Source organism: Ostrea edulis, chromosome 4 (genome assembly GCF_947568905.1).
Source record: "Ostrea edulis chromosome 4, xbOstEdul1.1, whole genome shotgun sequence".
NCBI lineage: Eukaryota > Metazoa > Mollusca > Bivalvia > Ostreida > Ostreidae > Ostrea > Ostrea edulis.
In genome coordinates, this window is record NC_079167.1 from 59,633,313 (window position 1) to 59,741,754 (window position 108,442).

Below are 108,442 nucleotides of genomic sequence, written 5' to 3' on the forward strand. Positions count from 1 at the left end.
CCTCCACTTTTCATCCACATTAGATTTCTCTGGCGTAGCATTCCTCCTTAAATGCCAATGTCAAATGGTCACCAAAGGTGAAATCTTTTAAAAGGTCATGTCATAAAGATTTCACCAAAGCCCTCTAACTTATAGTTAAGTTATCATATCCAAAATACAGTTAAATGGGCAAAACAAAAGCTATATGCCACCAAATCTTTGATTCCAGTGGTATGAAAAAATCTACACAGTATTTACACTCACTGCTACAAAAGGGAGTATTCTTCTCTCCAGCCATAAACATGTGATGTTGTATCTTTCATTTTCTGCTGAACTAACAGGGTGTTTCACTTTATTACTCAGCATCTTCCTGGAAAACAAACATTCAATGAATCCACATTTCAACATTTTTTGTTTGGCTTTTTGCCACATGTGCCATTTTTTTTTTATTAGTGTGAGGCATAATATAACCAGTATCAATAATTTCTGGTTATAAATCCAGTGGTTTGTTTATAGCATGTAAATCCCATGGTTTATTTTGTGGGTAAAAATGCAATGGTTTATTTATTTGTAAATCCCATGGTTTACATGTATTTTGTGGTTATAAATCCAATGGTTTATTCATTGTTTGTAAATCCCATGGTTTATTTTGTGGGTATAAATCCAATGGTTTATTCATTGTTTGTAAATCCCAGGATTATTTTGTGGGTATAAATCCAATGGTTTATTCATTGTTTGTAAATCCCATGGTTTATTTTGTGGGTACAAATCCAATGGCTTATTCATTGGTTGTAAATCTCATGGTTTATTTTGTGGGTATAAATCCCATGGTTTATTCATTGGTTGTAAATCCCATGGTTTATTTTGTGGGTATAAATCCCATGGTTTATTCATTGGTATCTGACTATCCTCCTACTTACAAGTCAATGTTTAATAATGTTATTTGACTTTAAAAAAGCATACAAATATTCAGCTTTTCAACAAACAAATCCTATCAAAACTATAGGCTATCTTTAAAATAGCTTAATACTTATTCACAATAAATTACATATAATAAATGCCAAAAGCATGGAAAATCAAATTTACATATTATACATAACTTGGACAGAACTACATAAAACCCATTGTTAAAAGAAAAATATACAGTGAACAGAGTAATGCTTCCTGACATTTAACTTATACTTAAAAACATGGCATACTAATTGACTAATATCTGTGAATAGAGATTTACCTCAGTTGTGATATGTACGGAGTCTCTAGCAGTCTGAAATGACTGACAGACACTGGGGATTTACTCTGTGGTACATCTGCACTTAGTCGTCTTTTCTCCATTTCTCTTTCTTGTATGTAAATATCCCCCTCCATCAAAGTTTTATACCCATCCAAGTTCTGATATAATAAAAATACAAATATGGTCAAATACAGTCATTTTCAATTTTCCAAAGTACATGAAAGACTATGGCACTCGTCAACCTATGACTAAGAGATGGAGTTTTTCTACATCTTCGACAGTATTCTAAAATCAGATATACAGTAAGGACTGAAATGATATACCTCTCGCATAATCACACATTTTGCTGGTACTCTCTGTCCTGGTCTCAACAGGATTATGTCATCTTTGACCAGGAGAGGAACTGGAACATTTGTACTCTGCCCATCTCTGATTGTCCATTGTAGGGAAATGCATGGTGAGACTGGTGAATGAACCGGCGGGAAATCTGTGAAGCTCCAGTTTGTTTTCGACAAACAGTCTTTATTCAAATATAAAACAGGAATATATGTGTCAATCAGATACAAATTTACATTAAAAATGCAATGGGGAAAATGATTACAACTTGAAGTAAAATTTGAAATAGCCAAATGTATTTCAAACAGGAGACCCTTGGGCCAAAGTGCTTATCTAATTCACTTGGCTCTTACAGAAATAAGAATCTTTACAACTTTTAACCCCTTATTGAGTCCTCATACAATTCCAAAGGCCCATGCTTTAAATAAATACAAAGTACAATCTTCATGACAGTGATTGCATATGAACTTGACACATTTTAACTTATGCTCTTAATCTGGAAATAAATGTTCCAATGATTCTTCAAAGAAAACTTTGAACCACATCATATCAATGTTGCCTTGTTCTTCAGTATCACACCACAGGAGATTCCTTATATCATTTAGACAACCTGTACCCTTGCTTTTCTGGAGCATATTGAGATCTTTCACAAGTTATCAAAAGACAGAAAATTTCACAAAGTGAGGTAAAATTTGTAGGGAAAGATTGTTGATTGATTGATTGTTGTTTGATTGATTGTTGTTTAACGTCCCTCTCGAGAATATTTCACTCATATGGAGACGTCACCACTGCCGGTGAAGGGCTGCAAAATTTAGGCCTATGCTCGGCGCTTATGGCCTTTAAGCAGGGAGGAATCTGTTGCATCTTACTTGCTGTGACACAGGGCCTCAGTTTTTGCGGTCTCACCCGAAGCACCGCCCCATTTAGTCGCCTTCTTCGACAAACAAGGGGTACTGAGGACTTATTCTAACCCGGATCCCCATGGGACTGTAGGGGAAGAAGAGTAATACATGTTTCAGATTGATATCATTCCTGCAAAAAGTAGTTACATATAATGATTAATGGGCCTGCTGCAAAGATTTTAACCTAATCACTCATCTAGAAAATATAGGTAAGATGTAGCATACGAATTATAAATGGTTAATATGTCCACCCACTGATGAATCATTAATGCAAGTTTGAACCATATTGTAGTTAACAGTGATCACCTATCGACAAAATATCAGTAAGATGCAACATCTGAATCATGAATGGCTGTAAGTATCTTATGATACGTCACTTGATCTGACATGCAAGGTTAAACCTACATGTAGCAATTAACAAGTTATGGCCCGACTGAAAATTTAACCTGATCACTCACATGGAAATGTAGGTCGGATGCAGCATTTGAATCATTCGTGGTTGCATGAATCCAATGCACCAGCCATGCAAGTTTTTAAACAACATAGAAAGCACTGTTATTAAAAAGAGACCCTTTTGAAAGAAAAATTTAACCTGTTCACTTATATGGAAAGTGAAGGTAAGATGAAGCACCAGAATCGTTAGTGGTTAGATACACCTACAAATGAACCATCCATGTAAGGTCAAGTCATGTAGGGTAAAAAACTTCTTGAAATTGAACCCTCCATAAAAACTTTAACAATAAAAACTGTAACCTGTCAGATTACTCATCAAGAAAACATTGGTCAGATGCAGCATCCAAATCATGAATAGCTGTATACATACATATCTTATTAATGAATCATCCATGCAAGTTTGAATCACGTAGAAAACCTGCTGTTCACAGACACTGCCAATCCAATGACAATAGCTTTTCAGCCATTCTGTTCAAACTAGTTCAATGTATATTCATATGAAAATTTATACTACATAAGGAAGCTTTCATTAAATGTTCATCACTTCTGTTCCAGTGGTTCTGGAAAAATGATACCACAATATTTTCACTTTTTTCTTTAAAATCTTCTCTTCAAAAATACCTCCTTCATAGAATAAACATATAAATTATATTAGGAAAAAACAAGATTGCTAAGCGTAGCTATATGTCCCTTGCGACCGCAAAACGTTCCTATAGTGTAGCATGTACAAATTCAACAAAGTCCCATAACTCCTGTAAAATTTGTTAAAAGAAAATGACAGCGCAATATAATCAACTACATATGGTGATTAACAATTCTATAAAATTTAAACAAAATCTATTGAGCTACCAGTTTCTGAGGAGTTGCGTCCACAAAGTGTTCCTATAGTGTAGCACGTACAAAATCAACAAAGTCCCATAACTCCTGTAAAATTTGTCGAATCAAAATGGCAGCAAAATATAATCAACTACATATGGTGACTAACAATCTTACAAAATTTGAACACAATCCTTTGAGTGGTTTCCGAGGAGTTGCGACCATAAAGTCAAGAGTGACGGACAGAGAGACACTGATATTTCTATGTCCCCTTCCATGTCACGATGGGCGACAAAAATATCTTCAATACTGTAGATTCCTTATTTTACATGAGCAGTTAATATGGTGAAATGACTCCTATATGCCAATTTGTGTGAATATGAATCCATGTGTTTTATGTTAATCAAGAGTTTTTACATGTATTTTAAAAACAGAAAATTAAAAGGGAGTAATTTTATTTCATGAGCGATACCTCTCGCGAAATTACACAATAACATAATTTAAGAATCTACAGTACATAGATGCTTTGTGTCAACTTGGCTTGAAATTGATACAGAGGTTTTTGAAAAGTTAAATGTGAAAATTGATCAAAAAAGGAAAGATAACAGAAAACTGTGATCATGGATCATGTAAATTGAAATCATATAAAACTTGTAAGAAAAAGGATAAAAATTTACCTTCTATCTGCTTCAGTGCTAGTTTTGACAGACGAATGAATTCCCTTCTATGTAGTCGAGTATTCCACACAGAAAACCAAACATTTATAATAATGGTAAAAACACAAACGACAAATTCAACTTTGTACCATCCAAATCCATTGTCAGAGCTAAAAAAATCAAAACAAGAGAGAAAGATAAAAAAAAGAATGTAAAGAAAATGAGATGACTAGTCAGAAATTTCTATTTACTTTAGAATATAAACTTTTCTAAAAAATCAATGATAAACTTATTTCAAAATAAATTACTCCTTCCATTTTCATGCATAATTTTACAGAGTACATCTGAATCAATGAAAAATATCTAATGACAAAGCTGTATTACAAAATCATCAAAAATAATACACAGTCAAACCTATGTTTAGCAGTCACCTAAGTTGAAAAATGCCCTAAGACATTAAGTGGATGCTTGAGAGGAAAACTTGATATCAAATATAAGCATTCATTTAAGGAAAGTATAATCGAACAAGTGAAACAAAGTATAAGTCATTCTATCTTTGCATATCATAACTATATAACAACAAGTGATTGATGAAAATTATAATTACAATTAATTACCGAACTGTTTGAATCATGTAATGTTGATGACATAGTTATTCAAAATGTGACAAGCTAGCATCAATAAATTAAACGACCACTTCTACTTGCTAAATCGTGAGATAATGATGGTCTATTGAGTTGATGCTTAAAAATAATATCAAAGGATGTGTGTGAAATTGGTTGTATGGGAGTGGCATTTAAAAAGAATGACCATTAAGATAGTGTTCACTGTAATACTGATGCATGTGTAATAAGAATAATATTGATAACAAAAAGTAACCTGCATAAGCACATTGTTGATGTACTCTATTTACCTTTGTGTACTTATCCCAAAGGTGACTAGTAATAAAACAGCAATGGTGGCTACAATGAAGCAACCACTCCAGTGAAAAGTCGATTCAATTCTAGAAGGATTAAAAGATTCAAACTGAAAACCAAAAGGCTGCTGTTTCTCCCTCTCTTCATGCTGCTGCACTGCATTTGACATTTCATCCTTAAGATTCTTGAGAGCTTCATGATTTGTAAATCCTTTTGGAACATCTGATGGTGAATTATCCTATATCAAATTGAAATAGGTATATATTATCAATCATCACTTATGCTTTGATAATAGTAGGCTACGTTACATGCATATCATGTAAAAATTGACATACAACGGCTGTTACGACCCATTCCGAAGTAAATACGAGTGTTTTTGTACTGTGCATCACTTGCACAGACGTTTTAACAATATAACACCTTTGCATAATGAAATAATGAACTATCCGTGATACAAACCATTCTGGGTCTATAAAAGTTTCCTGTTCTTCGCTGCCGACATCAAACGTACGTTTATCGATTGCTATGCATAAGTGCTAATTGACATAACATTTTCCGATAACAAGCCCCCAGTGCTATTACACGTGATCGACATCAGTTATCATAAACAATACAAAATGCCTCGTGTGTTTGACATGACAAAATACTTTTCTGATGGATAAAACACCATATCAAAATTTTCAAGTTCATGGATTGTCTGCACAGTCGGCCATCTTTTGCATCATTCCAAACAATCGTTGAATAACCCTGTGTGATTGGACGTGTGGTAAATATTTTTACTAATCAGAATTCACGTATTATAAATTGTCTATTTGTTAACTTGAACATCATATTATTCGATCTTTCATCAACTAGGCCCCACCCAGGAAATATTAATATCATTATCTCAGTGTCATGGGAATACAAAGTCACTTACTTTGTATAAGGAGACAATAGTAAACACTGTTGATCAATTATGTTCTTGGAAAACTGCTAAAATATTTCTGGGATTTGCCCCCATTTTTATTTTTTTTTAGCACAACCGCGCAAGATGCCACGTACAGCTAAGTATTTACAGGTTCAACAGCATTAAAACCTATGACTTTTCAACACTATACACGACCATTCCTCACGATAAATTAAAGACTAGACTTTTTGACATCATAGACAGTTGCTTCTTCAACAAAAACGGAAAACGGAAATATTCATATCTAGTGATCAGTCATTCAAAAACTTAGTTCGTCAATACAACCTCGCATTGGGTCAAATGCTGTCTGACGTGTTTCATACCGATTGTTAAGCTGTTTTTGGCACATTGATTTTGACTGCGGATAACTCCGTTTACCTGATCAGGATATGGGGCTCACGGCGGGTGTGACCGGTCAACAGGGGATGCTTACTCCTCCTAGGCACCTGATCCCACCTCTGGTGTGTCCAGGGGTCCGTGTTTGCCCAACTATCTATTTTCTATTGCTTGTAGGAGTTATGAGATTGATCACTGTTCGTTATCTTCACCTTGGTTCAATACTGATCCTATTGGCGCAGACATATTACGCATTACTTACTTACTTAGACCTGTCGTTCTGTGAGGAACATAGGCCATTGACGACAGTCCTCCAACGAACACGATTCTGGGCTGCGTCGTGCCAGGTCATATTTGCCTCTGAGTCACGCCTCCAAGTGTTTCTTGGACATCCCCTCTTTCTCTTGCCCTGCGGGTTCCAGATCAGGGTCTGGTGTGTGGTGCTGGAAGGTGGCTTCCTTAGGGTGTGTCCAATCCATGCAGCCCCACTTCCTCCGTCTGATTTGCATGTCTAATGGGAATATGCCCTGCTCTCTTCCATATTTCTTCATTTGTGATATTTTCAGGCCATTGCATATTGAAGATGCGCTTGAGACAGGTATTGTAAAATGTCTGGATCTTCTGCAGGGTTGTTTTGGTCGTTCTCTATGTCTCCGCAGTAAGACGGACTTAACATTGGAGTTGAAGATCCGCAGTTTAGTAGTAATGCGGATGTTCTTTGAGGCCCAGATGTTCTTTAGCACGGTAAACGCAGCTCTTACCTTGCCGATGATGTCACGGTCTGTGCCACCCTGTCTGTACATCACACTCCCCAGGTAGATGAAAGACTCGACTTCTCTTATGGGCTCACCACCAACTGTGACTGGTAATTGGACAGTGGTGTTGATCTTCATCATGTGGTTGTGTGAAAGGAGAGCCAGGTCATCGGCAAAGTCGAGATCGTCGAGTTACCTCAGGAGTGTCCACTGTATACCATTGTTCCTGCCTGATGTGGTAGTCCTCATGATCCAAGAGGAAGAGGAATGGTTACAGCAAACATCCTTGTCGAACTCCTGTCTTGACCTCAAAACTCTCGGACATCTGGCCAGCATTGGCAACCCTGCATGTCATGCCATGGTAGGTGTTACGAATCAGATAGACGAGCTTCTCGGGTACTCCATAGTGCCTCAGTATCTTCCACAGTGTCTCAGTATCTTCCACAGTGTCTCACGGTCCACGCTGTCGAATGCTTTCTCGTAGTCGATGAAGTTGATATAGAAGGGGGACTTCCACTCCAGTGATTGTTCAATGATGATACGCAGATTGGCTATCTGGTCAGCACATGATCTGTTGCGTCTAAAACCAGCCTGTTGGTCACGGAGCTTTGGGTCCACTGCCTCTTTCATCCTCTCGAGAAGGATCCTGTTGAGGACCTTGCCAGGCACTGACAGGAACATAATTCCCCGGTAGTTACTGCAGACCCTCAGATCTCCCTTCTTTGGAAGCTTGATAAGGATGCCTTCTTTCCATTCCTCCAGGATGTTCTCTTCCTCCCAGATCTTCTTGAAGAGGTTGTGCAAGATGTTAACAGCTGTCTCTGTATCATCTTTGATGGCTTCCGCTGGTATCTCGTCAGGCCCTGCCGCTTTTCCATTCTTAAGTGTGGTAATTGCTCTCCTGATCCCTGTCTTTGTTGGCTTGTTGCAGTCGATCGGGGGGTCTGTATCGGCTGGTTGTATGCCTGGAGGCGTTTCTGGTGTTGGTCTATTTAATAGCTCTCCAAAGTGTTCTACCCATCTCTTCTATTGTTTTTCTGTTGTTGTGAGAGGATTCCCGTTCTTGTCTGTCCGCTGGAACTTGTTGGAGAGCTTCTTTGTGACCATATACATTTCTATCAAGTTTCCTTGTCTCGCTGCTTCTTCAACTTGTTTGGCCAGGTTGTCAATGTGACCCCGTTTATCTTTCCTGATGTTTTTCTTAACTTCTTTATTTGTGGCTGTGTAGTCCTCTTGAGCTTTTGTCTTTGCTGCTCTTGTCGGCCTTGTGTTCAGTGCCGCTTTCTTTTCCTTCCTCATATCCAGTTTCCCCATGGTATCAACAGATATCCACTCTTTGTGTTGAGCCTTTCTTCTGCCGAGAACTTTCTCACATGTGTCTCGCCACATTTCCTTGATGTGCTGCCATTGGGTCTCGATGTTGGTATCATTGTTTTCTAGCTGGTCTTGTAGCGGCTGGAATCTGTTGGACAGGCTGAGGTGGAATGCTGTCCTCACTTCCTTTGTTTTGAGGACACTCACGTTGTACCTTGTCCTCCTGTTTGTCGTGTTGTTAAACTTCATGAGGCGTAGTCTTACCGCCGTCACCAGAGGATGGTAGTCTGATGAAATGTCTGCTCATCTCACAACCCTGACATCTTTCCATGCTCTTCGAAATTTCTTGTTGCTGCAAATATGGTCGATCTGATCCTCTGTAACATGGTCAGGGGATCTCCATGTGGCCTTGTGAATCCGTTTATGAGGGAAGATGTTTCCTCCTATTACAAGCTGGTTAAGGGAGTATAGGTTTGCAAATCTCTCGCCATTCTCGTTCATGTAGCCCAGTCCTTGTGTACCCATTCTTCATTCATTGTAGCCAGTGTTATCAGCTCCGATCTTTGCATTGAAGTCGCCCATAAGTATTGTCATATCTTTCTTTCCTGTTTTATCCAAGACTGCTTCTAGTTGCTGGTAAAAGGCGTCTTTCTATTCGTCATCAGCGTCGTTGGTGGGGACATAACACTGGATGATGTTCAATTTGATATTTGTTTTTCTTGGTACTGAACTTAGCTATTATTATCCGGGAGTTGACAGGTTCCCATCCGATAAGAGCGTGTTGTGCCTCCAGGGATAGCATCAGGCATACACCTTCGGTGTGTGTGTGGGGGGGGGGGGGGGGGGGGGGGGGGCTCCCTCCGCGTTGTGTTCTGAATACAACAGTGTTTCTCCGGTGGTCAGCCTCAACTGTCCTGTCTGTAGTCACCTCGTCTCACTCAGTCCTAGGAGACAAATTTTGTAGTGCTTCATCTTCTTTGCCACGTGTACTGTCCTTCCTGCTTTATATATTGTTCTGATGTTCCAGGTAGCGAGTCTGATGGTTTTCCTGGGTGTCAGAATGTGAGTCAGCCCTGCAGCTTCCTTTCGGCTTTCATTGCACAGCATCATAGTTCCCCTTGAAGCAGGCCCAATCTGGCCCAGGTTATGTTGATTTTGGTTTGTCGTTGATGCTTCTGTAACTTAGCTTTTTTATAGGTAGAGTTGTTGGCCCTACGCAAACCTCTAGTAACCTCGAGGAAAGGTGGTTTGATTTTGGAGTTTCCTTCCTAGACTGCTTTCCATCCCTGGATATTGAGCACAGTACGTCCATTCGGTTTTATATCAGTGATTTCCTTCACCTAGCCTTTCCCATAAGTGGGTATGGCCGAAAGGCAGCAGAGGTTTGGAATCAGAGTTTTCCTTCTCTTAGATGAGCTGTCCTCCCAGACTGATGAGCCCCATCTACCTAAAGCACTGGTTTTCAGGCACCAGGTAATCCGCCTTCATCCCTTCTCCTATCAGTAGTAGCAGTTCCGCCGGACTTGATACAAACCACACGAGCAGGTTAGGAGCTGGACTTGGTTGTCAGGGGCTATTAGAGGCACACGTCATGAGGAGCATTTTATAGACAATTGGAGCTTTTCCCCATTACCTCCCCTCGGCTATGACACCCTTTGGAACCACGCATTTATTACTGAACACGCCACAGTTGAAAATCTTTGTGTCAATTCATGAAAGGGTTTGGTAGGGTCTATATTTTTTGGCAGAATGATTGATTAATCAAAAAGTTATACATCTGCATGCTATTAGTTTTTGTTTCATCCAATATATCTTTTATTGTTATACATATTATGTGTATTTTAATTTTATAATTTATGATACAAGTAGTTTAGACTTGGAGCTAGTTCAAATGTTGTAATTTATTAATTTGGTTGACATATTTTTCCAAACAGAACACCGCCTTTTAAAAAAGTTTAAATCAATTTACTCGAAATTTTGTATAAAAATTCAGTATTTTCGCCAATAATTAAACATTTTGATATCCAACCTCCACTTTTTAAAGTACCATTTTAAATTTTAAGACAAGATCTTGAAAATTATGTGAAATTTTAGAAATTAACGTTACTCCTAACATGTCCTTTTAAATTGACAAATTTAATCTCAAGATTTTTTTGTATAATAAGTGCAAAAAGGTAATTATTTATTTCCATTACTTGTATTAAACTTTTTAAAAAATTGTATTGTTAGAAGACATGATTATGCATCCATTGCAGTCCTCAAAATGCATAATTCAGACTTGTTGACATAGATTGTAATAACAGGTGGGCGGATTACACCTTGTATGCTGTTAAAAAAAACTAGTGAACTTCATTTTGTGGACAGGTCCTATCATTTTTATGTAATTCATAGCTTTATGTGACTATACAATACTGTTTGTAGTGATTAGCTCCACCAAATAGAAAATTTCCAAAAACACAAACAAAACAAAGAACAACGAATGTTTCTGTTTTTATGCAAAAAATGAAATAATTTCCCTGAATAATGACCCGAGAAGTTGCGATTGGTTTACATGATCAGCATAAAATTGTGTAAATGTTCAGTGTTAGTTAAACTTATAATAGTTTTGACTAGGCCCATAATTATAATTTTATGAAGATTTATAATCATATTGCTTGTAAACATCTCATTCAACAAAGGACACCCCATCCCTCCCGAGACCAACGATCCGACACATCGGTAAACTTTTAAATACAATATTCATCTGATATTTTCGATATTCTTAATTTTTCCCGTGATTATAGAAGTCACTGTTACGACTTTTGAGTAATAATTAAAAAAATAGTCCACAGGGATTATGAATGAATGTTATTATTGTTGATAGATAAAACATGGTCGATATATCTAAATGTCGAATTGAAGACCACAGCCAGAGATTTTTTCTTCTCACGTAGAAGTTTTTGAAGGAATATAAAAACAGGTCAACTAACAAAGGAGCACAATTCGTGCCCATGGGGATTCCAACAGACTTTTGGAAGACCTGATCACCAAAGACCGCGAAGATATTGTAACTGAGGAACTCCAGCATATTTTTTATTTTAACTTCAGAGTACTTGTGCATGGAATCATAGTGGTGTTTAACAAAATACTTTTTTGGATGGCTGATTACTAAATATGAATATTTGCGATTTTTCTTTTAGTTTAAGAAGCAACTGTCTATGATGTCCAAACATCTAGTATTTAATTTATCGCGAAGAATGGTTGTGTAAAAGTGTTGAAAAGTCATATGTTTGGATGTTGATTTGAGAATGAGAAAAGTTTTGCGATTTCAAGTTTACTAAAAGTTCTTTAGAATTTTTTACAATCCACATTTGATTTACACCACTTCTGGCATAGATAGTCGTGAGGATCAAAGATAAGGGCTTAGTAGAGCACTTACTGGATCCAGCAATGTATCTTTGTATGGATTTTTATGAAGTTTAGGAACGGTAACTCATTATTATTCGACCCATTGACTGAGATATTAAATGTGTCTGAAATTGAAGCATGGTTTTGAAGAATTTCCTGTTTTGAAAGGGCAGTTAAAGTACAAGTACGACTAGATGCTGTCATGAGACAGTAATACCCGCACGTAGTGTTTGCCTTTAAATGTACTCTCTGTCCAAATGGCGGATCCAGAGGGGAATCCGGGGATTGGCACCCCCCCCCCCCCTTTCTGTGGGACATCTTTGTAGTGTTGTTTTTTGGGTTTTTTTTAAATATGATACTGCTAATATTTGTAGGCAATTATTTTTAATGTACAAGTTGAATAAAATATTAACTAGCACTGGGTGATACACGTATATTTATTTTTATCGATTCATTTTTTTTCCTTCTTTTTTTTGGATTCCTGGATCCCCCCCCCCCTTTTTTTTTTATATCGCTGAATCCTATAATGTTTAACTAGTAAAGAAGCCACAGCGTGATTTGGCTACGTCATTGCATTCTCAGTTCCAAAAGGGGATGAAGAAGTTGACTCAGTAATTTGACAACTAGGCCTAACGCTATTAAAACAAAGTTAAAGCCAAACCTCGATATACCAAATCTTCAAAACATGACTGAATTCATCGTTTAAACTTACATTTTCACTACATACCGTTTCGACTGCCAACCAGAGAGAGAGAGAGAGAGAGGGGGGGGGGAGTCAATAACTCGAACTTCTTTCCTATTTCAAAAGAAAGAAATTGCGTTGTCAATAAAACCGACGGGGCTCATATTACTTCGCATTGGGATGGTTTTAAAGGGCAAGTGACTGTAATCGCAAATGAAAGTTCCTAGCAGAAACAACACATGAGACATGGGCGGATCCAGAAGGGGGGGGGGGGGTCTAGGGCGTCTGGACCCCCCCCCCCCCCCCCCCCTTTGGAGAACCAAAAAGTTTAAGAAATATTCAGTTTTAACGAGACTTTGAGTCCAAATGATATTAACGGTAGATACTTACATGTATATGTACTACTAATTGCTTCATTCAAATTTATCAACACTATTATAATTATCATTCAACTCTAGGATAAATAAGACAACACAATGATAATATATTTACGATATTTTCGTCAGATGCAAGTATCGCTTTTAAAAAGAATTCTTAAAAAGTACATTTGTATATATGTAACATAAAAAAATTTGTTTAAGAAGTAGACAATTTGAAAGTGAAAAGGAAGTGCCAGGAAATGTTCAGAATGCAGGAGTTGCACCATTTACCCTACAGCTTCTGGGGGCCTAGGCCGCCCCCAGCCTACTGGGAGTAACCTCTCTCTCTCTCTCTCTCTCTCTCTCTCTCTCTCTCTCTCATTTCTTTGCGATATCAGAAATAGATAGCGGATAGACGTTGTGAAAAGTATCTAAACGATCAAGTGCTGGACCCCCCCCCCCCTCCACTTCAAAAATTCCTACATCCGCTTCTGTACAAGATATACTTCACAAGAGATACAATCCGGCAGTAACTCGAAAATCCAGGTTTTCTGCAACTCGTCGTAGTTACTTCAGTGTGTAATTTTTACGACAAGTTTAATTTTTAGTGAATTACATTCTCAAACAAATGTGATAAAAGTTGATGATCAGACATCGTCATATTCCACTTTTCCCCTCTCTAAATATAACTATGATCATTTGACCCAGCTCACGTTTTTGTGAGCAAAATATTTACGAAGGTAATGTGACCAGGGTTAAATACTAGATGATATAAAGAGAAGAAATAATGGAGTTTGAATGATATCAATGATGTTCATTTGTGTTTGAATGCATGATGGTGATCATTGTACATTGATAAAGTGGCTTTTTATAGGATCCGAAACAGTGACATGTGAGAAAGTTGGTTGGCGGGGATTTCTACTTTCACTTTTGAGGATGCAGTAAACGGACGACAGGAGGGGAAGCTGCGCATTTCCTCGTTGGATGATTTGTGTACATGTGTGGACGTGGATGTCATTTCAGTGAGTTCACTTGGATTTGAGAGGCTGAGCAAAGGCACAAAGAAATTGTTTCCTGAGTATAGAGTCTGAAACGAGGATATTGCATCATTCCTGATCAGGCAAGTCTGGCTTGTTCATTTATTTTATTTATCATTTCTTTTTTCTTTTTTTTTTAATTATTTTTTATTCATTTATTGGTTTACAATATTACAGAAGGTGAAATGTACATGTTTAACTATTTCTGTGTATCATGTATGTGTATTTGTTTTAATTTTTAATTTTCTTTGGGGGGGGGGCTGTTATCAGTTTGTGTAGAGTGTCAGTTTTGTGTATTACTTAAAGATCAGTACCAGTGTCCTACTGTTGAACATTGGGCAGATATGTAAATTGGCTTTTGGTTGGTTTATGCAGTCCTCCCTGACATTGACAGGGCTTTCCCATGGAGACTGTTTTCCAAGTTATGCGTAGAGTGTCAGTCATCTATCTGTGTCTCGCAAGTACTTGGTGCAGACAGCTATCATGCTGAATCCCGTGAAGGAAGGGGATATAGACTTCCTTTGGAATGACGTACATACTCAATGTTGCGTCGCTTGTGGAGACCCACATCTTGAAGAGTGACCTTGACTTTTGACCTTGACCCCATTTTTAAAGGTCAACCACCTAAGACTTTGTGGAGGAGAAAGTGATCTTGACCTTTGACCTTGACCTTTTTCAAGGTCATTCAAGGTCAACAATCCTAGAATATCATGTGACTACTCCTAAAGATGTAGATGGAGCTTTATGATAGAAAACGTCATTTTTCGGCCCCTATTTGCCCCCTGGGGCCAATATGAAAATTCCGAAACCTTATTGCACATCTACAGGACATTACTATTCAGCTCCTTGAATATCATGTGACTATTCCTAAAGATGTAGATGGAGTTAAAGTGACAAGCTTTGTGATAGAAAACGTCATTTTTCAGCCCCTATTTGCCCCCTAGGGCCGATATGAAAATTCCAAAACCTTATTGCACATCTACAGGACATTACTATTCAGCTCCCTAAATATCATGTGACTATTCCTAAAGATGTAGATGGAGTTTAAGTGACAAGCTTTGTGATAGAAAACGTCATTTTTCGGCCCTTATTTGCCCCCTGGGGCCAATATGAAAATTCCGAAACCTTATTGCACATCTACAGGACATTACTATTCAGCTCCTAGAATATCATGTGACTGCTCCTACAGATGTAGATGGAGTTTAAGTGACAAGCTTTATGTTAGAAAATGTCATTTTTCAGGCCCTATTTGCCCCCTGGGGCCAATATGAACATTCTGAAACCTTATTGCACATCTACAGGACTTTGTTATTCAGCTCCTAGAATATCATTTGGATTGCGCTGTAAATGTGGACACAGTTTTAGTGACAACAACCGGGACAGACGGACGGACGGACCGCGATAAAAACAATATACCCGAACTTTCTTTAGAAAGTGCGGGTATAATTACCAAAATTGGAATTAATGCCAAGTTCGTTTGAAATACAGTTGTAACAAGAGGTACTGTGAGCAATGCTCACTAAGAATACCCCCCGTTTACCCCAATCTCCCAAAGGGTGTTGGTAATAGGTATAAACTACCTCTTTTCTGAGTGTAAAAAACAAATGGCATGACAAACCGAACCATATTGCTACTTCGATATCCAGTGCACGTGACCTTTGACCTTGTGACCCCAAAATCAATAGGGAACATCTTCATCCCATGGGTAGTCCATATGTATGATATGGTGACTGTAGGTGGAAAGGATAACACTTTAGAGCCCGGAAACCATATTGCTACTTCGATGTCCAGTGCGCTTGACCTTTGACCCCAAAATCGATAGGGAACATCTTCATCCCATGGGTAGTCCATATGTATGATATGGTGACTGTAGGTGGAAAGGATAACGCTTTAGAGCCCGGAAACCATATTGCTACTTCGATGTCCAGTGCGCGTGACCTTTGACCTTTTGACCCCAAAATCGATAGGGAACATCTTCATCCCATGGGTAGTCCATATGTATGATATGGTGACTGTAGGTGGAAAGGATAACGCTTTAGAGCCCGGAAACCATATTGCTACTTCGATGTCCAGTGCACTTGACCTTTGACCTTTTGACCCCAAAATCGATAGGGAACATCTTCATCCCATGGGTAGTCCATATGTATGATACGGTGACTGTAGGTGGAAAGGATAACGCTTTAGAGCCCGGAAACCATATTGCTACTTCGATGTCCAGTACGCTTGACCTTTGACCTTTTGACCCCAAAATCGATAGGGAACATCTTCATCCCATGGGTAGTCCATATGTATGATACGGTGACTGTAGGTGGAAAGGATAACGCTTTAGAGCCCGGAAACCATATTGCTACTTCGATGTCCAGTGCGCTTGACCTTTGACCCCAAAATCGATAGGGAACATCTTCATCCCATGGGTAGTCCATATATATGATATGGTGACAATAGGTGGAAAGGATGACGCTTTAGAGCCCGGAAACCATTGCGTCTACAGACGGACGGACGGACAGACAGACGGACAACCCGATTCCAGTATACCCCCCCCCCCCACAACTTGTTGCGGGGGGGGGGGGGGTATAATAAGGAGCTTTAAAAGCAGAGACAATGTTGTTACAAACTTTTTCAACTGGAACCAAAACATATTCCTCTTGTAACCTATCACTTCTGGTATACTAAACACAGAAGGATGGATGGTACGTACTTTTGTATTAATATGTCTTATGCGGGATTTGAATATATTCCTCTTATACTTTTAATCCATTCTGACAATGAATCACTTATTCTAAAAGGTCCTAAATATAGAGAACCTCGGTCTTTCAATTGGCGATAGAACTTCATCTGTATTATGAATTCTGTCGAAGATTATGCTAGACGATGGGCTAAATATGAAAAAGAACTTGATACATTGTCAGAATGGATTAAAAGTGTAAGAGGAGTATCAAAATCCCGCATTAGACACATCAAAACAAAAGTAGTACCATCTATCCTTCTGTGTTTAGTAAACCAGAAGTGATAAAAGAATTAGATAGGTTATATGAGGAATATGTTTTGGTTTCAGCTGACAAAGCTTGTAACAACATTGTCTTTATTTGTAAGGCTCATTATTACAACTGTCTTTTAAACGAACTTGGCATTAATTCCAATTTTGGTAATCGTACTTATACTCTAACTGCCCTTTCAAAAGATGAAATTCTTTAAAACCATGCTTCAGGTTTAGACACATGTAATATCCCAGTCAATGGGTCGGATGAATATGAGCTACCGTACCTATACTGGATTCCTAAACTTCATAAAACCCTTACAAACAAAGATGCATTGCTGGATCCAGTAAGTCTTCTACCAAACCTCTATCCTTGCTCCTCACGAAAATATTAACAGCTGTGATGGAAAACCTTCAAACGTACTGTGCCACTACATATGCCAGAAGTGGTGTAAATTAAATGTGGATTTTAAAAATTTCTAAAGAACTTTTAGTAAACTTGAAATCGCAAAACTTTTCTCAAATCAAGAACATCAAAACGTACGACTTTTCAACACTTTACACGACTATTCCTCACGATAAATTTAAGACTAGACTTTTTGACATTATAGACAGTTGCTTCTTCAACAAAAAATGGAAAACGGAAATATTCATATCTACCGATCGACAGGCGATGCTTACTCCTCCTAGGCACCTGATCCCACCTCTGGTGTGTCCAGGGGTCCGTGTTTGCCCAACTATCTATTTTGTATTGCTTGTAGGAGTTATGAGATTGATCACTGTTCGTTATCTTCACCTTTCTTCTAGTTATTAGTCATCCAAAAAATTACTTTGTTAAACACCACACTGAGTTCATGCACAAGTACTCTGAAGTTGAAATAAAAAAATATGCTGGAATTCCTCATTGACAACATCTTCGCAGTCTTTGGTGATCAGATTTTCTAACAGTCTGTTGGAATTCCAATGGGCACGAATTATGATCTTTTGTTAGTTGACCTGTTTTTATATTCCTATGAAGCAGAATTTATTCAAATATTTCTACGCGAGAAGAAAAATCGCTGGCTGTGGCCTTCAATTCGACATTTAGATATATCGACGTTTTATTTATTTACAATGTTAATTTTCATTCATATGTCCATTCGATATATCCATGTGAACTCTAAATAAAAGACACCAAGAATCATCCACTTCTTCTTCATGCTTAGATATTTTATTGAAAGTAGATACTAACGGCAAACTAACAACTCAACTTTATGACAAACGGGATGATTTCAGCTTCTCCATCGTCAACTCCCTATATCTATGTAGCAATATTCCATTATCACCTGCATATGGTGTTTATATCTCTCAGTTGATTCGATGCGTAAGAGCTTCTTTTGTGTATGATCAGTTTTTAAATATCGAGGCAGGCTACTGACAAACAAGTAGATGGTGCAGGAGTTTCAACAGTCTCGTTTAAAGTCAGCATTTCGCAAATTCTATGGTTGTTATAACGATCTAATTTGCCTATACAACCTATCATTTGGTCTGCCTTCTTTTATACCGATTGTTAGACCGTTCCTGGCACACAGATTTTGACTACGGATAACTCCTTTTACCTGATCAAAATATAGGACTCACGACGGGTGTGACAGATCGACAGAGGATGCTTACTCCTCCTAGGCACCTGATCCCATCTATGGTATATCCAGGGGTCCGTGTTTGCGCAACACTATTTTGTATTGCTTATAGGAGATTGATCATTGTACGTTATCTTCACCTTGATAGGAGTTACAAGATTAATCACTGTTCGTTTTCTTCACCTTTCATTGATCACTGTTCGTTATCTTCACATTTCATGCTTAATATAAAGATTATACTTTTGTAATGATGAATTCCATCTTTTGATTCCTTGTTTCTTATTCAAAAACGTGAATGAGTTGTGATTCGTAAAAATAAGAATTGGATGCACAGTACATTTTAAAAATAAACATCAAAATGTTGTAAAGCTAACAACAAAGCAAGGTACTCTTTTTCAAAGGTAGAATAATTTTTTAGACAATTTGTAAGTTTCATTGAAAAATAAGAAACAATTCTACCTACATTCACTATATTATTGAAACAAAGCAGCATTAACTCCTACATTGCTTGCTTCAGCAGTAAGTTTAAACTGCTTAGAAAAACCTTGACCTATATTTTATGACCTAGATATTCTACAATAACATGACAAAAATCATTCTTCGCAAGGTTCACTGTTAAGTTTGCTTTAACCAGAATGTCGAAGAATGCACTATTGATTTAAAGACGTCCATCCCCTGTGTTGCTGTAAATAATAGCACCATCAATGTAGGCTTCACATCCTTAAAGGTCATGAAGAAGAGAATAAATCATCCTCTGAAAGGTCGCTAGAGCATTTTTCATGCCAAAAGGCATCACTTTCTTTTGAAACAGCCCATCGGGAGTCACAGATTCTTTAGCTTTTTCAGTTAATGGTACTTGCCAGTGGCCTTTCAGCAGGTCAAATTTACTGAAAAAGTTTGAATTTCCAATTACTGTATGTCAATACAGTCATCTATTCTGGGAATTGAATATAAGTCTGTTTTCGTGACTGAAGTCAGTACACAATCGGTAGGAACCATCACGTTTCGGTACTGGAATGCAAGGTGAGCTCCAATCACTTTTACTTGGCTCAATGATGCCATTGTCCAACATGAACGGCACTCTGTCCAAGTTTGGCATCAAGATTGGCAAGAATTTCGGAGTTCTTAAACATACTTTCTGATTGAAATCTTGTTCACTAGTTTCTACACTAATATCAGTTTCAGTACAATCTTGAAAAGTCTTAACGTTGGCCAAAGTGGAAACTGATTTTACAGGATTTCGGTCACGTCTTTCAACATGTTAATGTGACAATCTTGTTTTTCTTTACGCCAGCTAGGTGTCTTAACTACATAGTTCACATCACTAAGCTTGCTTTGAATTTCAGAAGGACCATATTACCTGGCCTGTAAAGGACAATCAGGAACAGGTAAAAATACAAGAACCTCATCACCTGGTATAAAAACTCTGTTCCTGGCATCTATCTTTGTCATACCAAACTTTCGTTTTGGCTTGAGAACTCTTGAAATTTGCTTTTGCCAATTTGCAAGCATTGTAAAGTCTCTCTTTGAAATACCGGTAAGATAATGGTCTAAACGGTTAATAGCACTAGTTTCAGGCAGCCACTTTTCCTTCAGCAATGTCACAAGACCTCTAACTGTATGGCCAAACACTAATTCAAAGGGCCTGAATCCAAGAGACTCCTGAACTGCTTTTCTTGCAGCAAATAAAACAAGGTGAACCCCTTCATCCCAGTCTTTATCATATTTATAAATATGTCTTCATCAATGTTTCAAGGGTTTGATGAAAATGTTCAAGCGTCCCCGAAGACTCGGGATGATAAGCAGTAGACTTACGCTGTCAAACACGCCCCCAAGTTCTCCAAACGCGCGCAGCATTTAGAAGTGAAAGTTGTGGGTCTTTCGGATGAAAAACCAAGGTTCCGTGTTACGACAGGAGTCAACACAACAAAGATTCCTCGCTGCTAGGACCCTGGACGACATGCATAGGGCACCTCAACTACAGCTGGTGACGTCTCGATATACAAAAAAAAGTAACTAGTGATCTTGGCATTGTACAAATGGTCTTGGACCAGAATTCCTACATGAAATCTCATGTAATAAGCGACCTTTATGTCAAGTATGATTACCTAAACATTTTATTAAAAATTACACAAGAAATTTACACTATCACTGACGTTGACCTTGTAGTAATGACCCACCCCAGGTCATATCAACCTTTAGCGAAAAGAGCGCCTGACTTTTCCCCTTCACAAGTCATAACCTGGACAGAACTGCACACACACACACACACACACACAGAGAGAGAGAGAGAGAGAGAGAGAGAGAGAGAGAGAGAGAGAGAGAGAGAGAGACCGTAAGAGAGCTATGTATGTACAATACATTACAAATTCTTTTTGCCTACAAGTAAAACAAAATAAACAGTCGATCTTATCCCATGCAGGAAATGTCACCAGTTTTTGGTATTAAATGCTGAACATTTCGCCCCATAAGCTATAACTTTTTGCGATAGACAGGGGGGTGTTTAATTTTCCAGAATATTTAATTGTGATGTCATGGCGATATCCCTGCAATAGAGCGATTTCTACACGATGTTCAGAAGTCCTCCAACTGTTTAACATTTCCCGCGGGGTCCCACATCATAAGATGTACTGAGACAATGTGGCGGGAATAAAATTTATCTGTCCTGAAAATTAGTTTCCTATTTCGTGTTTCAATTAATCTTCTTTACTAAATGTCATTCAAGTACAAACAAAGCACAACATTTTTGAGTTCAGACATTCAGATTATCCTTGTTCCATCAATGATTTTGTTTCTTTCTTTCTTCTTTTTTTTAATTTCAAATAAAGTGGGGTTAAAGCTATTAATGTTATGGTGAAACATGTAGACAGTTTACTCCTCGTCAAAACTGAATTCATAGGTGATTGAAAAGCAAGGCAAATTTGGTTTGGGGGTGGGTGGTTGGGTGAGTGGGGATGGGATGGTTTGGAGGTAATTTGTGTTTAAACAAATGAAGCAACATATTTTCACAAAATATGAGATTTATAAAACACACAGACACTTGTACAATAGTATCACTGTGCACAAAACCCGCATTTTGATATCTGAATATACCTTGTAATTATTTTAAAATTAAAATTCCCTTTTTTAACGGTGTGATTTGTGTACTTCATACTGAAAACTACATTTCAAAACACAAACAAACACACACACACACAATAGGACGTTATGTTAATGCCCTGTGTATAACTGTCAGTCGAAGGTCTATAAACAATGGCTAATGGGACGATATTTTTTTTATATATGATAAAATTGACTTCTAGGATAACATTATTAAAGGCGGAAAATGCGATCAGTTACACCATCAAAATTCGGTATATAACTAAAAAAAAGTCATTCTATACAGACAAAATGTATTATTCTTTTAAAAAAATCCCTGTGTGGTTGATCAAATAACGGGATATCTTATTGTGCTAAAGAGAGGGCCAGCGGATGTCGTTGGTAACTAAATTATCTGAGAATGAAACAGCATTCATTGAAGGACACATTCTATAACAGATTTTATTAACAGGTGTTTGCTTTAAACAGATAAAAATCATGGCGGACTGAGGCATTGAACCCATTATCTGTTGAGTGTTATTAAAATGATTATTTACATGTCCACACAAAAGTTATCTGAGAAATCTTTTAAATCATTAGCGGCCGTACATAAATTTGATTGAGGCACGAATTGACAATTTCTGTACAGTCCAATTTAATTTAACCTTGAATAACTCGATCTTTTTATCTCTTTTTTCGAGTAATAAAAAAAATAACCGATCTTTATAATTTCATAACATATTTGCGGAATCAATCTTTTGTTAGATATAAATTTTCCATACCAGTATATTTCGTAATCATATGGGTTTTTTTAAAAAACAAAACAGAAAACATGCTTGGCATCATGTCAAAACGACAGTCATTGGAGTATTTGTACTATACCATGCCACTGTGCGCAATTAAAAGGGAATTTGACGTTTTAAAAAGTCTAATATGCGATCATCAGTTTCTGAAGTCTCAGACTTGAAAACCAATGATAAATTTTCTTTATCATAACATGTACCTCCAGTGTTGAAATAGGCCACGCCCAATCGTATACAGTTATCAATGGAAAAAATTAACCTACACATAGTACTGTTTGCACACACACGCGCGCGCACGCACGCACGCACACACACACACACACACACACACACACACACACACAGAGAGAGAGAGAGAGAGAGAGAGAGAGAGAGAGAGAGAGAGAGAGAGAGAGAGAGAGAGAGAATCTACTTTACGAAGAAAAGACTGGAATAATAAATTTTAATAAACTCTCTGAGAAACACCGCGAAATGAACATGACATATACGGGATTATGAAGTTTTCCTTTCTTTTTGTACAGATCGAGGACGGGCAATATAATTGACCAACCAAAGAACTGTTATCTAATTCTCGAAGACAAGGTGCTAGTAAAAATCAAGGATCCTGGTAGAAACACCAAAATTTAGCGAGTGTATCAGGAAAACCTATATCTATATATAGCTTTCATGTTACAATAAATGTTTTTTTTTAAAGAATAACACACACACACACACACACACACACAAAGAAATGAAGAAGAAGAAACCAGAAAAGAAAAAGGTCGTATGTTATATGTGAAAAGGAAAATCTATCTTTATGTAACAACTCCGGTAAGATCATGCAGAGGGAAGTTATTTTTATTTTGGTTATTTTATCCCCAAATAAATAATAATAATGAATAAAATTTATACAGCGCCTTATATAAAACAAATTACTCTAGGGCGCGTTACAAAGGTAAGTACAAATCCAAATGTAAGCTGCGACATATTGCAAACGGTACATTATAGGTAAATAACTCTGCATTTTCAAAATATAGATATAAAAAACAATTAAAACAAACAAACAAACAAAAGAGACAAAAACAAATAAACACCCTCCCCCACTTAAAGAAAGAACCTAGACATTTTCTGTCTATTATCTGTTATGCACAAGCAGTATAAGGTTTTAGGTATGATTTGAATTACGTACACCCGTAGTTCATATACAATGAAACATTGAAAATAATAATTTGTAGTCTTTTCTTTTGATAAATAACTAATTTTAACAGTACGTGATTCGTCTTCAACTACCTACAGCTGTGTCACCTGTGACCTGCGATTGTATAAAGATTATCAATGCAGCTGAATTGATTTTAAGAATTATCAACTTTCCTGAATAGTATGCCTAAAACATTTATATTGAAAAGAAAATTGAGTAATTATTCATAAAATAAATATAGTGAGGTAACACCCTAAATACGTTTGTTGGTGACTTATTGTGAAGCACGAAGTCGAAAAAGAGAAAAGATCGTCATCCGAGTTTGTTGACGGTTTAAGCAAAATAAACCACTTAACACAAGTTGGTGTTGTCTTTATCACAACAGTGTTCTTACTTCATGCAGTAGCCATGTTCGTTGATATCTGAGATGATCATGTGACTGTCACTTGACTATACATTACAGATGGCCGAGTGACATGTGCATTTGTTTATACTTACATTTCCAATGTATTTGTAATGACAGCCATTTCCTCATAAATGCGTGGTAGTTGTAAAATAATGCGCGTATGAATACATATAATATGAATACATATAAATATAGTACGTCTATCTTAACGACTGGGAATTTCGACAGAAATGAAAATAGAAAGTAAATATAAGAAATAAAAAGTAAACGCTGATTCAAAACAAAATAGTTCTGGTCAAAACAGTTATGATATTGAAAGGCAAACCTTATAAATACATGCATGCGACAAGTTAACAGCTTTCACAGCTTAAATCGATTCAATTCATACGAAACTATGTTTGACACAAAAACTTGAATACATATTTGGATAATATGTGTAATTTGAAACGCACGAAAAGACTGGCCGTATGGTGTAGATTGATTATTTCATGTTCTCGTTGATTCGATTCAAGTTTCTCTCGCAATATTAGAATTCTCGCCGCTATTTCTGAAGGTCATTCTAAGTACAGCTCGAAATTTTCGCTTCATACAGGGAATACACAGTATGACTGGATAATGTGATATTCTTTATCAATTATTATCGAATGAAGAGAGTGGCATTAATATCTTGCTTACAACATAATGCATATGCACGCATGCGTGAGCTAAGTGTAATAAAATCTGAACCCGCGCACCCCTTCTTCACAGCTGTTGTATTGGTATTTCTTATGGCTCTTCAGCATACTTTGTAAACAAGTAAGAGAACGAGCGACGACATAACAGAATCTATTGGATAACATTCACGACATCTCTAGATATTTCACTCAAATTTTGTGGCAGATTTATGGATTATTATAGCTGGGGAGTATGACGTTTACGTCTTGTGATTAAGTCGGGATTCAACAGTTCTTTTAGTTGTAACTGACTTAGTTTTGTTATGGCAAATCGATAAAAGTGTGGAAAAAGGAGCAATTATTTGCCACTCATAAACTACATAAAAATGTCAAAGGCCAAGGCTCCGATTGCATGTGTAAGAACCATGTATTTTCTTCTTATTATTATGAAAAAAACCGCAAGAGGCCCATGGACCGCATCGCTCAATTAATTAATTGCATCTTCCCCCCTACAAAACATTCTAAGTTATAATCATAACACTATGCTGGCCCTGGGAGTTATTGGCGTGAAAAAAACCACCTCACTTGAGTTTGCACTATATAAGAAGTCTGCGTGCGTTATTACCAGTAAATTGATATACTGTACATAATTATCCTTGTGGCTTTTGAGAATAATAACAAGTTTTCTTTACATTTCACTGGGGGAAATTACCCCTCTCCCTGTCATCCCACTCTGGCCACAAAGGGGTTGATGCATGCATTCTCTACCCAGAGTTCCGTGTATGTGAAGCTTGCATTACGCGCCCTCTGGTGAGAGAATGCTGATGCATGGTGTTGTGAACAAAATATTAATATACGTACACCATGTGAACACGTTTACATATCAACTTGATCTATTGTAACTGATCAGATTTTAAAAAGAACTTTCCTATATATTCCCCTGTAAAACTTTAACCCCATCTTATGACCCAGTTTTTATACGGACGGTGTTGGCCACTACATAAGAATGCACGTACATTCATTTGCCATATTGTATCCTTGAGATTCTCGAGAAAAATAATTCAAAGCAATACAAGCTGTAACTGACGGTAAATAAATTGAAAAATAAAACAAATATTCAACATGTATATAACTTATAGAATCGGAGTGAATCTGAAGCAATAATCCCGTCAAATCAGCAAAAAACGTGGATTCATGAATCATTGTCATCCTGTCAGTAATCTCCCATGTGCATTGACCTTGGAGGTCACCAGTTCGGAAAAAAGCGAGCGAGAGGCACTGAGCACGTGTCAGATTTGTAAACAATTTAACATGCCAATTTCGTAGAAAATTCACTATCACAATTTTATTTGAGTGGAACATTTGCGTAATTATTACTTTCTTACACTTATGATACTTCTTGTCATTCATGAAACGATGTAATATTTAAAAACAAACGAAACGTGTAGTTATATATATATGTACTCGCGTCAGTTTCCGTCTTTGTTTATGACCTCGGTCTCAGCAACCCGATTATGTTCGGCAACCATCGTTCCCATGTCTGTGTATACGACGCAATGGCAGTTTATACGAAACGCTTATTGTAGGTATACTCTTAAACAATATTCCCTTGTTTATTTTGCTGATTTTTTCTTCAGATCTTGGGGATTATATTAGTTATATCGATAGGTGCTATTTGGTACATAATTGGATTGTTGAAAAAATTACAACATGTATTGCTTTAAAAAGAATTTCCTATATACTCCTATGTCAAAATTTCAGCTCCTACTGTGGCCCCAAACACACTTGAATCTACACTACATTGAGATACTTGCATATCAATTTGTCATATTTTACCCATGCCGTACATTACTTGAGAAGAAGATATTCAAAGAGTTTCCCGATATATCCCTGAATAAAACTTTGAACCCCTGTTTGATTTCGGTACGTCATACATGCTTTGAACAGACTTGGACTTCCTTATGAAAAATGAAGATAATGAACAGCAATCAATCCCATTACTCCTATAAGCAATACAAAGTAGAGAGTTGGGAAAACACGGATCGCTGGACACACCAGAGGTGGGATCAGGTGCCTAGGAGGAGTAAGCATCCCCTGTCGATCGGTCACCCCCGCCGTGAGCACTATACCTTGATCAGGTAAACGGAGTTATCCGTAGTCAAAATCAGTGTGCCAAGAACGGCCTAACAATTGGTATGAAACATGCCAGAAAGCATTTTACCGAATGAAAGGTTGTATTGGCAAACTAGATCGTTATAACGACCATAGAATTTGTGAAATGCTGACTTTATTAAACGAGACTGTTGAAACCCCTACACCATCAACTTGTTTGTCAGTAGCCTGTCCCGATTTAAAACTGACCATACGCAGAACAAGCTCTTGCGTATCGAATCAGTTAAGATATATAAACACCATATGCAGGTGATAATGGAATATTGCTACATAAATATGGGAAGTTGAAGAAGCTGAAATCACCCTGTTTGTCATAATGTTGAGTTGTTATTTTGCCGTTAATATCTACTTTCAATAAAATATCTAAGTATGAAGCAGAAATGGACGACTCTGTGGTGTCTTGTTTCGAGTTCACATGGATATATCGAATCGACATATGAATGAAAATTATTATTGTTAATAGATAAAACGTCGTCGATATATCTAAATGTCGACTTGAAGGCCAAAGCAAGGGATTTTTTCTTCTCATGTATTGAAGCTTTAATCCAAATTTGGGCTATTCTGATTCAGTGGTTCTCGAGAATATTGATTTATTAATACTCCTTCCTGTTTTCACTATTTTGAATTATCTCTCCTTGAAATGGAGCACGAGTCCTCATCTATACACATTTGGATATTCTTTACCCAATTTGATTTGTAGCAAGTTTATTTTGAGGTATTTATTAACTATAACTGTATCTTACGGAAGCTTACTAGTATTCCAGTCAAATCATCCACCTCGTGTTGATGTGTTGTTCTGTAATTTGTCGCGTCGAGTTATCGCATATCGTATTATATACACATGTACTTCTATTACATTTTGACGACATTTCAATGGCAATTTGATGCAATAAATTACAATTTATCACCAAGGTATTTTTGACAAGTTGTTCCTTAATGTGATTTGTCCATGTCAACTTTCTACACGCTGTAAAATTCCGGATGACTTGTTGTTATGGACTTGTTAAAGTCAGAAAGCTTTAACCAAAAATTGCAAGTGACTTCCTGCTTTCATTGCTGAATTAATTCATATAAATGAAAAGTGAAGATAACGAAGTGATCGATCGTAAATCCCATAGTACTAAAGAATACAAAATTAAGAGTAGGTCAAACACGGACCACTGGACACACAAGAGGCGGGATCTGGTGCCTTAGGAGTAAGTATCCCCTGTAAACCGGTCAATTCCGCCGAAAGTCCTTTAGAATACTACACCCTCACAACAAGGCGTTATATTTTAGATAATTTGTGTCCTCTGCCTTGAACAAGTCCAAGGCATCATGTCGTCTTCCTAACAAATGTTTGCCTTGAAATATACGAGTACCTTATTTATTTCATATCGACTAATGATGATATAACTGTGAAAAAGAAAAAAATCACAAATAACAACTAGTACTGGACTAAATACTTTGCGGTAAGTTGGGCATGCAATATATGACACCACATTAAAAAAAACATTTTTCTCAACAAACAAAAAAATGAAGGGGAAATAAATTTCAAAAAATGGGCGGAATTCATTGTATATTTCGTTTTATATTCCATTTATAGACGCAATATTTTCAAGAATTGCTTTTCTAAAATGATAATTCCGTGGGGATCCGGGTTAAATAGGTCCTCAGTACCCCCTTGCTTGTCGTAAGAGGCGACTAAATGGGGTGGTCCTTCGGATGAGACAACAAAAACCGAGGTCCCGTGTCGCAGCAGGTGTGGCACGATAATAATCCCTTCCTGCTCAATGGTCATAAGAGCCAAGCTAAGTTTTGCAGCCCTTCACCGGCAGTGGTGACGTCTCCATATGAGTGAAATATTCTCGAGAGGGACGTAAAACAATATTCAATCTATCAATCTAAAATGACAATAAATGTAAATCAATCAAGCAACAAATCAACATTCCCAATGTTTTCGCCTTTGATATCTCTAAAAATTGTAATGATAGCCATTTCCTCATGGATGCATTGTATTTGTAAGTATTGCGCGTATGAATACAGATAAATATAGTACGTCTATTCTTACGCCTGGGAATTCCGATAGCCATGAAAACAGAATGTAAATATACATGTAATACTTGGTGTAAATAAATTACAATTCATCATCGCAAATTTGTACAAATTGTTCTATATGTGGTTTGTCTATGTTTACTTTATATATGTCGTGACAAAGCACTGTGTTTAATATACGTCCTTAAAAATGGATATTTTATACATTAATATGACATTCTTTGGAAAGAAGAATTGTTGTTACCGACTTGTTTAATACAGATAGTACACGTTAGGAGATGTGTACTACATTTATGAATTTGTTATTCAAATCTAACCAATGGTTTATAAAGACTTGTTAAAATCGATTTCTTAAAGTCAGACAGGATAATCGACAAAAATCAAATCTTTGTTGTTGCTTTTATTGCTTAATTCATAAATGTAATTGCCCATTTCCGCCAAAGGATGTTACATTTGAAATGATTGGTGCCTTTTGCATTGAACACGTCGATAATAGCACGGAACCCACAGAAGGGGCTGTGTTTGTAAACACGTAAAAGGAAGAAATTCACATTTCTATAATCATTTTTTAATGAATAAATTTTCAGAATGATTTTAAAGGATTTGTAACTTATCAGTAAATGCCATGATCAGGACACGGCTGTACAAGACTTAGTTAACTGAGAGTTAACGTCTAGTTAATCAAGTCAACAAACCTTTGTGCAACTGTGTGGATCCAGAGGTTTACAGGGGTATTAGTTGTCCACCGGAGGGTTATAGCTTTTTATAAAACAAAGAATTGAACTATGGTTAGAAATTTAGAGAATGTTTGAAATAAAGCAATATAAATTTCAGAGGCGGAAAACAATGCGACCTTTGATAAATTTTTGTGAATGTTCCTCCAAAATAAATGAAATTACTTCCATGTTGATTCTGTTAAAAGCATATTTTAAATCAAAATTATAACAAAAAGTTGCAGGATGTATAAATTTTGAAAAGCCATTGAAGATTTTTATAAAATATAAAGCTGTTTTAGCGAATTTGTTAATAATCGAGATATAACTTAGGCATTTAATGCCTCTTTAAGCATGACATTTTCCCACAATGCCCAGGGTCATTGTCGCTGTTGTTGTTTTTAATCTTAATTTTATAGTTATGCGACACATTGAACCCGTAGTAAACGATTCCAAATAGTACCCAGTGGTGTAGTCGACTGATAAAAAGTGGTCTATTTCCATAAAAAATAAATCCTGCGTAACAGAACCCATGCAAACTCTTGAGAATGGAGATGGAGATTTCAGACTTTCTTATGAAAATCGTTGGGATGGGGATGGAGCACACACATAATTCTGATCCCCCTTCTGAAAGTTGGCTAGTGGTGTCCCTGCTGTTGCTGCCCCTGTTGTCCTCTTTAGATAAGCCCTTGGAACAATTCACATGTCTCAATTGTTACCATATCCCCGTGCAAACTTGTATTTTCTAAAAAAAAAAAAATAATAATAATAATAATAATAAAAAAAATTGAATTACTGCCCATCATGTTAAAGATGTATTAAGCATTCTTGAAGATAATAATCAATGCTGAAGCGCAAAATAATCAACATTATACAACTAATGTATTGCATAATGAGCCTTAAAGTGGAAACAGAATGGTGATTCTTTTTAACGTCGCATCGAGAGTGTTTCACTCATATCCACGGTCACTTATGTTATGTGCTGAGGTCGTACATTGTACACATGCAGCAGGCAATTACATCGCTTGGGTTCAACTTTACTATTAAAGAGTAATGATATACAACTCTAAATATAGGGTACCCAAGAAACAATAAACCAAATAGAATAAAGTTCTACTCTGTATTCATCCTACATTACTACCAAAGCTTATCCTAAATTCCGTATACTTCCCAAGATATGAAGAAATGAATTAAGGAAAATGCCGATATTTTTTTCCCCGGGCCCTGGCACTGTACCACTAAACAGAATGTTTATATGCATTGCAACAAGCAATTTCGGGATGAACTTTGGTAGTAATGTAGATTGATTATGCATGAATATATTAGAATACGGAGTAGGATTTTATGCCGTTTGGTTTATTGTTTCTTCCTCGGCGAACTTGGGTACTCTATATTTAGAGTTCTTTGATGGTAAAGTCGAACCCGAGCGATGCCTGTGATCGTACCTACCAACGCTTGGCGTGAGACGGATATAACACACCGTTTTTACATTTATTCTTCTTTGAAAATATAAGAAAGTTTATAAGATATATCATATATTTTATAAGCTATCCTATAAAACATACAAGATATCTTATGTTTTATAAGATATTTCATAATTTTTTTGAAATATTTTGAATATTTTATAAGATATCTCATTAATTAATTTTTATAAGAAATCTTATAGACTTTATAAAGTATCATATACATTTAGTTTTAAAATGTCTTATGAAACATATCAGATAGTTTGTATGTATTATAAGATATCTCATAATATTTATGAAATATCTTATAAAAATTCATTTATGAGATATCTTATAAAAATTATCTTATATGTTTTATAAGATCTCTTATGTGTTTTATTATAGACCAGCCTTGCAAAACTTCAAAATGATAGCAGTTTGTAGTGTACATTGTACTTGTAAGCTGACCTTGTCCTGGGATGGAAATAAAGACATAACATTATGTTTACCTATATACAAGTTTATTTTTTGCACTTATTGTATTTTATAACAACACCCCCCTCCCCATTGTGGCTGTTGTTGGTCTTGGCAACTAGGCAATGAGTAAAATTTTAAAGTTTTACATTAAAATTTTACCATGTAAATTACACCTGTGTATTGACAACCAAATGGTACAGACCAAAAACACATCATTGCCTAATGTTATATCATAAAATCAAGCAACAAATTTAGCAGATCTTCTCATTCCGGTTGACGGCAATGAGACGATTTGCAATCACCCCCAAACATCAATCATTAAAATGTAAATTTTCAATTAAACAAAAAACCATATGACTATGATTCCGGTGAGCGGCAATCAAAGTGTATCATATATATATATATATATGTGACCAAATTGTCACCAAATAATTCAATACATACAATATTGTCCAATCAAATCATTCAATGTCCAATCACAGGAACCAGACGCGCATTCTTCTTGTGTTCCGTAATCAAAAATGTACTTTATCTGGCCCCAAGTTGCCAAGACAGTCTTTTCAAACACACTCCATTGTATTTGTTTCTTTTCCCATAACCAGAACTATATCCAAGAATCGAGCTCACCTGAAAAATTGAAAACATTTTCCGCAGTACATATTCTTACAACTTTTTGGGATGGGTGGGAAGGGAAATCAAAATGTTGTCTCGACTGTTATCTCACCGTTCTCCCGAAATTGCCTCGTCATAAAAGGAAATGCTATTCTATTTGCCAACTTATTTCCGGTAGGATTCCGGAATAGTGTTTTCGAAAAAATCCTCAGAAATAAAATATATTTAAGTCTGGCTAAAATAAATGGATTTATAGTTAATTCTATAAATCTTATTATATCTTATAAGAATAAATTTATAAGATATCCTCTATTTCTATAAGATATTTCATAACCTTCATAAGATATCATGTTTAATATACAAGATATCTTATAAAGTTTATTAGATATTTTATATAGTTTATAAGATATCTTATATATGTTATAAAATATCATATAAACTGTAAACTATATGAGATATCTTATAAAAATTTATAATTTATTATAAAAAAAGAGAGTAGAAGATGTCTCATAAATTATATACCGGTAAGATATCTTTATAGAGGAATAGATATAAATATGGCGTGCCATATAGATATTTCATTCCATTTCATTTATTCGCTCAAACCGTTCACAATGGTACATGAGGTATATAACTTTGATTTTGTAATTATATAAACAATATTTCAAAGGGTATAAATATATAAATAATGCATGCATATTATGTTCATCAGCACAAAATAAAAAAAAAGAAGTGGTGCATAATGCATACTACGACATAGGGGCATCGGACTTAGGTCTCATTAAAGTTGAGCGCTTGGCTATGGATCAGTCGCTATTACAACACGTCCGTTTGGGTTGGAGCTCCGATCCAGGACCTGCCGGTAATTGGGCGAGTACTCTAATTCAACTACTGAATGGTCACCTTCTAACCACGTCACAAGATCTATACTCTCTGTACTATGTGTACCCAGTATTGCAGTTTCTAATTTGCACTCAATATTTGCGAGGAACATGTACTTCTTCACGAAAACCCGACAAACAACTAGGGGAGTTGTTTTTTTAAAAGATAGTTCAAATGTTTTAAGAATTGTTGTTTTATTGTCTAAAAAGGAAACCTCGTAAGTGGTTTTTTTTTCTTCTTAAAAAAATAAATAAGGATTTGGAAATTTCTAAAAAATGAGCGTGTGTCATCAGTAAGCGGATCTGTCGTTTTTCTTTGAAAGAGGACATTAGATTGCATAATTTTCTTATACCAAATGTGAATATGATGCCACGTATTCCTGAACGCATGAATGTCGTACTTTATCCACTTTGAACTTAACGACATTTATTTCATTTTTTTTTTCAAAAATGAAAAACTGTTTTCTAAGTAAAATGATACAATTTACCGTGTGGAATTTAATTTATTTAATGATTTCTTCAGTCCAAAACAGTGAGGAAAATTTGTATAGAGTTATATAAAGAGGGGTAATATATTTTCAACTTTAGAACATCATAGGGAATTTACTAGTTCCTTATTATTATTATATTTAAGGAATTTTATGTTTGTACTTAATGCAACCGTACTAATCAAAAATATATATAATCAACCCATGCATCCATTTATTTATTTTTATCAAGTGTCCTTAATTGCTAGTGTTGTTTCCTCTGACGAGTGTCCTCTTTGTATATTTGTAATTGTAGTATATTTAGCTAAGTACTCTGTACTTTTCCAGCAATAAATGTACGTTTATTGGAATACACATGTGTATTACAATTACAAACCGTTTTGCAAGTGAACAGTACGAGGACCGTTCAATAAGTCAGGCTAAGACAGTTCAACATTTTTCTTTTTTTTTCTGAAATCAGTTAAATTTACTGCTAACTTTGTCATTGATCCCAATGGAAAGAAATATATAACAAAATTTCGGACGTCTTCACACTCTTTGAACATTGAGAAGGGCAGGCATAAAAATATTTCAAGAAGTAATAGAATTTGTACATTTTGTAACCTAAACGAGTTAGAAGACGAATTTAATTTTATTTTTAAGATATCCTTTTCATAACGGTTTAAGAATTAAATATATCAACAACAACAATATTACAAGAAACCCAGTGTCTTAAAATTAGTAAAACTTCTTAGTGTACATGTAAATAATACAAAAAAAACTCAATAATTTAGGAAAGTTCCTACAACAGGCTACAAACTTTCGATCTTCATGTAATTTATGAATTCTGTACTTGCTACGACATATTATTCACGTGTATTGTTATATGTATCTTGAAATGCATTAATTTTATATCCTCAAAATTGTATTTGTATGTCTACTCACCCTCTACTATCTTATTTGTATATATTTGTAAACATTTTGTATTTATAACCGATGAGATGTATAGCTTAAGGAAATAAAGAATCGGAATCTGTCAACTCGTAGGTTCTTTAGGTTCTTGTGAAAATGGCTATCTGTTGCATTTGATAATGAACCCTAGTCTGCAATTTCTAATAACCAGCTAAACAGTGTATTTTCAGAGTTGACTGGAATCGTATTCTGTTGTGTGATGTTCGTGTGTATTGAAGACAATCCCCAACAAAAGTTAGTTATCAATGAAATTATGTCCATTGAACTGACGCTTTATATAGTCTTACTTTGTTAGTATTTTTTTCCGGTTACTAACTCAATAACTAATTTGAGGTGTACATACACCATCTTAACCTTATCAAGGTACACAGTAGTACATACATTTTGGTCTCTGTGAGACATCGTGTAGCCTGAATTATGTAAAGAACGTTGCAAGCTTGAAGTGATGAGTCGAGAGATTGTACAGTTCAGAGCAAGTTAGATCCCTTCAGAAGTATACTATGTCCCCATTAGTATATTATGTCCCCTATGGGGTATATTTTGTCTCCTATGGAATATATTATGTCCCCTATGGAGTATATTATGTCCCCTATAGTATATTATGTCCCCTATAGTATATTATGTCCCCTATTGTATATTATGTCCCCTATGTAGTATATTATGTCCCCTATTGTATATTATGTCCCTATGTAGTATATTATGTCCCCTATTGTATATTATGTCCCCTATAGAATATATTATGTCCCCTATAGTATATTATGTCCCCTATGGAGTATATTATGTCCCCTATAGTATATTGTGTCCCCTATGGAGTATATTATGTCCCCTATGGAGTATATTATGTCCCTTATAGTATATTGTGTCCCCTATGGAGTATATTATGTCCCTCTATGGAGTATATTATGTCCGTATGTAGTATATTATGTCCCCTATGGAGTATTTTGTGTCCCCTATGGAGTATATTATGTCCCCTATGGAATATATTATGTCTCCTATGGAATAAATTATGTCCCCTCTGGAGTATATTGTGTTCCCTATGGGGTATATTGTGCCCTTTCTGAGGCATGTTATTTCCAGTGTGCAGCATCTCTTGAGCATATTGTATCCCCTCTAAATCATGATGTATCCACTCTGCAGCAGGATATGTCCTTTTTGGAGTATATTATGTCCCCTCTTGGGCATACCATATCCCCTCTAGAGCATGATGTGTCATCTCTAAAATATGGTATGGTTCCTCTGGAACATGTTTTGACCTCTCTAGATCACGTTATGTTCACGTGGTCTGTGGAACATTTCTGAGACTCAGTAAAAGAAACCATGCAGGCAGATTGCATGCAACACTATACAATGTGGTCTTTTGGATGGAGAAATTTCAGAAACCAAAGGAATGGGAAAAGGAGTTTCGGTGACATACAGAATTTTATTTTGCATACATGTATATGTTTACCTTAGCTGAAATGATTCTATACAATTGCTCGATGTCTACATGTATGACGTAACTATCTAGACCTCCGTCACTTTATTGTGGTGTGTCAAATCGTGTAGTCTTCTAAATCTGTCTAACGTGTCCGTACTTTTCAAGTTGCCTCTTCACGCTGAGTAAAATCCGCAATACTACTCACCAGTTTGTTGAAAACAAGGTTCTCCTGCTCAGTGTTGCATAATGGACAATAGCTATATTTTCCTCAGACGACCCCGTGCGACATCACGCTGTCGAATTGTACACACTGCGATACAAACGCTCTGAATTTAGAATCAACATCATGGAATTTCGTATGTTACAGTGCTTTTTATATTCTGCTTACTGGCGTAATCTTCAACTTCTTTGTGTGTATGGAGAGGTTCACTGCATTGATATCGAATGATAACATTGACCGTTTATAAAAGGTAAAAGGAAAATAAGAATTCCCTCCTTTTCATGCAGTCGATTTAAAAAATATTCTTATTAGTTTTGAAGTTTTTCCAAATATTAATACGTTGGATATCTTATTGGTGTTTTTGTTTCTGTTTATTGCTTTTACACCCCATTCGAGAACACTGGTCGTGATGCGTGACGCTCAAGGTCGTGGCAGTGACACGGGGTCTTGACTTTTTGTTTGTACAGCTCTGTTAATCTTCTGACATCCCATCGACCAATGTCAAATTTTACACTCTGGCTGAGTGTATGGAAATTCGTTTTTATGTCATCATCTCAAGGTCAATGTCGGTCAATGTGTCATCATCTCAAGGTCAAAGTCGGTCAATGAAGTTACTTTGTGTAATATTGTGCACCTACATGTATAACTTGTATGGGGAAAATACCGTTTTCTTTATTTTTATTGCATCAAGGTTTGAATTTTTACAAACTATTCAGAAATTGTCTGTTTATAAGTTTATGATTCACCACCCACACCATGGATATCCAGCGTTCGCGGTTTCCATACTTGCATTCAGCAAAATTTTCTAAATTATGAAGTTTTAACGTGTATTAACCAAACTCGTTTTACTTAACAAAGGCAATTTCAACATTTTCTATAAGAAACAAGAATTTATAAAAGATGAATCTTTGTTTGATAGAAAGAAATGGCAAGGGTATAATGACCTGATTTTAAGGTGTAATTACCCAATAACCCGATCTATTAAAGACATTTTTCTTCAATTCTGAGTTACATTTTTCTTCTTGTAAAATATAACATAAAAATTGTAATTAAGTTATACATTAAGGTTTTGGCAAATACATGTATTTCCAAAATCAGGAGATTGTGTAAAGTTCAAAATTATCTTAGAACAATAATTTATAAAGATATATTTCATACAACTTTCATGTAATTATGTTATGCGCTTCATGAAAAGTATTCCGGGGTGCAATGTTGTAGTCCATATCCTCGTGTATTTTCAAAAATGAAATTGAACATATTTCTAAGTGGAGCAAAAAATCGTGACACATCTCCAAACTGTTCCACAGTTTCCGTTCCTATACAGTGGCAGTGTGACGTAAGTTCCGGGCATCATGGCGTCATGGAAAATGGCATATAATTTTATAAAGAATTTAAGATATTGGTGGACAGCAGTTTTAGTGCATATGCTTCTTATATCTCTGTCTGCCAGACCACTGATCACTGGCCATTATTCAAATTTTACACACTGGTCAAGTGCCTGGAAAGTCGGTAAATGATGTTAATTATTTGATTTGTGAAATCCAATATTCAAAATCGTTTATTCATAATTCATTACTCGTGTCGTTAAAATCGGTCCTTCCATGCTTGTTGGGATATATATATACCTCACGTTGATAATAACACACTGCTGAAAATAGATAAATATGAAACATACTGCACATTCAGATATTGCGATTTGGATTTGGCTGCAAGACTCGATTATTTGATGCACCTACTAGTGTGTACATCGCATGTCCTCAGGACCGCCTTCGTATACCCTAGAGGTCACAAACTGTAGGTGAAGTGCCACGAACTTTGACCTCAAGGCCGTAGCATTGTAATTTTTTTCTCAACACCTGCCACGACACAAGATCTTGGATTTTAAGATCTCATCCGAAAAAATTGCAATTCACTTTTAAATTCTGAGTTCAAGATCATTTATTCGCTCAAACCACATTATATATGGTACATAAGGTACATTAGATAAAAATACATTTGAGTACGAATAAGGTCAGAGTATGTACAAATATAAATATACATGTAGTGAAAAAATATTTACAAAATATGTTGAGGAGGACAGACTAACTCATAGATTTTTGGGATAAATATACAGAGTTTTTTTTTTTTTAAAGTGTTTTAAATTTACTTGTTGACATTTAAACAATAAAATGCTTTCTTTGCTGTTACATCGGGTGATGAAGGTAGCTAGCGTTGCAGAAAAAAATGCATAACCCGCGTTAAGCGGGTTTTGCAATGATTGCTACCTTCATCACCCAATGAAACATTTTATTGTTTATATTTTAATGTATTATTAAAAATATAAACTAGAATTAAGATCTAAAATATCATATGGTTGACCCATTTGTTACATTTTAAAAATGAAATAGTCAATGCACCCTTTGACCTTGATGACACTCCATATTTGGTAATGATTCTGCCGACAGGTGGTACTAGAAAACCGAATTGAACTAGTTTGTAACAAAAATGGATCTATTGCATGATGAAAGCAATGTCAATTTCAAAAGAAATATAAGAGAAAAGTTCATGAAATTTAATAATATTAGGCCTCGTGTAGTACCTACTATGTAGGTACTCTTTTTTAATATTTGACAAAGCACTGTATTCTAATATATGATGGAATTCGTCTGCAATTTTTGATTCGTTACACAAAACACAAAATCTTTCATGATATGGAATACTAATCCATCTGCCACTTGGCGAAGGAACAGCCACTACCTATTTTACCCATGGTCAAGGCAGGAGCGTGGCTCGAACTTACGACCAACCAGTCACGCAGCGAACGCTCTAACCACCGAGCCTCCACGACCGCTTACTCCATATTGGTTTGATAATTAAAAAGAATAATAATAAATAAAGAGGACACCCTTAGGGATTTTTAAGTTGTTTTGTTTTCTTTGCTTTGTTTTTATATTTTATGATTGGTCTAGTTGTCTTTTTTTTTTTCTTTTTTTTTTTGGCCGCTTCTGAATATTTACTAATATATCATCACCCAACCTAACACTAACAAACCAACTTAATCTAATTTACTAATTGTCGTAAACATTCCTTAATTTGATACACATTTTTAAATGCTGATCCTACAAGGCAAACATCACTTCTACGGACTTCAAGAAGATAATATAACTGCAAACATTTCCTTGCATTCATTTTACAAATTAATAATCAATAACCTTGGGGCTCAAGTGATCTTGCAGAAATCGTAATTGTCACTATAAATAGATATTCCTCCCCTGTGTTGATAGTACAAAACAATCTATTTAGCGTGGTCAGAGAACGATATAATTTACAACGAGACTGCTTCTTTTAAATAAATTATACATTAGTACTTCCCCAAAAGTATCATATTCTTTTCTTTATTACTATGTACTTTGAGCTCTGGGCTCATCAGCATGTCAAATGTAAATGGTGATAAACATATGTTGAAATGAAAAATAAATCTGGAGCTTCAGATGAACGACGTCGAGTATAAGCTTGACTATGTCAGATAATTGGAAGGTTGCCATTAGGTTTGAATTGTGAAATTACTCTTAATATTTGTTTGTGATATACTGGGCATTTGTTGATTTCACCCGAGTTTTCTGTATTTGAAAAAAAAAATTATTTCCTTTGCAGAAGTAGTCGAGATTAATTAGGGTATACAGGTATCGTCATACACTCTTTCAGGGATATGAAATTGGGGAAAGTGTTGAAAATGATGAATATCTTAAAATATGTTGTTTGTCTATTCAAATTTCTTTTCCTTAGATTGCTCTCTTTCAATGGAGTTAAATTGCATACTTTGTGTGGGTAACCTAGCAATAAACAGAAATCTGATCAAATTTAGAAAACATTTAATACCAAGGAAATATTGTTGTCAAATAGGAAGGATTTTTTTTTTTCAGTTTCAATACAATAAAAAAAACATTGTTGCATGAAATCAATTGACATATATTTGTTTTAAAGGCGAAACATGACAACTGCACCGGTAAAACACTGCATTATTGATGCACGCGTCTGTATATTGTTGCCGCCATTTACATTGATAGACGGAAATGGAGAATGTATCTCTTTTTTTTTTAAAGATAAGGACAATAAAAACAGAATTTATGATAACACACCATTCGTCTCAATATTTAATTCATAAGAAATATATGTTGATTGTATAATAATTTGTTTTGTTTATCTCTGCACTGATCTTGTTTTTCTCGTCAGATATTAGCAATGAACGTTCGACATTCCGGGACGTTTTAGTCTGATATTCCATAAAAAAAATTCTTATTTCGAAATTGCTTCTAATTGATATGCTTGGAATAAAGTGTTCTAAGATGACGAGATTAGAATTCATTTGCATACATGTACATGTACCTTTTTAACCGACCCTATTTACAATAGAACCAGATTTGTGAAACTTCTCTCAGTCCTCACGAGAAAACTTACTCAAGACTGACTATGTCACCAGACATGTTTGGTACATGTATTATCTGATCATCTTTATTTTTTGGTATAAAACAGCAGATACCAGTAACAATTTTTCAATAAAAATTAACTGTATAAGTTGAAAATGGTCGTATGTTTTGTTAATTACAGGTACCCCGAACCAAAATACAACAGTAAGGGTTCATGCAAATAATTATCACATGATTAAGCTAATAACTCAGTCAAACAATTCCATTACAGATAGCCAATAAACTATTTTACCGTATCGTGTACATGCAATTGCTATTCAGTTTCGCAATTCAAACGTTATCGTGATTCATTGCAATGGACACCTTTAGAAACGGTATTATGCATGTCGTGTGAGACTGGAAGATATGCCAGTTATAAGATGCGTGTGTAATTTAAAATAATTTATAAACGAGAGACAAGTCTTTAAGATAATAAAGTAAAAAATATCGAGTGCATAACACCTTATAAACTTCTTGACTCCACGACGTCCTTATAATCCCCAGTTGTCTCGAGGTCCCCTCTCTTCTGTCCGCCATGGTCTTCCCTTGTGTGTCCATAAGTTATTGAAGTTTCCTTTCGTTTGTGTATGATAAAGCGTGATTATACTTCATTGAGACATTGTTTAGTCAGGATTCACTGATGAACACTTATTGGAAATAAATAAAAATAATATTCATCATTTATATATAAGTTCACAAATGTTGCATTTTCATTACCTGTGTCATCATGAGGTAGACATGCCTAACACATTGAAAATGCTTCATCATAATTAATCTAGATCTGTGATTCTGCATTGCAGTAAATGCAATTAAGATAATAGTATTCATCGACCAAATAAACTGAGGTACACATGTAAGATTAATTTTTCATCGTGCACCGTCTCATGACCATAATGGGGATTTTTACAGCCTGTCGGATCGCGCCCTGCAGCTATTTTCAGTTTGAAAATTGGTCATATATGTTTTCGTCAGAGAGCTTTGATAAATAGGTCAATATGATATTGTAGATATTATGAGGAAGTTTTTTTTTAATAAGTGTCATATAGGAGGAAAATTCTTTTTTCTCAAACCTTTCGTGTATTGATCCGGATATCATAATTTTTTGCCTATTCCAAAATATGTTTGCTCTCAGGATGCTTACTCATATCATAATAAGATTTTATGATCTTAGACTTATGAAATTGCATGTTTTAAAATATACAATTTTAAAAGTGGACATCTCGTTCATCTGATGTTCCCGACGTCATGGGAATTGACGCAGGTTCGAGTTCTGCCATCAATTACTAAGCCTACAGACACGACAATTCCCAGCACGTTTTATCCATCAGAGAAACACTTTCTTAAACTTTGATATATAAATGGACATTTCACCTTTATAGGATTTTTCCATAACGTAAATGTAGAAAGTAAATATAGTTCTACTTAAATGATTTGTGGTGTACATTAAATAGTATCGGGTACATTATTACTATGATGGACGGTTATACATTATTGTGATGTTGCATATACATGTAAGTATTCCAATACTTATGTTTTTTAAAACCATTCCTGTATAGTATTTTACCTACCGTCGAGTAGTGGGAGTTATTGGTATCAAGAATAATATTCTAGTTCACTTCGTTGTTACGCACCTTGATTTCCATGACAACGGACCAAAATCTGTTTGGGAAATATTGGTTTTGAGCAATTTTGAATCTCCAGAGTGAGTTTTGCAATACCTCAAAAATACCTATGACTATTGATTCTTAATGCCCAAGACTTGATCTCGCAAACGATATCATTAAACTTGAGAAGATATCCAATTTCAGGTGTTACGATAGAAATAAATTGACAAAAAAATTTAAAAAGGACAAAAATCATTGAAAAAGCATCAATTTACTCATGCATATTAAATATTCCGTTGAAAGATATTTTATTACAACTAGATTCAAATATGAGATAATTGTCTAACTTGGTTGTAAAATTTTGATGTAATTGACATGTCAGCAGGAAATAATTTTTGGATTTCATAGAAAACTACATTTCCACTGTGATTTTTACTGCAACAGATAGCAACAATAACTTGATGTCAATGGCGATCGGAATAAAAGCTTTAACATTGTTATAATTTAAGGAGCCGTCATTCATTTTTTTTTTAGAAATTTTCACTTACATATATATGTTTCAATATTAAGTTCTTTTCCAAATCCAACTTTCTGTTTATTGATGACAAGATTTTTTTTTAGCCAATTTCTAAACCATTATTGCTCCATCATTTGAATCTAATCCATATAGTGCCCCCTGCCAATATTATTTTAAAAAATGAATTTGCACTACCTACCTAAGGATGCCTGCCTATAAACATGACTATTCATTCTTACAAGTGTAGAAGAGACCACAGAAAAAACCCGAAATACTCTCTAACGTGGACCTCGGAGTGAAAACAGAAATACGACCGACCTAGAAACACCTGGAGGCATACCATTGAGAAAGAAAGGGGATATCATGGATGGAATAATCGAAGAAAGCTTGAACTTGTTGCCAGCATCAGGGGTAAGGGACAAAAATTGCTATGCGGTCTCCGTGACACGGACAGGATAAGCATGTATAGATAACATTGCACGCTATTATAATATTTAGTCAAATCATTGATTTGACAAATTGTAACCTTGTGTTTTTTCAGAAGAGTTTTAGGGGATTTTCTGTTATAGCCTTTTGTAGACTTTGAAATTACTCCTTTTGTGACACCGCCATGGTGTTGAATGTCCATGTTGTGAAGAAGCTTGAATCTACACTATATAACGATACTTGTATATTATTTTCACTATTCGAAGCCCTGTGGTTCATTAGAAAATAGTAAATAGTTCCCTATGTAAAACTTTCTCGTGACCCCACTTTCATCCTGGGTGGCATGGATTGAACAGATTGAATCTTCACTATGTAAGGATGCTTGCATTATAATTTGAAAATATTGTCCCTTATGGTTCTTGAGAGGAAGACTTTAAAAACATTTCAGATTCCTATTGTAGTTCCGCCATGGGTAACGGTTTTGAACCAATTTATGTCCATTTGACAAGTAGTGGTATTGTGGTTCTGAAGAAGATCATTTTAAAGATTAGTTTACTATGTATTGCGGGTCATATTTTATACCCCTACCATCGTCCCACCTTGGTCCAGAAGTCACGGTTGAATAGACATGAAACTTCACTAGATTTAAATCTTCTTTACCCAAGGGTACTTTCTGTCAAGTTTGGTTGAAATTGGTGCAATGTTTCTTGAGAAGAAGTAGAAAAGGGGAAAAGTTAACGAAAAGAATATCGCAGACGACAATGACAGACAATGGACAAATTTTGATTAGAAAATTCAATAGAGCTTCGGCTTTTATGAGCTAAATTCTGGAAAATGAGGAAAGATTATGCGTAATAAAATGTTTGAAGCAAATTTTGCTATGGAAAATAGTGAGAGATAATTCAATGCTTAAATTCTATATTAGATTTATCTTCATGGAAACGTCATTATTGAAAGTATTTACTATTTTTTCGTAGTTTTTCTTTTTCTTTTTTATAATTAGTTATTCTATACATCTATATGGATAATCAAAGTCGCATTTGAGGTCAAAATACTAGTATTAAAAATAAATCTTATGTATTCCTCTCATAAGTTCTAGTTTTATAAATCCTATTTAGATCCACAATATAGATAGAGTGCATATAGCCAAGCTTTGGCATATATTCGCTACTTACAAGACGGATACAGATACAGACATTTTTATTTGTAAATTGATCAGTGTGACGTGAGATATCTCAAACAACACTCCATGGTATCCAGTTGACACTCTCTCCTGGGAATTCCAAAGTTTTGAGGGGGTGTTTATAAAAAGGTTGAACAATAACAATTAATCGGTAGTAAATGGCATTCATTAGTTCTAGAAATCTACGCAGATGTCCAAAATGCTAAAATAAAAGTTAGATCTTTTATTAAGGTACCGACGCTATTGTTACAAAGATGCTTGTATATGAATATTGGTTATTCTAACATCTGAGAATAAAAATGAAACAAATAAAGCTTTAAGAATTCTGTGAACTGCTCTACAAAATGAAAAATAATTGAAATTACATTGTAACATGTCCTTTTTAAAAATCTTTTAATTTGCTGTCATGGTAACACCCATATTCCCCATATAGTTTCTGTTCTGTTGGATTACCTAGACTCTGTGGGAAAGATGGCTTTTCGTTTGCTGCAAAATGTCATGCTTCAAAGTAGCTGAAAAAGATTCTCCCTTTTTAAAGACTTGTCGACCTGTTGCCATAACCACGGCGCATATAACAATCGTGGTGTGATAAACTCTTAATTGTTACTCACATTAGTTTGAAAGAAAAAAACCTGAAAATGTATGCTAAAACGTTTAGAATGGGTATTTAAAAAATAACGATCCAAATTTTGTGTCTATGAGCGCAATTATTTGTGTAAACTTTTTTTTCCAGTAAAATTGACCATACCATCCCAGCAGGCATAAATTTTGCAAAGTTGAAAATAAGTGGAATTATGGATGAAAATTTGAATAACCATATTTCAATGTTAAATAAACGTTGAAATATCAAACAATTTTCATCACAATGTCAGAATGTTGATTTTCAAAACCAACCTAAATTTTGGTGCTATTAAAAGTTGAAAATTTATTAAGAATCAAAGTTCATAAGCCTTCTGAGTTATGCATATTCTCTTTAGAGAACCTACAGGCTAAAGAAAATAGGTTACCGCCACACTATGATGCTGAAGTAAACTTTACTGAGTGATGCCATATTGAATTGATATTTTAGCACGAGCAAAATGCTTAATTGCTTTCATAATTGTTCTTATTAATTTCCATTAGACTGGTGGTAATGATTTTGTTTCCGTAATAATATTGCAAGGAAACTCGCAGGTAAACAATTCTCTTTTCTTTTTATTTATTTATTTTTTTTTTACATTTGTATCAGATTTAGTTGAATTAAAATCATCAAACCAATGCTTTAACCTAACTTTTACCTTTCAATTTGGTCATTCGCATGGGAAATCGCAACATTAAATGTGGTACGTAGTATATTTGTATAAAAGAAAAAAGAAAAAGATCAGCTATCATTATGTTTTTATTTTCTAAGTTTCCAATGACATCACTGAAAGAAATGGACCGAGAACAGATCCTTGAATAACGGCTGAAGCCATGCTTTCATTCCCAGATGAACAGCTCTCCCATGCATTTTCCCTACCCAACCTAGACGTTTACCTCTTACCGATACCCCACATTGTTTAGGTTATATTGTATATGAACCGTGTAGTCAGGCCACTATGTCATGCTTTACAAAATGCTTTCGCTGAATTGCAAATCCTATTGACTAAGTAAGAAAGAGGTGAGTCGCCTGGCTTGAACCAGATTGGTCCTTTGATTGAGAGAAGGATAGTGTCCTATGAATAATTATAGAAAAGTAATAAAATATTTTCCATAATTTTGCATAGAGTTCACCCAAGGAAATTGTGCAATAAGGTGAAGGGTCTTCTGGTTCGAAGAAAATTAGAAGACAGGACCGTTTCATAAGTCTTTATACATATTAAAAACAATGGACTTGTTTACAGTTATATATTTCTTGTACCCTATATACCATAGTATATTCATGGTTTGAGTAAATAAAAGGAACTGAACTAGATATTATAGTTATTTCAAGATTTGTGGGCAGACATAGTATTTACATTTTAGTTGATTAATGGTGTTTTGAGTATACACAATGGTATAGTTCAATGTTTTGCCAGCAATAAATCTATATGCTGTTTCAGTATGTTTTCTTTCACGATAAAAGCACTGGTCTTTTAACTTGAAATGAATACAGAAGTGTTCCGTATATTCATAATAAGAAATAAATCTAATTACAAAACATAAATCTAAGGAATATACATGTATGTTTATTTTGTTCGTAATATTGGAAGATAAAATATTAAAAGCAATGGGGTAATTTCTGCTCGGCCGATTATGCAAATTAGTCCCTGCTTCCAATGTTTTATATCTCCTTAATGCAATAATAATAATGATAAATAAATTCATATTTATTTATTTTTTAAAAAAAAAAGCCCAAGACACTTGTTCTTAAATATTGACAAGTTATGATAAACCGGATCAAAATACAATACTATTAGTGAAATGCAGGCTTGGGATAATACTAAACTTTGTAAAACACGAAATGTTGACATACATAGGAGTCCCCCTTTTTCTGTATACATTCTGAGCATAAACAAGTAAGCGGAATGTTTACCTTTTCGATGGTTCCTTACCGGTGTTCTAAATTAAAGAGCCTCATAAATCATCTATGGCAGAAACCAATATATACGTAACTGTATGACTGTTAAGACTCGCTATAGCTCGATGTCAACATGTATTTTCATTGTATCAAATAGCAGTACCGGACAGATACCATATTTTTTTCGTTTCACAGATGTATGGGGATATGTGCTTGTACATTACGCAGGCGTGTGTAATAATGTAAAATAATACTTTTATTCAAGTTTATTACGACACGTTTATGATGATGATATTATACAAAAATATTTTATAAATTTGTATGTGTTGCATAAGATTCAAAGTATAAACGCCATCCGCTACTGGTAGAAGTTTCGTCTTTGGTATTTTTTTCGTCTTTGCACACCAAAGACGAAGAATTTTATTGTAGGGTAACACCGGACATGTTGAACAGAGAATTACCGAATTTTCTGGTCGTAAATTGGCGATAAATCATGCCAAAGCGAAGCAATTTTACACCCATTGAAAATGTTAAAAGGAAGCATTTTCTCCCATGATGACATTTAACGTTAATGATCTTTTAATTCGTTGTAGGATTATTTATTGAAGTCAGATCCTAAATAATAATGTAATAGTGGCTGTGACTGTATATATGTTTCGTGTAAATCATATATATATATATATATATATATATATATATATATATATATTGCTTAGTAGAAAATATTTTTAAAAAACTAGTCGAGTATACTCTATTGGCTTTGTGATATTCTTTCAAAAGAAGGTAAAGAAAAGAATTTTTCATGGAAATCGCTGTATAAAGAAGTATGTAGGTATTAGATGGTAGTGTGTTTTCGTTATTATCTATCATACAAAATATCCCTTCTGAAATAGACAATTAATGTTGCAATTCCTGTCAGAAGACTAATCTCCCTGACTGTACGGTAACACAGCATGTAGAGACGCCCAGATTATACAGTATTCCATTGTACTTATGGAGAGCACTGTGTCTTCCCATGGCGTGTGTGGTATAATAGACTGTACGTGACAGATGCTGTGCTGGTCGACAGTGACAACATACTGATGTTTCCAGATCTACATGTACTCATATTCGGACTTTAGTGACACGTTCTTGACAATAATCTCACTTTATTTTCCTTATTGGAATGAGGTCCAGTAAATCATTAGGATCTTTTCCGACAGTGTAAATCATTCAAGTTTTTTTCTCTCTCTCTCTCGACAGTCTGTCAAACATCCTCAATCTGGCGAAGCTATCAGCTCTGCACCATTATCACGAAGTAACTTTTGAATTCAAAATACCGATTCATATTATACTTCAATGTTTTCTTTGTATTTTTTTTTCTAAATTGTATATTTACAGAATAAAGCTAAACACGGGGTTCTTGATTTGAAGCGGAACAAATTTGCGTGGCGTCGATGAGACTCCGTGAAAAATTAAAAGATAATCATACAAATGTATTCATATCTTGTCATTGGTTGACAAATATTATAGAATATATTCCGCTCTGTCTATTCTTTTTCCATCCAAACTAGAAATCCAGTTTGTAGTATTATGAAGCATACACAAAAGGGATCCTAACTGAAATTGCCGTCGACAAACATAGTTACCAGAACATAGACTTTTAGATGATTTCCATATACCCATTAAATTCCGATTGACGGAGATATCAAAGTTAGAGTTAATTCAACACTATAAATTTCTGCAAAATTATAGACCAACTTAGTGTTATGGAGACCTGGGATTCGTCAACTTTCACCTTTCTGTGGCTGTTTAATTTCGTAGAGATATATAATGTTCTCCAAAAATAGCTTTCAGGGCAAATGTGCTTCAGCATTTCTTTTGTCTTAAATTGCTTGAAAAGTTCCGCAAGGTAATATCTGAAGTTTTAGTTTTGTGAAATGTATTCTCATTTCATCTAGAAGTTATATTTTCAATCATTGGATTTCTAAATTCAAAATGAATATCCCGAAATTAGAATAACCATCTGAATAAAGATATTGCACGTCAAATTCTCATTTCACGTGTCACTTTTACCCCATGAAGTAGATCATGTATATTGTATTACCAGAAACAAGCATAAACACACACAAAAGTTACTTCAAGTATTAATAAGAATTAGCAGGGTTCTTTTGTTTCATTTTATACCAGACAGAGAAAAAAAATCGCACAATTGTTAAATGTTTGCCCTATATCAGCAAATTCTTCGTGATTCATAAAAGATCGTTTAAAAATAAAGAAAAGCAACACTCTCTTACTGTAAAGACCTATTTGAATGCATTAAATCTGTTCGAAAAATTTCTCTGCAAAATGATTCAATATACACATTTTAAAAAAATACGTTGATGTACATTTGGTGTTTAACTGCTCTCAATGAAACCAATCGGATTTCTTTTGACAGGTTTAATCATACCACTCAGAAAATACTGAGTACTATTATTTCTATGGGGTTTATCACTGTTACAAAAATCTAGTCCATTTCGCCCTTGACAAAGAATGTATTTCGAGATCTAGAAACTCTAATCCTTTATCAACGAAGTTTCAAATAAATATCAATTCATGGAGAGATAAAAAAAAAAAAAAAAAAAAAAAAAAGAAAGAAAGGGAAGAAAGCCTCTGGTAGATAGGCCTTCATCAAGACGGTCTGTTTTATGTATCATATTTATTCCTCAATAATTACCTCAATCAGGACACAGCAGGGATATGTTCACATTTCCTATCGCCATGCATCAATCACCATATTAATGAATTACCCTACTATAGTTAATGATTCGAACAATATATTATTAAATCCAAAAAGCTGTTTCAATCTAAAAAATATTATCACTTTGAAAAAAAATAATGCAAATTGATCACTTATATAAACACTTTAATTACATAACTTTCATGCACTAGTCCTTCAGAATATGTACATTGCATCATGTACATGTTCTTTATGTGTGGTATAGGTGTATGTATATGTGTGTGTATTTTATTATTTTTTAAATCTTGTTCTACTCTGGATCCCGACTTTGTGTATTGTTTATTGTAGATATTTGTAATTCTCTACACCTTTTTATATATAGCTTTATGGGAATCAAATCCTCAACCACTATTTGCAGGTACTGGTATGTGCTGTGTAAATAGCAGCAAATTTTAAAACTTTTTTCAAACTGTGTTCCATACAAATGTATGCATCTAATTATTGTTAACATAGTATTCACGTGTATAGCTGTATATGACTTTTCTTGTCGGTAAGCGAAATTAGTTTACAAGTGTTTGACTATTAAGCACGAATCCGCGTAAATGTGCCGGTATTTAAATTGGTGTATTAAAGTATTTGGCATTTTTTAAAAAGATGAGTCTACATTGTAGCATTGTCAGTAATTAACCTGTGTTGAATGAAATTAAATCTATCTATGAATCTTGATGTTTCATTTATATATTAATACTGTTCAGAAACACGTTTTCCTTTGAATTTATTAAGATTATTTTTCAGATTGTCAGCTGCTTTTAAAAATTCGTTGTTTTATACATAACCAAATAAAAATGACACGTTAACAAATATTCTGCTATGACTACCAGTGAATTTCATCCTGTGTAAACACAACAGACTTTGTTGATCACGTTCATTATTCGCAGAACCTAATATTTAATCAAAATTAACGATTTCAAAAACATTTAATGCATTTTCCACCAAAAAATAAAAATATATAATCTTGACCAAAGCCATATTCTAATTCATCACGACTGCATGTATTCATGGTGTGTCGATATTTTCGTGGCGGAATTGTAAGACCGCAAGCATTGGGAATAAATCTTCAAAAATGAAAGACTGAATATTCATTACCGGTATTTGAAAACCACTCTCTCATGAATAGATTAATTAGGATTTTCTGATTGAGACGGTCTTACATAATCAAGTATTTACGCAATATATTAGTCACCCACATTCATAATTTCTTGCAATGAATTTCATTCCACGTTTTTCATTTCTGAAGTAACCATAACTGACATTATTTCTTGTGCAATGAAAACTATTCCCTGCTTTCATTTCTGAAGAAATTAAAACTAATATAAAACGTAATCCGTCACATTTGACCGAGCTAAAAAAAAATTCTATCTGCAAAGGAAAATACATTTCCCTTGTATTTTAGGCGCCTTGTTGTGGATTATGAGTAGATGAAATAAAATCCTAATTCGAATTCATGCAGATTACATTAACAAAAACTATATCTGGCGACTGAAACAAACACGAACTTGTAAAATCGATATTCTATATATTTCATTTCCTTTCTGTAATATAGAAACCCATCTCATTGAATGAGTTTATTTGTCATATAAAACACAGTCATTCATAAATCAGTATAATTTAGTAAATTTGGTGCGTATATCAGTATTTTGAAACATTTAAGTTCCAGTCAGCAATTGTAACAAATTTACAAGCAACAACAATACATTCCGTCTTCATACTTTTATGCAATGGCTATTTCAAAATCTATATTCAACAAAATCAATTGGCATTTGAATTAACTTTTTAATCATTACTGCTGTTAATTGATGACATCGATAGCATGTACACAAACTCAGAAGAATTTTGATAAAAAGTAAGTTATGAATAATAGTTCATCATTTAGGATATTGTTTTAAGAACATTAGACTAAGAGAAATTTTCTAGAGTATTAATGCTCCCAAGGTATTTTAGTTTATCTCGAAAGGTCAACCCAGAAAACCCAAAAAGGGGGTTAAAGTGGTACGCGTTTAACCACATTTTATCATATTTAAACAAACCATTATCAACCCATTGGCGCAAAGATACATACAAATGTACAACACCAATCATATCTAAATTTAACTCGAAATGAACGTATTGAGGTTCAAATAATTAAATGATAATAAATAAATAATGCTTGGGGAGGGGAGAATGAGCATTACTGTTCCACAAGTTTTGGCATTACCGTATCACATGTCCATGCGTAGTAGTAAATATCATTTACATTTTTCTCTTATTATGGGGTTTTGACTCTTTCTCTGATGATAGTAACTGTTCACAAATTAATAAAACGAATCTGGAATACATAATTAACATAACTGATACTAATGTACTTATACAAATCACCTATATGATTAACTGTAATCATGTGACAACTGTTTTAGATTTATTATCATCGGGAGAGGAACCTGTAAGTTGTCAGAACTTGTTTCTAGCCCTTTTGTATATTTGTTTACTAGTATACAATATGTTCAAATCAAAAACATAAGTAGTTTCATACCGGGTTTCTTTGGTAATGTAATATTTTGTAACTCTCTCTCTCTCTCTCTCTCTCATGTATACGTATTAATAAAGTTTCACCATGTCATCATTCGTACAAGAATATACGTGGATGTAGTTTCAATCAAGTACCATTGCTTTACGATATCCGTATGTATTTTACTCAAAACAACTTTTACTTCAAATGTCATATGTTTATTCTTTCACGAAGAAAATAAAATATATTCTTTCCGTTATACATATACACCCATACAAACACAAGGAAATTTCTCATTTTTTGGTTGTTGTTTTTTTGTTTGTTTTTTTTTTTGTTTTTGGTCATTTAGAACATTAAGTTCTTAACATTATATTTTTTGTCATTAAGAACATTTAAGTTCTTAACATTATATTTTTTGTCATTGAGAACATTCAAGTCAAAGCATTACAATGATTGGTGATTTGTTTATAAAAGTAATAAATACAACAACATACCGATCTAAAACTTTTCAATTTCAATCTTGAATATTCGTACAAAAACTCCTTCTTCGCTTCTCATCGAAACAAGAACCTTGTCTAGACGAGAAATTAGTTAATGCATCTCCTATTTAATCCACATATTTCTATTTGTTGCCATGTCCATCTGCTTGGCTCTCGCACAGAAAGACGCGTGTCTATCAGACCAATTTATCGATTGGCATGTTAACATGATCTTGAAATAGAAACAGTATTGATTAAGTGACCACTGTTTTTCAAAGGGCTAATCGTCCACTTATGTCCGACCCACAGTCGCGAACACAACAAAAATAAAATTCTTAAAAAGACTTTCCAGCAAAATTAACGATATTGTGCAAAACACACACATACAACTCAAAAGAAAATATATGCGTGTTGAAATTGTTTTGTAGTCATGGTATAATTAGATTTTCTAATTGGTTCATGTATAAAATATTACAATTTTAAAGTATCAAAAAATCAGAATGCAGTTGGACTTCGACGCGATTATTTCAAGTTATTTTTGTCAGATTTGAAAAGTTTCTGTTGTTAAAGATTGAACTGGGATCCTCCGATAATACTTTTCGTCAGTTCCATTCCTAGTATCTGTATTCCTAATCCATTATACAAAATTTATCTGTAAAAGTTTTTCAACATCCATTATATATGATAATTCTGAAATGCATTCTTCTTTTACATAAACATAAATTATATATTTTTCGATGATGGTAAATCAAATAAAAATAAAAACAATCATTTATATTTCGTAAAATATTTTTATTTTCAGCGTATATTTCAAAACAAATATATTTTATTTGTCTGTCAAAACGAGCATATTATTTAGGTGCAAATCGAACAAATACAATGCACATAGTGTTCCATAATAGTTCCTAATATTACTTCTCTAAATACACCAAAACAATTACCTGTTCAGTTGGAGAGACAATACACTACCCCTTTTCTATTGATTTTTCGTCATTCAAATTATCTTGTACAGAACACATGTGCATTTTGTGCCTCAGTATTAATAAAAATATATATATATATATACTTACAGTGAAACGATCAGTAAGGCGATATGATCGCTACATAAACAGACATATTGTTAATTTCAAATTGCACACACAGTAACGCTCACACGATAAAATTATCCCTGACCGATGATTTCACCCGCATTACAAGTGGTGAGGCCTGCTAGCGCCCAGTTTTCAGATCGCGTTTTAGTACAAAAACTCTCAACTTTCAATTACAAACGACAGTGCCGGCAACTTAATACTCTCCATTGATTTAAAGAGATCAGATCCGCTGCGGCGTTGTCCATCATGAATAACCCATACAACACTCCACGTGATTGTAATATAAATAAACAGTTTCTAGATCCCCAAAGTATATAGATTATAAGTAAAATGAGGTCAACATTGAATGATGGTGTTTGCGATAGTTATGCCTTGCAGAAATCCGAATGCGCTACCTCCATTAAAACACAAAAATCCTAAACATAAATTCGGACTAAATGAATCGTTAAAAATACGACCACATGCGTCCCAATTTGATTTGCAGAGTACGTGCGTTCCAGCGAAAGCAGTTTTCCTCCAACACTGGTATTTGTTTACCGGGGAACACAGAAACACGTATGTAAAATGAAAACAGATAGATGTGTCCACGGGGGATTTACCGTCAGCCAATCAAATTGCTGCTAACATTCTTGGCGAGAGACAACCCCGTACCAACAATAATTCAATGTGCCTTGCTTAGTAAACCGCGTCGAATGTGTATGATAAAATCGTTATCGCTCTGTACAGGCGCAGTTTATGCAGACGGTGGAAAACACTTGGTGGATTTTACATTTTAGGATTCTTAGAAAGAAGGTAAGAAGTGATTTTTTCACCATTACACAATAAATATACATATGACATCTCCTAGTCCGTAGGTGAGTCACGTAATTATTTGTTACGAGGAATGTAAACAACAATATTGGGGGGAATTTTGCGATGTTCTTGCCCAAAAAATGTGGACAAGATTTATAAATATAAAAGGAGGAAAAAGAACTTAAAATTGTGTAGTCGGATAAGGATATATTTAGACTAGAAATTCTCGGAAGTCTATCCGGCATGGTTGGGAGAAGATCACGGATTTGATATTTTACGCTACCGGTGATTTTCCCCCAGAATCTCCCTTTAGTATGTACAAAACTGGTGAAAGTGAAGATTACAAATTGAGGATTTACATAATCGTTTTGATCAACTATAATTGTGCTCAAATTCTTGTTTTAAGAAGTCTCACACGAAAGAAAAACATGTCTAGCCTAATATGTAGTCAGAGTCCGGATCTTATAATTAATTTACTTCTTGATTGATAATTATATATTTTTTCTTTTTGATGCGATATTTTTAGACATTATCTATATTTCGTACACGCAGGTGAACATTTTTTACGACCCTGATCTTTACTATTCCCACGGTGCTGTAGATTTCACTCAGGTCTTTTACCTTTTCATTAAATTTAAAGATGAATATACATTTTGTGTATTAGATAATTTGGTTTTCTCAAAGGACAAGTTGCTAATTTATTTCTGAATATACAATCCATGTGTGCATCATTTTCTACGCCGTTTTCCCATGCATAGCGAAACAGTGAGAAGGTTTTTTTCCATTTCAGTTTTTTGTGAACGATTAATATTTTGTGTATGTTATTGAGGTTATAAAATTCATTTCTTTATCGTCTAAAGATACTATGAAGAACACGTGTAAAGAAAATTTGTAATGCATTTAAAATTCAAAGTAGCACAGATAAAATTTACGGCAACCCTGGAATTCTTACCTAGAGGATAAAAATATGGAGAAATGTTATGAAATTTTGCTTCATACAAATCATAATGTTAGCGTGATGCATAGCAATGTAGACATAGGGTCATTTAAACCCTAATTTTGTTTTATTGTGAATATTATACCCACACAAAAGCTCACTATATTGTAAAAATAGCTAGGTAATGTTGAACATGATAAACAAAAAACGCAAAAGTTTCTATGCTTGAGATAGCTCTTCTAGCGGCCCAACGTAGAATAGCCACAGACCCCGTGTGGTTTTTCACAGACGTTCTTTTGTATAAACCCCAAGAGCATAAAAACCAATGCGGTGTATAGCCCGTATTATTTATTTTTTATCAAAATGTCTGAATTATACACAAGGATGTAGTTTTGAATTAAAGAAGAAATTGATTACGTAAGCGTGCTTGAATATATTTCAGGTAAAATGAAGAGATAATGAAACGCAGACCAACTGTCTGACGCATAGTCAAAATACCATTAAACTGTGTATTTTCTTCCTTCCAGATAGCATGCACTGCTTCAGTTCAGGATAAAGATTTGGGAAAATATGAATACCAGTTTCCCGAAGGCTACTAATATTGTCTATTGGATTCAATCATGGACGCTCCTGTAGATTTTTCACTGGATAGAGCACGGATATTAAATGGGAATATTACTTCATATAATGGGAGCAATTACAGTGAATCTGGGAGATCGGCGTCCGTGGGAGGCGGAGGGTGTGTTCAGGACCTCAGTCGAGGGTCTACGACCCCCTCCACCTCCAGCGACTTCCATAGATTCTTTCATCCCGCAGGGATCGCATTAGCTGCCCAAGGTATGTTGACAAAACCTGTATGAAGAATACGGATGTAAATTGGGTACCTGTCACTTGATATTAGAAAGGAAATCTTAGGGAAGTCCCATTCAAAAATCACCATGCAAGCCTTGCATGAAACGTACCATGTGTACCACAAAGGTATTGAAGTTTGGTCACTTTCTTCAAATCTAAGTATTATTACGTGGAAAGTCGATAGAAATTCGAATAGTTAGAATGTCGCTTCTAATTCTTATGAAGGTTAGCATGGCTGAAGATGTTGATACGTTTCTTCGAAAATCACCAGTCATTTCTGTGACAGCTTGCGAATCAATTCAAAATGACCATATGAATCTGAGGATTTTCTTTACTATAAGATTTAAAGCTCTGCATTGGTCTAGCGATCAATAAATATCCAATATTAAACCAAATTTCGTTTTTCAAGCCATACAATTTTTGCTTATAACACATTTTCAGATAAAATGTTATCGGTGTAATTTCCTGAAATTTACTGGTATAATCTCTGATAGCTACCATTATTACAGGCAATATATTTTTAAAAATTTGCATGCAAATGTGAATTCAAATTGAAATATTGCGTTTGTAGACGAGATAAGCATTTTATATGTATATCTCAGTAATTTGGATATATTTGTGATTTTTTTCACTTCATTTTTCTTATGAAATTTTATTTTCTTCTCATGGTATATTTCTCTTCGGGTTTTAAAATCACAGGTAGAATATAGTTCTGTTCGCCTGGTCGTACAGCCATCAAAGTTTGCCTCGCATCCTAGCGGGTGGGCTTTTTATCGTGTGACTGCTTGAAAATAAATTTGAAGCATATTTTCGTATCCATGTTTTAATGTATTCCAACTCCAGCCCACTCTGTACATGCATTACCTCTTCGTGCCATAAAATTACAAACTGCACATTGTTTTAAATTTGAATTTATTTGATATGTAGACAAACTATTTCCATGTACTTAATACATGAATTTGGGACATATTGAAAATGAATTTGAATTTATTCATGGTAAATTCTAAATGCATTTATGAGTTGACATGTTTAAAATCCATATAGAAATTATTATTTTGACTGAAATCTAGACACTGATGAAGAAGTTTCTGTCTTTTGAATATATTCTTAGTGAACCCAGTTGTGATTTTAAAGAAGGAAATGTTTGGTTACTTTCTTCTTTATTTATTTATCTATTTTTCTTTTTTGCTTTATTCAAGCCTTTTCTGTTACAATGATCAATTTAATTATTAATTGACAAGTAGAGACACAGTATAACTGCATTTGTTACGTCCTGGCTTAAGTGATTGAAAATTATACAGAGTAAATATTTACAGGGATAGAAAACCGGGATAGGCACAAGTCTTCTCCAATGTTAATGAGATGTATTTTTGCTGTATGCTTGAAATAAGTTCTAATGCGAGTAATGAATGCATTTGTAAAACCACATTTGTGCATTTTCTCGGATCTTTATAACAATATATGACATTGGTTTTACCATTAATTTTATGGACATATTAGTTGTGATATTTTGGGGGATTTTTTTTTTATTAAAGTCTGTATTTTGATAACATTTTGCACTTTGATATGTGCATTAACATTGGAGAAATAAAATGTTTGTTCGAATTCCTTCTGTTTATCTCTGTCTATTGTGTTCATCGTGGTATTGTGGGTATCCTATACCATGATAATGTATGATTATACTGGAGAGAGAGAGAGAGAGAGAGAGAGAGAGAGAGAGAGAGAGAGAGAGAGATTTGATTTTGATATTTGAAATTTTTGTGTTCAAGGTATTTTGATATGCTGTTAAAATGTTTGAAGGGGGAAAAAAAAAAACAAAGAGGAGTAAAGTTAAGGAACATAACTCTTGGTGCGTTTCAGTTGTGTAAATTCAAAATTTCCAATAATTCTTTAACTCTCTACTTATCATCATTAGAAATGAAAGTTCAGCATCGGTTAGGTTAACTGATATCTGGATGACGTTTCATCTGCTACCTTGTTATTTCATCATTATTCTTACTGTAGCTCGCCAGTCATTGGAATTCATCTATCCAGTCTTATATCATTGATTCCTTTCTCAACTCGTTTTAAATGCTTCAGTGGATCTCGCGATAAAAGTAATATGAAAAAGGTCAATTATTATGGACATAAATAATTTTTTATAGAAAATATCTTTTTTTTTCTTCCCAATTGATTAATTACACAATTATCTGAAGAATATTTTTTCAATTAGATTGATCAATAGTTTTCCCCTTCACAGAACAATCTCGCCACTTAATTACGACACATTAAAGTCTCATTCAGAGCTTTGTTTTAATGATGTTGGATTTTCGTTATTGGAGGTAGAAATGTAGTTACAAATCTTTGTTCATGTTTACATCAAAGAATTTCATATATTGAGTAAAAAAAAAATTCTTCAAAATATGAAATCCAATTAGAAAATATCTGTATTCCCATTACTTGTTTTGTTTTCAGTGTTCATCACCAATATCTATTCTTTTTACTTTATTCCATCACCGATTTCAAGTATGCCGTTATATTTTTTTTCAAAACTACAGAAGCTTCTTATTTCTCGTGAACATTCCTAGTATATTTCAGCTGTCACGCTTTCCTTAACATTATAAGAAGGAAATTTTGACGATGAGAATATAAGATCTTGCCAGTTTTTCATTCTCATAACAAGATGTTGCAACCGCAGTTTCCTTATGATTACAAACTGGAGAAAATGCTTTTATTGATCCATTCCTCTCTCGATGACTCCGTCTTCTCTCTAGTCAAAAGTTGTTCTACGGAATATTTATTTCGTGTATTGTAAACAAACCCAATACATTACTTCACATTTAGTCTGAAATAACATAGAACGGAAAACGTTGGAAATCCTGCCTATTAATACTCGGACTAAAATCATGAATATGATATTGTCTACAGTGGGCGTAATGCCGGTATCACGGGGAAAACAGATGTGTTTTATTTCTAATCAATAGTATAAGCTAATATCCATTGTTAAAGGAAAGAACTATTTAAATACAATCGAGAATTTCATACAATGTGCACCATCTGGCCAACTACGAACGTGAAAGCATCACACACCTAGAATTGGAAAAGATTGCCAAGAATTTTTCACTTTTTTCAATCAGAAAATGACGAATTTATTTTCAAGGGTAAATCTTTTAAAAATTGGAACACTTCTGCAATTCAGTATGATTACATATAGTGGTAAGGTCATCTGTTATTGTGTCGAGTTTCTTTAGGTAAATTATGATTAACAAATTCTTTCTTTTATACCAATTACAATCTTAATACATATAAAGAAATCATAACCACTGCCTTGTATTTAGTTTAGGTACGTTGGGAAATTTGAAGTCATTTTGAATGTTGCGAGTTCGAAATACGAACATATTTAATAGAGTGGTTACTGGGGCTAAATATAGTCTTTGGGACTTTTTCATTGCGAATAGCATATTAATGATGTAGAGTAATTAAAACAACAAATTCTTATAGAGTTTAGAGTAATTCTGGTATTAATGATTGAAATATTTCATTTCGTCACGACAGTCATTGGTTGTTTTGCTTCATACGGAATTGCTCAACGTGTGGATTTGTTCGAAGTATCCCATCAGAATGTAGTGGCTTCTCTGGAAAACCTTAACGGGCAAAATTAACAGAGAATTTCCTGTTCAATCTGTATGAACAAAAACAATACTGTAAATAAAAATCGCGTGGTGTTGATGGTATTGCTTGATTTATTTTGGATATTTCTTGAAATTAGTGTTATTATGAAATTGCAATTATTTTCAAAGATTGACCGTACAAAGAAATATATCAAAAGTGTTCTACAATGAAAAAAAAAATCTAAAAAGTATTAATATTTTACTATCTTTAATGTGTAAGTCTTCAGTTAAAACAACACTGATATAAACTTACCGAAGAAAACAAAATTCAATCCATAATTTCAAAACTAAGTCACGTGTAGTGAAGGTTATTATGTTAAAGAAAACTTTGTCTCTTTGAAGATATCATTCACAGAAGACTACACATTGGATACACTCAGATAGCACGTTTTCAATATTTACACTAGTTTTCCTTCTCACAATATTTGAGGATCGCTGCCGCCATCTTGGTTAAAATAAATGATCAAAACATATCAGTGCAGGTTTTTAGTTGTTTTTTTTAATGCGAATTTTGTATTTAAGTTCCATCAGTAATGTACATAATACTGTCAAACACCAAATCGCACCGACAACGTCGTTCATGTTCACATTTGGGTCATCATTAACATTGAAATCGGCCTTTTACGTCGAACGAAGCGTTAACAAAGAGCAGTCGACCTGATTTCTTAGCCACGTCTGACAGGCAGGCACGATAGCATTGTAATCCACAGTATGAGGCCATTGAAGGGGCACTACAATTTTGCTATAAAAGTTGTAAGACCACAATTGTTAAAATTTCATGTTTTACCATTACACAAAGTCCTAGCTAGAGAAAGTTTTTCCAAGCGTTGTCAAGACAATTTACGCTGGTTTGTAAATCAACCTTGAAAAAGTAAATCAAGTAAGCGGTACTATTGGGTTTTTGTTATTGTTTGTTTTACAAAACGAGAAATATGAGAAAGTCCCACACGTTTAAGGTTTTTTTTTTAATTTAAAAAGGGAAAATAATATGTTGACTTGGCTGCTAAATAACTGACTTCACTATGTAACTTAAGTGTATTTTTCGTATAACAGAGCAAGCGTAATGATCCTAGCTTGTTAACCAACTAAGCACGATGAAACATAGAAAGTTCATAAACTTGATGTTTCAAATATCATGTGGAAGGATTCGTTGCTGTGTGTCTGTAAAACCCTTTTTCTGTAAAATCATGACTGCCTGAAGATATAAGGATGTAAGCTTTAATTATGAAAATGGGCGTTTCTGTCATAGATTACTATTTGTGCAATATTTTTCATAGATTAAACCAACACGAACGAGTATGCTTTTATATGCTATCCTTAGAGGAAGCTTCCAGTCTGTTTGGCATCTCACGAATTTTCTGTTTACCCAAGTCTCTTATGTTTACTTGAATTTCCTATGCTGTAGATTCGCCAATGTATGGAAACGTTGTGCAACGCATTCAAAGAAGACCCATTAATTTTCAGGATTGCTTTATGAAATACATGCGAGTTTTGTTCTGAAGATAAGACACATTCGCCAGTAAAGGCTATTCTCTAGAAAGTGAATATTATGTTCGAACAAGCTATTACATTAAACAAATACACAAAGTGGGTCTCTCAGACGAGTTCAGATTATATGAACTTGCTCTCATTAAGTAATAGATGGTAAATAATATTTAGTATCTCTTATTTACAATACTGGATAACGTATCACACTAGATGCTATGTATTTTAGAATCTATTTTTAAAACAGGATTGTTTCCACTTCACGTTATATAATTTTTAAAAAGTATGATGCATATAAGAATAATACTTGTAAGTAAATATTATGAAAACATATTATATATAGAGATAATATTACATATTTTCCACTATATATCTTCCTAAAACTGTTTCGAGCATTCAACATTCATCTATTGTATATCATCCATCCTTTTGAATACATATATACTGGCGGAAAACCTAAAGCAGTATTATAATTGATGCGCCATATTCCCACAGGGGATGACATATGGAAACATTCCACATTTTATTTCAGTTTTAAAATAAAACACATGTTCCATTTCACAGCATGGCGATCCAGAAAAATGACAGTCTAAATAAATGACCTTCAGCAGTAAACCTACGTCACGAAAATGCAAGTGTTTTCCTGACCCGTATAAAATGGAGTGTTTAAATGTAAGGAAGGAAGCGTTCAAGATTTAAGAAAGATGGCATTAATGAAACAATTATTAATGGCATGCTATTACGTTGATTGAAGATATTTCATGAATCTGAAATTGTTTCGTACCTTGTGTAGTATCAAAGCTTTTCCAAAAGTTCAGTCACATGGATTTACACGGTGTTACTTGGTATACAAAAATATGCATGGTACTAATATTTGTAAGCATGCTATTTGAATAAAAATTATTGAGACCAAAATAAACACTAAGAGAAAACAAGAAACGTGAAACATATCTCATCTAGGTTAATTAAAATGTTAAAGTATAGAAAATACCTAAGATATTAAACTTTAGTGTAAGTGACTAACGACTAGCAAGAATAAGAGAGCGTCATTAAGGCCGCCAGATCTCCTCAATACGTGATGCCGGGTATCAGTTGCCCAATGTACTTCACAATCGTGCTTTATTCTCTACCGTCGGAATTAACTAAACCTAACACAACCAATCATGCATTATCAGATTTCCATAAAAAAAGTGGCATGTTTTGTTTTTTATGACATATTGAGTTTTGTGATTGATTTCAAAACTTTAAATGGGGCCAACAGGGAAATATTTCACAAGATATTAGTTGGAGTTTTATTCCCTGTAAAGTTTTAAAATTCTTTATAGATTTTGCTTACGTTCATCCCAATTATTTTTAAAAACGGAAAATGAATATTAATACATCAAGAATGTCCCATACGTCATTCAACAAAATCATTCTGAGTAGAATTGGTTGATAGTGTATTTTACTAATTTTTAATCTAAAGTTAAAAATGAGTACATGCCAAATTTGCCATGTACTAATTTTTTATTTTAGATAAATTATTAGTAAAGTACAATAATATTCGTGGTTGTTTGATTTATTATGAGCTGAAACTTCTTAAACCCCAGCTTAAAATGTATTTATGTTAATGTCATGGGAGAAACAACTACTAGAATGTAGAAACTAATTTTAGTAGAAAAAAAATGTGTATGTACATGCAAAAATTAGTTGAACGGAGAGTATCCAAGGGACTACTTTGTTATTTCATAAGATACCTTGGAAATTAATCCCTGATCTTATTATTTTCCTTTACATATCTAAATAGTATATTTTGATTTACTGTTTAACTTATGTGATCCAGTTAAATTTTTCCAGTTAAATTTTTTCCCCCTGTTTTCTTGGTTTCTTTCTTGTTAATACGTGATCGCCAATGGTTAATTTATAATAATGAGAGAAAAATTGATATGCATGATATTAGTGCATATGCATTCTTTTTCCAATTTCGATATTCAAAATGATGTGTATACAACCATGTTCTTCTTTATTGAAATAAAAACAGTTTCAACTAAATATTTTGTTGTTTGAAAATAACGTTTGAATTTTAATTTTCTCAATAGTATTTTTATTTCGGATGTTTTTCAAAGAAACATCAAGGAAAAACGTGGCAATAATTCAACACTGAAGAAAGTTTAGCTAAGTTAAAAAGAGGTTAACCCATTTTATCTGACATCAAAGGTTTATCCTGCATGTTAACACGAATGGACGTTTTGTTCTTGTCGTGTTCTATGCCAATTTGAAGAATGAAATCAAGGACTGTTTAATTGTTTTTACGAGATGTTTTCAAAATCCGAGAATATAATGATAAATAACTATTTGAAAAAAGAAATCCATCTATTTATAGTAAAAAAGTAAACTTTCGCCAAAAGAACATGAATTATAGAATTATATTTATCCCAGACTTTTCAATGTTCACTCCAGCATATTTCCAACTTCCTTGCTTAACATTGCAGTTTTATCTATAAGATATCAGAGAGATATAATATAAACTCCAAGCATCGACATATATATATTTAGAATTTCATTGGTAGGTGCGTCAACTTATCCCATGATGCACAGCTACTTGGCGGGAGGCAACGCGACAATTCCTGATCACCTCAAGAGTCTGCTTCCGGAGTACTACGCATCTCATCCTGAAGGTAGGACACCATTTAAGTAAACTTCTCTCAAAAAATCACAATTTTATTCGTTTAACATTTTCGAAAATTACACTAATTGATAATTTATGTACCCTTAAAAAATAGTCTAAATGAAATCTGTCAATTTAACGCTATACTTGGTGCACTTTGCTAATAACATGGTTTTATTTTTTAACGCAATATAAAATTTAATTAATTTGATCAGTATTTCATTCATGTATATATAGAAAATATTTACATCAATAGGATTAGGCAGCAACCGCAAAGCCTTTATAAGTCCTCTCCTATATAGTTTCATTATATGGTAAAAATAAAACGACACCCCTCCGTTAGAGATCAACATAGAGGGTGTTTCAAATAAATACTAATGTACTTCGTCGCTAAAATAGGGGGGTGGGGGCTCGAAAAGCTTTAGTACACATTTTTAAACATGGAAACAACACAGCAATTAAATCTAATAACTCATTTGTCCCCTGACTTATGTATAAATTGTATTAAAGATTTGAAGAAGAAAGAAAAAGCAGAATAGATATAAGGGTTTCAGATAACATTAAAACCATTATTTTTACAGCTAATATTTTGCACCTTTGATATCAAAAGCTAAAAAAAAAATAACACTTTTATAAATGTAATTACCATGTTAATCGAATCTGCTGTGAAATGTGCTCGCCTGTCTCTGGCTTGAATGCCTTAAGCTAGCTATAGTCAATTGAAGTAGCAGTTCTGTCATTAATACTTCAAGAAAATGTACATCGCAAGTTTGAAATCAACACATATCTTATAATTTCATTTGATTTTGCATGCATGTTTTAGTCTAACCTTCTTTTCTTTTAGTTATATCTTACACCACGTGTATCACATGAAAAATCCAGAGAAACTTACGAAACGTCTCGTTATTGAATAGAATGTCTTTGAATACTATTAATATTTGTAATGCCGTTATTAACATGAATTGTATATCTTGCGTTTTAATCCGTATATACAGCGTAGATTGGCTTCACTGACGCAAGTCTTTATGATAATTTTTCCTTCAATTTCAAAAGCAGAACTACTGACAACTGTTCGGGGAAAAAATGAACAAAGTTTAATTAAACAAATATTTTGATATACAATCAGCCATCTGAAATAAACATTTATTTCCTATAATAATAATAAAAAATAGTTGGCATGCATGGAAGAGATGAGAAATTTTGAATTTACGATAGTATTGGTATATCTATTTGATAAATGGTAATTTCCTTTGAATTGTCTTTGAAAATCTCTCGAGTGCTCTCTGTTGTATAATGCTATAAATATTTTAGTGACTGGGTGCCTTTCAGAAAGAAATATCAATCCAGAAACTTTCTCGAATGACTAGTATTGTAGGTAGTCTTTCTAAAGACAGGGAAAATGCAACAAAGATCTTTAGTAAGAGGTTAAATTTATGTGATAGCTAATCAAGCATGAATTGAAATATAGATAGTTGCTTTTGCAGTTTTAAAGGACTATTTATTGTATGATTTTTTTGTTTTAAACTGAACACTATACATCCTAATGACTGTCATGTTTCACCCACCACTACCGCAGTAGATGACAAAATTTACGAAATATATTAAGAAATTCAAACATTTTATAGTTGTTGTTGGCCAAATTTGTTCCCTTTCGTATAATTATAAACATCTGGGATGGGTGGGGTTTGGGGTTATCACAAGGTTATTCAATGTTTGTTTTGCGTTCCTTGGACAATATTTCACTATTTCTGAGACGTTAAGTCAAAGGGAAGTGCCTACTAGTATGCATTGCGTTAAGGGTTGTATCCGTGAGGGTTCTCTATCGTGCCACGCCTGTCATAACACAGGACCTTGGTTTTAAGGTCTCATCCAAAAACCCCACGACTCGCACATCTAAATGCTGAGCGTTTGGCGAAGGAGCCTACCTATGGCCAAGGTAGGAGTTGCACGTAGGTCCCCTGTGAACCTCATACTGGGTAGTCCTTTATATGTGGCGATACAGTGAAAAACATACTTTCGATGGCAATTTATGGTATTGTTCTTGATTTAAATTGTAAGATTAAATGTTCTGACCGTACCGTTATGTATTTTGAATGTCACAGTTTTATGTCGTAACCAGGTATTCTTTTGATTATAAATACTGATTTTGGAAACTATTCCATATTTGATGGACATTTGCGATATGTTGTCCAATGCTATCTCCATGACAATTCAGGATTATTGTGATCAAGTTTCATGTACGTCTACAATTGGCGGGTATTGTCTGATAATGCTTTCTTGAATGAATGTCTTTTTGGTACATATTTTAGGATTGTCCCGGTACATGTTCCCCGGGCCAGGTTTCCTCCCCCCTTACCTCCCGTCCTATATGTCGGCTACTGATTCCCTGTCCCTCTTTGCACACTCCGCGGGATCGTCGCCGTATCACAGAATTTATGATCTTCATAAAGGTTAGTGCTGTCATTTCTCTCTGCTGCTGACGGTATGACGTAATTAAATTAGTCTGCAATGAAAAGAGTGTCATCATCCTCAGCGATTGGAGCAATACTGACTTGGCTGAAAGGGGTCAATATCAAAATATTTCTCATGCGATTTCTTACATGAATTTCGTAATCATATTAGCAGAATGTTTGCCTTTTTGCAAATGAAGTTTTTGTGATTAAATTCGATAAAATAAATCAAAGGAAAATTGTGTTATAAAGGGAAAACATTGGTCAAAGAAAGTGTTTATGTAAACGACAAAAGATTTTAAAAAATATATATATTTCCACAAAAAGGAGTGAAATAACATGTATTTCTAGGAGGCATGGTTCAATTAAATTCGCGAAACATATGCCAGAATGTCGAATTATTCAACTCGTGTTTTCAAAACATCACTGCTCAGACTGTAACCGAGGGGGAATATAAAAACTCGAAAGACCTTTTAATCGGGGGTCAAGTATCAACCATTTACAATTCTTATTCAGTAGATTTAAAATCACTGCCAATCATGTCGCCAAATCAGAAGGCCACTACTTATTTCTTCTATTATATTTGACAGTAAGACAGATACGATAGTCATGTTTCAGTAACTCAATATCAGATGTATTTTCACACTAGCTCCGCCTATTAATGCCATCACAAAAACCTTTTTTGTGAGGCACATTTGGGGACGCAAGAAAGGGAAATATTAATAACCCGCTGATTTGAAATTCATGTAAATCCTGCTTTTATAATCAATATCTCGAAGCAAAAAAGAGATCATAAAGAGTCTTTTATCAATGAAAAGAATGCCGTTATGGGTGGTATTACTGAAGGCAGCTGATCTCGCTCTCTCCGGAGGTGACATTATTCCTCATTACTGTTACCGTGGAACAAAGTAAATATTGTTGGAGACAGTGGGTCTTTCCAACTAAATTAACTACATTGTAGAACATAATGCTGTTTAATTTGATTATCTGAAAACCATGATATAGATATTTGTTTGTTTGGGGTTTTTTCCTTTAAGATTTGCCCATGATGAAGATTGTTTTTCTAAACATTTAAAAGATAGTTTGATTTGACTGAAAATGTTTCAGATTCAGTAAACATTTCATTAAACTCGTATAGAATTTTTCAAAAAACTTCTTTTTCTTTTCTTTTTTTAAATATTTGTTCATACATTGCAATTTTGGTATTGCAGAAGCAGCTCTTTATCATGGAGCCGCTCGATCTGGATTGTACAGTCCCCCTTCCTCATCGTCATCATCAACAGCCTCTGGAAGATTATCTTCAGATTACACATTAAATGCGTCTAAACGAGATTCAAAGTCTGCAGATTCTAAGCGCTCTCTGGATCTTAATAAACATTATTCTCGCAGTGAGGATTCAAATGCATCAAAAGCTAAGGGTTCCAGAGACTCTGACAAAAAGGATGAACGGACGAACAAACGCCCATGCGAAGTGTCACCAACTAGAAGCAAAAAAGCAAAAATTGTCAAAGCTTCGGAGCATGATAGCAAGAAACAGGAGAAAGACAGTCCGAAAGAGAATCTGTCGACACTGGCTGTGGAATCCAACGTTTTGGATCAGACAAGTGGTGAGATTAAAGTGGCCATTGATGAGTGCAAGAAAGTTGACAAAGATGGTGTTTTAGTGGATCTATCTATTAAAATTCCAAAATCGGAGATAATATCTCCAAAGTCTATGAAAGCTAGTCCAACCACTCCTGCTGTTTCCACAGAGGGAAAATCCTCACCGAATTCCAGTAAAGGTACGAAACCATCTCACTTTGAATAGAAAAATTGAAAATAAGGTACATGTACATGTAAAATAAAGTACCTGTCAACTATCCTGCAGTATTTCATCTTACCATTATAACGAAAATGTTGTTTTCCGAGACATGACGAATGTTTCATATTTGTTCGTAGTAGTTTGCATTGGGAAGTAATCCTGTTATCAGTCCCTTGTGTGAATAGAGGACCCTGGGCACGATCTATAGATAATTGATGACTATATTGTTAGCATTCACACCGAGCAAAAACGGTGTCACTTTGCCGAAGGATGGTTTTGCAGAAACATTATGACTTGCTTTCAAGTCATTGGAAGTATATTCCATTTTATTAGACATCCATCAACAATTTTATATGGCAATGCGAATATGTTGCACTGCAAATGATTTTATGAGTATTTAATTAGTTTACCAGTAACATTATGTAAATCTAGGCTAATGGTATTACAAGTGATAACAGTATATTATGCAAGATATATATATGTTGAAAAATGAAATGAATACGATTTTATTATAAAACATATTCATCAAATGTACTTACAATTCAGTTTTATTCAAAAGTACTTGTTAAAAGTGAATGTTGAATTTTTTATGGAACAAATTATCTTTATTGAGAATCTGTGTATTTCTCAAACTGGAGACATTTTTCAACTTTAGATGTATATCTTTTGCTGTAAGTATGAAAATATTCAGGCGTGCGCAATTATTATTTGAATTTATTCCCATATCATTTAAAGGAACTGTAGTTTATAAATAAATTATACATTATGCATTCATCTTGCGAAAGTTTATGCATTTCTATCAAATAATTCTTCTTGCTGTAGTGATAAATCAAAACTGGTGTCCTTTTTTCTTTGAAAATGTTTGCATAATATTTGTTGATTAATATGCTTTGACAATTAGGGTATATGCAAGTTATCAAACTTGATTTTTAAATTTGGATGTATAAATTGTGATTATGAGAATAGGTATGGATAAAGGGGTGTGTTCGACAGGGATATTATGAAAACAAAATTTACTGAAAGCTGCAAATTGAATAATTCAATATAATATGATAAGCTTCATCTTGATGTTAAGAGGTCAGACAATTGTACTTTTGTTTGGTTTACAGATGCTAAATCGCTGGAAGACCACACTACGATGACCACCAAGACTACGATTACGTTCTCAATGCCCTACTACCACTCAATTTACTCTCATTCACAACCGGAAGGGACCACGGACGGCAAGAAAGTACATGCGCCGACTTTTACACCGGAAATTGTTACCTTACCTAGTGTGGTTCCCATTTCATCCCTTCCTGTACAAACAATAGCATGTGATATGAGAATCAAGAAGGAAAAAACTTCCTCCTCATATTCATGCTGTAATCAGTCGTCTGTCCTGACGCAGAACACGACTGCAACATGTCACATTAGTCCAAAGGCTCAGAAAAGTAACGCTTCCTCAAAACAGAACGAGTCTCATGAACAATTAAAAAATGAGAGTAATAAACGGAAAGGGAAAGACAAATCGACATCTGGAAAAGACAGTTCAATAGAAATTGACAGTGACAAGTATTCAAAGAAGACATTAGATTCATGTCAAAGCAATGTTATGCAAAGTTCAAAAAACTCAAGTAAAGGCAAATCGAATAACAGTTCTAAGACACAATTGAACGAAAATAATAAAACAGTGTCAAGTGAAATTGTCACAGATTTAACAAAGAAAACAAAGAGTCAACCATCAGAACAACTCTGTGAAAAATCGGTTGTAAAGCCTAAAACCAAATCAACTTCTACAAATGTGTCATCAAAGGAACAAAACAGAGAAATCCCGGCTTCGAGTCAATCTCAATCCAATACTGAAAAAGAAGCAGACGACCAGACAGAAAAGAGTGATTCTTCGGCTGTTAACTTAGTCAAGGAGAAATCTACAATTCTTGAAACGAGCGTGACAAAAGCGGAACAACAGATTGCAGATAATAATGCACCAGATAACGGATCTTCCGATGTTTCTTCAAAAAAGAAGGCTGGGAAACAATCAGGAAAAAGGCAGGGTGGAAAACTGAAATCAAGTCTGGAAGATGGAACAGGTACGTCAGATTACTTACCGATATAAAAGCATAGATTATCTGTAGCGTGTCAGTAATTACGGAATTGCGAACGAAAATCCAGGGGTTTTTTTGTTGTTGCAAAAACACCATTGAATTTATACAATATCCCTGTTTCAATGAAACAGAAATAATTCTTTTATTTGTATTTTGCCGAAACATGTACCATACTTGAAAATTAACGGAACGTTTACCTCAGTACTATGGATCAGAATGCATTAAATATAACAGTTTTACAGCGTCAATAAAATACATCAAAATCTTATTATCATACGATGGATGGAAATGAAAGTAAATGTACAGAAGGTAAAGGGATTGTGTGACCTATGCTCTTCGCCGAAGATCATGCTCAGTACCAGATCCTCATTCATCAGTTAACTGAGATTTTAATCAGGCATGTTTTGGAATACAAGGAAATCGGAGTCAAGGCAAGAAAGAGGCATGGGGAATTTTGTCCTCCAAGATCAATATATGACCGTAGGCTTTGAGTTTCCATGCAAGCTCTGTCGGTCGAATCGATCTATGAGAAATCGTACTTTCTCTTCCTCTCTCTTCTTCCTCTGTTCATCATCACGTTTGAACCATCTGTTTGTCTCAAAATGGATGACTTGAAATTCTGTTCTCCAGTTGTGGACCTCTATTTTAGGAATGAATAACATACCGATTGGAATAGCAGTGGCACAGAAACGGGAAGATAAAAAGACTGACAAAACAGGTACTGAATATCCAGCATTTAGCAGATTTTGATTACCGAGCCTTACAAACTATCGTTTATTCATGAATCGGTTTTAAGATGGCTGAATGATTGGATTGTTCATGTTTGTAAAATTAAGTTATAACGTAGCTTTATTAGAAAATTTATTTATATTGCACGAAAATGCTTTTGACATTGACTTCTCAAAATTGTTTTTTGAAAATCTACTTTTCCCGACATTAAGTAGAAGTGAATGTTTATTAAGATAGGGTTCATTGTGATTACTAGTATTTTGCAGTACTTCTAGTGGAGAAAATACTGAACACATTGTGTTTGAAATTGTTTTAACTGTCACAAAATCTGTAAGATACGGTTTAAGAAACTGTATATGATTTGAAAGCTCTAATTTCCCACAAAAATCGACATTTATACTATTTATTTCAAAAGTGTGTTTTGTGCAAGAATCCCGATTCATCTCAGTTGTTATTCTCAATTTGATCTAAATGACATAGAAACAAACTGATGTCAGAGGGGTGTTGTTTTGTTGATATTTTCACTATTTTGACATAAAAGTGCTATTCTTTTAGAAAACAACGAGTCCAGGCTTAGACTAACGTCATATTTATACCATAGATTTACCTTTTCTGTACACATACAGTTTATGTATAAATCGTAACTACTCGGTTATTTTGGCTACCGAAAAGGACGAGTGAGATCCGATTGCAAATATGTATATGTATGTCAAAGTAATATTTTGTTTACTATGTGGTCCTGGAAGTTAAATGTTTACCAAAAAGGATTATAACTGAATTTTTTGTAAAAATAGATAAATTGGGTAACCTTTCATGCTATTTACCCTATATGAATGTGAATATCGGAGAAAAATTAGGTCATGGTCTCTTATGAAATAAAAACAAACATTTAGTCTTCTAAAGCTTCAAAAGTTTTAGTTTATGAGGACTCAGAAATAATGTTATTTTATAAAGCTTTTTCAAAGACCAATTCTACTAGATTTAGAATTGCATTAATCAAGCTAAAATATTTCGAAAGCTACAGAACGAGAACAATAATGTGAAGAAAAAAATAATTTAGCTTCTGCAAACTTGCTGTGGTATTCATTGTTAAGTAGATAGGTCTTAGCATGATTTATTCAGTCGATCAGCCAAAGAATGAATATTTTGAAAACTTCTTGTGCACTCATAACTCCCATTCCTCGTAGATTGCTCCTTCATAAAATTTTGAACCTGAATGAGAAGTTTAAAAAGCAGAATTTGCTTATAATTACATATACTATATCACGCTTGGATTCTAATTTTCAGATACATTAGCTGGAGCAAGTTTTAGTAATGGTACACCTAACGAGCCAGCGACACGTAACCATGGAGAATGGTATACATTTTAAATGCACACATGAAGGATAGCATATGAATTATTTTAATATTATTGTGGGGAAAACGATAGGGGAAATTCGCATAATGATATACAATTTGAAGATACAGTTGACTAAATGACTTACACGTGTTAATCTTATCGAACTACTTTATAGTGTGGGTTGAATATATAATACGAACAGTTATATTCTGTTTTGGTTTTCTATAGTTATTTATGTCGTTTCACGTGGGACACATTCTTCCTTGTTAATAAAACCAGGAAATTAAATAAACAATAAATCATTCATGAAAAGCACAAGTAATTTATGATTTTTTTATTTTGCTAGCAAATAGTGATTTATTTCCTCAGATATCATGTTTGCATGATTAAATTTCACTATATTACTCAAATATATCGCTTTGAATCTTTTCATTGAAATGGAAATTCCACTTTAATAGAGGTTTCCTTTCCAGTGTACAAGTGGTATCTAACCAACGGACATTGTCGAAATCTACCACCCCAAGTACCTCAATTGCTGACATGCGTAATCAGCTTCCGGCAAATTTAATTGTAACAGGTACTTCCCTACTTGAAAATTAAAAAATACTTTTCCAAAACATGCACATCTTCTATAAATACAAACATTAAACATGATCTGAATATTATTTATAAAAGTTAATAAAAATTTGTTAGTTGAAAATCTTCAACTGATAGTTTGACAATGTGTAATATTGAAAGTAATACATGCAATCTACTAAAAACGTGTTGTAAATCTATTACGATAAGAAATAAAAGTGTAAAACATGTGTTTATAATTTTTATAAGGTTCCGCAAATGGTACGGGAATAGCTTGGGCAGATGACCCATCCGCGAGACATTTTTCACCACCATGGATTCAGTCCGGGCATTCCACAATCGGCCAGTCACCATGGCTCTCACAACTTCCGGCCTTCAACCTCAGCACCAATATTCCTACATCAACAACTTCGATTGAAGGAAATCAGCTTCCCTTGACCATTCCACCTGGATACAAATTGATACAAGATTCTGTTGGACAACTCTTACTGATACCTTCCACAAATATTGGTAAGAATTATCATTACACTATGAATTTCATCATTAAACAAAGAGACACACTTTTTCTTTATAATTCGTACTTCCCGGCGCCGCATAAAACCCCTAAGGCGTTAAGTAAGTGACTGTTCCTCCGCCAAGCACTCAGCATTAGAAGTGAAAGCTTCGAGTCTGTCGGATATGACCTTGAAAGCGGAGGTCACGGTAGTTGTCTGCTAAGGCCTTGATAGCCATGCGCAAGTTAAAATTTGTGGCACTTCTCCTTCAGCTGGTGACGTTTCTAAACGACTGAAAAATTCCCTAATGGGAAAGAAAACAACACACAGAAAATAATTCTTACTGTAGTAGAAAAAGAAATGCTTTGAAATGTTAGCACCTGTAAGATGATTTTACTTGTTTTAGACATGTATGATCCACATCGACTATGGGCTTTTCCTGGAACACATACGCCACAGATTCAACAAATATTTACCGCCCAGCAAGCACCTCTTCAACATCAAGTTATTGGTAGCACCTCGGACCGTCCATCCACTGATTACACTCTTGGAGTGTCATATCCTCAAACGTTCCAGTCTCTGGTAAATAAATATGATTCCTTGAGACAATGTTTGAAAATTAAGACAGTGGTTATCTCTTTAAAGTTGTTGATATTTATTCAAAATGGAGATTGGTACATTTACTTTTGAAAGAATGAAGCACAACACACCTAGTAGTATTTTCTTCAGTCTGATGAAAAAATTCTTTTAATCCATATCTACATTAGAATGATGTATAAACTAATGATCATAGACACAAAAATATATGATTTATCAAAAAGAAATTTTAAAAACAAAATGTGTACTAACTATTAAAGCAAACAAAAATATCTTCTGGATTCGCAATCTACAGATCCTTTGTTCAGTGGCTTCACCATTCAGCTACGGAGTTAGACTCACAATACAATCCAGATTACAAAAAAAAAATCAAAGTCGCATTATCAAATACATGACAAGCAGGGATAATGCATACTTACCTTTCTTTGTTAGTACCAGTCACGTGGTGATCAAATGATAGACAAGAAAAGCGTTCAAATTTTGCAGCCAAAGGTGATCACTGATCAAGAGGTCTTGGAAAAAGATGCTCCTAAAGTAAAGGAGGAAGTATCCTCCAAAGTGGACATAATGAAGGAAAAACTAGACAAAGAAGGTAACTAACAATAAAGTCAAACTCAGAATATGTACGTTTTACCAACAATTGCCAAGACATGACAAACATCAACTGCAGATTTACTATATAAATCATTGTTAAAGAGAAGGAATACAGTGTGTGTGTGTGTGTGTGTGTGTGTGTGTGTGTAGGATTTCTACAGTTGTATAATACTTACGACTGTTCAGGAAAGAGTTAACGCATGGATATGACAGAAAGTGGTTTAGTGCAATGTCTAAAAGTTTGGGTCTTTTTTTTTTTTATTTCAACTGATTTAGAAAAATTGTACGGATTATTGTGAACAAATTTAAAGACTGATTTTCGTGTTTGTAAAGTAGAATCATTAGACAGCTCATTACTCATCTAATATTACATATGACACCGACATTTCGGAAAAATTACTAAATATTTCTCATGTTCATCCTACGTAATGGGAATTTTTGTTTCTATAAACTGTAAAAGATGAAAAAAATGCCTAGATGTTTTGCAATTAATGTTTTAATTTCCACAATAATCAGACCAAAAATGACACCAAGGCTAAAGATTTTTTCAATGAAATACATGCTTATAAAATAGAATATGAAAGTTGACTTATTTATGACATTATGTTGTAGTTCAATCCATTCTGTGTAAAGATATCGAATTCAATATTTAGACTATTTTTCTGATATATGTCATCTGTGGAAGACGCTGTTCACATGCGATTATTAATGTATTGTACAAAGCTTCATTTATGAGCCGAATGCTTAATTAACCTTTTTTACATTTCTTTCAGAAGTACCTGCTGCTAAAGTACTGCCCACTTCAAATCAAGTAACGTTTCCGCCAGCTTTCAACGCAGCAGTTGTAACTGACGTGCCGTGTACCGTAAGTGTGGTGCAGGCTGTCAAAGCGGTGACGTCATTAGTCCAGTCACGTGGCACTTCACCCATGATTCCTGGGAGTGAATGCGAGGACACGCCTCAGGACAGGATAGAAAATGTGCACCAAAATAATGAACTGTCTTCTGCTGATGCCCCAAGTAAATGCTCCAGAGGGGTTGCAGCTGTACAAACAGAAAGTATTCAAAAAATAAATGAAAGTGACGCTAACAGTAAAACTGAAAAACAGGATTCACTAAATACTTCTACTGAAGAGAATCCCGGTAATCAGTGTGCCAAACTTTCTCTTCCGACCACAACGGTCATCGGAGATGTGACGATTGTTGAAATGACACCTGACACTAAATTACAGTCGCCTGAAATCGCATCAAATATTGATCAACATAAAACAGAGACACATTCTGAGTTAATGCCGGGAAAATCTGAACAAGATATCGGTAATTACAATCCTTTTTTAGATCCCCAGATTCTTCAAGCAGCAGATGGATTAGAACTTTTAAGTGCCTTGGCTGAACAACGGACAAAGTTTGCCTCCCCTGAAAAAGAAACTCAAGCGGACCAGAATGTTGCAAAAGATCAAACAGAATCCAAAACACATACCAAAACAAACACAAAAGACACCAGTAAAACAAAAAGTGTTGAAAAGAAGGAATCGAAACCAGCAGTAAAACAAGTGCGAAAGAAGTCAATCAGCAGGACACGATCCCTTCCACCTGCTAAGCCAGACTGTAAAACCGAAGGAGGGAGTTATTACACATCTTCTGGTCTTCGTATCCCTCAAGGTATACCTCTTTTCAATGACGTCATTTTTTATCGTTGAAGTGCAGGAAAATTGCTTTTTAAACAAACGTACACTTTTGATTGCTCATAGTAATGATTTTTAGAAGACGAAAAGCACCCAGAGGCATCCATTAAGTTGGAGCTTCAAACTAAAGGGGAAAAAATGAAAACTGTTATCTCATTTTCCTGTATTGATCATGTTCATTACTTCTATTAAAACACAGTAAGCCCATCTCATTTTCAATTTTTAGTAATTTGATTTTCATATAACTATACTGTACTGCTTTATTCAGCTCTTGTTTTGTTTTAATGTAGATTTTGTTATGGGATAAACCATTAGTAAATCGAATTTCATTTATTCTTTTTCTCTCTTTCTTTAGTGTTATATCTACTTATTTATTTCAAATTGAGTTTTTATTATTTTATTATATTATATTATGGCATTAGCATCGGTTCTACTGTGTCTCACACATTACAACTCAAAGAAACAGATCTGGGTTCTTTTCTTGAAATAGGAGACGACGAAATTAACGCCATAGAGCTAGATATGAGAATTCGTCTAGCAGAACTTCAAAGGCTATACAAAGAGAAACAAAAGTTGTATGCAAAACTGCAACCAAAGAAAGGCGACAAGGAAAAGGATCGGCTTGAGTACGTCACAATATTTATGCTGCTTCTCTAATTCTAGTATTTTGTTTTACAACAGAAGAGGGAACTTGATAATCTTTTATATATAACTCCTTAATTTTTTTTTTCTCTTCGGGTTTTAAACAGTTTATAACTTTGTCACCATGAAAAACTGAAAGAATTGTTAATGACTTCTCAATATTAATGTTATATAATTCCCTTCATGAAAGAAAGGGATGTAGTTTATCAAAATCACTTTGAATTTTAGTATTAGTTTGCAATGTACACAAAGTTTGATCGTATGACCCCATATAATCCACTTATTGATATATGGAAAACAAAGTAAAGAAGATGTATGGAAAACAAAGTAAAGGAGTGTATTATTGATTTCAGTGACAAACAACGAGGGCCGGGCAGACCGAGAAAGAGACGACATAATTCTGGCTCTCCCCAGGACAACGCCAAGTCAGTATCAAGTCTACCTTATTCTCAAGTAGTAGTCGTTTTTTCTAGGAAATGATTACGTGAATATAACGATTTCTGTAAGAAATGTCATCCGATCTCTATGCTTAGGGTAAAGTTAGATCATTAGTCATACATACCATGAGCAGAATATATAGAACTGATCATTTCATGTATAGTTGACGGTATGGTTTCTAGATTAAAAGATTCTCGAAATTTGCTGGAATTAGTCGCGCAAAATTAGAAACGGTGAAGTCGGCTAATGGACCATTTTGTTAGTTAGTTTTGTTCTTTCATTTGAACAATCCGATAACAACCTATCCTTTTTTCATATATGTCAAGGTACATTGCCTAGTGGCTTTGTTTGTAATCTTTTGAACAAAACATATTTTTGAAATCAGTGGCAATGACAAAAGAGGCGATATGTAAAGTGAAGGATAATGACAATTTTGTTCTGTTTTTATCCTTCAATGTGTGAAACAATGGTTTTTCCTCTACTATCGATTTGCCTATTTCGTGACCTTGCATCCCAGCAGGGGTATAATAATTGTTTAATCGATTATACTCAAATGGTGTATCAAATTAACATGTTCTGCATATTGCTTTGATACCAATTACTATAGACCACCAACACTGTCTTAGTTAACATCGTAAGATGAATTAAGTCATTTCATTTTCCTTTTTATTTTATTTTTTAAAAATAAGATCACCGGTTGTGCATCGATCGTTTTCTTATAATACGTAATTAAAAGTCAGATCAGTTAATTGAAATCTGACATTTTCAAGCTGATGTCGTATTATACTTCTTTTTTATGTTAAATACTATCCCGTTATATCGTTATTTAATTCAAAGTCTTTTACAAACAACGAATTATTTTTAACAAAGTAATGCTCGAATCGGTGAGAACAAAGTGTCACCCAGTGGGTTCACATGGTTTATTATTTTGTAAAAACTGAAAACATAAAACACTCTGTGCAAATATTGCACATTCAATTTACTTACCAATGTGGTGCCTTTGGTAGAGAAAGTGATGACCTAGGTCTTTGGAATGGATTTTCTAGTCAATGTCATTAAAATCTATATTTCTTCATAAACAAAAAATTAACTTAATTCTTGATACATTGTCTATACCCACCATCTGTCGTATCGTTTACAAGAAAATCAATATACCTCGCGAATCAGTGAGAATGAATATATAGGATTACATGCCGTAAATAGGGGAAACTTTATATATACCTCGCGAATCAGTGAGAATGAATATATAGGATTACATGCCGTAAATAGGGGAAACTTTATATATACCTCGCGAATCAGTGAGAATGAATATATAGGATTACATGCCGTAAATAGGGGAAACGTGTCTTTTTGTTTGTCTTTTTCTAAAATAAAATCTATCTGAAATTTTAAAACAAATATAAGCCCGTTACTGATGCACCCTAATATCTGTGTCACGTGTATTCGATATCGTGATTACAAATCAGTAACATGGTAATTTGACAGCAGATGATTTTTCAACTGCAGAATATTTTTTATTAACTGCACACTATCAGTATGTGGAATGACTCGATAATATGATGATGTGTCTACATATTATGATATTTTAACGACGGAGATATTTGGATGATATATTAGGATATTTTAACGACAGGGATATTGGGGTGTTAGTTTAGGATATTTTAACGACGGAGATTTGTTGGTGTTATATTAGGATATTTTAACGAAGGAGATTTTGGGGTGTTATTGTAGGATATTTTAACGTAAGGGGTTTTGGGGTGTTATATTAGAATATTTTATCGACAGTGACTTTTGGGTGTTATATTAGGATATTTTAGCGACGGAGATTTTGTGTTATTTTAGGATATTTTAACGACAGCGATTTTGGAGTGTTATTTTAGGATATTTTAGCGACGGAGATTTTGGGGTGTTATATTAGGATATTTTAACGACAGAGGTTTTGGGGTTTAATATTAGGATATTTTAACGACGGAGATATTTGGATGTTATTTTAGGATGTTTTAACGAAAGTGTTTTTTAGGTGTTATATTAGGATATTTTAATGACGGAGATTTTTAGGTTTTTATATTAGGATGTTTTAACGTAAGGGTTTTGGGGTGTTCTATTAGGATATTTTTACGACAAGGTGATTTATATACGGGGTGCTTACTCTTCATGGACCGCGTTCACCTGATCCTTCACGTTCTTCCTTTTTACCTCTATGATATATTATTTGGGGGGAAAATCTGTAAAATGATGTTTAAAATCTTGCCATAACCTATCATAATATAGAACTTAATAGAATGTATAAAAGTTATGTAGAGGTTTAGACTTTATATCATGTTTTGGTTCTATAAATAAAAATTAAAGAATATCATTAAAAATCAAGTGATTTAGACCTTGAATTTCCTTCCTTTCTTTCTAATCTACTTCACTCAATTTTTAAAAAGAAAAATCCATCCTTAGACACTCAGATTTCTGAATTCATATAAATTCTTATTTGGTCATACTATCGTTGAATCTCTAGATAAAAATTTTGAAATTAAAGGCTACACTCCGTTATAGCATAAATATTATATAATTTCAAAGCTTACACGAACATGTAATTATTATTCCAGTTCTAGTGATAAGGTCAAAGGAAAAGAACCACCAGTGAAGAAGAAGAAACAAGCGGAAGAGCTCGTGGACAGGGTGTTTAGGAAAACAGGTGGTGGGTTTGGTGTAAGTATGAAAAACCAGCAAGGAGATAAAAACCTGTTTTGATGTAATCTAAATCAATGTTGAATAATGAGAAAACCTCGCGATATGGAATATGAAGTGATACCATTACAGTTAATCAGCTACACGAAATGATGACGACGCGTGTGTAAGTGTTGTGAAGATCCATTACAAGAGACCAAGATTACGTAGGATAATTAATTCTCCATTTTAGATGCCACTTAGTAAAAAGCTGAAGGCCAATGCCATGGCAGCACTTTTTAAGACTCAATCTGGCTTTACGATGAAACGGAAAGGCAGCACATCTGGTAGTCACGCCAGCGAGAAGCAAGGTACGGGCCTCCTTACACGTATCTTGTTCTCTTAATTATGCATTCCATTGCATCCTTCCTTGTAGTGCAAAGAACAAAAACTCCATTACTTTAACCACATTCACTTGATTTGTATTTGTAATGTTAAATCAATTCTTCATTTAATGGTCTAATTCACAAATTAGCAAATTAAACACAACTATTTTAGTGGTTTGAGGATTTACCCGGGAATTTTTTTTAAATAACTGACATAAATAAGCATTACAATATAAGATAAATAAGACCAACTTGAAATTATTATATGTATTTCTTTTAAATCTGTTACAGAGAAACATTTTCACTTTGGGGAAACTGGATTTGCATCATCTTCAGAAAAACCATTAGACTTCAAAGGTAATTTCCTTTTTACTGTAAAAAGAAATATGATAAGAAATTACAGATTCCACAAGTGACTATTTTGTGAAATAAATCCCATATCTAAGTACAGTTTGCTGAATTTTCTGTTATTTTAACATTTTCCCGTATCAAAACAACATTGAGCGATCACACTGAAATGATAAAGGAAAAAAATACTGAATAGTTATTGAGTATTATGTGAGGTTATTATGGTCAATGTGCTTTAACATGACAAATGTAGGGAAATAAATTCAATACGTAAAACTAAATTTGTATGAATGCATGTGATGTGAAATAATACCACGTTATTTTCACATTAACACTATTGCAAATAGAACTTCAACAAATATATGTTCAACAGATAACTTGCAATATTTTACTACTGAAAGTGTAATAAGCATGTATATTCCTCGTTTATCTATTTTTTTCAGTAAAAAGAAAACACGCCAAATCTGAGGAATCCAAACTCAAGTCTACAAAAAAATCATTTCAAAAACGTAAGGAATGGATGAATACTGGTAGCATATCAAACATATTTTCTTACTATTTAACTTATCTTACCTTTCAATATTTGCTTTGGTTTTTTAGATAACTTATTTGGTTCTGCAATGAAAATGTTTAAGAAGATAAAAAAATCAAGTTCACACTCCCATGAAAGTAAGTAATATTAGATATATGTGTACATTATAAAGCAGATATCACAGCGCCAGTTTCATATTAATATATTCAATGATTATTTGTATATTCAATAAAACTGATATTTCCAATGCTTGCAGACTATGTTGGTGTACATGTACACGTTCTATGACGTCATAATCTAGAATATTGTTGTTTGTAGAAGATAAGCACAAACACAAGTACCAGGATGGATTATCAATGCTTGCAAACTATGCCGTCTGTCACCAACGAGATCATGAGAGATCCTCTTTCCGTGATTTTCGTGATTCGTCTTACAAGAAAGAAAAGGATAAGAAAAAGCGCGAAGAAAGGCATGAAGATAGGACTGAGATCAGACATGATGATAATGAACGATATATCGATAAACACGAGGAAGATGGCAATGAAAGAGTGGAGGATCGTTTAAACCTCTGTAAGAACGAGAATGATGATATTCCAAGTGTATTGGAGAACAAAACAACTGTAGATTTTGAGTCGTTGTCTGCACTTACTAAACCGCATGAGTCTACTAACACTGACCCCAAAGGTATAAATTCATTTTGTGCTGCATAAAAATTCTTCTTTATCGAAGACTGAAAGCAATTTCTACTTATTTCATACAATATAAAGGAAGTTGGAGCAGTTTACGCTTTATAAAACGCGAAGCGGTTTATGAAAAAGCGTAAGTTATCCCAATTTACTTTACATCGTAAAAAATGAGTAATCATTACATGTACTTTCATTCTGTATAATTGAATTCTTAAAACGCATTCAATGTAATTAAACGAAAGATTAAAAATGATCAATTTCATATGACGCTTCGCAATATTGCCGTGACCTTGTGTGGTTCCACTTCATACTACCCATAGTCCTCTGCTTTTCCGCACACAAAAGCATTACTAGATACCACATAACACCAACCAATTTGGGATAATATACATCCGAAATTACAACGCGGCCTAATCACAAAGCGCAATAAGTACGCACTTATAAGATGTTTTATTTGATAAAAGGCACAGAATTTCAGAAATGAATTGAATTTGTAAGGTACGAAATCGGAGTAGATCTATATTGAAAAAAAGATGAAAACTTCAATAAAACATTAAAGTATATGATATAAATATGTAACTTTCTACTTTAACTTAAAAAAAAAATATGGATTCAGACAAAACATTTGCGAAACGGAGATTGAGAATCAATTATGAATAAAAGTCGGAGCAAGTCTCTGCTCTTCGTGCCTTCGTAGAGACAAGAGATATTGTGCCTACTACCAACTGGCTATGGAAAAAGTATAATTTTTCAACTAATGTCATTTATTTGTGAGGACCTCATCGCCATCTTTATGAAAAGTAGATCTTGTGAATTCTCTATCCCACAATGCCTGCATGAAAGAGTTTGGTTTGTGTGCAAACGAATTCTGGCGGAAGTTTGGTTCCACTTAATGTCAGAACCAATCAAATTGCGTTTTACAAGTCAAATTAGATGATTCTGTCGTGAAGATTTGGTCCCGCTTTTTATGCTTATGACCGGTTGTACACACTGTTTTCGTTTGGATGTTGTTATAAACTTTGGTAAAAATGCACGCCAAAGAATAGCTTTACATACTCTACAATTGTATATATCGGTAGTTCAGCTAGGAACATTAGTTAGTTATACTGTTGAGAGTTATGATGCGGAGACGCGGGGAAAAATCCTATTTGTTTTGCATGTTATGTAATACTGGTTAAATTTAGGCTTCATGTATAATAAATTACCAAGTTAGATTTGATTTATTATGTATATGTTAATACTAAAATATGTATGGAAAAGGAAGTCCCCCTAATATGCAAAATGTCAAAGTAATATAACCAAATTAGAAGTATTTTATTGATTTCAATTTATAGCGGATATTTTTTGTCATTAACATCTGTGACATATCGAGCTATCTCATGAAATGTTTAATGTTATAAACAACTTATGTTGCATATTAAATTACTTAATATCAATTTTGCTAAGCACACTATAATATCACCAAAGGATTTAATGGGAAAAGGTGGCCATTAAAATATACTGTTTCACTCCGTGGATTATCAAGTGTTGTTCGATAACGTACGAAATAAAAGATCTCTGTCATATTGCCTTCCAGATTCAGAGAAAACAAGCAACAATGAAAATCCCCCAAACAGTGGTAATAAAAAGAGAAAACCCGGGAGACCTAGAAAATGCACCCAAGATCAGTCGGAAAACGGCACGGGTTCGTGACTATGCAAAATGTGATAACATGGCACTTACTCAGTAAAGCAACAGAATTCAATAATTGATTGACCAACTCATTATTTACACTTTTTCTTCAGATTCCAAACTAGTAAAAACATTGTTTATTTGTACGATTCCTTGCACCATTTGGTGGTTTTGTCGCATTGGCATCATTTTATTAGAGTATGCTATTATTGTCGAAAACTCTACATCCAACTCGTACTAGTTTTACTGACTTGGTTTTTTCTTCGAATTTAGAAACTATTGTTGCCAAAACAGCCAAGAATTTTAGACTCTACCAGCTTCAGAATTTTCACGAGCAGGAAAAAGACAAAGAGAGAAAAATAAAGGTATAGAACTTGATTACACATACAACGTCTTTGCAAAGAATCTGACAAAATGATTTCAGATTTTTTTCTCTCTATCTAACACATATGTGGTCTATTTTGATAAGGAGTGAACAATATCAAAGGACTGCCATGTAATACCAGTATACTGTAATAAGAGCTCTTGCAGTAAAACATTTTAGAGATCATATAAAAAGTCATAGAACATGAGCATGATATCCATTTCCAATTCATGCACAGAACTCGAAATAGAAACCTAATCAATTTCTTTACAGCGAGTCTCTTTTATTCATTCACATTCTGTCATAAACATGAATTATAAAGCTGATTCCATGAAAGAAATTATTTTGTCATCATCTTTGCCTTCCAAGATATGCTAGTGTCTGAAATTCCACTACATAAAAACGAATCGTCTTTCCCTTTTAGTTGGATAGCCAGGAAACAATGAAACCCATATATTTGGATGAAGAGTGGCTTCGGAGGCGTAGTGAGCGTATCTTTTTGAGTGATCCGAGTCCACAACCATCACCCAACTATACATCATCAACACAGCAGCAGATTAAATCAGCGAGTCAACAGCAGATGACATCTAAAGCGCCAAAAGTGGCGAAACCTCTCTGCAATCAAGCAAAATTACAGAAAGCTAAAAGTATTAAAGAGTTGACTGACAAAGTCAAGAAAAAGTACTCGAGGACTTTTCAGAAGAACACAGACAAGTCAGAAGTAAATGTCTCAACCAATTGTATTTGTTTCAAGCATTATCCTTCCATCAGACTGGTTGAGAAATGCGTGCATGTGTATATTGAATTATAGCTACCCTATGGTAGTACGATATAATGAGATGACGCGTTCTTATCAAGTCTTGGGACACCCTTTTGCCATTTGATAAAGATGTTTTCTTATATGATATGCAGTGTAAGGATCCCTTATTTTACTAATTTGAATATTTACCCCTCTCTCTATAATATTCCTAATTCTTTAAATCATTAAAATTTATAGAGGAGGCCACCACACAAAAAGCAGCCCAAATCAAAGGCTTTTATCGACTCTGACAGTAGTAGTGAAAGCGAGAGTGACGCAGACAACATACCGCTCAGCATGCTCCGGGATCGCCCACATACTCCAGGTATAGAAAATATAACCTGACATCTTTATTTGACGTAAAGTCGATGAGCATTTTCGTAAGTTTGGAAGAATTCATGCATACTTCACCGATTTATCCTTAAAATAAGAGTGAGAATGAAATTGGTTTCCTTAATGGCATTTGTAATCAGGCTCGGGATAAATGCCAGTCATTAATTGAGATTATCCGATATCTGCAATCAACAAAAAGTAAACAAAGAACGTATTAAAGGGTTTGCATTTTTGGTTGTCAATATGATATACTTGTATTCTGGACCTGGTAATCGTTATGTTTATGATTCCTAAACTTATTTTGGTCTTGAAAAAAAAACCACTACATTAACTTTGAATTTTAAGCGATATTGTTATATGTATACCCATTTTGATCCATCGGACGTTTGAGCATGAGCCTCCACGAACTAACATCCCATGTATTTGTGCTTCAGAACCCAGGACGTGTACTATTGACAAGGATGGATTGGTGGATGGATTAAGAGTCCTAGTTTTCAAAGACGGATTGTTCTATGAAGGAGCCGTGAAAGCCATCCGGCCACCTGATGTTTATGGTGTTGTGGTGGACAATGCACGTGGAAACCGTCCTTATATTTACTCGCAAGAGGAAATGCTAAAGGAAGTGGTAAGACAGCGTATTTAAGATTATCTTTTTTTTTATTTTCTCCATTTAGAAGTGGTCGTTATTTGTGTGGAATATGACTATCATTAGAGTTTTTGCGGTGATAATATTATATTATCAATCATTTGGTATTGCTAAGGAGAAGAAAAACTATGTGAAACCATTATCTTCCAAAATATGTTTGGGAGAGCATAATAATTAGACTCTTACTTGGAACTTTACGACTTACCGAGAAGGGAAGTATGATACACATGCTTACTCCTCCTAGGCATCTGATCCCACCACTGGTGTGTCCAGGAGTCCGTGTGTGCCCAATTCTCCAATTTGTATTGCTTATAGGAGTTATGAGATTGATCACTGTTCGTTATCTTAACCTTTCATACATGTAATGTTTTACATAAGATCAGTATAATCATAAATGGTTTTGTTTCACCTTCCCAAAGACCGATGTGATCTTTTGTCATCACATTGTGTCCATCGCCGTTGTATGTTGGCATTTTACAGTCGCTTGGTAACCAAACATATCACAAATGTTCCTCTAGTTTTGGCCAAAAAAAAGTATCGTAGCTTTTTGAAGCAATCATAATTCCAACATGACGTCTGATTAGCCGAGACAGATAAAACGATCTACGTATAAACAGCGGGTGTGACCGGTCGACAGGAGATGCTTACTTCTCCTAGGCACCTGATCCCACCTCTGGTATATCCAGGGGTCAATGTTTGCCCAACTCTCTAATTTGTATTGCTTATGGAAGTTGTGAGATTGATCACTATTCGTTATCTTCGCCTTTCATGAGGATATATAGGGAAAAAAATCTTTAAAATAATTTTCTCAAAAACAACAGGGCCATGATTAATAATATTTTAAAGTATACAATCACCACCAGGTACATCCTCACAAATCAAGGTTTTGTGATCCTCGTGTGGAGGGTACGTAATCACAAAACCTTGACTTGCAAGGATGCACCAAGAAGTGCATATTCTAGTTTGTTCAATCATGTGCCCAAGGGGTAGGGTAGGGCCACAAAGGGGGATCAAAGTTTTATGTGGGAACATATAGAAAATATAGAGAAATACCTTTAGACATTTTCTTCTTTAAAAAGAACAGCAGCAGGGCCATGATTAGTCAAACTAATATGCAAACATCTTCAGGTAGTGCAAATTTAAGTTTGTTCAATTCAAGGCCCTCAGAGGGTCAAAATAGGAGATCAATGTTTTATATTGAAATATACAGGAAATTAATCAAAACAAATTCTCTTCAAGAGTAACAGGGCCACACTAAATCATTAAAATGCAAACGTTCCTAAGTGCTGTTTTTTATGCCTCCGCGACTAAAGTCGTTTTGTCTTGTCCGAAACATTAACCTTGCTCATAGCTTGTTTTTGACCATATGGTCATGTATCCCGATTATGTCGTGATCTTTTGAGGCTATTTTGGGGCCACAATATGGGGACAACATTTTTCATAGGAATGAAGACTGGGGGAAAACTTTTAAAAATCACAACAGCTAAACAACAGCAGGGCCAAGGTGACTCATGTGAGCAATGTGGCCCTTGTGTCTCTTGTTGTTGTGATTTCTTGAAGAGTTTCTATAGCGGTCCCTGTACCGTCTTTCGTCCGAATTGTAAATGATCTTTATGTGGGTTTTATGCCCTGTATGATTCTTGTTTTTCAAAACAACATGCCTTTAAGAATTCTTTCATGTTAAAGACTATAAATACAGTGGTGATTGGTGTTCTACATTTCATTGTCTAAAATGTTATGCGAAGCACTGACTTCTTTTTCTTGGTTCCTTAACAGTAATAAACATACACGTATCTGCTTTGAAAGTATTATTCATCTAATCAATAATGACTTCAGATTCTGGACGTAAGACCACAGTCTTCTAAGGTTCTGAAAGAAGGAACAAGAATATGTGCCTACTGGAGTCAACAGTTTAGCTGTCTTTACCCCGGAACAATTGCAAAAGGTAAGGTATTGTAACTTTTCAAAAAGGTTATAAGACTCTGATTTTATGGATACATTTTATGGTGCGTTTCTGGGTGTACAGGGTTTATTTTAAAAAGACAACTTACTGTTGGAGTTCATATGTTTAAAGGTAGAAAAAATATTCCGAAAAAGTTATTCTCACTCAAGAAACAGTGTAGCAATATATGTATAATGATAACTGGTCGCTAATTAGAGATTGTTGCTATAGTGGGGAATATTAAAGTTACAATGCGTTAAATTTGATTTGGAATGATTCGCAAAGAAATACTTTTGGGAATAAAGGATAGCATACTACTATTTTTCTATTTATAATATACCGGTATTATGAAAATATATTAAATGTACAATGGTCTTAAAACAGGAGCAAAACGTGGTAGAGAGGGAGCAGTGACAATAGTTACTTTGCTGTTTGATTTCTTTTTCGGATAAAATATTTTTCTCTCCCCCCCCCCCCTCAAGTTTGACATTTCTCTAAAATTGTGAAATTCGGTTTCTTTTATAGTAGTCATTTTTAATACAAATTTATGAAAGGTAATAAGCACGCTATCTCTAACTGAAAATGTGTAGTCGGAGACGATTTTAGAACTATTTTGAGAGGAAAGTTCTTATGATAATTTTTAATGCATTGATTCTTTCATTACATGTACTTATCATTTAGACTTTTATACTGTTAATCAGTGGTTTCTTATGAAGTATTTTTTTGTATTTTATCAGGATTATATTTGCATTATTTAATCAGATGCTATATAAGTTCATAATCAGTTACCTGTTTCATGGGAGAGTATACAGTTGAAGTATATTTTTGAGGAAGTCAGCAATATTCCAGTTCCCCAAGAACAACCTATTTCCCGAAACTGAACGAAATAAGCTTACTTTAGGGGAACTCAAATCTTCCTTACTCCCTCAATGATATACTTCATCTGTTTTATTATACCGGTACAAACATTAAAACCAGAAGTTCCATTTTATAATGAATATTCATGATTCTGTTCAGTTCATATCAGAACTTTCCATAAGATAGAATGATAAAATGAAGTTGCTAGGTGTTCCAAATAGGAATTAGTACATCACACTTGCAGGGAATCAGCCATTTCACGATGATCTTCAGGGAATCGGCAAAATATGTTGCTATACATTTGTATAATGAAAAATCAGTAGAGATATAATAATTACTTATATTACTGATTTTTCTCTAAGTAATGTAAAGCGACATATTTCGCCCATTCCCTAAAAATCGTTGTAAAATGATTGATTCCCTGAAAAAAAATATCGATACAGGTCTTTTCGGAACACCGTTGTATGAAATGGAATTACATCATGAATTAACTGGTCCTCAAACTTCCACCAGAGTTCGTTTGCACACAAACCAAACTCCCCCATGTAGGTTTTGTAGGATAGGGAACTTCAGCGAACTACTTTTCATAAAGATGGCGTCATCAGAAAGAAATGACATCAGCTGAAAAATTATGTTTTAAAAAATGAAAAATGATCCATAGCCAGTTGGTAGTAGGCACAAAATGTCTCTTGCCTCTATGAAGGCAGAAAGTACAGTGGATTGTTCAGACTTTAATTCATAATTGATTCTCAATCTCTATTTCGCACGTTTTATGTCTGAATCCATGAGGGGGGGGGGGTGTAAGTGAAAATAGAAATGTTACATATTACATTTACTTTAATCTTTCATTGAACGTTTCTTTCTTTCTTTCTTTTTTCCCCCATATACTACAATTTCGTACCTTGCAAATTCAATTCATTTATTAAACTCTATGCTTTTTATCAAATGTAACATCTGTTGATGAAATTGGTGTGTGTGTGTGTGTGTGTGTGTGTTAGTGCCTCTGTGTGCGGAGACACATATAACTATGGGTAGCATGATTGGTCCCTGTATAAGAACCAGTTTAAAACGATAATCATGGCGAGTAGGTCCCGTGGATCCAGGTTTTAAACTTTAAACATTATGTTCAATTTTATCCTGGTTTTCATGTTTGTATCCGCAAAATACAACGGTTAAAGTATATCATTGAGGTAGTCGGCAAGATTCCAATTCCCCGAGAGCAAGCCTATTTTCTGAGACGAAGTTATAGCATTTAGTACTCGATCTCAGTCACGATTCTCTCTCTCACTTAATATTTAAAGAGACATAAAAATAAATTAGATATACTCACCTTATTTCAATGTGATATACGAACTTCACAGTAGGTGAATATTACAGTATCATCAATGTGAAAGTGGAAGAATCAATTACTGGTTTTAAAAAGATGAAAAACAATATGTTGAAATGGGTCCATTTCCTCGCGAAATACTCATGTATTGATAGAATATCACGTCACTAACATGCTACTTTTAAAAATCGTAATTTGATCAAAATTGACGAAAAAGAGGACTTTGTACAATAGATTTTTTTTAAGGAACTACCGCGGTATAGCGCACAGGCGTCAAGCAAATAGGTATTTTCACAGTTTGATCACTAATAAATGTGCTCAACCTTTTTTAAGCCTAAACATGTGTTGAAATTATTTATTTACTTGGGCTTACAAAAACAATTGTGAGAAATCCAACAGAATTATGGCGTCACACAGTAATACTCAAAGTACATGCATTTTAGCTGGAAATTCTTTTGTCGTGCATTAAGTAGTTCTTGTGCTTAAAATTTATGAGAAAAGTATGCTTCTGAAGACATTTTGAATTTTATTCCATTTCAGGACCGTATACTTTCCTTTGCATTGAAAATTGATCTGAATAAACTTATTCACCGTTTCATGTCTTCACTCTACAGCTAGTCCCAATCCTCATTCCGATAAATCCAGCATTAACGTCGAGTTTGATGATGGTGATTCTGGGAGAATTCCACTCGATCACATCAGAATGCTGCCACGTGATTTCCCTGTGGTCTGTAAGTACACTTGCATCAAATAATACTTCTTTCAATGAAATTATTTTGAGAGTTGCAATATCTTTATTTTTAAAATATCTCCCTCACGTCGTGATTACTAGTGATATCTAATTTAGAGGCTTTATAAGCTCCAATTTTATAAATAAGTTTTATAAGATTTTTGTTTTTGTTCGAAGCAAGGGAGATAAATTTCCTAATATTAAAGTACTTTGTTTACGAGTCAAAGAATGTATGAAGAATTTACGTCATATTTGCAAAAAATACTTTTTTAAACTAAAAGAAAATATTCTCTTGACAATTTAGCATATGATCCTAACCCACTACTGTTGATCGGTAAACGAAGAAGACATACTACCTCTGATAGTGTTGATTCTACCACCAAAAGATCAGAGAGATCCGAAAGCACCGAGTCGAAACCAGCACAAAAACGAGGACCCGGCAGACCGCCGAAACCAAAACCTGACAGAAAAGATGAAGAGGACTGTGATATCGATGTGTGTGGACTTGATGACGACATCAATGATGTGTTCACGTCGTCTGCTAACAGCAATCAAAAGAGTGATTCTCAATCAAAAAACAGTTGTGACGATCGAAAAATTGACAAAAACAAATCGGAGAAATCCAAGAAAGAAAAATCAAAGGATTCAGCAAAAAATGATAAAGAACAAGGTAAAAATAAGTTTTATCACAATCTGGGAAATTTGAGGAAAGTGTCTTCTCTTGGTAAAAGACCACTTAACAAGTCCACTCACCCTTCTTTGCCTCGAGGCGACGGATCTGATGTAAAAATGGAACACTGTGCGCATTCCCAAGATGCAAATACTTTCAATGACACAGAAAGGGCTAGAACTCTTTCTACTCCAATCCACAACATGAATAGATCTTGTACAATTGTACCAAAGACGGCAGGTACGATTTCAATGTGACCTAGCTGACTTGTGCTTGTATATGCCAGTCTGTCTCTTAATACAAGCTACTGTGTATCACAAGCTTCGCCTCCTCACATGCGCACACTATTTAATGGAACACATAATATGTATTACAAAAAGCTAAAAAAAAAAAATCATAACCTACCAATGTACAAAATCATGAAACAGTTTCATGTAGCTTCAACGTTATTGTCTTCTCACATGACGTCCTAACTCTTTTTTCATCAGTGTATAATCCTTTTTTAGTTAGTAACATATTTGTTTTGCGTTTACTTGTCCACGTGTTATAATACGTATTTCTTGCTTGAAATAACTTCTTCCGCTATGGGAAAACAATGATTCATATAGATATAAAATGATGTTTGATGATATTTCCAGCGATTTTACCGGGTCGACAACTTTGGGAATGGTCCGGGAAAAGTACCAAAAGACCTGGGATGAAAGGGAAGGCAAAGAAGGAATTTTATCGGTCTATTGTTAGAGACAAGGAACATATATCTGTGAGTTGCAGTGTATCTAACTTCTCATCGATACTTGTATATCATCAGAAAGATTTGCAAGTTGGGTTGTTGTTTTTTTTTTGTTTTTTTTTTTGTTTTTTGTCATTTAGCTATTTGGAAATGATAAAAATAATAATAAAATTTATATAGCCCTTATACTAAGGCGCTCTATAAGAGTAAGGGAAACACTGACTAGTAGCAAACTTTCTCTCTTAATTGAATAAACAAGTTTTGGTATACTAATATTTTCATTTTAGGTTATGTAAATGATGCATATTAATATAGATAATAGATTTTATTATGTTCACTTAAATGTTAAATTTTCTGTTAATTGTATTCTGTCATTTGCGATATTTCAGAGAACAATGTACATGTACACGAAAACACTAACTCGCTTAAGTATCAAAACGCGTCTAAATATATTTTGTCTATTTCTGAGGGGACTGCTCGTCTGTAAGTGTTCTCATCATATTTGCAAGAAGTGATCCTCACCAAGATGAACATTTATGTATTTCATGACAAAAAGAAGGTACTTCAGTAAAAAAGGGTCTTTATTTAGGTTGGTGATTGCGCTGTGTTCCTATCCACTGGTCGTCCCCATCTGCCCTATGTAGGTAGAATAGACAGTATGTGGGAGGCGTGGGGAGGTCAAATGGTGGTCAAAGTCAAGTGGTTCTATCATCCAGAAGAAACCAGAGGAGGAAAGAAACTACATGATATGAAGGTAGGTCACTACACATATCTATTTAGTTAGTATCCAGTGGTTTCCTCTGAAGCCAATCTATGAATAGTATCCACTGGGACTGAAAGCCATGGTTGTAGAATTTTCATCTCAATTGTATTTTATTTTCAGGGAGCTTTGTTTCAGTCGCCACATATTGATGAAAATGACGTTCAAACAATATCTCACAAATGTGAAATGTTATCTTATACGGAATACAAGAAAACACAGAGGCCTGATTCTCACGTTACACGAGAAACAGACGTGTATTATTTGGCGGGAACTTATGAGCCGACGATTGGACTACTGAAATTTGAGAAAGATGTGATGTGATTTACATACTGTGTTTATTAAAAAAAATGTTCTTGCGTATATATCGCAGAAAATGTTGTTGAAACATTGTAAAAAAAAAATTGTTACTGTATTTGTAGTTGTTCATCTGTGATACTTTTTTATGTTCATGAAAATATGTGGAAAGAGACGAAAATTTGATTTTCAGAGAAATAAAACAAGATAAGTTTGAAGACCAAAGGTATTTTAATACAAATATCCGACGGATTTTTATATGAAGTATCATAAACAATTACATTTGTTACAATTATCTGTTAGTATACAAGCTCTTTGTAAACTTATTCCATCCTTTAACATTTCAATTTGTTATTATATGTATTTGAAAATTTATTTTAACGGCTTTTAATGCATATTTTGAAGTTTGCATTTTTACTATTTGCATTTATTATTCCATGTATGTTACTTCAAAATGTGTAATAGTAATAATGAAGTGCTATGTTCTTACTGAAGTGCTACAAAGCAGAATAAGGTTGAAAATGTTATCAATTTTACTACTGTTTACCATTGTGTATGATAAGGCTGAGAGGTGCTTCGGATACAGTAATTTTCAATTTTATATCTATAATGCAGTGATTTTGAAATGGATCATTCATTTATTAAAGTATTTCGCGTTTTATGTTTATATATATATCAACGACGCAAAGAAATTATCTTAACTTTTTTTGTTGTTTTTGTTTTCATCCATATTCCAAATCATTGTGGCTTATTTCTTTAGTGTTCCTTTCTAAATCATAGTTTCTCTCGCAGCTACTACAATTGTTACGCTGACAAGGATCCGTGTAATAATATTATATACACTGCATACATATAAGTGCAATAGCAATGCTTTTAAGAAATGTTTACTTGATATAATGTGTTTGCACGCTGAGTCTTTCATGAATGTTGGATTCAAGCCTCATATCAATATCCATGTGTTTGAGTAAACAACAAAAATTCTATAAATGATAAGCAATGCCCGTATAGCTCACAAGGAAAGAATTTATTGATGGGTAGCTTTATTGCTTCAAAATTCCATTTATTGGAGTGGATTTTGAGTTGAGGCTTGAAAATAAAATACTTGTTGATATACAGTGGTTGTTAACTGTGTTGAAGATATAGGAATGAGTATCGTCAAGAGAGGAGTGGTATTTTTTTTTTTTTTTTTTTTTTTTGTGCGATAGGTAAGACTGAACGAGTGTGAACGAGAGATGGCTTACAAGAAGAAGAGTGAATCTCTTTAAAAATCTTATATTTTTAACTGCAGTCAGACAGTGTCTCAATAAATAAACTACAGCACGTGCTTCTTGTTTTTGTTGTTGGGTTTTTGTTCCTCGGTAGGCTGTTAAAACGAATTACAAATCGAGTTATGGTTCTTTTACTACGACATAAATTTCATTGATGAAAATTTCATCGATATATTTCTATTTTTATTTCTTCTATTTCAAAAAAAAACAATTCATTAAAAAGTACGTACATATGAAATATACCATCTAGAGATGCATTTCAAAATTACATAAGATATCTTCTCGTTTTCTGAAAGCGGTAGGGCATGGTGTTTTGCAACCGTTTACGTCAATCGACAATTAGACAGACGTCATTGGATTAATCTGTTTGGAATACACTTTATCCAATACTGGCAGGACGAGAGTCAAGCTGCAAAGTATTAAAAGGTGTTAATTTTACTTTTGTGCTCCATAAATGGAATATGGATTATAAATATTATTATATAATGTTTCAAATACATGTATATTAAAGTGATTCAGATTGTTTCAATGCAAATAAGGAACAAATTTCCGTAAGTTAATGGTCTTCATTGTACTAAAAAGATTGTTATACATCTTATTAAGGATTATAAGTAAGAATGTATAAAATGGCACCATGAAAACACGTGGTACACAGTATCCTCATAAACAACAGACCATACGAATATTAATGGAACATGTGTCACTGATAACAACCGGCTCCATTATAAGCAGACATTTTACGCTCTCGCATCGAAATGGCAATTGCATATGCTTATTTATTAATAGGAATGACCTCAGGGCACTAATTATATTGCGTTTATCTTGGGTTATATCGGGTTCAACTGTTCCTAATCATTTTGCAGCAATCATAAGTCTGTGGAATGAAGAGGGAGAGAGGGAGTAGGCTAAAACTGGAGCATGTGGGGATTGTGCAGGTTGAGCAATACACAGAAGACGTGTACTCAAATATTCAGTTTAGTGCACTCTTACCCCACGGCTACAAACGTCTTGTTCTCATTAACGACTAATCGCCACTTTATCAAATATAAACCCCAAATTACATGGCACGAGGGTTTCAAGTATTATATATTCGATTATAAAGCCACCATCAGTCCAAAATAGTCATATCCGTACAAAAAATATACAGAATAAAACCGACTACTTAACTAGGATTCAGGTTCAACTGATGGTCCACATCGTGGAAATGTGAAATTTAACACAGTTCTCAAGATGATGTCTTGGTGTACAAATTTGAAGGTTACCATCCGTTGAATTAGACAGGCTGTTTTATAACATACGTGTACATTTTCGAGCCAATCAAATTTTTGTTGCAGTCCGTTATAAGTGATGAATTACTTTTCGCTCTTGCTAAACCAATCTATTTAATGGCTATGAATATTTATATTCATGAAATCTATGAATTATGCTATGCCAACTTAATAGCTCAGGATCAATACTGTCAATGAATCAATCAAAAATTTATCGAGACTAATCATAGGCACATGCCATATAATGACAATTATCATTATTACAATTATATGATATATAACTTGCAAAGACCAAAAAACTCAAAAGCAATACGTATTCACTCAGGGTGAAGGTTTTATGGGATTTGTCACCGACAGAGAATCTGCCAAAGATACCAGGGATTGCTAAAGAATAATTTTAGGATTATCCCCGTATCTAAAACAACAAGCATTATACTGACAATATTTTAATAAATCTCTCCATATTAAAAATCATTGTAGCGTCGAGCGGTTTATTGGATGTTTTATACATTGGCGTCATAATTATACCTTAGCTCTAATACGTCTCCTAGAGAGGTAGAACGTTCACTTCATGACAGGGAGGCCCCGCTTGTGCCGTGGCTACGTCAGACCTAAAACTTTAATATTGGTTGCGATTGCTCCTTCGCCAAACGCTCGACATCTAGCGGTGAGAGTCATGATTCTTAAACTACATGTAGTTTGTTTATAGGAAGACAATTTAAAACGTCGAGTGCCTGTCTTAAAATTATCAATGCAAGAGTTATTACTTAATATTATAAAATGATAATATTGATAAGGGATAAAAACTATCAAATAACTAAGGTTTGTTACAAACCAGACGATTTGTGAATGGAAATACTAAATTATACAGTTTATAAAATATACAGCTGCTTGTAATAAACTCGATATTTGAAGATAAGAAAACAATTTAAAAGATACAAATTACAGTACTATACATTGGCTGTAGTTACCAGAGAGAGAGAGAGAGAGAGCAGCATCAGAAAACACTGACAGAGAGAGAGAGAAAGCGAAACAGCATCATAGAACAGTACGATATATATATATATATATAGAGAGAGAGAGAGAGAGAGAGAGAGAGCAGCGTCAGAAAACACTGAGAGAGAGTGCAGCAACAGCATAAGAAAACACGAAGAGAGAGAGAGAGAGAGAGCAGCAGCAGCATCAGAAAACATTGAGAGAGAGCAGTATCAGAAAACATTGAGAGAGAGAGCAGTATCAGAAAACATTGAGAGAGAGCAGTATCAGAAAACATTGAGAGAGAGCAGTATCAGAAAACATTGAGAGAGAAAGAGAGAGAGCAGTATCAGAAAACATTGAGAAAGAGAGAGAGAGCAGTATCAGAAAACATTGCGAGAGAGAGAGAGCAGCATCAGAAAACAGAGAGAAAGAGAGCAGCAGCATCAGAAAACACACACACACACACACAGAGAACAGCATTAGAAAACATTGAGAGAGAGAGAGAGCATCAGAAAATACTTTGGCAGAGACAAAAGTATTTAGTTTATCATTGATAGGGTACATGTATATCACATACAAAAACACCATAATCCACGAAGGAGAATGCTTGAGTTAAAATTTCCTTTAATTTTTTTTTTTTTTTTCCAAATAATTCATACATATTTGTTTGTATTATGAAATAGATTTGGAAAGATTTACGCAGATGAAGTTAATAACACATTGTGGTAGGTAGAAGATTCAATAGTAATCTTGCAATGCCATACTGACAACCGTGACGTTGATTCCGTGTTTTTATAGGACCTCTAACGGCGACTGAGCATCCTAGCTACACTTTTAAACATCCTTAGGATTTCCTCTTTCAGATTTCAAGTTTACCCCCCCCCCTCCATGTTACTGCTTCTTAACATCTGATGTATTGTGATAACGACTGAAATGAAAACTTAATTACATCCTTGATTTGAACTATCTATAAGTAACATATCAAATTCAAGTTGCCCATTGATTGATTTTTGTTAATCAACAGTTACCAGGTTTGGTCATTTCATCTGTGTATTCTTATTTTTCATAACAAAGCAAGCACGTTTCTACAACAAATTAGAAATACTTTCTAGACAACCATGCAGAGTAATGTCATGCATTAAGAAATCCTCCGGAGTATTGTCACCATAGCGCAACATCCTTCTTTTGCCAAAAATTTATAAAATAAACAACTTTTGATTAAGTGCAGAAAGTGTGTAATGCTCTTTTAAACCAGAAAAAAAGATTATGTGACTAGAGAGGAAAACTTTATTTTCTAATGCATTGATGGAAACCTTAGACTTAGCAAGAATAACTACGATAAGAAACATTAAAAATCATTTTACATTTTCTAAGGAGAGATCACTCTCAACATAAAAAAGTACGGGAATCACATTCCAATCTTTTGTGGAAATCATTACAATTTCAGCGCTACCCTGTATTTTTTCAATTTAACAAGAATCAATGCCCCCCTTTTAATGTCTTAACATTTCGTATATCCTTCAGTAATGTACAATTAGATTCACAATAATCGAACAGCTGTGACTAACTCGTAATTATTTTGGAACCTACCTGATTTATATTTCTACACAACTGAACTAGAGGACACTTTTCGTCTTCGTCCTTTTGACACATGTATGTAGTACTAATCGTACGATGTTTGTGACTGGTTTTTGCTTACTGTTATATCTATTTTTTTATTGCATCTAAAATTGTCTTCGCTCAATCAGGTAGTCTGTTGGAAATTTACTAAAAGATGTTTACAATCAATTGTCTGCAGAACTACAGCACACGGGAAAAGACCAACTTTTCTGCAGCTTGTAATTAATGTGTTATTTCTCTTTTCAATAAGATTTGTCTATGCTTCTTTCTTTTTTATGTTAAACTCATTCGTTTTGAGGTTTCTTCAGGGTTTGTCCTGAATTGAACACTTCACTGTATAAAACTTTGTAATACATTTAACAACTAAACAGCAAGAAAAAAATAATTTTTACTGTCTACTATCTACCATCACTGCTATACCTCCTTTACGAACCCCCAATAAATTTTGGGCTCTGACGAAGCTGAACAGCGACAACTAAACAACATATAAACAAAAAACACGATTTTTTGAAATGTAGTTTTCGTAGACAACTGCTTTTTAAAAATCTTATAATTTCCGGTAAAATACAGAGATAAGAGATGTCAGTTAATCCGCTTTGTGAATCATACTTTTTGAAAAGTGCTTTAAAAGTATATCTCATGGAGCAGTGTACGACCTGAACGTGATAGAGGGCTGACACACCGACTGATGCACCTTGACAAGTATTTTTGTTTGTTATAGTGTGTGTGAAATTGAAGCTTGATTTGATTTTACAGACAGTATCATGCATATACACCTGAAACTGGAGGTTATTTATCCTCTTATCATATATATCTGCAATCTGTATTATACGTTAGATGAGACAGAGAGAGATGAATGAAAGAGATGGGGAAAATGAGTGATGTTACAATGTACATTTGACGCTTTTAAAAATATCTTTTTCTGGACGGTTCACGCTTCGACCGACGTTTCGACTCAAGTATGGCTGGATTTACATAACTAGCACGTTATTTCCACAACTTTAACATTAATGCATGTATCTTTCACAAGGAAATCAACGCTTACTAGCTGTTAATCCATTTTCACATGTTCCCAGTCCCAGCCATATTGAGTCGTTCGAAACGTCGGTCGAAGCGTGAACCGTCACCGGTTTCGGCATTTACACGTTTTCCAGAATCAAAACATGAAGGTTTGCAAAGAGAAGTGGATGTAGGCTTAGCTGCAATAATGTAGCCCTCTCTGATTTTTTTTTTTTTTTTTTTTTTTTTTTTTTATTAGGGAGAGGGCTACAACTCCTTAGGATCTCCGTAATGGTGCAAATGCGGGATCGCGGGAGTGATTCACTCCCGCAACATTTGCGCTCATTCTAAACATTTCCTGACTTTCTTTACGTAAATAAAATGATATTCTATGTTTCTTAGTCAATATATAAATTTACAACCTGCAACTTAAGATTTGTGAGGCTCTATTCTACCGTTTTCAACAATTTCGATCAATTCCAATTTCTCGATTCATATTTGTGCGCCATGTTTGATGTACTGAAGTTTCAATTTCCGATTGTCAAGTCATTTGCATATGCCATATAAGGTAGTATTTACATCAATGGACAAGTATGGAGGAGAAAGGTATTTCGTTGGTATTGAAAAGGTTTGAATTTAATATCAAGTTAAAAACCAAACAGCAGAGTGTAAATTCTTTCTGCAACAATATGATTTTCCTTTTTTTGTCGAAGTGGCGCGAGTAACTACATTTTCGCGCTGATTGTCAATGTTTAGGTTTTTCATTAGATCCACCTACGAGATCTCGCGATAACAAGCATGGCGGAGCAGACGAAGAATTTTGCATGCTGTACATTATATCTAATGAAAAACACCTTTATCAGACATGCCCGAGCACAAAGTTGGTACTCCTTTTGGTGTAAACAACATTTGGGACTAATACACAGAGTTTATTATCGGTTATTCATAAAATTATTTTGCACCATTACGGAGATCCTATGGAATTGTAGCCCTATCCCGAAAACGTCAGAATAAAGAAAAAATGGATAGGGCTACATTATTGCAGCTAGATGTAGGCTATGCCTGTCCACTTCTCTAAAGAGAATAGGGTTTCAACAGTTTTGTTTAAAGTCAGCATTTCGCAAATTCTATGGTCGTTATAACGATCTAGTTTGCCAATACAACCTATCATTGGGTAAAATTTTATGCTGTCCGACTTGTTTCATACTGATTATTAGGCCGCTCTTGGTACAATGATTTTGACTACGGATACTCCATTTGTCTGATCAAGATGTAGGGCTCACGGCGGTTGTGACCGGTCAACAGGGGATACTTACTCCTCCTAGGCACCTGATCCCACCTTTGGTATATACAGGGGACCGTGTTTGCCCAACTCTTTATTTTGTATTACAGGAGTTACAATGTATGAGGTTGATCACTGTTCGATATTTTCACCTTTCATAAATAACAAAGCAGAAAACTTACGTCGGTTGACATTTGATTAATCACTATCATGCAATGTTTTGTATATCAATGCAGGTATTCGTGTTTATTACAAACCCTCAAACGACGCCGTCTATAGTCTATGGCGAACCGTACGCGCATAAATTTGATGCATGTGATAATTTTTATATTGTAGCAGGAATGAATTTATAAGCATATTATTTACGGAAGTCTTATTTGACAGTTTCTACATATGCCCACGTGTTCAATCAGCACATTCAATCATCAAAACTTTAACTTTCGTAACCTTGATTTTCATTGGATAATTACCCGGAAGTACATAATCTAACCTCTATGGGTGGTATTAAAATACGGGTAAAGTTCATACCCTCAATATTCTATTCAATATATTCAAAGTTATGATTTTCTATTGTCCCAATTTCGTATAAATACCCTGATTTTCGTTAGTTAGTTGGGGGACTTAGAAAGCATTAACTTGCTGTAAGTATGCAAGGTGAAGATAACGAACAGTGATCAATGTCATAACTCCTATAAGCAATACAAAATAGATAGTTGGGCAAACCTGGACACACCAGAGGTGGATCAGGTGCTTAGGAGGAGTAAGCATCCCCTGTTGACCGGTCACATCCGCCATGAGCCATATATCCTGATTAGGTAAACGGAGTTATCCGCAGTCAAAATCAGTGTGCCAAGAACGACTTAACAATCGGTATGAAACACGTCAGACAGCATTTGACCCAATGCGAGGTTGTACTGACGAAGTAGATCGTTATAACGACCATAGAATTTGCGAAATGCTGACTTCAATCGAGACTGTTGAAATCCCTGTACTATCAACTTGTTTGTCAGTAGCTTACCTCGATTTAAAAACTGACTATACGCAGAACAAGTTCTTGCATATCGAATCAGTTGAGATATATAAACACCATATGCAGGTGATAATGGAACATTGCTACATAAATATGGGAAGTTGACGATGGAGAAGCTGAAATCATCCCGTTTGTCATACAGTTGAGTTGTCAGTTTGCCGTTAATGTCTACTTTAAATAAAATATCTAAGTATGAAGCAGAAGTGGACGACTCTGTGGTGTCCTTTATTTCGAGCTCACAGGGATATATCAAATCGACATATGAATGAAAGCTATCATTGTTAATAGACAAAACGTCATCGATATATCTAAAAGTTGAATTGAAGGCCACAGCGAGAGATTTTTTCTTCTCACGTAGAAGTTTTTGAATAAATTCTGCTTCATATGAATATAAAAACAGGTCAGCTAACAAAGGAGCACAATTCGTGCCCATGGGAATTCCAACAGACTGTTGGAAGACCTGATCACCAAAGACCACGAAGATATTGTCAATGAGGAACTCTAGCATATTTTTTATTTCAACTTCAGAGTACTTGTGCGTGGAATCAAAGTGGCGCTTAAAGGACACATCTCGTGTTTTTAAACTTTTTAATTTTTTCAGCAAAATTAATTCATTTCATGCCTAAAACTACTTTACATGTGTTTTAAAAGAAACAGTTTGCGTAGTTTTCGAGTTTGATTGCGATGAAATTCAAATCTTGCGATATGCATATTTTCTTCGATATTTTACGCGCCATTATCTGTGACGTCATATGCGACCTCGAGCGAGAAGATTTGAAAACATTTGTTAGCCATTTCATAAACAGATTAGATTTAATTGACAAACAAACAATTATCACATTAACGGCTTGTAAATAACACTGCATTGGGGTGTTGTGTGCCGTTTAAGGGTGTACTTGCTGTCAGTAGAGATGATTTGGACTGTGTTTTTTTCAATTTTCGAAGGAAGGTATGAGGGACAAGACGTGAATATTTTTTGTTGACACAACGACTTTGCCATAAAAAAAAACCCAGTAGAATTTGTCCCTATACTTTTTCAAACAAGCTCTTGGACAAAGACGTATATAAACTGCGAGAAAATGGTTCTATCGAAGCTTCGCACTGTTACATATAGGCCTACCGCATATGCTTTCCGTTCTGCTCTCAAATTCAATACACACTCGCACCAACTGACCTTCACCTTGTAACACCATATAGGCAGAACTTTGCTAGCAGTGTCTACCAACTGGTAGTTTTAAAAAAGAAATTTAAAGATAAAAGATAATAGAACTTTCAATTATAAATAATAAAATATGATATTTCCCAACTTTGAATTGAATTATAATGCTTTCATTTTTTTTAAAGGAACGCGTACGTGTTTACAACAACAGCACGCCGCGCTCCCACTTCCTAAGTAACAATGTGTAGATAACAAAAAATAATGATTAATAAAATTGAGCTTGAATAAAATAATTTAAAAATATTGTGATTTTCACAATAACTTTGATCATTTTTATTATATTTTTTTTCCCGAAATGCACCCGTGACGGTAGGCCTAGTTGTCAATGCTACATGTACGTAATCGTATTATAATTTAGGCCTATCTAACTTCTCCAAAAATAAATTTAATAATAATTGCTCTGTTTATTTTAGAAAAGCAACAACGCTAATTACAGTTGTTTACAGAAATGGCATTACCAAATAGTGTTTAGACAGTGATCCCATGTAAACATTATTTACTCGCAAATTTATGCAGATTTCATACTCGCTTTCCTCGCTACATTTGGGTCGCTATTTGTAAGCACTGGTGGCTAAAAGATATAAGACTCGGGAAATTTGTCAACATCGAAATAAATGTTATCCATGGTAAATAAATTAGGCCCCTAAAACCCGAGTTTTAAAAAATATCTAACACTACTATTACAACAAGTTGATCGACGAAGGTCGCATATGACGTCACTGTACCACGTGACTACCTATCTAATTAACTAGGCATTTTGAAATCGGGGCTTAGATTTAAATCCATATTGTGGCTAATTATCGCAATACTTCAGTGAACAAACTATTACAATTAATTTCTATAAGCATAAGGAAGACAAAATGCATATAATTCTGTATACTTTGAAAACACGAGATGTGTCCTTTAACAAAGTAAGTTTTTGAATGACTGATCACTGAATGTAAAACTTATACGGTACCAATTTGATGCACCAGATGCGCATTTCGACAAATAATGTCTCTTTAGTGATGCTCAACCGAAATGTTTGAAATCCGAAATAACTATGAAGTTTTAGAGCTAAATATAGCCTAAAACAGCGTGCCAAAAAAGTGGAGCCAAATTCGTCCAAGGATAAGAGCTATGCACGAGGGAGATAATCCTTAATGAATATGAATATTTCCGTTTTCCGTTTTTGTTGAAGAAGCAACTGTCTATCACGTATCTCACGTTAGATTCAGGTTTATTAGGTATTTACCAGGTTGCACCAGTCTTTCTCTGATGGCTCCTGTTAAATTATTTTAGACCCCACAACCTAAAAGTTAGGAGATAGGTATATAAATATACATATAATATAAATAGGGTTTTCATTTTCTTAGGCCTTTCTAAGTTAGGTAGAATAACTTGTCCCTACCCTGGGTTGGGGGTTGGTTTATTCCTTATCATTACATTGTATATAGTTTATATTCAGAGACAGGATTTTCCCTTATCATTTTTGTCTCTTCTTAGTGTGTTGTTATATAAATGTCTTTGTCTGTTGAACTGTGTTGTCATTACGGTTGACTGAAATTGTGGAAACATACTCAAAAATAAGACCAAACAGAATTCAAATCCAAAAGAACCTGGGAAATAATACAAATTAAGGTGCGGGTGACCAATTATTTTAAAAATAGTGTCAAAACGGCCAAACCCCCCTTTCATAAGATACCGAGGATTTTAATCCTATTACAAAATGTGGTGCCGTTAGGTACCGAGGATTCTAATCCTATTACAATATCATCCGTTAACAGGTAATGTTACTCGTCGCTAGATACTATCACCCTGGATCACGTGCTTTCTATTCTCAGAGAAATATTGTGCTTTTTTCAAATGCTTCTCGACCAATCAGATTCGAGTATTTTATATGAAAGTATAGACAGACGACGGACAGCAGGTGATCAGAAAAGCTCACTTGAGCTCAGGTGAGCTAGAAAAGCAAATGTGTCATAAATTCAGCTGAATTGGTCATTGGTGAAGAACAAGAACCGGCAAATGTATATATAAAAAAGTAAACAAGGAGAGGATAAATATTCTAAATATTAGGATTTTTCCAAGTTATTAATCAGATTGAAACAGTAAACAAGAATGGGTGGGGGTGGAAATAGTACCTCGAATTCGGGCATTGCAGTCAAATCTTTAATCTAAGTAATTGTCATAAATTTATACGTAACAATTACACTGATGTAGATTGTTTTGGTGGTGCTTCTTTTTTACATCCTGCGTGTAATTCACAATATCGCAATACATGCATGTACATGTATGTTTCTGGAAATTTTGCAATATCTTGCCTTTACATTTTCAAACAGATTTTTCAGTGATTGTTTATAGGCCTTATATAATGTTTTCTTTATGCTTTATCTACTATGTTGCAACATCAAATATTTTAAAATATATATTTGAAGATTAGCTTAATCTTTCAGTTTTGTAGATAGTTTGTCCGTTGGTACAAACAAATGGAGACCGATTACTTAATGTTACAGTTCAACATTTTATTTGCCAGGACACAAGTACACCACAAGTGATGACGTATCATGCATAATGAGGCTCAGGCTAATAAACGTAGACACTAGCACGTAATATCATAACACTTAACAAAAACAGTTCTTTAATCATGGAGAATTTAAAATATTGAAAGACTATGTACTAGTTATATGTAGGGGGTCATTTGTATCGGGAAGTAAAGGAGATTGTGCTAATTAGACATTATTTTTGTATCCCTTATGCTTTGTCATATGAAATGTGATTTTTTAAAACATTTCTTAATAAAATCAACATTAAGAGGATCCATTTCCCCAGATTTTACATGCAATTTGGCCATTACTGTTATTAGAGATTGCATTTGTATAATGAAATCTTCCAAGCTGATGATATTTGTTTGTGTCGGAACAGCAGTTGGAATTGTAATATTTCTTTGATCCCCGTGCAAGAAATTCCAATGATTTGCCTTTCGAGTCTAGAAAATATATTCTTATCTTTCAGAATTTATCCGAGATTTGTGTTTATCTAAGATCATTATCAGCCGCATCGTCACCTCAAGAAATTCAGTATGATTGTCTTAAACAAACCAAAGATAATTTAATGCAAAGAGTGCTATTAATTTCCTCCTTACTTTGTCAAATGTGTAAATGTAGTAAAGCTATGTCACTGATGTGATAACCAAAAAAAAAACCCATCTGTAAATGAAAATATACAAATATTGACAGGAAAACGTCCTATCAGAAACCCCAGATCACATTAAATTGACAGTGGAGTGTTCGTTCCAGTCAGTTGCAAGCAAAGACTGAAAATATTACAACAGACACTCGCATATTATATGTAATGAGAGTAAAAATAACCCATTTTCGGAAACTATCACCACATATATTGGATCATTAAATCCACAGCCATATAGTGAGATGGAAAATATTCTGTTTTCTGCACCATTTGATTTAGAGTCGAGTGAAAACTCTCAAAGGTCGATCTTTCAAAACGAGCATGACCAGACAACATATCCATCAGAATGAAATTAATGATATTGACAACCCATTTTGTTTTCTTTGAAACGTTCCCTGTTCCCAGTTTTGTACATAAGCCCGGCTTTCAGTACTCGCAGTACTTTGATTTTAAATGGCAGTCGCCACTTAAAGTATAAAGGTATATGTGCCGTATCAAACAGCATTTTGTTCGATATTAAAAACCAGACCGTATTTTTGTCATTATGATTAACTATGAAAAATAGTATGATTTGACAATTTCGTTAAATCATATATACGGATATTTAAGGAGTACTGGCAGACCTACTCAATGTAAGGAAATGACGGTGATTTTGTAATGCATATTTATGAACGAATGGCATTTATGGTGGATGTGCGCAAGTGCGCGAGAATTTTTTTATCAGAGACATCATTTTGTTTACAGTCGTACTGATCAGTGATTTCTTATTTACATGAAAATTAACCTCCTTTCATTGCTCAACATGGTTTCTCTCTACCACGTTTAACATCTGACTGTTGTGTCCCACCACCAGTTTGCAGGCCGTGCACGCTTTCTAAGTTTCTTGTAGCCATGTACTGGTGTACTTTCGAATCCGCGTGCAACGTCCCGTGATCATGAATATTTCGAAATGGGGCGTTCACTATCCGACTTGGAGAATACATGAATAAATAGGAAAATTATGGTACGCCAATAATTATGTTTATTTTATTAAACTTGATTTGTCTGTTGGTGTCAACACAACATACGCAACACAACTCAATCATTAGGCCTACATAATGCAGATGCATAATCATGTTTTCTAAGAATACAAATAAAAATAGTTTATACAAGTATAAATGGAAATTAAAAAATGATCTTTTTGCATTTTATGGTATAAAAGAGAGTTTTAATGAACATATTAGGAGTAACGTCAATTTTTTAAATTTCACAAAATTCTTAAGGTCTTGTCTTAAAATTTAAAATGGAACTAAAAAAAGTGAGGTTTAGAGATAAAACAAAAATAATTATTGGCGAAAACACTGAATTTTTAAACAAAATTTCGAGTAAATTAATTAACACTTTTTTAAGAATTGGTGTTCTATTTGAAAAAAAAATAAATCAACTAATTAATAAATTACAAAATTTTAACTAGTTCCAAATTTAAAGTCTACTTGTATCATGAATTATAAAACTGAAACACACGAATAGGAGTATAAGAATAAAAGATATGCTGGATGGTGAAACCGAAATATCATGCAGATTTAGAACTTTTTGATTAATCAATCCTTCCGCCACAAAATATAGTCCCTGCCTAACCCTTTCAAAATTTGAATTGACACCAAAAAAATTTCAACTGGATAGGGTTCAGTAATAGATGTGTAATGGGATCAGTATTGAATCTGTAACATCCTACGCAGTTTAGCTCAAAGGCTCAGGAAGTACACATTTTAAAATATGTTCTTGTGCCCGAATCTATCAGTCGTCACTTCAAATTAACAACATAATCGACAAACGATATTACGCTCTATTGTATATTACACTGGAGAGAGAGTTACACCCCCTTTCATTTTGGAAAAGAAGAGAGAGGGGTAAAAAAGATATAGACAGCAGTTGAATAAGTAAGGGTTAATGTACTCGTATCGCTCCATTCCTTAAAAGTAATGGACCGAGGCCCCGAAGGGGCCGAGGTCCATTGCTTTTAAGGAATGGAGTGATACGAGTACATTGACCCACTTAAAATCCACCTTAATAAAAACTAAACTTTGTGCATTTTAATCATGTCTTACGTTTTTCATTCTTTTGTTGCATGCATTTATATCTAATTGTATAAAGGTTGACCTACTTTCCGAACACTCCATTCCTGAAAAATAATGGAGTGTTCGAACAAAAGAATGACGTCATAGGTGGATTTTAAATTGGAGAGAGGGTTATGGGAGTTACACCCCCTTTCATTTTCGAAAAGAAGAGAGAGGGGTAAAAAAGATACAAACAGCAGTTGAATAACTGGTGGTCGTCTGGTGAATTAAGAGGCGGCTTTCACATG

The 108,442-nt window shown here is 34.4% G+C and overlaps 2 protein-coding genes and 4 long non-coding RNA genes across 14 annotated transcripts in view; 1 reads left to right on the forward strand and 5 right to left on the reverse strand.

The window, feature by feature from the left end:
• Window positions 1-6,043, reverse strand: part of LOC125670543 (transmembrane protein 94-like) — a 43,637-nt gene extending 37,594 nt beyond the window's left edge. The window contains exons 1-6 of one of the 2 annotated variants that reach the window (XM_048905753.2): window positions 5,750-6,026; window positions 5,287-5,528; window positions 4,395-4,543; window positions 1,534-1,730; window positions 1,211-1,368; window positions 244-349 (exon numbers count right to left, since the gene is read on the reverse strand). In XM_048905753.2, the coding sequence (XP_048761710.1) occupies window positions 244-349; window positions 1,211-1,368; window positions 1,534-1,730; window positions 4,395-4,543; window positions 5,287-5,528; window positions 5,750-5,752 (855 nt within the window). In that variant the 5' untranslated portion in view covers window positions 5,753-6,026. Of the gene's footprint in view, window positions 1-243; window positions 350-1,210; window positions 1,369-1,533; window positions 1,731-4,394; window positions 4,544-5,286; window positions 5,529-5,749 lie in introns of both variants that reach the window. The other variant, XM_056163224.1, reaches the window with a different exon arrangement.
• Window positions 6,044-18,964: 12,921 nt separating this feature from the next.
• LOC125670994 (uncharacterized) lies at window positions 18,965-66,588 on the reverse strand. 2 transcript variants are annotated; one of them, XR_008802510.1, is made up of 3 exons: window positions 66,455-66,588; window positions 32,102-41,318; window positions 18,965-30,483 (listed from the first exon to the last, which is right to left on the reverse strand). It is a non-coding gene; the product is annotated as an uncharacterized LOC125670994 (long non-coding RNA). The 2 variants fall into 2 exon arrangements; XR_007368460.2 differs by lacking the exon at window positions 66,455-66,588 and having other exon boundaries at window positions 18,965-28,874; window positions 29,721-30,483; window positions 32,102-33,958.
• On the forward strand, window positions 41,315-94,590 carry LOC125667992 (uncharacterized). Of its 7 annotated transcripts, none has more exons than XM_048901716.2 (32): window positions 41,315-54,527; window positions 55,992-56,301; window positions 64,001-64,108; window positions 66,408-66,548; window positions 67,760-68,329; window positions 69,459-70,421; window positions 71,086-71,154; window positions 72,453-72,522; window positions 72,978-73,081; window positions 73,330-73,590; window positions 73,981-74,156; window positions 74,604-74,763; window positions 75,539-76,426; window positions 76,916-77,075; window positions 77,445-77,516; window positions 80,127-80,229; window positions 80,441-80,558; window positions 80,865-80,930; window positions 81,365-81,430; window positions 81,522-81,590; window positions 81,772-82,137; window positions 83,716-83,823; window positions 84,084-84,175; window positions 84,599-84,895; window positions 85,172-85,298; window positions 85,741-85,931; window positions 87,789-87,897; window positions 90,694-90,810; window positions 91,114-91,719; window positions 92,118-92,239; window positions 92,799-92,963; window positions 93,093-94,590. In XM_048901716.2, the coding sequence occupies exons 2-32, from the start codon at window positions 56,085-56,087 to the stop codon at window positions 93,291-93,293; spliced, it is 6,882 nt and encodes a 2,293-aa protein (XP_048757673.2). In that variant the 5' UTR covers window positions 41,315-54,527; window positions 55,992-56,084; the 3' UTR covers window positions 93,294-94,590. The 7 variants fall into 7 exon arrangements, with proteins under 7 accessions (XP_048757673.2, XP_048757676.2, XP_048757675.2 ...); XM_048901719.2 differs by having other exon boundaries at window positions 91,114-91,479; XM_048901718.2 differs by having other exon boundaries at window positions 81,772-82,023.
• On the reverse strand, window positions 72,827-74,698 carry LOC125667995 (uncharacterized). Its single transcript, XR_008802511.1, has 5 exons — window positions 74,591-74,698; window positions 74,424-74,495; window positions 74,285-74,332; window positions 73,642-74,153; window positions 72,827-73,527 (listed from the first exon to the last, which is right to left on the reverse strand). It is a non-coding gene; the product is annotated as an uncharacterized LOC125667995 (long non-coding RNA).
• LOC130054222 (uncharacterized) lies at window positions 80,833-81,618 on the reverse strand. Its single transcript, XR_008802512.1, has 2 exons — window positions 81,495-81,618; window positions 80,833-80,945 (listed from the first exon to the last, which is right to left on the reverse strand). It is a non-coding gene; the product is annotated as an uncharacterized LOC130054222 (long non-coding RNA).
• On the reverse strand, window positions 88,206-90,802 carry LOC125667996 (uncharacterized). The gene is made up of 3 exons (XR_007367392.2): window positions 90,671-90,802; window positions 90,083-90,161; window positions 88,206-89,373 (listed from the first exon to the last, which is right to left on the reverse strand). It is a non-coding gene; the product is annotated as an uncharacterized LOC125667996 (long non-coding RNA).
• Window positions 94,591-108,442: the final 13,852 nt, after the last annotated feature.

Excerpts from the sequence above, each read along its gene's own strand:
- LOC125667992 (XM_048901716.2), top strand. The coding sequence starts at position 56,085 with ATGGACGCTCCTGTAGATTTTTCACTGGATAGAGCACGGATATTAAAT. Across the intron at positions 84,896-85,171 it reads AGAACACAGACAAGTCAGAA|AGGAGGCCACCACACAAAAA; the intron begins GTAAATGTCTCA and ends TAAAATTTATAG. Across the intron at positions 90,811-91,113 it reads ACGTGATTTCCCTGTGGTCT|CATATGATCCTAACCCACTA; the intron begins GTAAGTACACTT and ends TTGACAATTTAG.